General features: G+C 53.9%; 30 protein-coding genes across 30 annotated transcripts; 14 read left to right on the forward strand and 16 right to left on the reverse strand.

Annotated features, from left to right (window-relative positions):
• Positions 1 to 17,657: 17,657 nt before the first annotated feature.
• Positions 17,658 to 22,396, reverse strand: THITE_2106203 (uncharacterized protein). The gene is made up of 2 exons (XM_003648533.1): positions 19,601 to 22,396; positions 17,658 to 19,524 (listed from the first exon to the last, which is right to left on the reverse strand). Exons 1-2 carry the CDS (start codon positions 22,217 to 22,219, stop codon positions 17,971 to 17,973), a joined length of 4,173 nt encoding a protein of 1,390 aa, XP_003648581.1. The 5' UTR covers positions 22,220 to 22,396; the 3' UTR covers positions 17,658 to 17,970.
• A 2,807-nt stretch (positions 22,397 to 25,203) lies between these two features.
• THITE_2106207 (uncharacterized protein) lies at positions 25,204 to 26,409 on the reverse strand. The gene has a single exon (XM_003648534.1). The coding sequence runs from the start codon at positions 26,295 to 26,297 to the stop codon at positions 25,389 to 25,391; it is 909 nt and encodes a 302-aa protein (XP_003648582.1). The 5' UTR covers positions 26,298 to 26,409; the 3' UTR covers positions 25,204 to 25,388.
• A 627-nt stretch (positions 26,410 to 27,036) lies between these two features.
• Positions 27,037 to 28,135, reverse strand: THITE_2152641 (uncharacterized protein). The gene is made up of 3 exons (XM_003648535.1): positions 27,674 to 28,135; positions 27,210 to 27,568; positions 27,037 to 27,151 (listed from the first exon to the last, which is right to left on the reverse strand). Exons 1-3 carry the CDS (start codon positions 27,807 to 27,809, stop codon positions 27,104 to 27,106), a joined length of 543 nt encoding a protein of 180 aa, XP_003648583.1. The 5' UTR covers positions 27,810 to 28,135; the 3' UTR covers positions 27,037 to 27,103.
• A 746-nt stretch (positions 28,136 to 28,881) lies between these two features.
• THITE_2169126 (uncharacterized protein) lies at positions 28,882 to 29,604 on the forward strand (the record flags this gene model as incomplete). Its single annotated transcript, XM_003648536.1, has 1 exon — positions 28,882 to 29,604. A coding segment is annotated over exon 1 (575 nt), but the record flags the coding sequence as incomplete, so codon positions are not given.
• Positions 29,605 to 32,700: 3,096 nt separating this feature from the next.
• THITE_38345 (uncharacterized protein) lies at positions 32,701 to 35,091 on the forward strand (the record flags this gene model as incomplete). The annotated part of the gene is made up of 1 exon (XM_003648537.1): positions 32,701 to 35,091. The coding sequence occupies one exon, from the start codon at positions 32,701 to 32,703 to the stop codon at positions 35,089 to 35,091; it is 2,391 nt and encodes a 796-aa protein (XP_003648585.1).
• A 1,253-nt stretch (positions 35,092 to 36,344) lies between these two features.
• On the forward strand, positions 36,345 to 40,244 carry THITE_2106215 (uncharacterized protein). The gene is made up of 2 exons (XM_003648538.1): positions 36,345 to 39,181; positions 39,259 to 40,244. Exons 1-2 carry the CDS (start codon positions 36,438 to 36,440, stop codon positions 40,064 to 40,066), a joined length of 3,552 nt encoding a protein of 1,183 aa, XP_003648586.1. The 5' UTR covers positions 36,345 to 36,437; the 3' UTR covers positions 40,067 to 40,244.
• Positions 40,245 to 41,889, forward strand: THITE_2106217 (uncharacterized protein). The gene is made up of 4 exons (XM_003648539.1): positions 40,245 to 40,626; positions 40,686 to 41,408; positions 41,490 to 41,535; positions 41,596 to 41,889. Exons 2-4 carry the CDS (start codon positions 40,896 to 40,898, stop codon positions 41,634 to 41,636), a joined length of 600 nt encoding a protein of 199 aa, XP_003648587.1. The 5' UTR covers positions 40,245 to 40,626; positions 40,686 to 40,895; the 3' UTR covers positions 41,637 to 41,889.
• Positions 41,890 to 43,018, reverse strand: THITE_2106220 (uncharacterized protein). The gene has a single exon (XM_003648540.1). The coding sequence runs from the start codon at positions 42,866 to 42,868 to the stop codon at positions 42,143 to 42,145; it is 726 nt and encodes a 241-aa protein (XP_003648588.1). The 5' UTR covers positions 42,869 to 43,018; the 3' UTR covers positions 41,890 to 42,142.
• A 677-nt stretch (positions 43,019 to 43,695) lies between these two features.
• Positions 43,696 to 44,823, forward strand: THITE_2106221 (uncharacterized protein). Its single transcript, XM_003648541.1, has one exon. The coding sequence runs from the start codon at positions 43,870 to 43,872 to the stop codon at positions 44,707 to 44,709; it is 840 nt and encodes a 279-aa protein (XP_003648589.1). The 5' UTR covers positions 43,696 to 43,869; the 3' UTR covers positions 44,710 to 44,823.
• On the reverse strand, positions 44,824 to 46,320 carry THITE_2106222 (uncharacterized protein). The gene is made up of 2 exons (XM_003648542.1): positions 45,969 to 46,320; positions 44,824 to 45,886 (listed from the first exon to the last, which is right to left on the reverse strand). Exons 1-2 carry the CDS (start codon positions 45,992 to 45,994, stop codon positions 44,938 to 44,940), a joined length of 975 nt encoding a protein of 324 aa, XP_003648590.1. The 5' UTR covers positions 45,995 to 46,320; the 3' UTR covers positions 44,824 to 44,937.
• A 646-nt stretch (positions 46,321 to 46,966) lies between these two features.
• THITE_2106224 (uncharacterized protein) lies at positions 46,967 to 48,040 on the forward strand. Its single transcript, XM_003648543.1, has 5 exons — positions 46,967 to 47,092; positions 47,155 to 47,188; positions 47,254 to 47,371; positions 47,441 to 47,715; positions 47,847 to 48,040. Exons 1-5 carry the CDS (start codon positions 47,082 to 47,084, stop codon positions 47,874 to 47,876), a joined length of 468 nt encoding a protein of 155 aa, XP_003648591.1. The 5' UTR covers positions 46,967 to 47,081; the 3' UTR covers positions 47,877 to 48,040.
• Positions 48,041 to 49,019: 979 nt separating this feature from the next.
• THITE_2106227 (uncharacterized protein) lies at positions 49,020 to 50,778 on the forward strand. The gene is made up of 2 exons (XM_003648544.1): positions 49,020 to 49,339; positions 49,409 to 50,778. Exons 1-2 carry the CDS (start codon positions 49,334 to 49,336, stop codon positions 50,546 to 50,548), a joined length of 1,146 nt encoding a protein of 381 aa, XP_003648592.1. The 5' UTR covers positions 49,020 to 49,333; the 3' UTR covers positions 50,549 to 50,778.
• A 1,117-nt stretch (positions 50,779 to 51,895) lies between these two features.
• THITE_2106230 (uncharacterized protein) lies at positions 51,896 to 54,425 on the reverse strand. The gene is made up of 7 exons (XM_003648545.1): positions 54,242 to 54,425; positions 53,635 to 53,944; positions 53,393 to 53,466; positions 53,214 to 53,298; positions 52,927 to 53,133; positions 52,601 to 52,861; positions 51,896 to 52,392 (listed from the first exon to the last, which is right to left on the reverse strand). The coding sequence occupies exons 1-7, from the start codon at positions 54,275 to 54,277 to the stop codon at positions 52,004 to 52,006; spliced, it is 1,362 nt and encodes a 453-aa protein (XP_003648593.1). The 5' UTR covers positions 54,278 to 54,425; the 3' UTR covers positions 51,896 to 52,003.
• Positions 54,426 to 55,642: 1,217 nt separating this feature from the next.
• Positions 55,643 to 59,166, reverse strand: THITE_2106231 (uncharacterized protein). Its single transcript, XM_003648546.1, has one exon. It carries the CDS (start codon positions 58,691 to 58,693, stop codon positions 55,676 to 55,678), a length of 3,018 nt encoding a protein of 1,005 aa, XP_003648594.1. The 5' UTR covers positions 58,694 to 59,166; the 3' UTR covers positions 55,643 to 55,675.
• A 635-nt stretch (positions 59,167 to 59,801) lies between these two features.
• On the forward strand, positions 59,802 to 60,907 carry THITE_2043056 (uncharacterized protein; the record flags this gene model as incomplete). Its single annotated transcript, XM_003648547.1, has 3 exons — positions 59,802 to 60,049; positions 60,205 to 60,375; positions 60,616 to 60,907. 3 exons carry the CDS (start codon positions 59,802 to 59,804, stop codon positions 60,905 to 60,907), a joined length of 711 nt encoding a protein of 236 aa, XP_003648595.1.
• A 1,797-nt stretch (positions 60,908 to 62,704) lies between these two features.
• On the forward strand, positions 62,705 to 63,584 carry THITE_2106235 (uncharacterized protein). The gene has a single exon (XM_003648548.1). It carries the CDS (start codon positions 62,760 to 62,762, stop codon positions 63,210 to 63,212), a length of 453 nt encoding a protein of 150 aa, XP_003648596.1. The 5' UTR covers positions 62,705 to 62,759; the 3' UTR covers positions 63,213 to 63,584.
• A 361-nt stretch (positions 63,585 to 63,945) lies between these two features.
• Positions 63,946 to 66,681, reverse strand: THITE_2106236 (uncharacterized protein). Its single transcript, XM_003648549.1, has 2 exons — positions 66,218 to 66,681; positions 63,946 to 66,157 (listed from the first exon to the last, which is right to left on the reverse strand). Exons 1-2 carry the CDS (start codon positions 66,581 to 66,583, stop codon positions 63,971 to 63,973), a joined length of 2,553 nt encoding a protein of 850 aa, XP_003648597.1. The 5' UTR covers positions 66,584 to 66,681; the 3' UTR covers positions 63,946 to 63,970.
• Positions 66,682 to 66,952: 271 nt separating this feature from the next.
• THITE_2106238 (uncharacterized protein) lies at positions 66,953 to 70,389 on the reverse strand. Its single transcript, XM_003648550.1, has one exon. It carries the CDS (start codon positions 70,002 to 70,004, stop codon positions 67,287 to 67,289), a length of 2,718 nt encoding a protein of 905 aa, XP_003648598.1. The 5' UTR covers positions 70,005 to 70,389; the 3' UTR covers positions 66,953 to 67,286.
• A 1-nt stretch (position 70,390) lies between these two features.
• THITE_2106239 (uncharacterized protein) lies at positions 70,391 to 71,887 on the reverse strand. Its single transcript, XM_003648551.1, has one exon. The coding sequence runs from the start codon at positions 71,572 to 71,574 to the stop codon at positions 70,537 to 70,539; it is 1,038 nt and encodes a 345-aa protein (XP_003648599.1). The 5' UTR covers positions 71,575 to 71,887; the 3' UTR covers positions 70,391 to 70,536.
• Positions 71,888 to 72,475: 588 nt separating this feature from the next.
• Positions 72,476 to 73,623, forward strand: THITE_2106241 (uncharacterized protein). The gene is made up of 3 exons (XM_003648552.1): positions 72,476 to 72,914; positions 73,010 to 73,125; positions 73,257 to 73,623. The coding sequence occupies exons 1-3, from the start codon at positions 72,803 to 72,805 to the stop codon at positions 73,422 to 73,424; spliced, it is 396 nt and encodes a 131-aa protein (XP_003648600.1). The 5' UTR covers positions 72,476 to 72,802; the 3' UTR covers positions 73,425 to 73,623.
• THITE_129437 (uncharacterized protein) lies at positions 73,585 to 77,751 on the reverse strand (the record flags this gene model as incomplete). The annotated part of the gene is made up of 5 exons (XM_003648553.1): positions 73,585 to 76,231; positions 76,378 to 76,839; positions 77,193 to 77,283; positions 77,510 to 77,523; positions 77,591 to 77,751. 5 exons carry the CDS (start codon positions 77,749 to 77,751, stop codon positions 73,822 to 73,824), a joined length of 3,138 nt encoding a protein of 1,045 aa, XP_003648601.1. The 3' UTR covers positions 73,585 to 73,821.
• A 714-nt stretch (positions 77,752 to 78,465) lies between these two features.
• THITE_2106245 (uncharacterized protein) lies at positions 78,466 to 82,838 on the reverse strand. Its single transcript, XM_003648554.1, has 3 exons — positions 82,573 to 82,838; positions 80,556 to 82,497; positions 78,466 to 80,497 (listed from the first exon to the last, which is right to left on the reverse strand). The coding sequence occupies exons 1-3, from the start codon at positions 82,630 to 82,632 to the stop codon at positions 79,263 to 79,265; spliced, it is 3,237 nt and encodes a 1,078-aa protein (XP_003648602.1). The 5' UTR covers positions 82,633 to 82,838; the 3' UTR covers positions 78,466 to 79,262.
• Positions 82,839 to 83,472: 634 nt separating this feature from the next.
• THITE_2106247 (uncharacterized protein) lies at positions 83,473 to 84,817 on the forward strand. Its single transcript, XM_003648555.1, has 2 exons — positions 83,473 to 83,800; positions 83,949 to 84,817. The coding sequence occupies exons 1-2, from the start codon at positions 83,664 to 83,666 to the stop codon at positions 84,688 to 84,690; spliced, it is 879 nt and encodes a 292-aa protein (XP_003648603.1). The 5' UTR covers positions 83,473 to 83,663; the 3' UTR covers positions 84,691 to 84,817.
• Positions 84,818 to 85,352: 535 nt separating this feature from the next.
• THITE_2106250 (uncharacterized protein) lies at positions 85,353 to 87,557 on the reverse strand. The gene is made up of 5 exons (XM_003648556.1): positions 86,682 to 87,557; positions 86,459 to 86,616; positions 85,862 to 86,393; positions 85,612 to 85,795; positions 85,353 to 85,553 (listed from the first exon to the last, which is right to left on the reverse strand). Exons 1-5 carry the CDS (start codon positions 86,958 to 86,960, stop codon positions 85,462 to 85,464), a joined length of 1,245 nt encoding a protein of 414 aa, XP_003648604.1. The 5' UTR covers positions 86,961 to 87,557; the 3' UTR covers positions 85,353 to 85,461.
• A 1,136-nt stretch (positions 87,558 to 88,693) lies between these two features.
• On the forward strand, positions 88,694 to 93,743 carry THITE_2106254 (uncharacterized protein). Its single transcript, XM_003648557.1, has 4 exons — positions 88,694 to 89,125; positions 89,194 to 89,379; positions 89,439 to 93,057; positions 93,131 to 93,743. The coding sequence occupies exons 1-4, from the start codon at positions 88,952 to 88,954 to the stop codon at positions 93,400 to 93,402; spliced, it is 4,251 nt and encodes a 1,416-aa protein (XP_003648605.1). The 5' UTR covers positions 88,694 to 88,951; the 3' UTR covers positions 93,403 to 93,743.
• A 678-nt stretch (positions 93,744 to 94,421) lies between these two features.
• On the forward strand, positions 94,422 to 97,571 carry THITE_2106257 (uncharacterized protein). Its single transcript, XM_003648558.1, has 2 exons — positions 94,422 to 94,619; positions 94,689 to 97,571. Exon 2 carries the CDS (start codon positions 94,936 to 94,938, stop codon positions 97,525 to 97,527), a length of 2,592 nt encoding a protein of 863 aa, XP_003648606.1. The 5' UTR covers positions 94,422 to 94,619; positions 94,689 to 94,935; the 3' UTR covers positions 97,528 to 97,571.
• A 920-nt stretch (positions 97,572 to 98,491) lies between these two features.
• THITE_2140577 (uncharacterized protein) lies at positions 98,492 to 102,720 on the forward strand (the record flags this gene model as incomplete). Its single annotated transcript, XM_003648559.1, has 2 exons — positions 98,492 to 100,767; positions 100,824 to 102,720. 2 exons carry the CDS (start codon positions 98,492 to 98,494, stop codon positions 102,718 to 102,720), a joined length of 4,173 nt encoding a protein of 1,390 aa, XP_003648607.1.
• Positions 102,721 to 103,047: 327 nt separating this feature from the next.
• THITE_2106261 (uncharacterized protein) lies at positions 103,048 to 105,868 on the reverse strand. The gene is made up of 3 exons (XM_003648560.1): positions 105,309 to 105,868; positions 103,749 to 105,205; positions 103,048 to 103,658 (listed from the first exon to the last, which is right to left on the reverse strand). The coding sequence occupies exons 1-3, from the start codon at positions 105,566 to 105,568 to the stop codon at positions 103,375 to 103,377; spliced, it is 2,001 nt and encodes a 666-aa protein (XP_003648608.1). The 5' UTR covers positions 105,569 to 105,868; the 3' UTR covers positions 103,048 to 103,374.
• Positions 105,869 to 106,031: 163 nt separating this feature from the next.
• On the reverse strand, positions 106,032 to 107,835 carry THITE_2106263 (uncharacterized protein). The gene is made up of 2 exons (XM_003648561.1): positions 107,385 to 107,835; positions 106,032 to 107,313 (listed from the first exon to the last, which is right to left on the reverse strand). Exons 1-2 carry the CDS (start codon positions 107,568 to 107,570, stop codon positions 106,297 to 106,299), a joined length of 1,203 nt encoding a protein of 400 aa, XP_003648609.1. The 5' UTR covers positions 107,571 to 107,835; the 3' UTR covers positions 106,032 to 106,296.
• A 5,658-nt stretch (positions 107,836 to 113,493) lies between these two features.
• On the reverse strand, positions 113,494 to 114,124 carry THITE_2106268 (uncharacterized protein). The gene has a single exon (XM_003648562.1). The coding sequence runs from the start codon at positions 113,990 to 113,992 to the stop codon at positions 113,663 to 113,665; it is 330 nt and encodes a 109-aa protein (XP_003648610.1). The 5' UTR covers positions 113,993 to 114,124; the 3' UTR covers positions 113,494 to 113,662.
• Between the last annotated feature and the right edge of the window lie 17,430 nt (positions 114,125 to 131,554).

The following is a 131,554-nucleotide window of genomic DNA, read 5'->3' on the forward strand; positions in this document are numbered from 1 at the left end:
TTGTCTTAGGGCGTTATATTCGTTGTTAGGGGGTCTAGCCCTCTGATCATATATATTTAAGTAGGCTAAGCCCATCTTCTTTATCATTAAGTAAGATATTAAGCAGTTGTCAATATACGTTCGTTGACACTACGTTGGTAGTCCTCCTTCTTCTAGGAAGGCTATTGAGCCTCTCCTTTCGTTGTCCTACCTCTATCTAGATGGTAGGCATTCGAGCTATTAAGCTCTGACTATATTCTTATTGTCTTTTGTCTTTCTACTATATTCCACTAGATGTACCTAAGCTATATATCTTCCTTTTAAGAGACATCCTTCCTACTATTCGATATATACTATCTTTATTTGTCTAGAGGTATACTATATTCCTTTAGGAGCTATCTTATACGCCTAATCCTAGGTGTAGTAGGGTAGGTTAGTATAGAGGTTTTATACTATTTCAAATGGGGGCTTAATTAGGGAGGAGCTTAGCTCTATATCTAAATGAGATAGTATAGACTACGAAGTTTTCTAAGATCGTAGAACTATACAATGCTATATTGATGGCTATACAACGACGATATAGCCGACCTATTGAGGCTCTAGTATACCGATACTAGTATCTCTAGGAGGTATAGAAACCTGTTGAAGTGTATACGTTCCAAGGGTCTGTTGAAACCTTGTTCTAGGAGATCTTCCTTTACTTAGACGGCGTAGGGCATCGAAAAGATATCCCGTTATCCCTAATACTTCGAAGACCTATTGAGGCTTTGTCATTATCGACATAGCGGTTATAAAACGCTAATCTAATCGAAAGACGATAGTTCTATCCTCCTAAGTAGAGACAAGGGTAGAATTTTTATCGATCATCATTTTCTTCCCTAGTCTAGCCGAACTAGTTATAAAAGCGGTTAAACGTAGTAGCTACTTATAATGTTACACGAACAAAGTGGGTGCTACCCAACCTCGTTAGCCAAGGTAGCGGAGCACTTAAACTAAGCAGGAGCTTCGGAGGAGTGCAAGATGGATGTATTGCAAGAGTGTAAGATGCGGGCAAGTGCCCACCTAAATACAGGAGTGTGGTAGCCTGTGCGTAAGGTGGCCTGTGCACTGTTGTAGGGCCCAGTGGGCCCAGTGGGCCCACACTTGCGCAGTTGGCCACAGGTGGCCACAGGTGACCCACAATTGCGTATAACAATTGCCCCCCCCACGAACAAACAGAAAAGCTGTCCTCAGCTTGCAGGTCCATTATATCTTGCACCTCAACCATCCAACCATTCAATCCATTCAATCTACCTGTCGGGTTCCTTGATCGGGGCGACTGGCCGGTCGGGTTCTTTGATCGGGGCGACTGGCTAGGGCGATTGATTAAAGCGATCGATCGGAGGTTAGAGCGGTTAGAAGGATAGGAGCCGGGCCGGGGCGACGAGGTCTTGGAAAGTGGTCGCAATTAACGTGGTCTTTAGGAGCCGAGCTGGGGCGACGAGGTGTTGAAGGTCGCAATTGACGTTGTTGCCCTGGATACTGACCTCTAGGTTAGGTCTTAGGAGCTTAAGGGCTTCGTAATACTTGGAGACCACCTAAGTAAGCAAAACTATAAGTACTTCCTAGCAGGGCACTCGGGGCACCTACGCCCGTATATGGTTGCCTAAGCTATATAACATAGTACTGCTCGGGCATACTATTGATAATGAACACTGGCTCCCTTACAAAGGAGTCTTATAGTTTATTGTATAGGTTCGAGTCCAGTAGTGGGCACCACTTGTTATACGAACAAAGTGGGTTGCTACCTAGCCTCGTCAGCCAAGGTAGCGGAGCACTTAAACCAAGTAGGAGCTTCGGAGGAGTGCAAGATGGATATATTGCAAGAGTGTGAGATGTGGGCAAGTGCCCACCTAAATATAGGAGTGTGGTAGCCTGTGTATAAGGTGGCCTATACACTGTTGTAGGGCCTAGTGGGCCCAGTGGGCCTACACTTATGCAGTTGGCCATAGGTGGCCACAGGTGACCCACAACTATGTATAACAATTGCCCCCCCTATGAATAAATAGAAAAGCTGTCCTTAGCTTGTAGGTCCATTGTATCTTGTACCTCAACTATCCAACTATTCAATCTATTCAATCCACCTGTTGGGTTCCTTAATTAGGGCGACTAGCTAGTTGGGTTCTTTGATCGGGGCGACTAGCTAGGGCGATTGATTAGAGCGATCGATTGGAGGTTGGAGCGGTTAGAAGGATAGGAGCTAGGCCGGGGCGACGAGGTCTTAGAAAAAGTGGTCGCAATTGACGGTTAGAAGGATAGGAGCTAGGCTAGGGCGACGAGGTCTTAGAAAGTAGTCGCAATTAACAGTTGGAAGGATAGGAGCTGGGCCAGGGCGACGAGGTCTTGGAAAAAGTGGTCGCAATTGACGGTTAGAAGGATAGGAGCCGGGCCAAGGCGACGAGGTCTTAGAAAGTGGTCGCAATTGACGTGGTCTTTAGGAGCCGAGCTAGGGCGACGAGGTATTAAAGGTTACGATTGACGTTGTTGCCCTAGATACCAACCTCCAGGTTAGGTCTTAGGAGCTCGAGGGCTTCGCAATACTTAGAGACCACCTAAGTAAGTAAAACTATAAGTACTTCCTAGTAGGGCACTCGGGGTACCTACGCCCGTATATAGTTGCCTAAGCTATATAACGTAGTATTGCTCGGGTATACTGTTGATGATAAACACTAGCTCCCTTATAAAGGAGTCTTATAGTTCATCGTATAGGTTCGAGTCTAGTAGTGGGCACCACTTGTTACACAAACAAAGTGGGTGCTACCCGACCTCGTTAGCCAAGGTAGTAGAGCACTTAAACTAAGTAGGAGCTTCAGAGGAGTGTAAGATGGATGTATTGCAAGAGTGTGAGATGCGGGCAAGTGCCTACCTAAATATAGGAGTGTGGTAGCCTGTGCGTAAGGTGGCCTATGCACTGTTGTAGGGCCTAGTGGGCCCAGTGGGCCCACACTTACGTAGTTGGCCACAGGTAGCTATAGGTGACCTACAACTGCGTGTAATATATAAGCTTCTAAGCTTAGGACTATATCTTTATAACATTTAGCTCTTTCTAATAGTATATCTAGCACTGTTTTATATTAGATATAAGGTCTTAGCGTAGACTTTTACTTTTCTTCTTAAGAGCTATACTCTTACTGCTATTACATTAATTAGGTCTAGTATATTAGTTGCTAAAGGTATTTAGGTAATCTATAAAGAGCCTATAGTTATCCTTTAGGGCGTTTAGACTATATATTCTAAAGGAACCTAGCTTCTTAAAAGGTTTTCTTCCTCTAGATAGACGTTAAAGGAGTCGACATTCCTATAGAAGTGTATATATCAGTCTTTTTATAGTCTATCGATATAGTTGTTGCCTTTCTCGAAGACAATAGCTAAACATCTAATAACTAGACTCCAACGATATATATATACATTGTCTATAAAAGCTCTAGGAATTCTATCGACCTCTGTAACACTATTAATCTTAACGCTAATCTCTAAAGGAGAGTCTAAGGATATATCTGTCTTATAGCCTTTCTAAGGTATACTAAGCGAAAAAGACCTAGCTAAAGCGGTATAGACACCCCTTCTATCTTCGCTAGATACCTCTACTCCGCCTATCTATATAGAGGTATCTATAGTAACACCTTCTAGTCTCTCTAAAGCCGAAGCTCTAAAGAAGATAACCAAGTACATTCTTACTACTATACTTAGTACAATCTTTCTAACCTTAGCGAAGGCTAGCCTTTAGGGCCACTTCTCTAGTCAGAATACTACACATTAGATTAAGACCTTCGAAGAGATATATAAGGCTTATTAGGTTATTAATAACAAGACTTATATATATTTGTTTGAGCTTTAGTATAATACTATAATCTAGCTTATTATTTGTTACTAGGAGAAAAAGGACTAAAAGACCTAGGCAACTTTTAAAGCTAAGTTCCTAAAGCGCTAGAAGGGCGACGATCCTAAATAGTATAGAGACGGAGGTTACCTTTATAATCTAATCGAAGGGAGATACTAGCTAGTCGGCAAAGTTATCTACAACTACTTTAAGTTAATTAACTATATATACGCTATCGCTTTTACTAAAGTTCGTAAAGAGCTATAGTATATAATTGTTCCAACTATATAGTATATATTTAATTAACGGATCTAGATAGCTCTTAAGGACTACTAACGTACTTTAAAGAAGGACAACAAAGACTCTATCTATATTATAAAGTAGGTAAACTTCCTTAAGTTCGTTTAGGATACTCTTTAAAAGGGTTTTAATGTAGGAGACCTCTTTCTTAAGACCTATAAGTGTAAGATTAATCTATAGAAGTACTACTCGCCTCTAGCTACGCCTACTGTTAAGACGACCCCTAAGCTATAAGAGTAGGAAGAGGAGGAGCTAAAGAAAGCTCTTATACCTACGTTTAACGATATCGACGATCTAGCTAATTAGCTCTAGCGTCTATATATCTAGAAGCAGAAGATCGCTAAGCAGTTCGAACAGAAGATCAAGGCCTTCTATTTATATAAAATCGATCCTACTCCTAACGAGATCGAGGTTCTCTAAACGTATTTCCAATAGCGGAGCCGTTTATAGGAGAAATGTATTGGCTTCATTACTAGCCTATATATTAACAGTTGTCCTCCTAGCTACAATAGACCTATAAGCTCTAGCTATTGCTACTATTGTAGTAACTCTGACTATATAGTCCTCGAGTATATAGAAGCTATAAAAGCTATAGCTATAGGTCTAATATATTGTAAAGGTATAGACTACTACCTTAGCGATAGAAGTAAGAAGGGCTATATACTAGCTAAGACGATCACCTTTATAAAGATAGATATTGACAATGTATAAGAGGTCAGTAAGATTAGCTAGCTTATCCTTATATATATAGCCTATTGCCTATAGTATAACAGCTACCCTATATACTAGGCGTACTATCGTAAGTACAAGTATCTAAATAGTCGCCTATTTAAGCTAAATATATCCCTAGTACTAAATAAGTACTACCTCTAGTAGCTTAAACTATATTAAGAGCCTACAACTATCTAAACAATGATCAATCGTCTTATATACGAAAGGGAGCCTAAACTTACCTCCGCCTTCTATTATATAATGTCTAATCAGTTGTCGTTTTATATAGTTCTATCAAAGGAAGATCGTATCTTGACTTAGAAGGTTATCCTATAGCCTACGCTAAAGGCTAACGAATTCCGCTAACTACCTCTTCCTCTCTCTAACTAGATTAAGGGGGAAGCTAAGGAGAAAGTAGATAAGGAAGCGGAGACTATACTTTAAAGTATACTGTCTACTAAACGTTAGTTCGCTAAGGATAAAAGGGAAGATAACTTCTAGATAAGCGGTACTCCTATACCTCTAGCGGAGCCTCCTTATATAACTATCTTTAAGAACCTAGCTATAGCGAATTATATAAAGAAAGAGGAGCTATAGTCTAAGCTGCCTATATCGAAGGTTGCTATATTGCTTTTATATATAAAGGATATGATCTATACTACGATAAAGGCGAAGACTAGTCTAACCCTTAATAACTTAGTCTATATCTCACCTAAGTACAAGGATACTTTGATTATATATCTATAAGGCATTTCCATTAATATCAAGGTCATTGACTATAAAGGGTCTAGTGTTCCTAAGCCTAATAGACCGACTACTGTACCGAAAGATATAGGGGTCTATATATAGGCTCTATATACCAATATAAATACGTTTAACGACTCTTCCTCTAGTTAGACTAAGACGGTTCTAGCAATCTTCGAAGTTACTAAAGACGGTGTATAGGGCATCTATATAAGAAGCCTTTAGGAGCGTTGAATTTATAAAGGTCTACCTAAAGACGTTGATAATCGTGTCTATACTCTACTCTAGAAGTCTATCTTAACGCTTTTAGTCTCGTAGTATATAGAACTCGGTATAATAATAAGAGTATAGTCTCTTCCTACTCTATATATCTAGTTCGAGAAGGGCTATTATAATAAGCACCTTACCCTAATCGACTCTAGTTTAGAGTGTAACTATATCTCAATAAGTGTTGTTAAAAAGTATACGATACTATATTAGCCTACTAAGGTTATCTTAAAGAGTCTTTATAGCTTAGTACTATTTATTAGAGAGACTTAGGTCACTCTATACCTAGGAGGAGTCGACATTAACCTTCACTTCTTTATAACTAAGGACATTGCTAGTAGCTACAAAGTAATCCTTAGTATACTATTTGTTAAAGATATTGCCCTAACTTTCGATTACTATAATAGTAATTTAATTACTACTAATCTAATTATAAAGAGGAAGATAGTCTAGGTATATATTGTCTTTAAGAAGATTATTTAGCGGAATCGCTTACTATCTCTAATATAACTATCCGTTTAAGAGCAATTTTAGAGATTGACGAAGAGTCCTAAAAGAATCCTTGACTAGATAGAGATAAAGGAGGGCGAGACTACCCTTAGTTTCCTCGACGATCGTATAGATAAAGCGGTTTTTTATTTTATTTTATAGAAGTCTTATATACTACTCCTTAGTACTCTTTTTTATATTATACGTTCTTATTCGTTGTCTTCTCTATCTAGACGGAAGAAAAAGGATAAAATCAAATTGTTGCCCTATTCAAAAGGGAAGAGGGGGACCTCGATTAAAAACCCCTTTTCTAATAGAAGGCTAAGGCAAGCGTTCTACTATAAGTTTAGGGAGGCCCTAAAGACGTTTATACTCTAGAAGAATATTATAAACAAGGTTTAGCCTATCGACTTAGCACTATCGGATAGCTCTATACTAGAGGGAGACCTATTATAGTAAGAAAAGCGGCTTACAAAGGCTAAAGCTAAGATATAGTTTAAAAAGGACTAGGAAGACTTTATAGTCCTTTGTTTCTTAGATCTTAAGCTAGGCTTGAGACTTACCGAAGAACACTTTTAAGAAATGCTTGCTACTATAGATAGTTTTCTCACTAAGCTAAAGAAAGAGATATTCGCTAAGATTTTATAGAACTAGAAGGCTACGTTTATATAGGATTTTACTAAGTATAGGCGTATCTATAAAGACGTTGTTCTACCCTAATATATTAGGACTATCCTATATAAGGCCTAGCAAAGTAAGTCGATCCTAATCCTAAAACCATTAATATAGAAGGTCGTTGATCTATTTAGAGAGAGGTAGATACAAAGAATCATTGAGTATAGCTATATAAGCTACTATAATAACTAGTTCCTAGTTCTAAAAAAGGATAATAATTTATAGCTTATTAATAATGCTTAAAAGGCTAATGCTATAATAATCTATAATACTTTCATTCTATCTACTATAGAGGAATTTAGTAAAGACTTCGAAGGCTATAGACTAATGTCTCTCCTAGATCTCTTCTCTAGATATAACTAGGTCAACCTCTATAAATATAGCTAGGATTTAACGACTTTTATAACGTTAATTAGGCTCTTCTATATATATATACTACCAATAGGAGATATAAATTCTATTGCCTAGTTCTAGCGAGCTATAACAACGATCTTTAGTAACCTTATCTCTAATGTCTATCGCATCTACTTAGACGATATCGCTATAAAAGGTCCTCGATCTGATTATACTAGCCGTCTAGATAGAGAAGGACGTCGAAAATTTATTATTAAATATCTTAAGAACATTAACGCGGTGTTGCTAAATATAAAGCTAGTAGATACGACTATCGCTACTAAGAAATCGAAGTAGATATAACTAAAAGTAGTTTTATTCGGTTATCTCTATATACTAAAGGGGCGTCTTCCTAAGAAAGCAAAGGTGATTAAGATAAAAGAGTAGAAGACTTGTTCTAACGTTAAGGAGATATATACCTTCGTTAAAATAGTTGGATACTACCGGATTTAGATCAAAGGTTTTACAATTATTGCAATTCCTTTATACGCCCTAATAAAGAAAGATACTAAGTAGACCTAGGGGCCCTCTAAATAGAAGGCGATAGACAAACTAAAGGAGAAAATTATCACTACTCTAGTTTTAGCGATACTTATCTATAGTGATCCTTAGTTTAGTATAATCTTTTTAGTCTACGATATTAATATCCTTAGATAAAGAGGGGTACTTAAGTAGGTTAGCCCTAATAATAAAAGACATCCGTACTAGTTCGAGAGTAGCATCTAGTTAAAGGCAAAGAAGCGGTATAATACTACGAAGAGGGAGTTAAAGGGGCTGCTCTTCCTTCTAAAGCATTTTCGTTACTACCTCTTTAGTATACGTTTCATTATAGAGACCAATGCTCTAGTTCTAGTCTATTAGCTCAATAGTGCTATAAGTAATATCCTAGGTACTCTGATAATACGCTAGATCGCCTAGATCTACCTATTTAACTTCGAAGTTAAGTATATCCTAGGTCCTAAGAACGTTGTAGCTAATATATTATCCTATAAACCTCCTAGGCCCTCTAACTATATAGAGAAGGAAGTAGAGGAGAATATTAACGATTAGGTCGACGCTTAGATCTTTGTCAACCGTATAGGCGAAGAGGCATTGTATCTAGAAGGGAAGCTAGAGCCTATCCACCTTTAGAACAGTTACTTCTAACGTTCCTAGGATATCGTTTATTTCCTATCGACGATAGAGACCCCGCTAGGCTATAGGCTTTACTAGAAGCGACATTAGCTTAAAAGGGAAGTAGTAAAGTACTTCGTTAAGGATTGTTACCTTTTTCTCTAAAGTATAAACTATTTGCAATGTTATAGGTATATTGTTGATACCCCTAAAGAAAGGCGTTTAATCTTCGACCGGTGCTATAACGAAGTTGGCTATTATAGGAGAGAGGTGATATACCAACAAGTGACGAACCACTACTACTAGCGTAATATATACGAAGATATAGTAAAGTAGATTTAGGCTTATATACTATATTAGGCGTATAATACTTAGAGGTTTAAGGAAGTAGTAAACTAGACTACGTCTCCGCCTTTCCCTTTTGCTAAATAGCACCTCGATATCCAATATATATCGTCTAGCTATAGGGAGAAGAAGTGTTTCCTCGTTGAAGCGTATAATAATTTTATAGGATATATCGAGGCTAAGATCCTATTGAACAAGTCCTTCGAGGCTATTAAGTCCTTTATTATACGGTATATCCTTTGTCACTAGGGCTACCTTATTGTTATAGTCGTCGACGGAGGCTCTAAGTTCAAAGGCGAAGTCAAGGAGATCCTCTATAAACTATAGATTAGAAGAGTCATTATCTCGCTATACAATTCGTATATAAATAGAGTAAATAAGGCTAGCTATATCCCGATTACCACCTTATTTACAAAGATGACTAATAGTATAGGAAAGAGGTAGAGGGAGCTCCTTCTATATATCTTATATATAGATTATATAATTGTTAAAAGCTTTTATAGAATATCTCCCTTCTTTTTTACCTATAACTATAAGCCTATTAGTCTAGTTGAGTTTAATATTCCTACCTAGCAAATTCTTGCTTAGGACTCTATCTATACCTAGATAAAGAGAGAGGATCCTATAAGACTCTATACAAAGCTTATTACCCTCTATACTTATATCCTCTAGGAAGCTAAGTACAACTATGAGATTGCTATTAAATAGGTTGCTATAGCTTATAAAAAGCTAGTTGAACGTTGTAATAAAGCCTATAAATATAAATTTCGTCTAGAAAACGTAGTAATATCTATTAGCGACCTTGTCCTCGTCTATAATAACGTTCGACAGCTAGATATAAGCTTAGTCTAGAAGCTAGAGTACTATTAGTTTAGCCTATTCTATATTTAGATAATTAAAGACTAGGACATTTACTTCCTAGAGACTTTGGACGATATACCTATCTAGACGCTATATCCTCTAAATTATATAAAGAAGTTCTTTAAACTAGATAACGTCTAGCTAGAAGCGGATAATATGAACCTATTCCTCTATTTAGAGGGGTATAGCGACGACGAGCGCTACTATAATAGTCACTATAACGATGGCCACCTCAACGGAGGCCATTGCTTCGATAGTCGCTATAACGAAGCGTAGAACGACGGGGGAGCTGATCCTAGCCCTAGTGCTAGCTAAGACTTAGCTACCTTAGCGCTCTACAATAAGGAGATATATACTAGACACTTCTAAGGAGAACGCTACTACCTTAACGGTCACCCTATTAATTGGCTAAGACTTCCGATAATAGTCAACTAGTTAGACTTCCTTATAGTGGCGAACTATATAGCGCCTTGACTAGTCGATAGCACCGTCTTAGCAATCCTTATTGTATTTATAGCGACAGCCTACTAAGGGAGGAAATTGTACAAATAGTCGCTAAGGACGTTACGACTATAGTAGAGGAGGAGGTCCTTAAGGAGGAAACCCCTAGTCATACTATAGCGCCTTAGGTAGGCCGAACTCGTACTACTACGAAGAGGGTAAGGAAAGAGCGACCTCGTTAAGAGCTTATTGTGGAAATCCTATATAGAAAACCACTTAGTTTTTAATACTAGCCCTCTAGATATATAAGGATATATAGTTTAAGAAGGGGGGAGGTCCTAGAAGCTACTACCTCCGATGGTTTCGCTAGCGTTTTACTACGTTTTCTTCTTAATACCTATTGTTATATCGGCTTCCTACTCGCTAGTAATATCTCCGTTAGCTACGTCTTACTTAGTCTTCGTCTATCTACTGTCGTTCACTCATTTTTATCCTTTAGGCCTTTATTCTTTTTCGCTAGTACCTAAGTTTTCTTTCTAAAGGGCGGCCTTGTTCTTAGAGGCTTTATAGTCGTTCTTACCTTTTCTTTTTCACTTTTGCCCTCTAGATAGATAGTTTCTATTATATAAAACTAAGTTTCTTAGAGCTAAAGTCAAGGCTAAGAAAAATCTATGATTAGGATATATAGTCTCTCGATCTACTGTCTATAGGCTAAGCTCCTAGACTATATCCTACCCCCTACCTATCTCTATCCGTTTTCTCTATCCTTTAATGATATAAGCTTTTACAGTTAGCCTAGTACTATACTATTTGTTCCCTAATAGCAACCTCTAGTAGAATAAACCACTCTTAGCCTACCTCTTCTAAATATAGCTTTAGCCTAAGATCGTTCTTTAGATTATATAGAAGATAGTCCTATAAGATTAAGTCCTAAGCTAGGTACTTCTAATCATTCCTATAGACGTAAGTCTAAGTATACTCCTTCTTTAACTAAATATAGTTGATATATTTATTACTAAAGAGAGGAGTAAGAGAAGCGTAGCTATTGAAGGGCTAAGTTATATAGACGTCTCTATCTTTATTGAAAAGAGTTGTCGAACGCTAGTACAATAGTTTATAGCTATAGTAAAGCACTTTATTGCTATAGGAGTATTAGTCTTCCTCTACTTAGAAGGCAAATATAAAAGGGAAGTATAGCGTTTACTTATAACCCTATACCTAGATTAAAAGCGCTAACGCTCAGTTTAGGCATATAGTAAGATAATATATCTAACGTCTAAATGGTCTACCATTATAATACTCTATAAACACTAGACAAAGGACCTAGGTATTATAGTGCTACTCAACTATATCAACTAGCCTATCGTCGATATAAACTAATTACTATATTCTATATTAATTTTACTAATTGCTTAGTAGAACCTACTAGATATATAGTAATCTAATATTTAGTCGATAGATCTTAATTATACTATAGATAGCCTTATACTCAACTAAGATCGTAGTATACTCGTTAGTATAACGCTTATCTTTCGGTATTAGTAGATTCTTTATCTTACTTTAGACTATCTAAATATACTTCTAGGCTATAAAGATCATTGTTTTCGGTACTAGCGAGAGATCGATCTAGCGATTTATAATCCTATATAGTAGTAGCCTCTAGTTGCTTACTTTATTAGTAATTTCCTACAATGTATTATAGATATACTAGTTGCTTAGTATTATAGTTTCTAGGTTACAAATTCGTATATAGGAGCTATATATAAATTCGAAAAGGAAGTAGAAGACCTAGCTAAGAACCTAATTCGACTAAAGAGAGGAGAGTACTAGAATAAAGTAGCGAGAAGGTTAGAGGAAGAAAATAGTTCTAGGATAGTAAGGAGGAGAGGAAGGCCTTAAGAGTTTAGAGGGCGAATACTCATTTCTAGCTAATTAGTAGGCGCTATAAGCCTTATCTATTTTCTTTCGCCTAGTTTAGGAAAGAGCTAAGTAGCCCTCCTACCTTCGAAGGCTTGCCTACCCCTTTTTCTCAATCCTTCTACTAGTTCGTTTACGATCAACCATTTCTTTTACCTCGCCTATTACACTTTGATTTTTTCTTATAATTGTTTCAATCGATCTAGATCTTTCTGCCTAGAGAGCAACTTTTCTTATAAACTAATTTTTCATATACTATCACAAGTATCGCTATAGGCTATTGTAAGATTCCTAATTTTATAGGGCCTATATAGCCCTAGGCCAATATAACTATTAACCTAGGATAGAAGTAGCTACTTAGAAAGCTTAAATTTTATATACTACAAGGTTTATAGAGGTTTACTAGCGATAGTAATCAAGTATAGCATTATACCTCCCTTATATAGCAAGAGCCAAGCTTAAAGATACTAGGCTACCTAAGTAAAACTAGCCCTAAGCTTTTCCTATTTTTATAGACTTTAAAAAAGTATTTATAAAATATAATCAACCGACGACCTAACTAGATCCTAAGCCCTTAGCTTAGTATAAACCCTAAGATTATAAAGTACCTATTCCTAGACTAGCTAAAGGAAAAGTCTTTAATAGATCGGTTTTTCGACATCTATTTTATAGATATAGGTGTTTCGCTCTTTAATATAGAAGGTATATTACTTAATAAGGAATAGCTAGATTATAGGACGATCTTAGATATTATATAGTTTTTCTTTCGCCTTTATAAAGACTGTCTCTAGATCTACCTATAGCTAGTCTTGGACTATAGTCCTACGCCAAAGGAGTTCTACCGATCTAACTAGAGGGTCATTGCTAACAATTGCCGTTTCTAGGTTTTCCTTTACTTCGTTGACAAAAGATATTAGGTAGTCGCGATCTTCGATCAAGTCGGAGATTAGCTCTACTACTTCGATTCCCTATTTAAGAGCTTAGAGATATATACTAATATCTTATTAGAGGTCTAGATCGCCTTTCAGTCTATCTATAGGTTCCCTTAGATATAGCTATATAAGGAGGTTATCGTCTATTGCCTTTAGTAAAGTTTAGAATAGGAGTATAGATAGTTTACCCTCGAGTTTATATAGGCCTTTCTTTAAGAACTCTAGCCCCGCCTTCTAGATAGATAGACGTAGTTTAGGCTACCTTAGCTTTAGCTATACTAGGGAGATAGTAAGATAGTTGTATAATAGCGTATATTATACTTATAGTTAGGAACTTATAAGCTAGCTCTTAGTACCTTTAAAGATTATCTACTTTATATTAAGGTAGTCCCTTTACTACTATAGGACAATAGTAAGATATACAAGCTCCCTCTAGACCTATTATTTCTAATTAAAGAGCCTATATAGCCTATAGTCTTAGAGTATAACGAAGATAAAGTAATTGAAGCCCTCTAGGCCAACGACGTATTTACACCTAATGTTCCTAGACTTAATAACCTACCTATATATCTCTACAACTACTTTAGTGATATAGAACTTAGGATCCTAGCTATATACTCAGTAGCATTTAGAGAAGCCTAGCTCCTTAACTAGAGCGAAAAAGGAGTAATCGCTACTACCTAAATTATCCTTGTACCCTAGTTAAAGAAGGACGTAGCCTACTAGGTATACTACTATAGGGTCGTAGAACTCTTACCGAATAGATAGCTAAGTAGTACACTGCCTTTGTAAGACCCTATAGGCGACCTTAGACAATAGCTATAGAGTATATTTCTAGTACCTAGCACCGTTCTACCCCTTCGACTAGAGGACTAGCAAGCTACTTTAGATCTATTAGCGGTATTTATAGAAGATCTTAATAATATATCAACCTAGTAGGATATTGAAGCTAAGATTATAGAGATTGCTATACTATAAGCAACTACGATATAAAGGTTTATTAATACCCCTATAGATAAGATAGACTAAAAGCGCCTCCTTAGTAGCGACCTAGTCAAGGACCTTGGGGCACTAGTATAGGTAGCCCTTAAGAAGATAGTACTCGATCTCTACCTCTAGGAAGAGGAGACGCTTATCTATACGTTTATAAGGAGGCTAGACTACCTTAAGATACTTTATACGCTAGTATAGAAGTATCTTTAAGTATATAGATTACCTACGTTATCTAGCTAGACATTACCTTCAATATAGCACTGTAGTAAATGCCTTTATAAAGAGCCTATAAAGCCTAGACATTTATTTCGCCTACTACTATACAACCTATACGACCGTGCCTTCGCTTATAAGTATAAGTATCTAATATAGTAGTAGAGCTAGGACGTATATATTAAGGAGGTAGAGGAGTACGAAAGACAGTAGGATCAGCCACTATAGCCAACCGGACCTTTGCGAGCTAAGTAAACTATATATAGAGAGTAGCTTAAGGAGTAGCGACGATAAGAAGTGCCTACTAAGAGAGCTTTTAAGGTATAAGCTTACTTATAGAAGTGTATAGCAAGCTCGAAAGGGAAGTATAGATTAGGGTAATAGACTATCTAGATATAAAGGGACCTAGTTTTTCTACTTTTCTATTTGTCTTAGGGCATTATATTCATTGTTAGGGGGTCTAGCCCTCTAATTATATATATTTAAATAGGCTAAGCCTATCTTCTTTATTATTAAGTAAGACATTAAATAGTTGTCAATATATATTCGTTGACACTACGTTGGTAGTCCTTCTTCTTCTAGGAAGGCTATTGAGCCTCTCCTTTCGTTGTCCTACCTCTATCTAGACGGTAGGTATTTGAGCTATTGAGCTCTAACTATATTTTTATTGTCTTTTGTCTTTCTACTATATCCTACTAGACGTACCTAAGCTATATGTCTTCCTCTTAGGAGACATCCTTCCTACTACTCGATACGTACTATCTTCATCCGTCTAGAGGTACACTGTATTCCTTTAGGAGCTATCTCGTATACTTGATCCTAGGTATAGTGGGGTAGGTTGGTATAGAGGTTTTGTACTATTTCACTACTACCCTCCTCTATTTTCTCCACTATAGCTTCCTTCGCCTTATAGCGAGGCTAGGCGATCTCCTCTATAAATGTCTCCTCGATTTTATATACCTTAAAGCGTACCTAAGCGAGGTAAGAATTGTCTTAGAATATAAGTGGATCTAATCGATTAGACGACGATTAGTAATTTATTGTAAACTAATTAGAAATAGATAGGGAATAATTTACATTTAAGGTACTTTACTACTTTATAGCTATTACATTTGCCTTAGCTATATAGGCCAATGGCTTTATATATATTACTATACTTAGGCTATAGCTATAATTGATTAGAAATAAGTATAATATTAATTAGGAAACATTTATTCGATAGGGTTTAGTTTTTATAATTAGTAACTTAGGTCGATGGTCGACCTTTGGAGGGGGGGCGTTTAGGTAATTTGCTAGAAGCTTAGATAGGGTCGGTATAGTAGAAGGCAATGATAACGTTACTTTGTCGTCTCCCTTACTAGTTTCTATAAGCTTACTACCCTCCGTAGTACACTTTAGAGTATAGTAAAACACTATATACTTAGTAATCGATTAGCAATCGATATAATATCATTTTAAAAGTAATAGAATATTAATTATTTAGTGTTTTTTCCTAGTTATTAATGTTATTAGTTCCCTATCGACGAGGCTTAATTATAATAGGGGTACTATTACGCTATTTATAGGACTTAATATACGTCTTAAGGTTGGATTCGTTAAAGAATTGCTTCTATATCGATTTACAATTAATTAGTAATTAATCCTAAAAGGCTTAAGTATTCTATACTATTGTAATATATAGTCTATTAATCGAGCCTAGAAAGTAGCAATAGAGCTCGCTAAGGGCGATCTTAATTTCGCCCTTCTATACTATAGTTAGTAATCGATTACCAACCAATTGTCTAATGATTAATAATTAATTCGAGATATACCTTATTTAATTCGAAGGGTAGGAGGTTCTTAGAATATACTTCGTTATTACTATAGAGGTACTACTAGTATAATTCTTTCCTAATCGATTAGTAATCGATCGACAACTGATAGAGGATTAATTAATAAGCATTTACTGTCGTTTTTATATACTATAGTAGACAATCAGTATAATCGATTCTCAATAGATAAATAATTGATCTTCCTATAGGGGGCCTTAGGCTAGAAAATCTATATAATTGATTTACAATTGATAGGCAATTGATCTTTATATAGAGGGGGGGAAGGGTCCTATAGGTGCTAAGCGATAGAAAAAGTAGAAAAGAGGAATAGGTTTGTTAGCGGTAGAAGGAAAAAATTTGAATATAGCCGAGTAGGGCTACTTATAGGTCTAAAAAGTAGGTCTAGAAAAATTTTTCTATAATTATAAATTTCTACCTAATTGATTACTAATTAAACAATAGGAAAGCTATTCCTAATCGATTAACCAAAAATTTAAAATGCAACCTAATTAATTTATAAACGATTATTGAGTATCACTATTGGGCGCTAATTAATTAGAAAGCGATTGGGGCTATCGCGGTTGCTGAAAATTTTGCTAGTAGGGTAGGTCAGGTCTGCCCACCCCTGCCGGTCAGGTCAACAGGGGGGGGGTCCGGTCCGGCCACCCACTTCCTCTCTGAGTACCCATATGCTACACTGAGGAGTTGTGCAACTTTAAGTTACTGGTCAGCCTGGGACTCAACGATCGACAGATGCAGGTTGTGCAGGTTGCGTCATTGCTCCTTCCAATCAGACCGTCAGCGGCAACCCCCCCTTCGGCAAGCCCGGATCTCACAAGATGCAGATGAACACCGCACAAGCAGACTGTCTTCACAAGTGTCTCGACATGCAGCGCACGCTCGAGCCAATGTTCTAGGTCTTCATGTCGGAGAATTGTGCGCCACAATTGTGACGCTACGGCTCGGTGGTACTGTGTACGGTAACTTCTGCGTAAAGTAACCCTCCACTACCAGCAGCTTTACTGGAGAAAGAGCAACGTGCAGCATCCCCATGCTCTCTGCCATCGCCGCCCTTGGAGTCCGATGCTGGGATGCTTCCATGACATGGCGTGCCCAGTTCGACTGTTTATGTCATGGGCCGTTTGCTGTTGACGCTGTGCACCAGAAGAGGGGGCAAAAAAGAAAAGAAAATAAAAAAGAAAACAAAAGAAAAGAAATAACTCCAAGGCAGCCCTCTCGAGTCACCACCCCCACCCCCTGAGTGGGTAATTCTGAGATGCACAGCCCCCTTCCTGTGTGCATCTGGAAGCAGGCGATGAAGTCCTCAGGTCCGCTTGCCAGGGGTGCACAGCGTTCCAGCCATCATCGGATGGCGTGTGGTTCAACCGGTGGGATGACAACAGGGGTGAGATGGGGTTTCCGGAGGTGAGGACCGAGAGAAACCACACCACACACTGCGACTCCGCGCACAGGATACGGAAGCACAGTCAAGCCTAGTCAGGCAGGGAAGTTAGGACACATCTATTTCGAATCAGCTGAGAACCCTGTTGTGGCATTCAAGGCCTGTGTTGAAGAAGAGCTGACGGAAGCAGGAAACGGGATGGCCAGAGAACCAACATCGAACAGAAGAGTATGGCGGGTAATGAACAAGACTGGGAGAACGCAAGTACCACATCCGTGAGGTATGTAATGAATGCAAGCTCATGATCCGATCCAAAGTAGGTTTGTATTGCCTGGGCGAGAAGCTTTCCAACGTGTTACAAGAAGGTATGTGAAGACTTAACCTCATCGCCAATCGACTCGTTGTTTTACACATCCAAAAAATGTATCCAAAAAGAAGGAGGCAAAGAATGTAAGAAAAAAAGTAAATACAAGAATATGAGAACGAAATTTCCAATCGCGGCGTAGATTTGGCGCCGCAAAATCGCTAGGAAATGCTCGGCCTCTTCCTCCGGGTAAACACCTTGGACAAGCCATTCGCCTCGTCCCGCTCCGCCAATCCAGGTAGCTGGTTCCCCATGGAGGCCGCACCAGCGGGTGGCCCGGAGTGCTTCAGAAACTCGGCCAAATCGGATGTGCCCCTGTTCGTGACCGAGACGGGCTCGCGCGGCACAAACTTCTTCATCGGCACCCGCCCACCCACGGCGCCAGAGGAGCCGGTCATGGTGCTGGCGGCGGATCTGGACGACGTTCGCAGGGGTGGCGAGTACACATCCCCTCCGGGAATGTTCACCTGAATGGGGATGTGGCCTGCCTTCCCACCGCTGCTAGCTTGGCTGCTCAGGCTCCTCGATGCCGCTGGTGGCTGCGGGACATCCGGACTAGCGGGACCGGTCGACCCTCCATTGCCGAGTTGCCCGCTGTCCCGCCTTGTAAACCTAGCCATCAAGCTCGGAGCACTGGCCTTCTTCTTTGGCTTCAACATGTTTCGCGTTTGTGCAGTGTTGAACGGCTGCACGGTCGGCTCCGGCGGTGGCGCGTAGTTGTTCAAAAAGTCGATCAGACTCTCCTCCTGCGTCTGCGCTCTCTTTCTACGATTTTGCACCGGCACCGGCACCGGCTCCTCATCCTCTTCGAGCTCCTCGTCACTAATGTCGATGGCGTAGGGGTCACGGACCCGGCGAGTCTTACGCTTCGGCATGGGCATGTCAACCTCCGCGGCGTCGTACGACGTTGGTGGCTTGTTCCTTGTGAGGAGAGCGCTGTGGGAGTTGACCGATGACTGGATAGAAGGAGGTACTGAGGACTCGGTGGCATTAGTGGACGCTTGGCTGCTCCTCATGTCGACGTCACGGAGCTGGGCGTCCACCGCTTTGCCTCCAACGGCATTTGACATTTGATCCGAGTCCATGGTGGTCCGAAACGGAGCGACCGCCCTCGGGATGCGGTGGTTACCGGGAGCACTCGGTGGCCCGCGCCGGATGAAGTCGATCAAGTCGGAATTGTCATCCTTGTAGTCGACAGCAGCGCCGCGAGCCTGGAGCTTCGGCCGATTAGGGTTGCTGGTCGTGGATGTCCGTCCGGTTTCGATGCTGACGTTTGACACTGAGCCTGGGTGTCGTGTTCGCCCTACCCCTGGGGATGCGTTGAGCGTAGCAGCCGCGCTGCCCCCGGCGGGACCAGTCGAACGGATAAACTCGGCGAACTCAGCGAGGGATTCGCGGCCTAACCTCGCGTCTCTCGCTTGAGGCCCGTTGGCGGCGCGCGGCTTTGACGGCATGGGGGGGATAGACCGGGGCACAACTCCGCCATGCTTGCCCGCGGCCGCAGGGAAGTTCTTGTTGCTCTGGTGCCCGTCCGTGACAGGGTGTGTTGGAGAACCGGATGAGCGCGTTGCCGACGTGGACGGCCTTGCATCGTTTCGGTGGACCGACGAGGAACGAGAGCGGGACCCGTTCTGCCGAGCCTCTTCGCTCTTCCTCGTCTTTACGGAAACGACGGGGCTGCCGCCGGCAACGGACCTCGATGGTTGGGATTGTGGCTGCAAAGACGCAAGTACGTTAGCCCGGTTCTCGAAACAATGCACGGAAAGGAAATGAAGAGGAAGCTGTGCTCACGTCGAGCTCGCGCATATTTTCGGGCGTGAGCGTGTACTGGATGGTTTGGTCGCTCTGTATAAGCTCCTCAAAGTTCCGCGCCATGTCAATGCGAGCTTGCATGCCGTCCTCCGACGTCCGTACAGGTTTGAACTTTGTCGATGAAGGCGAGCCAGAAGCATGTTGCTGCTTGCTCCGTCCAGCTGAAGGGTCGCGAGGCCGAGACGACGATCCCTGGGATGGGCTGCGAGGGCGTGAGCGCTCCACTGACACTTGACCGATGGTTGCTGGCTGGCGCAAAGCCGAAGTGTTGGCAACCGCCTGTCTCCCAGCGCTCCGGTCGGGAACAGCAGGGGGAGGAGGCTGGGCAGCGGCAGAAGATCGAGACCGCAGGCTGTCGGCCCGAGGCGGCTCCGGGATTTCTCTTCCCTCCGGCAACACCGGCATCGACTCGATAAAGAAGGTCCCATTCGTGGACGACGCTGTCGACACCGGAGATGACATGGCCGGGAGTACGGTCACCTTCGTGGTAGGCTTGGCAGGGATCGATCGCTCCGGGATGCGGTCCTGGAGAGCAGCCCCAGCTGGTTCGTGCCGGTCCTTGGCAACTGGCGGCGGGGCGGCTGGCGATACAGGAATAGCGGGCGATACGACATATTCCTTGTCGGCAGCCTCTTCTGCCTCGGAGATGGAGGCGCTCGCCGCTAGTCCGGACCTGTTGGGAACGCTGACACTCAACCTGCCACCCGACGCGCTGTCTGGCGGCTGCACCGGCCGATCCTCTTGGGCCGGAGGAGTCACCGTGCGGCTGGTACGGGGCGGGCTGGATTGGCGGATCGACTCGGCCACGGCCACCGAGTTGCGTCGCGAGCCGACCGCCGGGCTGCGGGGGCCGGCCACGTCAATCAATCGGGCTGAATGGATGCTTGGGGTCCGAACTGGGAGGTTGGTGTTGATAGAGGCAGGCCTCCCGTGTTCAGACGACCCGGTTGATGGGCTGTGGCCCAAGATGGATACCCTCGACGACCTCACAATCCGTGGCTCCTCAATGGACACCTCGTCGTCCACGTCTTCTTTCATCTCTTCATCTTCGGTGGCGTATTCATCGGGTCCGGCGCGGGCCCCGGGCTCTCCCGCCTCATAAGCCACTACCGTACCTGCAGGAGCATCTGCGGCGGCACCAAGCCCTTCAGGACCCTCCGCCGCGGGGTCTCCAGCTAAGCCCACGGTGCTGCGTTCATCATGTTGGGTTTTCGCCGCGGTTACATAGCGAGAAAGGGTGGGAGCTGGCAGCGAGCTTGAGCGTTTCCGAGCGACCAATGGTCGACTTGGCGCAGGCGTCGCGTGCAACTCGGGCATTCCACTAGACGGAAGGATCATCATACTCTTTGGACGGGCCGGCTCATTCACGTCTGCAGTCCCATCGTCCGCGCTTTCACCCTCATTGTAGAGCGCAAGGCCGGGCACTTCGATTTCAGCAATGTCGTTGGGCCCTATCGGTAAGGGAACGGCTGCGGCAACTAGATGCTCCTCCAAGGGCTCCCGGGAATCTTCGATTTGCTTCTGAGCGTCGCTCTCCCCTTGCTCGATTTCGGCATGAGGTTCGGGGACAGTCGCGGGAACGGCGGGTTCCGCAGCGGTGCTAGGCGAGCGCAGATGACCAGTCGCAGAGCGCAATGAATCCCTGGAGTAGGATCGGTTCAAGCGGTCCGCAGAGCCAACGGCAGGCGAGCGGATCTTTTTCTTCCACGACCTCCACAACCGACCCAGAGTCCGATCAAGCGCGACGCGCTCCATATCGAGGTCCTCGACGACGATGCGCTCGGCAACGCCGGTCGGGCTCCGCACGCCATCTTTGAGGTCCTTCTCGTACTTGGAGCGCATGCGGTGATACGCGGCTTGGCCCGCGACGATCAGCGCTTGCTCGCCCATGAATTCCAGGATGGAAGTCAGGAAAATGGCGACGGCGGGAGACACGGCCTCGGAGAACCTATCGTCGAGACCGGTATCGAGATGGCCCTGCTCCATGTAGTAGTCCTCGTCTTCTTCCTCCATGTCGCCCAGCGACGAATACACCATGCAGCGGAGGCGCGTCCTCTTCCAGGCCAGTTCCAGATCCCAATTGTTCGACGGGACGGGGTCGCGCGCGTGGGCCAGGGTGGCGTCCTCGTCGTCGCCGCCGAGATACTCTCGGAGCTCCTCATCGGCCTGGTTGATGGCATCCTTGGCGAGCTTGGGCTTCAGAACTTCGGACACTGCCGGGCGCAGGGCATGGAGGGAGGTGCTCCGCGACACGGAGAGGAAGTTGAAGAGCAGCTGATCGAGAAAGCTGTTGACCAGCTGCAGCGCGGCGGGCGACACGGCAGCGGTCTCGCCCGACGGCTCAATGCCATGCTGGTCGTACCATGTTTCGGCATGGCTGTCGTGGTCGTTGGTGACGATCTGCGAGGCGGCCGAAGCGGCGATGAATGCCGGCTCGGGTGACACTGACAGCGGAGGCGACATCAGGCTGTGCGCGACGGTCGACGGCCGGTCGCTGGAGATGCTCTGCGTCCTCGATCGCGACGGCATCCTGTGCGGAGTCGAGGGCACAGCCGAGGACGGCTGGGACACAGCCGGGTCTAGTGGGGAGGGAACCATTGGGGCCGCCATGACAAACAGGGCCGGGCCGGGGCCGGCACAGTACACATACAATTCCGAACAAGGCAGTAAGGGAAGGTTTAGTTAGCGGGACGCCGCCGCTGTTCTGCTGCCGCTGCTGGAGGCCGTCGACCAATCCGCGCAGCTCTGGAAGTGGGTGCCAGGGTGGCGGCAGCACCACGCATTCGGCTGATTCTCTCGTTCCGGCGTGCAAAAGCTGGTGAATGCAGGTGGCCGGCTGCCCAGGTCTTGCGGAGCGTGAGCTGCGTCGTGGTGTCGTTGATAAACAAGTACTGTGGAAAATGCACCAGAGAACGATCGACGATCGGGACGGAAGGGATTATGGAATGGCAGAAACTGGGTAAGCTGCGGCGTTCCGATTCTCGAAGGAGCAAACTGCACGGTAGTATCTCTTGTCAGCCGATCGATTGCGATTTGCTCGCCGGCGCAACTGCGGCGGCGGGACTGAAACAAAAGCGACAGTGGAAGCTTTGACAGAACAGGCAGGCGAACACGTAGAGAAGCGACGGGAGCGGGAAAGATGCGGTCAGGGACTGGCTGCTCAACAACGAGATTCCGATGCGTGCGCCTGTGTGCTGCTGCCGCTGCCGCGGCTAAGTGGCACATGATGCATGTGCGGCCTGAGTGTCGCCGTTCAGACACCCGGAAAAGCCGGCGCGTGTCAGCAGCAGCACTCCTCCGTCTATTCGACGCCGCGGGCGCACGTCTGAGGCCATCAGTAGAGCACCCGCTCGGATGGCCGAGGCCAATGCTGGATGCCGTCGTGAGAGGAGGATTGCTTCCACACGGGTGACGGCAGCAGAAGCGAGGCCGGGGGCAGATGGCGACCAGGGGCTGGAGCTAAATCAAGAGGAAGGAGCTTGAAATGGGAAATGGGCTTACTGGGGGATTGTCGAGTGTCCACGTTCCAGTGTGTTTACACTACCTAAGCCAGCAGCGCCACTCATGAACAGACCGAGAGAGATTGGCGTCCGGCTGGTGCCCGGTTGGTGTTGCACAAGCAAGGGCGGCGACGAAACGGAAAACGGCCTGTCGTGTAATTGCGAACCAAAGGGAAGGCAGAACTCGGAACACGTCGAGTGCGATTGCGTCGGCGCAGCGAGGCGGGTCGAAGGCACAGCGAAAGGCAAAGAGCGCCGAATCGCCCGCGTGCAGCAAAGCCCGACACAGTCGCCACTTGCACAGCTTGCAGAGCTGTGCAGGATGACAGCCGAGGGCGCTGTCGAGGGCTGGGATGGAGTTCAAGCGAGATTTCGCTGTCCCTGTCCCGACTCCTGAGCTCTGGGTCCTCCACCGCCCAGCTCCCAGAGCGGTCTAGTGCGGAGAAAGGAAGGGGTAGTTCTGAGATGGATCTCCACTTGTTTGAGGCCCATGCAGGTGGACGTTAAAGAGGTCCCGCCAAGACTAATTTCGGCCAATTGTCGGCAATGTTTTTACAACGTTTTTACGCAACCCCGATCGCCAAGGCGTTTGCACTATCGCCAAGGCGTTTAAGCGGTTAGTTCGGTTAGTTCGCTAGGGGTGCGGGGGGCGGCACCAGCCCCCCGCTAGTTAGGATTTAGGTTAAGGTTAGGATATAGATTATAGTTAGAGTGCGGGTTATCCTCGTTTTCTTTTTTTTCGATTTGGTTGAGGTATCGTAAAGTTGTTGTTGTTGCGAGTCTTTGCGATTTTGCATTGTTGATATTCGAAGTTGTGGCGGCCCCGCTCACCCTTGGCGATTTGTAATTACTTGTACGCGGCAGTCTCCGAAATTAGGCTTGGCGGGACCTCTTTAACGACGACCCCCATGCATCCATGCACCGGCAGGGTCCCAGCCCCTGTTTTCTTGGCTTCCATTACTGATTTTGGAAATGGGCAGCGGCCAGGTTAGGTGTAGCTCCGTACCGTATTCCATTATCTGTACACTACAGCGTAATCAACATCCTCCGTTCCGTGCTTGAAACTGCGTGTTGCCAATGGCTGGCTGTCCAAATCAATCGCCCTTGGCTTCAATTTCTTGATTGTGGGGGATCTAAGAAACCTGGAAGATCTTGGGATGTGTACAGTCACCCCTGACCTTCGACGAGTCGACCCAAATGTCCCTTTGCAGTTGGCGCCGTTAAAGTTGGCTTCCAGGTTACACTATTCCTTACCTGATCGAACTATCGTCTCCAGCGCTGTTCTGGTCTCAATCGCCGACACTAGTGAGGAAGAACGGTTCCTGTGCAGCTAAATAACGCAGATGAGGATCGGTGCAAGGGGTATGATTGATTTGAAGAATCCCTGATGCTATCATCACCCGACTCCAGTGTGGTACGACTACCCACCTAACCCAGTAGCCACGTGCAAAGCAATTCACAGTACGCTCCATACAGAAGTTCATACATGAGGTACCTAGAAAGAGCTGCATTGGTCCTCTGCCGTGTGCTAGGTATGGTATGTACAATGTCTTCCGTGGTGTGTAATTGAACCCCGTTCGCTGTTTCGTACTGGCACTACGCGGGAAAGCAGGTCATCTTCCATTTCTACTTGATCGCCAGACGGCACGTCTCTGACCGGGATTTACAGAAGCGGGCAGAGACCGGTGTGGCCTTGCTGACCCGATGTTTTTTTACCCGTCAGCAGCTCTGATCGGCAGCGCCAGAGGGTGAACTCAGCTGCCTGCCACCCTGGAAAGAGTATCAACCTACACAGGACACAGCGGTCAGTCACACAGGAATATCTCACTACGAGCGTGATGGAAATTCTCACCAGTAATGCCTGAGTTGCGACCGCTCGCTCACACAGCATGCTCATACCGGGATAGAAAGACACATAGGCAATACATGGCTGTTGAGCCAGCGCAGTCCACACCAGGGTGTACAGTACAGAGAACGGATCAATTACTAAGGGAGCCCTAGTAGAAACAATAAGGCAGCGGAATGAACAAGAGGGAACGGCAAGAGGCTGACTGCTCTGCTCTCAACCGCTGTGCGAGCGTGTCGGCCAGCTTTCAATGTGTCGCCTTCCCCTTATCAACCGTGCCGGGCTTAAATACTTCCCCGTTATGCATTCCTCAACATGCCCGAGTTAGAGCAACCGAGCCAAACCGGCCACCAGAACAGTCACGGCACTGGCCTGGCCGATGCTGTTGCGCGTGTTGCACGCCGCGACGACCAACAACACGCTACACCACCTGCCGGAGCTTTGGCTTCCCTTCACCCTTGTGGGATGATCCGCCAGACTGATGGCGGCGATGTTCGGAGGAGCCATGCTTAGACCACCCCTTTCCGCCCTTTTCTCCCTTGTCCTCAGACTCGCAGTCATCGTCTCCGTGCTTGTGGCCACCACCTTCGCCTTTACCCCCGCCTTTACCCTCGCCCTCGCCTTCACCCCCTCCTTTGCCTCCTTCTCCCTTGCCCCCCCCTTTACCGCCGCTGTCATGTCCGCCATGTCCTCCCTTCTCGCAGCCGGATCCTTTCCCAGAGTCTCCGCCTCCCTTGTCGCTATCTTCGCCGTCATCATGCGATTTGACCGCGGCGAACGGCAGCTCTGCGGCTTGGCCGATGGTCTCGGACTTGCCGACTATTTCGGCGGTGCCTTTGCCTTCGGCGTGGCCCTCTGGCTTTCGCTCGTGGCCGTGGTCGGGCTTAGACTTATGCTTGTGGCCGTGATGGTGGTGGCCGTGATGATGACCATGATGATGACCATGATGATGGCCGTGGTGGTGACCGTGGTGATGGCCGTGATGATGGCCGTGATGGTGACCGTGATGATGACCGTGATGGTGGCCGTGTCCGCCCTTGCCGCCCTTGCCACCCTTGCTGCCCTTGCCGCCTTTGTCGTCGTACCCGTCGTCCTCGTCGTCGGGCTCGCCCTTGCGGCTGATGGCGGCGACCTTCACCTCCTCATCGCAGGACTCAATTGACGGGTCACAGTCGTCCGAGGATGAGCGAACGGCAATTATGGGAGCCGAGAGGGGAACAGTGGTGGTCGGCTGGGCAGAAACGACCTCGGCCCGCTTGAGTGGTGGAGAGGGCAAGGCGGAAACCACCGCTGCCAGGGCGGCACCGAGGGCGACAGATGAGGCCTTCATGGTGGCTTAGAGCTCGGAATGAATGTACAACACAGAACACAGTTGGACTTGGAGTCTGGCTCAGTGAAAGTGAAGCTCGTCTGTCATGAAGGGAAAGGATGAAGAGACAAGCTGAGACAGCACACAAAGGGGGCCTTTAAGTAATAGGTAGAGCTCCTTCCACCGTCTCGCCTCTCCGACTCGGGCCCCAAGCTCGAGACGATATCCTGGTCTTGGACTCACCCATGGATCGTGAGCGTAAGCTCTCGACATCATTGCTCGGCGCGGTTTGGGTCATAGGGAAGAGGCAGAAATATCATCAGGTCGTCATGTATCAGCGTGGGAGAGCCAGTAGGAGAATGCCGGAGCCAGAACCTGGCGGAGACATGACTCGTTGTAGCTTGTGCGCGTGTTTACAATCCGGGGACCAGGGGCAACCGAGACCCGCACACACGTTTACTTATTATCCACAATCACCGTCCTTGCAGTCGGCTGCGGACGGCTTGAGAGCACTCCACCGCTCACAAAGCGAACGATCCCGGGCCCCTTGCGAGCTCTGCCCGCCTGGCCAGACTTCAATTGGAACCTTGGGTTGGCTCGTCAATGCACTGATGGCCGTCCTGGTGCCAGGATCTCCTGGGGATCAGGTTGGACAACTGAGTCTGATTCCCTGTTCGATTGCCAATCTGTCCTCGCAAAGGAAGTGCCAGCAATATCTCCGACCATCGACGCTTTGACCGCACGAGCACCGAAGGTTGCTCACGACCATTCCCTGATGACAACCTGACGCATCTCTCGACCGCAAGCCCTGCTCGTGCTCTCGCTCCCTAGTCTTCGGGCCCTCCAGAAAACAAGCCCACACGCATGCGGTGACTCTGTCAACGAGGATTAGCACAAGTTCGAGACACAAGCATAACAAGTAGAGGGGCTCACAAAGGGCAGTTTCGGAATTATGACGGCCAGAACAGCAAGGAAGTTGATGGTAAAGTAGGCCAGGTCGTAATGGGTATAATGTGTGCTCAGGAGGAAGAGCACGATAGGCACGCTCAGCAGGAACTTCTTGGCGGGGGTGTATTGGGCTCCATCATCGATCTGCTCCCACATGTTGAGGTTGTCATAGGCTCCCCCGTTGAACTCGAAGGGCACGCCACGGACGTAGTGGAACATGATGTACGAGCCAAACATGTACGTGATGTTGGTCAGCGTCCATGACGTTTCCTGCGAGACGCCGGGTATACTATCGTAGAAGATCTTGAGACAGAGTATGAGGACGAGGTGGATGGTCCAGGCACCTGCCGTGGGAAGCCATTTGTTAGCTGAAGAAACCGGTTTGGAGGGAACGCAAGTGGGCGGATGCAGAGCACGGCCGGCAGCTCTCCGAGGGATCCCTGGCGTACCTTTCGCATTGACCCAGTCCGCGTTCAGATTCGGCAGGGCTGACTGATCACTGAGCTGCTCAATGGGCTCGGGCGGTTCGTGGTAGACCTGGAGGATACTACTAGATCTCCTCCTCCTGCCGGTCTTGTCCGTCATCGTGCCTTGCGTAGCCCCACGACGCGGAGGGTTGGTGCCCGCGCCGTAGGAGACGGTGCGAGAAAGGAGAATTGGGGAAGACAGCTTGGCGGTGTTTGCGGTCGCCGCGAGGTGCGACGCTCAGGCGGGACCGGGCGAATATGGGACAGATGGCGGATAGAACGAGCGTCGCGAACGGGGACGCTCCGGAGTCACACGACGGTGGGTGACGCGGCTGGGGGTGCTTGGCTGCTGACGGCGTATGATGTCACAGCAGCGAGTGAAGGCCCCTAACGCAGCGACAGAAAACCAACTCGGTCAGAGAGGGCCAGCTCTCGGACGACGCCGCCAGAGTCTTGTGTAGCAGGAAGGTCGACACAGCGCGACGGACAGGGACGGAGAGAAAGAAGTCAGGTCCCCTGGCTCCTGCGGCGGATGACGGTTCGAGTGAGCGTGGCCGATTCTGGACAATCAAGCGGCGTCCCCAGGTGTCCACGTTGCGTGACCGACGCAGCGGGATATTGGAAAGGAGAACCTAACAAAAAAGCTGCTGCTGCAACGTCGAGTGCTCGCTTCAGGTATCCGGATGGAGGGACCAACAATGGACGCTGGGAAGCTGCGTGGATGCAGGTGGCAATCTGGCCAGAACCCGGCGAAATCAAGGAGCACGAGTTCTGGAAATATGGGGGTCCAGGTATACCTCCACTCTAGCGCACTGTCGGAGATTGAGAGAACATCGAGCACTACGGAGTATTCCGTTGGAATAGTGTCATAACAATTCCATTTCGCCCTGGCCTCGTATTTCCGGGCGGGTACGGTATTCCCACGTGCTGGATGCGCAGAGAGTGGAGCCTGGATACTTGCTGGTTTGGGCTATGACCCGCACTAAAAATTACAGGCAGCTCTTGCGGGGCGCGCAAGGTTCTGCACTACCGAGGTATCAACTCGATTTCAATACACAGGCTCGTCAGACCAGGCCGACACAAACGCCCATCCTGAAAACGGCGGTAATTTCACTGCCATCAACCACCTGGATTCGCCACAAGCAGTGGACTGCGGCGCACAGGGGACTCTCAGCCTGGAAGCGGATCCAGCGAAGCTGGATAAATCTCCATCTCAACCTCTCTCCGAAAAGAAACGCGCAGCCTCCGAGTTCGACTTCAACAGCGTTGGTGGGGAAGGCGCGGACAGCAGAATGGAGCAGCAGGAGGATACAGCTTCCCCCCTGCTTACGGCGCCAGGACGGACTGCGCCTCTGAAGAAGGAAGCCGAAACATCAGAGCCACAGTCTCCAGGACTCGAGCCATCTCGGGGAGATCCAATTGCTGCAGAACCCCACCCAACGGCGCATGCTGGATGGAATCAGGGTGTCAGCAGCGGGCTGCGGACGTCGTTTGCTGCGTCGAGCAAGGGGATGTCCCGCAAGCCATTGTCGCGACGGGTTTCAGTATCTCCCCCGCAGCCAGATGCCCAGCTGATCGAGGTTGGCAGCTTAGCCATGCCTCTGGGTGATCCGGGATTTGCGAGACCGAGTCGTGAAAATGGCTGGCAGGACAAATTCCAGCAATGGTGTGTCCGGCTCATGGCTCTGAACAAAGAGCAGGAAGGAATTAAAGACGCCGGCCTTTTAAGGGAGGCCTGGAATTTGTGGCTGGAGACCCGGGTGACGCTCTCGCGTGCTGCCCGGACCTCTGCTATGCAATCAGCAAAGGACATGAATTTGACGTCTGATAAGCTTCAGGAGATGTTCTCCGAGGCCCTGCACGCTGATCCCGGAGCTCCATGGCCTCGCTCTCCTTCAGAATCCGAGCAGTCGGCGGCGTCTCTCTCGGAGCAGCAGACCTGCGACGGTACGCGGCCAGGTAGCAGCAAAGCGGCATCCCTGGCAAGCCAGGACACGAACGAATGGAATCTGCCGCCCTCTCAGACTCCTTCCAACTTCGATTTCCAACAAAAGGATCTGCGTGGCTGGGAGGAGAAGTTTGTGTCTTGGTGCAAGTTGCTGAACCGGCTGAACGCGGGAAAAATCAAGGCCGACTCGAATCAGAGGCGAAGTCTGGTGACGGATGCATATAGGAGATGGATCGACACGATCGACGGGCTGTCGAAGGCGAAAGCTGCCGCTGCCCGGCGAGGAGCGGCCCGTTACGCACGAAAAAACGGTGCGCTGCTCGCGGCAATATTCTCTGGCACTTCACCTCCCGGGGTTGGGGATATCGAGCCCGCAGAATCTACCCCTCTACCACAGGGGGATTCGCTGACTAGCCCAGCAACCACCACCGCCACCAGCCCGCCCGAGGATGCCAGCGTTGGCTCCCTTAACACTGCGGTGGCTGAATTCCGCGGGAGATACTTCCCTGGCATCGATTCGGACGAAGTGTTCTGTTATATGTGCGCATCACACGGCCACGACGCCGCCGAGTGCCCAGCGATGACGTGCAGGTTCTGTGGCGATGCCGAACACCGGTCATTTGGCTGCCCGCAGCGCCAACGATGCACGAAGTGCAGGCAGCTTGGTCACAGCCTACGTTCTTGTCGAGAGAAGCTGGCGCTCCCACCGGACGAAATGGAGTGCGCGTTCTGCGAATCGCGAGATCATGCAGACGCGGCCTGCCACGAGCTATGGAGGAGTTTTTCGGGTCTCGCCGACAAGGTTCGCAAAGTTCGGTCTCTACCAGTCTACTGCTATTGCTGCGGCGGCGAAGGACATTATGGCCCTGCCTGCGGCTTGAACCCGCAAAGAGCGAAGGAAGGCCGGTGGGAGACGTGGAGCCAGACAAATTGTGAGCGATATCTCGATCCCGCTTCCACCGAGGTGGCGATCGTCTTTAGCTCCTCCCACAACACTTATCCCGCCTCCGAGAGGCCGGACCTTGGCAAAAGCATCGTCCCGAAGAGACACATTTTCTTCGAGGAGGACGACGATGACGATGAGGCTGAAGAGTTCATTCGGCCTCCCGTGCAAAAGAGCGCACGGGTAGGGAACATCAACTTTGCTGGCCAGGGTACCGGGGGGAACCGTGGTGAGAGGCGGCCAAGCAGTTTCAACGACAGGAACGGCAGATCTGGACAATATGATACGCAACCCCCGCTGCCTCCTGGGCCGCCTCCTCCCTTGCCGCCGCCTCCTCACTCCCAGGGACCACGAAGAAATGGTGGTCGGCGAAGAGGCGGGCCAGCCAGGTAGTGAAGCTGGAGGTCGCTCCTCTGCGCGGGTCAGCAAACTCTTGCTCACACCGCCTCCACCCGTACCTCCGCCCGTACAGATGTAACATTTTGATATGTTCAAACTGCGTACTTGTACATACATACACGGCAGAGATACGGCGGCGCAAGCCGCCTTACGGGCAGATGCCCACACCAAAGAACATCGTCGAGTGCTCGAAGGCAAGGGCACCTCTCGCGTCCAATTAAACGGCTCACCTTGGCTGCTGACTAGAACACTCGGAATGCGCCATTTTCATTTGGTCGCTGCTGTTTGCGGCAATGTTTCATGGCGGGCGGGCTCTCGGCCTGTCAATGGCGGTGAGTGGTGAGGAGAACGGTGAGAGATTTACCCGCCACAGATGGGCTGAGTGGGAAGGTGGTCGGTTGCTCTGCAATCTGAATGCCGGGAGGCGGGGAAGAAGGCAATGGAAGAGAGAAGTCGACAGCCTGGAACCGAAGCCGACGCGTCCGACTCGCGCCGTCCTTGGCGTGGTGAGAATCTCGTCCCCATGCCAGGCGGACTGGACAAACGAGGTACACGGTAGGGCGATCGCCCATCGAGCGGCGGGTCGGGGGTTACCATTCGAGGCACACATGCAGGCACATGTCGAGGTCGAGCGGACGTCGGCCTGTCGTCTGATTCCCGCAAGCGTCGGGGCGCTTATCCTCTTTATCAGCAGCACCGCGCCAGTTTCGCGCGAGACACGCGCGACGTGGGCTGCCAAGACCCTGTCTGCGCGCTGGAGAGGCTGCGTGATTGGCCCTGAGGCGCGGTCTTCGCAGCCACTCTTCTATCGATAGCGCTTCCCCAGTCCTACCCCGCTGCCCCGCTTCTGCACCTTCCTGCAGATTGTTTCTTGTTTCATGCCCTCCCACTGGATGGGAGAAGCCGGCCTAGAGACAGCTGCAGCCGGCCGCATTGGTGCCATGCACGAGAATTGCCGTCCGGCCATTCATGTGGCCCGGCGCGGTCCGCCACGTCGGGCGCGGTCGCGGCGACCTGTCCATTCCCCTGCTGCCCACCGGGCTCAACCCAGTTGTGCTCCTGCATGCCGAAGCTGCGCGATGGCTCCACGACGGATTGGGGCAGTGACTCACCCGCCACCACTCGTTTGCAGCGCTCAACGGTCTGGAGAGACGACCGCGGAGGCACTCCCGCCCCGTCGCGAAATCGCGCAAAAGGGTTGGGGGAGCGGGCAGGGTGGAAGGGGGGAAGAAAATGCGGAGGCTGTCGGGGAGGTAGGACGGAGGTCCGATGTTCTCTCATTGCGTCCGTGGGTGATCCAACATATCAGGATATCTCTTGGGATGTTTTTATGTCAATGCCCTCCCCTGATCAAAGCTTTCCCCTCCTCGTCTCCTGATTTCTCCGGCACTCATCCATCTCTTCATAGTCCCCGTGGCTCCCTGGCGGCGCCATCAGTGAGTGCTCGTTCAGTGAAGTTGAAATCACCATCTCTTGCTCTCGCTCCCTCGTTCCAGCTTTTCCCTTTCCTAATCGGTGCCGTCGTATCTGTGTCCGTCCTGCGCCGTTGAATTGTCCCCAGGCCGACGCCTTAGCCACAGAAAGCGCTACGTGCTGAGGCCGCTGTTGAGCATTTCACCATCAAATCAACAATCTCTATCACTGGTTGGAGCTGGCAGTCTCCTTGTTCGCACGCTTCACGCTTCGACCCGGCTGTCGGCTTCACGATATGCAAGCGACATGGCGACCAACCCACAAGCATTCTACTGCCTGTGGCAGAACGAGAACATCCGCGAGAGGCTCTTCGAGCTCCTGTCCAAGCAGGACATCTGCGCGGTCAGACTGGCCAACTCGGCCTGTTGCAACCTGGTCACCAAGCGGCTTTTCCTTCGAACCCACTTGACCTTCACGGCGAACAGCTTCACGAAGGCTAGCAGGCTGGACGCCCTCTCGCGCATCGGCCACCACATCGAGCACCTGACCTTCTACTTCCCTCATTCCAACGCCACCTTCCTGCCTCCGCTGATCCACCCGCAGTCAGGGGAAGAGATCTCCTTCATGTATAGCCCGCCCACGTCTGCCAAAGCCGTCCTGACGAGACGGAAGTATGGCAACTCGGAGTTGGGCGAGATCCTGACCCAGCAATACCCGCCCCTTTTCCACGCCGCTACGCATGTGCCCTCCTTCATTAGCGCAATGGAGCAGATGACCAACATGCGGCATCTCACCATCAAGACGCCCGGACAGGACCCCAGGGAGCGATATCGCCGGAGCATTGTCGACTACGCGCTGATCAGCTTGCGCATCTCACTGGAGCGCGCGCCCCTCACGAAGCTATCGAAGCTCTCGCTGTCGGGGGTCCATCCGTCTGCGTTTCAGTACCTCCGCCATGTCCCGGGCATGGGCGCATCTCCGTCCGCGGCACTGCGCTGGCGCCAGATTCGGAAACTATATATCTCGGCCGAGTCATGGGACTTCTACGGCCCTTCGCCCGGCCTGGACCAGCTCAGGATCATCGAAGACTACATCCGAGCCTTTGCACCCCAGCTCGACAAGTTCTCCTTCACCTGGCTCGGTCGCAGGGGCCCATGCCCCATTGCCCTGTCCGACGACCCGCTCTTTGCTCCGCCGCGGAGCAGCAAGAAGCTCTTCAACGAGGTCACCAGCCCCATGTCTCCCCTGCCGCCGCGGCCGTCGCCCAGGATGTTGGCCATGCCCCGTCTCCGGTCCATGTCGGTGCGCAATGCAACCATGAACGTCCAGCAGCTGCGCGTCCTCGTTGCGAGCCACAAGCACACGGTGCGCGAATTCGATTTCGAGAACGTGGCGCTCATCCGCGGCGGCAGCTGGGACGAGGCGCTCGCTCCGCTGACGGAGAACGGGAGCAGCGACGCCTGGTCGCGCCATTCCGTGGGTGCCAGCGATAGCAGGCCCGGCACGGCGCGCTCCAATTCGTCCGGGTCCGCAGTGGTTAGCTCCGTCGACGACGAGCAGCTCCCAGCCTCGTCGGCCGCCGCCGAGGCGGCGAGCCGGGAGCTGTTTGAAGTCGACTTGGAGGGTATGGTGTTCGGCGGCGCGAACGACGTCGAGGCGTTCGAGGCTGGCGTCGAGGAGTGGGCGCGCGGCGTTAGTGCTGCCGCGCAGCAGAGCAGCCGGCCCAACTCCTCCGGAGACAAGACAGAAGACGACGGCGGCTTGGCGTCTGATATCGAGGCCGCGAAACAGGCGAGCCAAGGGTTTACCACCAAGCTGAAGAAGCGGCGCATCCGCAGAAAATCGCGGAAACACAATGGAGAAGAAGCCGTCGAAGAGGAAGGCCGGCGCAGCAGGGACGACCGGGTGAGCGAGCGCCGCAGCGACACCCACAGTCACCACAGCCATCACAGCCATCACAGCAGGAGTCACCACAAACATTCTCGCAGCGAAGACACCAGTGACCGGCTCTCTAGCAGGGATTCTCATAGGCGACACGGGCGCCACCGCCGGCACCACTCAGAGGAGATGGTGGAGATCCCGTTCATGCCCGAAGTCATCGGCACAGATGACGAGGCTTACCAGCCACCGGCGACGCCGCGGCCCAAGATGGACATCAGCGTGCCCATCCTGAACCCGGAGCCGCTGCCCGTGATGCTGCAACCGACGGTATACGACCCGTCAGCTAGACACGGCCCGCTGACGAGAACGCCGGACGCGTCGCCGTCGTCTGACGACGGGCTCTCCTCGGCCCAGCGCTCCATCGAAGCCGACCTGCTCGCCGAGGCCGAAGAGGCCGCGGCGCGGGCCTCGGCCCTCAAGCGCGCCAAGGAAGCGGTCATCACCAAGCTCTCCCGCGAGTTCTCCAAGCGCAAGGCCGACGGGAGCGACGCGCGCAACAAGGAATCGGCCGCCGCCGCCGCCGTCGCGGCCGGGCTGTCGGCGCTCAGCTTCGGCATGAACCTGCCCGCGCATCACAACCACCACCACCACCACCACCACCCCCGCGGCCTGAGCTGCGCCTCGTCATCAAGCGTGGCCTACCGCCTCCGCGAGGGCTTGTTCGGGCGCAGCATGGCCCATGTTGCCGTCGCGCCCGACCACCGCAGCCTGGAGAGCCAGAGCGCGTTGGTGCCGCTGATATTAAGTCGGTCCTAGGGGGGTTGCGGAGTGTACACGGGGAACCGGTGGAGTTGTGGTACAGGCGTCTTGGTGACATCGGGGGACGTGGGCAAGGGGAGGGGGGAAATGGGTTTCAGGCTTTACGACTTGTAATGATCCTTTCTTTTGTCCCTCTACGACGCGATGTGATCGCTTTCATTTGTTGAGGGTATGATGATTGATGAATCAAACCAGCAAACTTGATGGAACCTTCGCTGATGCTAGCAATGGTCCGAGTGTTGAGGGGTCTCGAGAGTGCGCACATTGCGCTTATGCATGGAGAACCGCAAACGGTGGGGTCCGTTCGAGCGACGCAATGTCCCTTCCAGCCAGAGGACGGAATAAAGGTACCTCACTACCGAGGTACCTGAGTTTGATTACTAAACCAATTGGACCAGGGTGCCACTCTGAAGGCATTTACGCAGGTAGTGGAGGGTTGTGCATTGTGCACAGATCAATCCGTGCCTGGTACTTCCATACTCATGGGGCGTCGGTGCGTGCGAGGGCTGTTTTTCAGTACACAGGTAAGCACCTTCAGTGTACTGAGTAATAACGCCGTGAGCTTTCCATGGGTGAGGGGTCGGCAATTCGACATCGCAGCCCTCAATTGATCCAAAACGGATCCAAGTTGAGTCGGTGGGTCCTACTGCACGGCAGGCCTTGCCGGGTCCGTTCTAGATCTGTCTTAGCGCCTCGGAGCTGACGAACCGGCCAAGGTTCTCCAAAGGCCTGGAACATATGGGGCTGGCCCGGCTACATCTCCCGCAACCGAACCCACTGATGTTCTGCTGTTCGTTTGCCGATCAATCCGATCTTCCAGCGCACCGCGAAGCATCAACCTCGACAGAGGCCCAGATTTCGGAGAACTCTGCTGGTTGTCTGTCGTCCCGGCATTGACACGACAGCAGTGCCGGCGGCGGCAGCGGCGGCGACCGCGGCTTGTGCAATCGGTCCGCTTTGCGATGCAGGCTCCTGGCCCAACGGCTTCTGAAAGTCGTGCTGCATGCACCGGGCAAGACGAGCACCGCGAGCGCGCAATCTGCGACCACGACGACCTAGTCGCGATCCGTCACTGGCCAGCAGTCCGTCCGATACGACGGCGACGGCGACGGCTCACGCCCTGTTCTGCTAACTCCTTGCCGCTTCAGCCGATCTAACACGACCGCTGGATAAGGGCTGACGCGGCAAGAGAGGTTTGCGCCGCCCCTCCCCGGGCCTCCGCGAGGCTCTCTGCCGGCAAGGCCACCATCCGCTTGCTGGACTGTCCCTGGGTTACGCGACAGGAATATGCGTCGGCCGTGGCGTTTCCGCTCAGACTGTGCCTCGTAGCCTGCTGCACGAAGATGAGGGTTGCCATCCGGGAGCAGCTCGCTGTGGTTGCTATACTCACCGTCGGAATCGCTCTCGCCGTTGTCTCGATCCCGACATGGCTCTTCGTCAACAACTTCGTCGCCGGCGTCGAGTCTGACAGCCTCTCCTTGACTGCCTCTCTCAAGGCTGCGAGGATCGGGTCCGAGATCAGCCTTATCCAGACGACCTGTCAGACCATCTCGACGCGGCTGTTGCTCCAGGATGCCTTCAAGAAATTCTACAGCTCCCAGGTCAACAACGTATCTACTGGCGGAGACCCATGGGAGGCAGCGAACGCCGACCTGGCCAGTGCGCTCAGCTCGACCGGCTTCTCCGGCCTTCTGCAGGCTCGTCTGTACTCCCGCAACACCACGGGCGATCCCAAGGGCCTTCTCAGCATCACCGGCACCGGCGCCACCGATCCTGCGCCCATCTTGCTGCCGTACAAGGCCCCCAATGGTTCGCAAGTCTATCTGGGTGATCCCGAATATGGCTTTCCACCGTCGCTCTATCCAAATATCACCTATATTGACCTCAACCGGACCCTTGATGGCCTGCCATCCGTCCATGCTTTCTCTGCCAATGTGTTTCCGGGCGTGTCTCTGGGAAACGGGAGCGATTCAGCCGGAGTCTTGCTCGGCCCCTTGGTGGTCAATTCGACTTTTGCCTTAATCTCCATCACGATTCCTGTGCGTGATATTGTCGAGAACGGCTATACGCTCGGGTACATGACGCTCGTCGCCACCGCCCGGACGCTGGTCGACGTGGAGCTCTCTCGCGAGGGCCTGGGCCAGACGGGAATCGTGCTTTTCGTTGGTTCCGTTAACCCATGGAACCATTTCGGGCCCCCACTTGCCGCAAGCAATGCAACCTGGGTGCCGCCGCTGGAAGAGTTCAAGCAAGAGGAGGTGCGCTTCATCTTCCCGCCTCAGCCGGCCGATGGCCAGCCGGACCGGCACACCCAACGGAGCTTCGGTTCGGGCCACTTCAGCGAGCCTTTCCAGCTACGCCAATATCCGGCCGTGCTCGACGTTCTCGGGAAGAAGAACCCCAATCCCAACAACGCCACAAGCATGCTGTCGACAAAAAACGAACAAGGTTATTCCGTGGCGGTAGGCGTCGCGCGGCCGCAGACCTCGCTGGTCTCCTGGGCCGTCGTTGTGGAGCAAGACAGGAGCGAGGCCTACGAGCCAATCAAGACGCTGCGGTCCATCCTCCTAGGGTGCGTCTTTGGAACCCTGGGCCTGGCGCTGCTGCTGATCTTTCCCTTTGCGCACTGGATTGTCATGCCCATCAGGAGGTTAAAAGAGGCCACGGAGAACTCGATTGCTCCTCCGGGGTACGAGGACGACGAAGACGAGCTTTTCGACGAGGAGAACCCCAGCTCAGGTGGTGGGACGGCGTCGGGAAGGTCGTCGGAGAAGGGGGTGCTGGCAAAGATGCGCCGGAAGATGCGCCGAAGGCGAAGGGGAAGGCTGCGGCGGCAGGGTACCGCAACCGAGGCGACCCGCCGGCAGTTCAAGATTCCCGCCAAGGTTGAAGAAGGGAAACGCTACGTGACCGACGAGTTGACGGAGCTCACCCAAACCTTTAACGAGATGACCGATGAGCTGCTGAAACAATACACGTTTCTGGATGAGAAGGTGGCGGAGCGGACGAGAGAGCTCGAGATCAGCAAAAAGGCGGCGGAGGCCGCCAACGAGAGCAAGACCCTGTTCCTCGCTAATATCTCGCACGAGCTTAAGACGCCGCTGAACGGTATCATGGGAATGTGTGCGGTGTGCATGGAGGACGACGACATACACCGGATAAAGCAGTCACTGAAGACGGTGTACAAGTCGGGCGATCTCTTGCTGCATCTTCTCGAGGACCTGCTCAGCTTCTCCAAGAACCAGATCGGACAGCAAGTCCGTCTCGAGGAACGAGAGTTCCGCCTGGGCGATATACGCTCGCAGATCCTGGCGATTTTCGACAAGCAAGTCCGGGAGAGCAAGATCAAGTTCGCCGCCAGCTTCATCCCGACTGAGAATCTAGATTCGAGCCCAAGCCCGGATCGGCAGACGAGCGTGGATACCAAGAGACTCCCTGCGCTCGGACCGCCCGGAGTTGGGAGGCTCAAGGACATGTGCCTCTGGGGGGATCAGCACAGGATTTTGCAGGTCATCATCAACCTTGTCAGTAACAGCTTGAAGTTCACGCCGGCCGGCGGCAAGATCGACCTCAGAATGCGCTGCGTCGGCGAGGTTGAACAGCCGAACGATGAGAGCCGGTCGTCGTCCTTCTCGAAGACGGGTTCGAACCGGGCTGGGCGCACCAGGCAGCGGATAGGATCCGTGTCAACCCCTTCGGCAAGTTCTAAGGGCGGGCATGCGTCGATCTCGCCGGCCAACGGCGGGACCGCCCTGGCCATCAATCCCCTGGACCCGAAAGCCACGTCGCACATCTATGTACGGGAGCGGTCGCCGACGCCGCCGCCGCCGAACGCGAAGACTTTCCTGTTCGAGTTCGAGGTGGAGGATACCGGGCCTGGCATCCCGGACCATATGCAGCAGAAGATCTTTGAGCCGTTCGTGCAAGGCGACCGTGGGTTGAGCAAGAGATATGGCGGGACGGGCCTCGGCTTGAGCATCTGCTCTCAGCTAGCTACGCTCATGGGAGGCAGCATCTCCCTTAGGAGCACTCCGGGCGTGGGCACGACCTTCACGATGCAGATTCCGCTCAAATATGTCAAGGACCAGTGAGTCGGCAAGCCCATCATTTTTTTTTTTTTTTTTTAACGTTCGGGAAGGCGACTGAGACTTTGGCCTCGTGTAGCACGTCGAGCACGGCATCCAGCAGTATAAAATCTCGACCGCCCAGCGCAGGCTCAGCCGATGGCGAGGCCATGAGGAACCCTGCCCCGAGGACTTCGGCAGAACTTCAACGCCAACCAAGCCCATCTGGGGTTCTGGACCAGCAGCCGCGGCTTGTCGGACTCAGCCAACCCTTCTTCGCTGCAACACCGAATTGCCGGCTCAGCATGGAGGACCAGATGGCTGCCATCGACCGGGCCATGGCGGTCAAGGAATCCGGGCAGGGAAGGCTGCGTGTGCTGGTGGCCGACGACAACTCAACCAACATCGAGGTGTTCAGCAGACTGCTGAAGCTGGAGGATATCTACGACGTCACCGTTGCCAAGGACGGCCAGGAGGCGTACGACCTCGTGAAGGCGAACATGGAGAACAACCAGCACTTCGACCTGATCTTCATGGACATCCAGATGCCGAATCTGGACGGTCTGCAGTCGACGCGGCTGATCCGCAAGATGGGCTACTCGGCGCCCATCGTGGCCCTGACGGCCTTCTCGGAAGAGAGCAACGTCAAGGAGTGCATCGCGTCCGGCATGAACGAGTTCCTGAGCAAGCCGATTCGCCGGCGGGCGCTGAAGCAGGTTCTCGAGAAGTTCGCGGCCATCCCGGAGGAGTCGGAAACCGGGAGCACGAGTCGCAAGACGACGCCCAACAAGACGCCGGTGGGCACCCCGGAGAAAGAGCCAAAGGACCCCATCGCGGATGGGGCTGTGGTGCCAAAGATTAATGGCGCAGGCCGTCCTGCCCTTCCTGCTGCCGTTGAGACGCAATAACATTGGCAGGGGTCCTAAGGACCCCTGAGTCGCGGGCCGGCTGGGCCGAGGCCCTTACTGGAAGCAACCCTGATTCGGTTCGCCTTTTTTGTGTACATTCTTCCATCTTGGTTCCTGTCTTTATCTTGAGCGCGGTTCAGCAAGTAGCGAGCGAGGCGTTTGGGGGCCGGCTTTGTAAAACGGCGTATACGGCGTCTTGGACGGTGGGCCAACCGCGACTCGGCGGGATTGAGAACTTGGGTCTGGGCGATGGGAACAAAGCGACGCGGGTTCTAAATGTACTGCAAAAGGTATTTCTCGCGAGTGTCGGGCCGTATAATGCGGATACTGAGGATACTCGGCCTTGGTTTTCACGCATGGATCGCGCTGCATGTGTTTTCAGGGTTTCTTTACCCCAAGCGCCGTCCTGGGGATTATTGAGGTTCCGATCGGCGCTCTATTACCGAGGCCACGTCCCGGGCCCCCGCATCCGACATCCGCTCGAAGGCCGGCAAGAGTGGGGACGGCATTGGGCATGGAGGCGTACTTCCATACTGGCACACAATCTCTTGCCGGACCGAGTAGGTGGATGGACCTTCCGGTAACGGAAAGACGGCGGGCTTCCTGACCTCATCACTAGGGATCTTACCTCCCTGGTGATCACCGCACACTCCCCAGGCTCCATCGCCCATCCGCATTGTCTGTCTTGCGGAACCAACTTTGTCTGTTTGCTCATCTAAGTCATCCATCCTACTCACCCAAGCCCCTCCCTCTCCCAGATCCCAGTCCCAACCTCATCCACCTCAATTCCACAACCCTACCACCACCAACAACAAACGAACCCCGCACGATGCGCCTGCCCTACGTGCCGGACCCGCCGCCGACGAGCACGCCGGAGGAGGCGGCGATCGTGGAGCGCATCCGGGCGCGGCGGGCGCCGCGGCCGCTGCAGCCGCTGGACCTGGCGCTGCTGCACGCGCCGGCGGTGGCGGACGGGTGGAACGCGTTCCTGGGCGCGGTGCGCACGCGCACGTCGCTGGCCGACGACGTGCGCGAGATCGTCATCGCCCGCGTCGCCGTCGCCAACCAGGCCTGGTACGAGTGGATGCACCACGCGCCGCTGGCCGAGCGCGGCGGCGTCAGCCGCAAGGGCATGGACGAGGTCGTCCGCCGCGAGGGGGAGCTGCGCCTGTTCGAGGAGGATGGGACGCTGAAGCCGGCGCCGGAGGGCCTGACGGAGAAGCAGTGGGTGGTGGTCTGCTATGCGGACGAGATGACGAGGAACGTGCAGGTGCGGGAGGAGACGTTCGCGCGGTTGAGGGAGCTGTTTGACGAGAAGGAGGTGGTGGAGATCACGGCGACGGTAGGGTTTCTCTTCTTTTTCTTCCTCTCTCCTTTTCGGTCTCTGGGGGAGGAGCGAGTGCTGACTGATCATGATTGCCAGGTTGCTTGCTACAACTGCGTCAGCCGCTTCTTGGTGGCCCTGGATGGTGAGTGTTCGGTATCTCTCTGGCTACAAGTAGCATGTAGCGGGCTGACAGTCACGGCAGTGGGCGAGAAGAACGGACTGGGGCCGGATGCGGTGCATTAAGCTATCATTACGGTTTCTCGTAGATCCTCTCTGAAGGCTGGAGATCCAATACATGTGGCCGCCCCGGCCGGTTCCAAGGAAGCGCCAAAATGCCGGGTGTCCGAACCACTGAATCGACGAGTATGAAGGAGGTAGCGTGGGAAATGAAATGCGAGAAAATCAATTAGACAGCAACAACTAAGAGAAATACAAGGAATATGGCAGGCGAGACAGGGCTGGTTGTATGTGAAGTGAATATGTAACTGCTTGGAATCGTAAAAGGGGTATCTCGTGATGTGACAAAACGCCGTACGTAACTCGTCCCAACCAACAACCAGCTCGACTTCCTCCTGTGCGCCAACCGCCATGCCGTGATCATGCATTCGTTCATACATTCATAAGGGACGTGAGTTCGTCGCATCGTCAAGGGTCATATCTCGTGAGGAATGTTTGTCGTGGACAGACGACAGGTATCGGCCGACCAGTGCATTGACACCCCGAAGGCAGGCAAGGATGTTGGGCCGCTCTCACGGTGTTCGCGACATGGCCAGCTCGATGCTCGCGTGTCTCTCTCGTAACAGGGGGCTCCTCTGCAGCTCCTGCACCACGCCGACCCAGCCCTTGCGGTGGTTTCCCTCGACATTCTCTTGGTGGCCAATCGCTTGCACTGTCAATCGTCGCAGCGGAGGCTTCGCCTTGATGCTGTCGGCCAGAGCAGCCGGCAAGCCACCAGGGCGCGGGGTAAGGGGAGCGTCCTCCGTCTTCTCCGGGTCGCGCGGGCCAAGATCCTTCTTAGCCGCCGTCTGCTGGGCCGCCACGCCGGCAATGATGCTCATGTGGACGACGAGAAAGCGCATCCTCAGAAGGTCGAGGCGCCGCACCTTTTCCTCCAGCCGGAGCCGGTGGCTTGCCCAGCATAGGCGTGCACCAACGCGCAGCCGCGGGTCGTCGTCCCCAAGCAAGAGGGCGTTCAGCTCCTCACGCAAGTCATCGCCTCCGCGCTGGATCTCGCGCAGCAGCCGGCCGAGCCGGAGCTTGTCCTCCAGGCGCTGGACCTTTCCGATGTCGCGGTCATAGGACTCGTTCTCGGCGATCGAGCTGTCGACGGCATCGAGGAAGGCAGACACCTCGCTGGGGGCATCCAGGTAGGCCAGGGCGTAGCGGCTGACGATCTGGGCGAGCACGGCGAGCGAGAGCAGAAGGGCGGTGAGCGACAGCACCAGGATCCACTGCCCGGACGACGAGTCGGTCATGGTAGAAGACGCCGCCCGAGCGGCTTCGAGGCATCACTAGCAGCCCGGGACAAGAGGGCGGCGCTGGTGCTGATTAATGACGCCGGATCGCACATCTGGGCGGGTTTTTTTTGTGGCCAGAAGCGGGATTCCGCCGTTGTGGGCTGTCATGGGAAGGTGATGACGAGCCACCCCCCCGGAACCGGGCCTGCTTGCGCCCCCTCCCCCGCCATCCAACAACCCACTACAAGCGTGGCTTGAGTGCTGTGATTTCCCGGTCACCGCCCTGGGCTAAGAAGCGCCGAACAGGGGTCGCAGCCACTATCGCATTATGCCGGCCAAACATGGAGCCAACAACGCTTCCCTGGTCCGGTGAATGTTAGCGTCTTGGAAACTTTGATGGGCAATCAGACCATGCGGCCCAGCCCTTTGATGGAAGAGCCGAGTCATATTAGGGATGCGAAAGGCGGTAGAGTTCCGCTGCCACGAGTTGTATCCGATGCGGGCTGGAGAGCGTCATTCAGAAAGTTAGGTAGGTAACTGCCCGCCCTGCAGCGCTATCAGCAGAGGGACACGCTGAGGCAGTGATCCTGAGGTAGGTGCTGTGGTCCACGAGAAGCTCAAGACCCGGGCACCATGAGAGAAGACGGACAGGAATTTATGAGCGTAGAAGAATGAGAGTTTGGGCCGCAAGGCTTTCAACAACACTTCCATTGGCATTTTCCCTTGAGCCGCATTATGCGCTGCGGCCCGCTCAGGTCCGCGCTTGGATACTTCATACACAGCGTTTGTTGGACGCTCAGTGGATGCCCCTCCTGCCTTGCACCACTTCTGCATCCCAGTTTATGCGGGACCCGCCTGCTGTCCTACCATAACAGGCGCAAGCCACTTCGGCGCCAGCGGGGTCCGTTGCACCGACATCAACCTCGAGAGACTGAGAGAACAGCACAGTTTTATTTACGAGCGGCATTGGCTACACCCACTCGATTTCCCCGTCCCTTCGCTCGAATCCAGCGCACACGATGGCCGCCCCCGCCGCCGCCCCCGCCGACGCGCAGTCGCAGTTCCCCCCACCAAAAGTCCTGACCTACCCCGCGGCAGCCCCGCCATCGCTGATCACGCAGGGCGCCGAAGGCCGCCTCTACAAGACGACGCACCTGCTGCCCGACCGGCCGTGCGCGCTCAAATACCGCCCGCCCAAGCCCTACCGGCACCCGATCCTGGACGCGCGGCTGACCAAGGCGCGCCTCTCGGCCGAGGCCAAGGTGCTCGACCGCTGCCGCCGCGAGGGCGTGCCCGTGCCGGCCGTCTACGCCATGGACCCGGCCGCCGGCTGGATGATGATGGAGTGGATCGAGGGCATCCCCGTGCGCGCCGCCATCAACGAGTGGCTTGGCGCGAGGAGGCCGCCCGAGGAGGGCGCCGAGCCGTCCGCCGAGGCGGCCGACGACGGGGCTCCGCTTGCCGACCTGATGAGGCGGATTGGGATTGCTATGGGCGCGCTGCACCGGACGGGGGTTGTGCACGGGGACCTGACGACGAGCAACATGATGCTGCGACCGAGGGGAGAGGGGCAGGCAGTTAATGGGTGTGTCGGGGGCGGCGACGACAAAGCGAAAGTGCTAGAGGGGGAGGTGGTCTTGATCGACTTTGGGCTTGCGACGCAGAGCATGTCGGACGAGGACCGGGCTGTGGACCTCTACGTCCTCGAGAGGGCTTTTGCGAGCACCCATCCGAGAGCCGAGCGGTTGTTCGCAACCGTGCTGGAATCGTACAAGGATACGTTCAAAAAGGCGCCGTCGGTGTTGGTCAAGCTGGAGGATGTAAGGATGCGCGGGCGAAAGAGGAGCATGCTTGGATGAGTCGATACCCCATACCATACAGAAATAAAGATGAATGAAGCAGGCAGGAAGTGCGCTTCGCTCGATTATTCGTTCGCCGTGCAGTGTAACACTATCGCTTCTGGGAGATACAAAATGCAAGAAATGCCCCCGTACTCCGATCCCAAAAAACCAGCAGTGTCAGACGGCCTGCGCTTCCCACAACTCCTTGAACAGTGTGTGCCTCCCAAGTCGTGGCGGACCCAAAACCTATTTGGTGTCCGTCAGCTCCGCACCCGCGAAATATCCCTTGTTCTCGATGACGCCCCGGTCGCGCACCACGACCGTGTACTTCACGACCCACAGCGGCGTGAGATCGCCCTGCAGCCCGCCGGCGCCCGTTTCCGGATCGGCCAGTATGCCGGCCCCGCCGAGCCCCTGGCCGAGGAGTTCCCTCAATGTGCCCTTGGGGAGAATGTCTGTGCAGTCGCTGTGGACGAGCAGGTCGATGCCCTGCTCCTTGGCCAACTGGGCGAGCGGCGGCGGGACGTTGCAGCAGTTCTTGAGGTTGATCTGGTTCACGACGGGCCGGACCCGTGCTCTGGCGAGGAAGCGAGCAAGCTTCTCGCTCCCGAACTCCGCGAGGCCGAGCCTCTTCGCGAAACCCTGGCGGTGCAGCTCCTCTATGGCGGGCCACGTCGCCAGCTCCTCCTCGCTGTTGCCCTGCGCGGCGTTCTTCCTGTCTGCCTCCCACTCGCAGTCTCCTTCGAACGACATGCCCGGGAAGGACACGATCAGCAGGTCGACCTCCGGAACGCGCAGCTCCCTCCGGACGTGATCTAGCGCCTCCCTCGCATATTGCCTCCTCTCCGACACGGGCGCGTCCGGTAGGAAGAAGAGTTTGGCGGTGATGTCATACTGTGCTCGCTCCTCCTGTAGCCCGTGATGATGGTGCCAGTCGATGCGCGGCACATATAGGGCGCCGGTCTCGTCGCGGCCCGTCCAGAGCGCCGCCGGTGCGCGTCCTCTGATCCCGGAGTCTAAGTCGCCCGCGCCGTTAGCGCTCCCGTTGCCGTTCGCGACGCCGTCCACATGCGACTCGGCCGCGCAGTCTTCTTGCGCAGCGAGGAAGTTGCTTCGCAGGGAATTTGTGAGCTCGAGATTGGATCGGAACGCGCCGGGCTTGCGGATGATGGAGGGCCCGCCCGCGACGATATTCCTGCATTGCGCAATACCTGATCAGCACCGGGACATTCCAATTTCAAGCATCCCGGGGAAGCCGGGAAGACGGGTTCGGTTACCCAGTAGAGAGTATTAACTTGGTCATGGCCGATACGAGGAAGAAATAATCTCGAAGATACGCCGTACGTAAACTCCAAGATATCTCGAGTAACAACAGGGCAGACAGGAAAAAAAAGTTCCACTGGCAAAGCAAATGCGGCGGACGACAACGGAAGTTTCTAAATGACTTCAGTGGGGTTTTCAACGGCCCGGGGCCTCTTTTCCAGCAATTATTAATGCTCGATTCATGAGAACCCCGCATATCACAGCATACACCTTACACTGGCCGCCGCGAGAGAGGACGACAGAGCGGCCGGGGTCGGAGGAACGTGCATTGCGGGAGTTTCGGGCTGATTTTGGAATCTTCCCGGGGCAAGTCAAGGAAGCAAAAGCACAGTTCGTAGCGAATGAATGGCGCTCGTGGCGCTCCCCGCATGTGCCCTGAGCAGGCACCTACAGTATTCAAGACATGAGCCGCGGGATGATAAACGAGATAGATCAATGCCAGGTCAGCCTGCCCTGTCGCAGAGAGCGTGGGGAAGCAATCTTAGTGGCGGGAGGGCGATCTGACAGAGACTTCAAATCCGGTTCCCGAGTGATGGCTGGCGCATGTGCTGCGTGTTGCAAAGGCTTTGAGAAGGTCAAGGCTATTCCAAGGAGGAGTTGTGGGCAGAGAGCAGGCCATTCACTTTCTGGCCGAGACTGTATGCTGTGCTCGTGTCTGTCTTTTCTTCCGCCTTGGGCCAGGTAGTCTGGTAGGACACGATCCGAGTTAACGTTTCCATCTGGGGACAATTGCCTGGCACCGACGGAATGCACTGAAGTGTAGGAGTGTAACCTGAGCAGAATGGAACGGAGTACCTACCCCGCGGAAATCGCCAACCCCACCAGCACAGGATGAATGTCCCGCCGACCTGCCCCTCCAACGCTGTAACTCAGGCAGTGGAAATGTACTGCGGTCCGTGCACCCGGGCCGAGCAGAGGTTGGCTCCTCATGGAGGCCTTTGCAGCCAGTCGTGGCCAACCATGCAACTGCGAAGCCAGATTGTCGACTGCAGTCATTGAACCAGCCCACTCCGCTCGCATCCACCGATTTTCTGCTGCCCGTGAAGCACAGCGCAGGTCGCTTCACCATGGCAATCAAGTAAGTTGCATCCTTCCGTTTCGTGTGTTTTCCAGTGCTCAAGCTAATTGTAATGTCGGCAGTTATCTTATTCTGCTCTCTCGGCAGGGCAAAGTGGTTGGTTTTTCCTCCACTTGCTGCTCCGTCGACGAGCAAGCTAACTCAGTGTCCGCTTGGTGTAGCGCCTGGCCAAATGGTTCACCACCTTGTCCCCGAAGGACAAGGCGAAGATAGTCAAAGACGTCTCGCAGCTCGTCCTTGCCAGACGGACCCGCATGTGCAACTTTCTCGAATACAAGGGTGAGTTCTCCGCCTCCCTCCAGGTCCAGCATGCTTTTTCTTTTTTGGCTTTGCTGACTCCTTCGCCAGACACAAAGATCGTCTACCGTAGATATGCCTCGCTCTTTTTCATTGCCGGTTGCTCCTCCGATGACAACGAGTTGATTACGCTTGAAATCATCCACCGATACGTCGAGCAGATGGACAAGTACTACGGCAACGTCTGCGAGCTCGATATCATCTTCTCTTTCACCAAGGCCTACTATATTCTGGATGAGCTGTTGCTGGCAGGGGAGCTGCAGGAGAGCAGCAAAAAGAACGTTCTGCGCTGCATATCGCAGCAGGACGCTCTCGAAGACATGGAGGTTGGTGCTTTTCCCCTCTCCGCCGGCTGACTCGAGCATCGTAGAGAGATGGCTCTTTTTTTTTGGTCTGTCGACGTCTGTGGCACCACCATCTCATTCTTTACTGACGTGCCGTCTCTTTTCTTCCTCAGGTTGAGGACGAAGTCACGAAGATCATGTAGAGGAGCAGCTCGCTGCATCCCTATTGATTCTCTTCTCCTCTTACGGCGACGAATTGTCGGGCACTGCGGCAGGACGGTGACTTATCGCTGGTGCAATGACTAATTCGTTTTACACGCACGACACAGGAGATGGAAAAGATCGAAAAAGTACTCAAGGAAGTTGGCTTCATGTGAGCGAGCTGGCGGCGCTTGCGTGATACCCTACCCTTTTAGGACGACGACAAATCCGAACGAACGATTGAGGCGGCGGGCGCGCCGTGTCGTGGATACAAGACGTTCGGGGCAGGACGGGACGGGACTCCCGACTGACATGGGAAAAGCGGCGCTGTCGAGCGCAGCTGACGGCGGGGCGTTGGGCTACATTTACCCATTAGGAGGGAGCAAACTCCTTCCGCAGAATTCGCACGATGCGCAGAATCTAGATATGGGCATTGTAGATAACAGCCGGCCGGCTAGGACTCGGTTAGCGAGACCGGATGCTCCTCCGCGTTGTTGTTCTCCACGGAGTCGTGCAAGACACAACGATGGGCGGCTCTGCCAGTTCGCCCCATTTCCAGTCGAGGACCGCACCCATACACGCGTTCCCCACGCCCACTTATCGTCGAAGACGCGACCATGTGGCTGAACAGGAGTCGCGGGACAGAGCTGGGAAGAACTAAGCCTCATCAACGGCTTTCTCGTGACGGGCAGTCGCACAGCTAACCCTCGTGGGCTTTTGACGCCATCTCATTCGTTTATCACCACGGGACCACGGGGAAATGGCTGGCATCAGTGCGACGAGTTGCGCATGGAGGTTGCCGGAAAGAGAGGGGTGCCGATCGTTCCACATCCGACGTCGCCCGAAACCGGGATCTATGATGTTATGTTACCGGCCTGGGCCCTGGCCAACAAGCTACACTGCATACCGCAGTACTGTTGTGGAGCTGGCTGGCTGGCTGGCAATGCGCAGAAAGGACGGGACCTGACGATTAACACCAGCAGTCAGCAGCTAATCCGCCCTCAATCAGCTTCTTTATTCGGTCGCGCTCGTCACTCTTGCATCCTTCCCTGGACCTGTCCCGCGCAACAAGGGGGCGGGCTTGCCAAGCCACTCAAGCACGGCTCCAGCTCGCGCTCAAGCACCCCGCGTCCTCGCTCAACCTTTGTTCACCTCCATTGGGGATCGAGTGCTTCGTACTACCGCCAACCCGCTCTTCTCCGCTGTTCCCCGTTTCCGTCGCAGAGCTTCTCCCCCTCCTCCACTCCTCCTACAATTTGCGACCATCAACCTCACGGGCAATTCAACGTCGCGAAACCCGAGTCGGCATTTCCCCAAGGCCTGACAACGACCACTTACTCTCGGCTTTCGCTTTGCCGGCATCTGAACCCCCCCGACGTCGCCGCCGCGCCGTCTTCGGACGACAACTTGTGCGACCACGCGACGACCGGCCAACCCACCCAACCGAATTGGCGGCAAGATGAAGGTATGCTTGGGCCTTTCACAGCAGATTTGCTATATATGAATCAGCTGGCTTAATCAACCGATCTCCTAGTACCTATCGCTTCCGGCGTTCGACGTCGTGACGAGCGCGCTCAATTTCGACACGCCGGATTGCCACGTAACGGGCAGTTGTGACCTCTATACAACCAAGGCTGCGGGCTCCGACAAGAAGCTGTACAAGAATATCCAACAGTCGCTCGAGTCGCAACATGCCGCGCTGCTCAAACTCGGCGCATCTCTCTCGCCGCCGCAGCGCGACTCCATGGCGGCCAGCCTCAACCTGAGCCGCTCGTCGCCGTTCGGCTCGCTGGAAGAGGTCTCCAACCGGCGCACCTTCGCCTACCTGATCGCGACGCTCAACGCGTCGCACCCGGACTACGACTTCTCGCACGTCCTGCGGCCGGCCGACTTCAAGCGCGAGCGCGTGCTGCGCCGCGTCATGACGCAGATCGACAGCACGCTCAGCAGTGTGCGCCCCAGCTCGACCCTGCTCGACGCCGCCGTGCCGCGCAGCTCGCCCGCCAAAGCCAGCGAGTTCAGCACCGGCGTGTCGACTGCCCCCGCCTGGGGGCCGCAGATGTGGGCCATGATCGACAAGGAGATGATGCTCAAGGACTGCACCGTCTTCTCCTACCAGCCGGCCGACGACCCCTTCGACGAGGAGGAGGGCGCCATCTGGGCGCTGCACTACTTCTTCTTCAACAAGGCCCTCAAGCGCGTCTGCTACCTCTACGTGCGCGGCGTGCCCGTCATGAGCCACAGCCCGCGCTTGCTGCCCCACGCCGCCCTGTCGCGCCGCGCCCGCGCCGCCGGCCTGCCGGGCATCTCCGCCGCCGCCGCCGCCGACGACGACGACGCCGACTACCTGGGCGCCGGCAAGCGCGCGCGCTACTGGCTGGGCGACAGGTTTGCCGACCGCGTCACCGCCAGCGACGACGACGACATGGACGACGGGCTAATATGGAACCGCGACGCCGACGGCGACGTGAACTGCCAGTATGGCGACTATGACGATGACGATTTGGAGGCTGAGGAGATGACGGATGCGGACGAGGAAGAAGGGGAGGAGGAGGAGGAGGAAGAAGAGGAAGAGCAAGGGCCCAGGCCGGACGGCAAGCACTGCCGGAGGAGCTCCAGCCCTGTCCGGGGCGTCAGCGAGGATATTGCCTCCAGGATGGAGATTGACGTCTGATATCCCCCTGGTCCTCGCGCTGGACGCCCCATGTTCCCGCCCCTCTTGATTTACCTCCCGGTTTTCTCTTTTTTGCTTATTGAGCGGGGAGCGGCTTCAGGAAGGCCAAACAGCCCGCTTTGTTTTCACGCGCATGATGTCACACCAAACTGCCGTTGCGTTTCTGTTTTCTCTCTTTTCTTGTGTTTCTTTTTCTTGTTTCCACTTGGTTTCTTGCAAGCTTGTTGATATCTGTGATGGGGATCTTATGGACGGCTGAGGTCATGTGTTCTGTGTATCTGTGTCGCATCGGATGATGGACGGATATGGGTTGGCGGGCGGTTGCAACAGGACGTCTTTTCGAGACAACGGGAACGAGGAGCATCGGGGGGGCAGGTCTCCTTGGCCAGGTTCATCACCACCAGGGCCTCGTCGCGGACTACATGGGCGGCATTGGTGTGATTCTTTTGCTTGGTTCGGTTAGCTGGTTTTTCTCTGGATCCAAGGGCTTAATGGTTCCAGGTCGGTGAGAGGGACACTGCGAATCGGAGTTCTTGGGAAGGTCCAGCATTGTACGGCGTGTTTGTTGGCATGTTTTGGTCTGGCTATGTCCTGAATGGGAGGCGGGAGGATCTCGGGATAAGTGATGCAGCAATGGATGTATTTGCTTTCAGGTATTGCTTGGTCACATGAAACACGAACCTTGCTCCCTTGAGTGGTTAGCCCACTTGATCCATCTTGTGTATGGTGACTACTTGGTTGGACAGGAAGCAGTCTCGGACAAGGCGATAGCAGATGCGCCGCCGCTCGAGGACGGCAAGTCGGCCGAGGGGTACCGGGAAGTGGGTTGCTCATCAGAGGTGGTCTACTGTCAGATCCCCTGCTCGCCCTCAGGCTGCAGGTCTTTGATGGTTGAGCTGAGGTAGAACGGATTTCCTAGGGCTGACGGGACGAGCAGGCCAATGTCGTCCCTTATTTGGGGGTAAGTATCATCACATCACAGGCGGCGAGGGGCAGAAGAACTCAGGATAGCTGGGGAAATAAAAAAACAAGTAAACACGGCAACGTTGACGGAAAAAAAAGGAATCGACCAAACACGAAGCATGCCAGGACAGGATGGCAACATAGTCCATAATCCCGTCCCTTCCTCCCACCCCGCAAAAAAAGCGCGTCCACCCAAGACCGACGTCCCGATCCCTCGCCCCCGCTGTTCGCCATATCCCCTTGCCTCCGGGCTCTATGAGCGCGGCCTGACTGCATCCACCCCAAACCAAACCAGTTAGTTGACCGTCATTGAACCATGAGACATGAGCGAGGCTGGTGATGTTTCGGTATGGAGGGTCGTGCGGCATGGTATCGTGTGATCATGTGCTCGTTCCATGAAATGACCTGGTTCAGAAGAAGAAGCGGATCTCATATCTCGGGTGGCGGTTCATTCCCGCGTCCCTGATCCCGCTGGTCCGTTTCCGTCATGCATCATGCATCCTTCTTCAACTCCGTGCCTTCCTCGGTTGTCTTCTCATCCACTTTGTTTTCCCCGGCGAATTTCGTTTCCCCCTCCTGCTCCACTGGGGGGGCCGCCGCTGGTGGACCAGCATCCGTCGCAGCCGTTTTATCAGCCGCAGACTCCGAGTTGCCCTCTTGCGACGTGGATCTAGACACCTGGCTGACGAGGTCCTTATCCTCCTCTGAGTTGTCAAACATCTCGGTGTCGTCCGAGTCGGTTAACACCTCGGTGCCGTCGCCCAAGAAGATGATGCGCCCCCTATAGCCGGCGATGCCAAAGCTCTTGCCCTGCTTTTGGTCGCCGTAGTCGGTGTCGCTGTCGTCGAAGTTGTGGTGCACACCTGGCCCTCGGAACTCGGCTAGAATGGTAACGAGATAGATGTTAGCAATCGGTATCTCTCTCTGAACGAGAAGCAGCAGACGGCGGCTCGCCGGGGCAGGCGGAGGCACAAGCACAAGCGATTCAACGCAGGCAGGGGTGTGAACGAAGGGGAGGATGAAACGAGAGATATTTAGGGCTGGTAAACAGACGGCGAAGCGTGCTTCAAGGGGACGGCGTATCCCTACCATATTCGGGAGGAGCACAGGGGCCATCTCCATTGGCAACCCGTCTGGCTATCTCGTCGTACCATTCTTCCTTCGTCCGACCCTTGAGGAAGCCAACGATGATCATGGTCATGTTATCGCAGCCCACGCCGCCTGTCTCCGAGTTGGACGCCAGGCAGTTGTCCATCATGTTCTCGCAGATCTTGTCCAAGTCCTGCCTTGCAGCGATTCCTCGCCTGACGAACTCGATCACGGCTTGAGAGGATTGACAATCCCAGATACCTGGCGGGAGAAAGCGGGCAGCGGTCAGCTCAGGCCGCTCAGCTTCGCGCTTTATGGTGGCTTACCATCGCAAGCAATGACGAGGAATTCGTCGTCGTCACCCAACTCGTGGACCACGACATCCGGATAGGCCGTGACAATTTGTTGTTCGGGTGCCAGCTCGGCGCTCTTCTTGAACTCGAAATCGCCAATCGCTCTCGACAGCGCTAGATTCCCATTCACACGGCCGAAGTCGACGAAGCCGCCGGCGGCGGTGATGCGTGCCTTTTCGCCTACAAACGCGAGTAGCACTCGGTCAGCAAATGCTGCGCGGAGGAGGGCGGCACAGATAGGAAGGACGCAGCCGGCACACCTTCATTTTGTGGCTTATGGTCAAAGGACAAAGGCTTAGCTCTGCCCTTGACGCCTAGCACGCTCCTCGAATCACCGGCGTTTGCCTTGCCAAGCGACGATGATTAGCAAGATACAGAGGAGGCATGCGCGTGGCATGCGAAGGCAAGGGGAGGGAAGATAGGGGGGTGGAAGACCAACAATGTAGATCTTGTCCTCTGTGATCAAGCCCACACAAGCAGTGCAGCCTGAAACCTCCTCTTCGTACTTGGGATCTGCGAGACATATCCAGAATCAGCGGTGCATGGTCGCGAGGTACAGGGTATCCCGGGGTGGTGTTGGTGGTGGTGATGGTTGCGGTGGTGGCGGGGCAGTCTCGCGAACCACACCCTGGCTCTCGTAACCCCGCCGCTGCTCCTCCGGAAAGACCGGGGTTATCATACCGTTCAGAATGGCTCGATCCGTCGCCAAAAAGCCGTCTTTGAGGGCTTGCTCGTAGTTGCCTGCCTTGAATGTCTCCTGCTTCGCCAAGATGCGGTGGATGTTGTCGCCAGCGAAGAGGGCCACATTGCTACCGCCGTGGCCGTCGAAGACGCCGAAGAAGGAGATTTTCGAGGGGTGTTCTTTGGCAGCCTTGGGGTTGTCCTCGAGCAGGTTGAGCACCGCCGTGTGCGCGTCCTCCATGCTTATGCGCCAGCCTTGCATGGCCGACAGGCCGTAGAGGAGCCGTTCGTCTCCGCCATGTTCTGATGTCTAGGACGAGCAGAACAATCCCTCGTGTCAGCAGCCAGTCGACTCGGAGATATCGGGCCCAGCCCGTTGGTGGACGAAGGGGGAACGACGGCGCCCGAGACCGTAGCAGTCGCGAGCAAAGGTGGTGAAGTGGGTGGACATGCGAGCAGTTGTTCCTCGTCCTCTCTCGTCTCTTTCTCCCTCGCGGCGGCACCGAGAGAGTGAGGGGCAACTGGCTAACAGCGCGCCGCAGGCGCCACACTGCGCTTTGGTCCGAGAAGCATGGAAAATTGGGGAGCACGAGACAGAGAAACATACCTTTTCGACAACGGGCTCAGAGAGTGTCTGGCCCATGATGGTGATGTGGTGCCGAGATGCGAGTCGGCAGCAGCAGCGGGCGCGGCTCCCAGTGGGGTGGAGGGGTGGTTTGTCTGGGGGGGAAATTGGGCGGCAGGGCGGAGGGCAGGCAGCGAGCGAGCGAACCGAGTTGAATTTTTCTCGGCGACCGTGCTGGCGCCAGAGTCTGATGACGTTGAGGCGACTGGATTGGCCAGGACCCAAGGGAGTTTGATATCGCGTGTCGCGGTGCAACCCCGCCAAAGAACTTTTCTTGACCCTTTTTTTGGCGCCTGGGGCTTTTCGCTGCTCTCCTCACGTGTTGCCGCGCTGGTTTGTGTTTCGTGCGCGGAGGAAATTTACCTCCTGTGTTGGTAGGCAGGTACGGAGGCAGGCAGTGGGTGGTGGAGGAGCGGGGTTGGCGGGAACGGCTGGGCTGCGCCTGCGTTGCGGAGGGCGCTTCCGGCGTTGGCCAGCCTTTCTGGCGGGGCCTTTCTGAATGGCTGTGCAGCTGACGAGCAAGGGGGGTCAACGGAAACAAAGGATCGAAAGAGATACGTCGAGTTTACCGAGGAACATGAGGGTCCCGAGCAGTGTAAGACAGGTCGCTAAAACATCCGTGCAAGAGCAGCACTACCTATGCACAATTCTCAGACGTGGAAAAACCTTCGAGCGCAACTATTGAACAACCAGTGGCCAGTAACTCCCAGGTAATTCATGTTGATAGGTACAGTACTGTACAGAGGTACTTTGCGGAGAGACAAGAAGCACAGAGGGGCACAACTCCCAGTGGGGCCTGGAGGAAGACAGAAGCTGTGCATGGAGGCAGGGGCACGGCGAAGTAATGCGCTCCATCTCTCCATCTCTCAAGTGTTCGGACGCTGCACAGGCTAACTGCAATGTGTGTTCTGCAGCTGTTACAAGGCAGGTACCCTTCAGGTTCTGCTGTGTATGTGACACTTGCAAGAGCTTACTTTAGGCTGCAAGCTGAAAGCTAAGAGATGACAAGACGACCACTCAAGGACGCGGGGTCCAGTGTATCGTTCGTTATCGTATTGTTCGTTACGACCTGCTGCTCGCTGCGTGCCCCCGACTGAGCGCTGCATTTTGGCGCGGGCACAGTGCGTCAAGAATTCGGAATTAGCTGCTGTGTGGAGCGGCCCCTCAATGGAATCTCGAAAAGAAACTCCCAGACCGTGCGAGGAGGAACTGGACACTTGCAGTGCTTTTTTGTCTTTGGCCAGCTCCTGGGGGTATCCCGAGCATACCGGCTGCCTGCCATGCTTGATGCTGCTGCTGTCATTGTTTTGTGGGTGCACCACCTTATCGAGGAGAATGCAACTATGCTGAAAATGTTGAAGTGTCTGATCGTATCCAAGCATGGTACTTATACTGACAATGCGGAGCTGCCCTTCACTATATGAACACGGCATAGTCCGATTTGCTTCCCTCTGAGTGCAAAGAGACCCCTTTGGACTGGCTCTTCGGCGGACCCGACCACCCTGGGTCTCGAACCCCCTTGTTCTGGCTCGTTGCTGTCTGGGGCCTTGAGCTTGACGGCACGAGAGATCGGCTCGCCAGAGAGTCTTGTCCCCCTTCCCCTTCCGCATCTTTCTCTTTAGCTCCTTCCTTTCCCGCCTCCTGAACCTCTTCCCCTTCCTTGGCCTGAGGCAACCGAACCGACGAGACCATCTCTGGCAGCATCCCGGACGTCGGCGCCGGGTCATCGCGACCCGTGATGACGGGCGACTCCTGCAGAACCGTCCAATTCCGCTGCTGTTGGGATGCCGACCTGCTCAGTGCTGGGCTTCCGACCGTCTCATCCACCGTCTCATCCGTCATGGGGACCGTCGACCACGTTCTGGATGGGCAGAACGGGTTGCGGTTGACTATGTCGTCATAGATGCTCAGCGAGTCTGCGGGCGTGTCACCTTGATCCAGGAAGCTGGGTGCGGCATGCTCTCCGACGCTGAGCACGCTGGGACCTTGGGTTGCTGAATCTGCTGTCGTACCGCTCGTCTCGGGCTGCACTTGATCGAGTTTCTCGGGATAACGACTCGCGGCAGAGCCGCTCCTGCTCCTAGTAGGCGGCCCGCTGAGGGAAGCTGAAGTGGGAACTTCTGTGAGTGGCAAAGGCGGCGAATCAGGGATGGATCTGCCATGTCCATTGTCTTGTAGTACGGTAGGCTCGGAAACGGGGCTGTCAGTAGTCAACACACTAGGCTGCTCACTCAACCTCTTCAGTCTCGGAATGAGTTTTGAGCCTTGATGCTTTCCTCTAAAAGCCTTGAACCATGGCCAGGAAACCTTCCGCATTGCTGCTGCCGGCGGATAGTACGAGAGTCTTGATTCCGCCCTCAGCGGCACCGCGTCGGTGTCGGAAGCTGTCAGGGGTGAACCGATCCACGGGGTTGACACCGGCTCTGCGGGAGAGGGCGCGCATGTGTGCGTCGACCCAGGTGTCTGCGGTAGTCTCGGCACATTGATTTCGATTTTATCCCTGAATGACTGCCTGCTAGCGTTGCCAACCGACTCGAGGCCGCGCGAATCAACCAGCTCTCCGAGGCTGGCTTCCGTGATGGAACTGAGAGAGCTGCTGACTTTGCGCCGAGTCTCCGGCAGCAGTGCTCCCGAGGCCATACTGCTCGCGATGGGCGTTGTGGTGGCCTCGGGCACGGCGCCGGGGTCGGCGGCAGGGCTGCTGTTTGGTGCCAAAATCCGGACCTCACCTGTATGCCGAGCCAGGTCTGGTCTGGTTAGGAAAGCGCTTCGGGACTCGAGATAATACTTCTTCTCAGAGCCAAAAACGTCGTCGGCTGAGAAGCTCTTGCCAAAACGTTTGGTGAGGTCAGGAAGAGAATGCGAGACGCTCGGACTTGCCGTTCTTGTCACAAAGGATCCCGGAAGTGGGCCGGAGATGTCGCGAGTGCTGAGCGGGGGTTTTTGCCTCGCTCGCCGTTGGCGGAAGTACCAGAACAGGGCGCATATGGCCAGGGCCAGGAGAAGGAAGACTGGCAAGAGAACAGCCAGCAGTAGGGGGTTGAAACGCCCATCTCCGAGGCTGTCTCCGGCGAGTGAGGGTCGCCCGCCCGGTGACTTTGTTGCAGCCGGCCCAGTCGTTGTGAGCGTCGAGCCCCTACTGCCAGGTACTGCCCGAATGAGGAAGTCAAAAGAGAAAGAAGCTGATCTCTTGGAATCCCTTGATGCCGCCTTGACTGTAACATCGACAGCCGAGTCCGTGAGTCCCGCCGGAACGTCCCCGAACAACGTGGCCGTACTGGAGTTGAATCGGATCCAGGAATAGGAAGGGTCAGTCTTAATCGAAATCTCTGTGTCTAGCGGGCTCAAGAGATAGGGCCTGAGGTCGAATGAAAAGTGTGCTCCAGGGCTAACGGTAAAGTTGGGAGGAGTCCCCCGGAAGAGGCCAGCGTTGTCGCGTGTCACATTGACTGAAACAGTCAGGTTCAGCTCGTCCGAGAACGTATCGCAGATCGTGACGGTGAAGTTAGTCGACTCGGCAGTCCCGGGAGGGACGCCAGTGATGCGCCAGGTGTCATTATCCAGCGAAAGCCATGCGGGAATGTTCGGCGTAGTGGCAACCAGCGCGACCTGGGCTGTGGCCGGTTTGCCGTCCACGCTGACGGCGCTCCTCAGTCCGGTGTATGAAACAGGGATCCCAGGGGTTGCGTTCAAGACAATGGTGGTCTTGTTGGCAGTGAGCTGGTGGTTTCCCACAACGATGTCAAAACTCAGCGAAGAGCCCGCAAACCCGACGACATCGCTGGCAATGACTTGGAAGGAGAAGCGTTCAGGTGGCTGAACCAGCGATTCCGACGGCGGTGTCTGACCCATGAAGGAGAGGCTGGTAGGGTCAAAGGATATCCAGGCCGGGAGTGGTGTGTTGTCGGCCATGGTGGCGTAATACGAGACCGGGGCATCAGAGGGCTTCGAGAACGTGTTTGGGTCTAGACGGAAGGAGAAGGCCTTCCCCGGCGGAGAGAGGATAGCTGAGGGAGCGGAGAAGGTGCCAAAATCGGGGGCTTGCTTGTCGAACGGTATCTCAACCATCGGGCCGGGACTCCGCGAGACTACGAGGGTTGCAGAGAGGGTCGTCGACCCAGAGTCGTCAGTGGCGACGAGATTCAGGGGCACGGCCACCACGCGTCCCGGCGCAACGTCTTCTTCCTCTGGAGTTCCAAACAACCTTCGAGCATCGCTGTCGAGAGAAAGCCATCTGGGAGGATTGGAGAGGCTATAGGCAATCGCGGAGCTTGACGTGAAGGTAGACGGGGAGAAGACGAAGGAGAAGAGCTGCCCGATCCTGGCAACGGGAGGAACTTGGGAGTTGAGCGGGAACGATATAGTCGGGTTGGCTGTAGAGAGCGATACAAGAAGCAAGGCCGTCATCGCCCACGTTACGACGAGTGATGGCATCGTGGTGGTGATTTGCGAGGGCGTCTTTGTTGCTTGTGCTGGCCGTCGTCGACCACTCTCTCTTTGAAAATGTGTCTGGAGAGGGCACATGGACTGGTGGAAGCGGAAGAAAGGCCACGGGTATGAGGAAAAGAGGGAATCCCCTAGGGAAGGGAGTTTTTCAACCGCGGAGACGGACAGAGTCTTCAAGGGGCGGCTGGCCACGGCGTCCGCCCGTTCGCCCATCGTCACGCGCCCCTAGCGTGTCTGTTCATCTCCATCGCAGTGGCAAGGGTGCATGACCAGCCATCACCAGTCGTCCCTGGATTCCACCGAGTCTTCTTCAGGGGAGGGAACGGGAAGGGCTGCACGGCGTCACAACACAGTTGTCACTTCGCAGCGCATTGCCAAATGAGGTTGGCTGTGCCGGAGCATTCCAGTCAGTGGCCAGTTTGTATCGAGGGAGGTCATCGACTGGAGACCATGTCTCATTTGACAACCACCTCCGAAATGCCGGTCCAGTCCAAGGCGCAGGACATCCATCATGCCCACGCCGGTGGTAGAGAAAGCCGACGCGAAGGGCGTGTCGCAAACCCCGGGGCTGCGCGACGTGCTTGCACTGTCCATTTCACCGTATTTTAGGCGAGCTGGCTCTGGGTTAGACAGACGGCTTGATGGGCACCCAAGAGGATCTTCTACAACATGGGAGTGGATGCGAGAGAAAGGGCGCTGTTGAGCCAGGTCAGTTGAATATGTGAAAGTTTGTCGTTGTGAACGGCCCGACAGTCCATTGTGGCATCCATTCGCAAATAGCAGAGACGCGGAAATCAGGTGGTGCTTCCAGTGTTCTGATGGTCGAAGGGAGGTTCGAGACAGGCCAGTCGCTAGCCAGACAGCACGGTTGACTGCGTTTTCCGCGCAGCAGTGTATGTGGCCCCATGTGGCCACTGAATTGGAGCAAGCTGCTGTTTGAATGCACCAGAGAAAACAAATTCCATAACATGCACCGACTGAATTTCAACCCAGTACGGATTACTTCCTTCACCCTTCGAATCGCAACAGCAGAACGCCCGGGCGACAGCATCTCCACTCCCGTTTCTGAGTGCTTGCTCAAAAAGAAAGGATGACGATGACCAACGGGGATAGATCACCGTCGCCGGAATTCGATCCGCTGGCATTCGGCGACGACCTCGCGCCTCTTCCGGAGTACAAGGCGGCGGGAACCACGGAAGTGGACTTCTCGGGCCTCCTGGGCGAGCCACTCAAGCTGCACGAAGATCTCAGGTCGGGATGCGGAGGCCAGCTGTGGCCGGCCGGCCTCGTGCTGGCCAAGCATATGCTGCGCTACCATAGGGATGAGCTGCAACACGCCAGAATGTCTGTGATGCCCCTCCAAAATGCAAAATACTTTTCTGTCTATAGGTGCCCAATGCCGTGAGGAAGGGTTCCATGGGTGGTGCGGGGGGGGGGGTTGCACCTTGATCTCACTCAAGCAGTTGCTAACCTGACTGATCATAACTGTGGTCTGACAGACTCGAACTCGGCGCCGGCGGTGGGGTTGTTGGACTCACTGTAGCGAGAGGCTGCGCCAGCCTGGAGCACCCGCTGTACATCACCGATATGGTCGAAATGGAGTCGCTGATGCAGCACAACATCGCCCTGAACGGACTCGACGACCGAGTGAGAGCCAGAGTCCTCAACTGGTGAGTGTTACCTGCTCACGTCCCCCGCAATTTGTGCGACCTACGGAGTACTGTGTCGTGTGCGTACTGCACAGTACCTCCCCGCACGGGCAACCAAACAGGACGCACTGTAGCGCTACGCTATTGCTGAAACCGCCCCCCTCTCTCTGGCGCTTGCCAGCGCGCTGCGGCGAATCTGCAAGCCAAGGCACACAGTCAAAGTTGTGTGGTGCTGTCTCTAACAACAAGTCTGCGGCACAGGGGCGAGCCACTCTCGGAAGAAGTGCTCGGTTTCAAGCCCGACATCATCCTGGCCGCTGATTGCGTCTACTTCGAGCCTGCATTCCCGCTGCTGCTGCAGACGCTGCAGGACCTACTGACATTGGTCCCCGACGCCGTTGTGTTCTTCTGCTTCAAGAAGCGGCGGCGAGCCGACATGCAGTTCCTCAAGGCTGCAAGGAAAGCCTTCACTGTGACCGAGATCGAGGATGAGGACCGGCCTGTGTTTAGCCGGGAAGGTCTGTTCCTGTACACCTTTACTCGAAAACAATGATGAATCATCAAAAAACAACCAAGTTCTTGGGCCACACTCGGACCGAATGCCTGGCGGGAGGGAAATCTCAGATGTTCAGAACCGGAAAGCTTGACAAACCCTCGCAAGATCCTCGCTGGGCTGCCTGGCAGACACGTGTGCTGCGCCGAGGGTGGGGTTGCCGAGAAGCCGCTACCACACCAGCCCTACGGGAGCGAATTCAGCGAATTCGCAAGTGGAGGAAGAGTCTACACTAGCTGATCGGCAGCATCGCATTTCTGCCCAAAAAACTGGAGAAATGGAACAAGATACACACTAAGCCGAGAAGATCGTCGAAGGCTCGAGCTGGACTTCTCATGGCCGGCTGCGCCTTTTAACCTGGCGCCCTCAATTCTCAGCCGTGCCGTGCCGTCTCGGCAGTCTTCGGACGAACGCTTCTTGCTTCTTGACAGCTCCTGTGCGTTCCCGCGACGGTGTCCGGCTGTGGATTGGCCTGGCGCGGGACCAGACCTCCACACGGAGGCCGCCACCTTCTTTCCCCTCCCCGTCACCAACTGGGCATGCATTCAAGGAACATCGCAAGGCGAATGAAGGACGTGGACAGCGCCTCTTGGGTGGGTTCCATGAAGTGGGCCAGAACGACGTGTCCACCGACTGCCACCCATTCATTGGCTGGGCTGGGTTCCGCTTCTGGCAGTTGGCTCGCTTCTCCCGGGAATGACAGGGGCACCGAAGTTTCCCCGTGTGCCTTGCAGCTCCATGCAAGGAACGGTCTGACTGGCCCCATTTTTCTGACAAAATTCGCACGGACAAAGGCGACTAACGAGAACTAGCAGCCCGCCTCAAAATGCTACGCCACCGATTGCCGCTCCTGTTTGCCGTCTACTTCCTCTTCAGGCCATTAGACCGGCGAGCTGCGGAAAAGAAGCTGAGAACTCACTAACACGTTCCGGGAGGCCCATTTGTAACGTACCGTGGCCTAAAGTTAGCATCACAATGAGACCGGGGCGCAAAACAGCGGCAGCTGGGGGGCTTTTTCTCCACTCCGGTCTCTCTCCCAAGCAGGCGTTTCTCACCCTCGTTGGCTGCCCTGCCTCGACGGCACTCTCTTCGAGACCTTAAATCTCAGCTGTTCCGGTTTGCCCTGCGTTCTTTTCAACCCGGCCAACCCTCCCTCGTTCCTTCAGCTGCGCCTCGGGCGACCATTCCTTTTCTTAACCTGACTGGCTCCGTGAGCCTACTTTCATTTTCACAGCACCAGCACAACCACATCGTCCAGCTACACACCAGCACCAGCCTAGCTTAGGAGCAACCAACTTGCTATCCTCCTCATTCTCGCTATCGGCCCCGTTACATTCATTCGTCTCGATCCGCAGGCCCATACGCCCTCTAAATCTCGCGACCAGGAGCGCGTGTATTTGAACCCGACAATCCGGACACGTTCCTCCACAATGAAGTCCACTGTGATTGTTGCCGGCCTGTTGGCTGCCGTCGCGGCTGCTCAGCCGCATGGCCAAGCTCACCGCCATCAGCATCGCAAGAAGGACCATGGTCACTTCCACAACAAGCGCGGGACCGTGGTGACGTGGGTGACCGAGACCGTCTATGAGACCGTCACGGAGATCATCGACGACACTACCACCGAGTGGATCATGCCCAGCACCAAGCCCGCCACGACTACGACTACGACGTCTACGACGTCTACGAGCGACAGCGCAAGCCCCGGGCTGTTCATTGAGAGCACCCAGACAAGCGCAGCCGCCCCGACTACCTCGCAGCCTGCCCCAGTGGTGGTGGCACCCCCGCCTCCTCCGTATGTTGCACCTAGCGCCGCCTAACCCCTCTCCGTGGTCCACATGCTGACAATCTTCTCATGGCTAGCCCTGTGGTGTCTTCTCTCCTGCCGATTCAGGCATCTCCCTCTCCTTCGACCAGCTCCCCGCCCGCCGCGACCAGCAGCAGCAGCAGCAGCGGCAGCGGCAGCAGCGGGTCCGGGTCCGGCAGCGGCGGATCCACGACGTACCAGGGCGACATCACCTACTACACTCTGGGGCTCGGCTCGTGCGGAATTGACGACACCGGCAAGGACAACAGCGCCAATATCGTCGCTCTGTCGGCTGCGCTCATGGGCGCCGTCTCCAACGCCAACCCCTTGTGTGGCAAGACCATCACCATCAAGGCCAACGGGAAGACCGCCCAAGCGGTTGTGCACGACAAATGCCCGGTCTGCGCTTTCGGGGACGTCGACGCTTCTCAGAATCTGTTCCTCGAGCTCTTCGGCTCGACCGATGGCGGCCGCGAGAAGATCGAGTGGTGGTTCAACTAAGACCCCCTTAGCGCGTCCTTGTTCATGGACCTGCTGCCAGCGTTGGGAACAGCAGCGGGGCGGCGCGTGCATGTCACAGCCGACCCCGGCACTGCGACGTGATGTCAATTTCTCTTCTTCGCCCATCACCAGATATGGGCCGGGATATATACCCATTTTTTTCTTTCAAGAGCACAAAATTGGAAAACTTGGCGCCTCGTGTGTTTTTGGCGACAGTCCAGGCTTGGACTAAAGGAACATGGACAGGACAGGGAGCCATAGATTTGGCCACGGATAGACTTCGCTTTCTTCTTGTACATACTTGTGGGCGACCCGGAATTTGGAATTTGACCTGATGTCCACGGTGGGCGACATCTGCACGTAAGATACAGTCAGCTTCAGGCGACCTAGGTATTCCGTTCGTTGCGGCAATTCCGTGCGCTCTCGTGTAGACCGGAGGCAGGCCCATTCTCCCGACGGCTGTCCGTGCCGTCCACCTCAGTCAGAGTCAAAAAAGTTCATTGTGGAACAGTGATGAGCCCCGGTTGGAACAGGCTATTGTCGCTACACATACTGAGCGAAGCCCTTTCATATCCAAATTCTTGGAGTAAGCAGTACAGTGCAGCGTGTAGATGCTCAGAGGTCCCGCGAGGCGAATGCAGCAACTGCCCGGGCGACGCGGTAGCAACTGTTTCTATAGAGCACAGCTCCCCAGGCCATATGTCCTAACTGCCACTAAAACGGGTGAAAAAGTCCTCCTCACCTCACGGCATCCCCCCTCACCGATTCAGACTCAGCAACGCCTCGATATACCTCCTCGTATCGACGCCAATCCCCTGCGCAAGCCGGCTCGCCCCGTCCGCCCACCCACCACCACCACCATTCCCCCTCCCATCACCACCACCACCGCCGCCGCCAACATACGACCCGCTGACACCCCTGAGCCCGCTAACCCCCGGCCCATGGTCACTCGCCCTGCGCACGAGGAACACCTCCTTCCCCACCGCTCCGCCGCCGCCGCCGCCACCACCCTTTGTCTCCCTTCCCCAATCATCATCATCCTCTTCACCCGCCGGCGCATCCGCTCCTCCACCGCCACCACCACCACCAGCATTATCACGAGAATCAGTTCCGCCGGCAAACGCCCCGCCGCCGCCGCCGATGCGATTCCACACAACCCACCATCCGCGCGCCGTCTTGCACGTGCGCTCGCGCGCGGCCGGGTCGGCCCGCGCGGCGGCGTACATGCTCAGCAGCTGGGCATGTGTGGCGAGCGCTTCGACTCGCGTCCAGGGGGAAGCGGCGACGGAGAAGGGGGAGGAGGAGGAAGCGGGGATGGGCGGGTCGGGGATGTTGGGAATCGTGGAGTGGATTGTGAGTGTTGCTGGGTCGAAGACGAGGTCGTAGATTGCGGATGACGGGTCGAGGGGGTTGGTTTGCGCGGAGGAGGAGGTTGCGGTGGTGGGGAGGGGTTTTTCTGGACGGTAGGCTGTTGAGGACAGGAGGGGTTTGTGCAGGGCGGAGAGCTCTGTCGGGAGCGACTGGGAGAGCTCGGCCCAGGGTGTGGGTGGGTTGCTTTGCGGGTCGAAGAGGAGGATGTAGATGAAGGGTCGGTGGATGTACACGACGGGGCGGAGACGGGCTGTCCTGCGGGAACCCTCTGAGTCTTCGAGCTCGACCGTGACGGTCGGGAACCTCTTGCCGCCCTCTCCCGCTGGTGGCTCTGGCTGCTCCGGAGTGTTGGCGCCCTGGTCGCCTAACCCTAGCAGGAAATAGCCTGTGTTGAGGTTTCTTGCGGGCGGCAGGGAGGCTGCGCCTTCGGTGTCAGTCGGCTGCGCTGTCTCGTCGTCCGCGTCCGAGCTGGCTGCAGGGCTGGCAGTGCCCAGCGACCAGTACGTGCCGTAGCCAAGCTTGAGGTAGCTGAGCATCTTATCCATCCCTCCAGTCTCGTTTGGGGCGTCTTTGGCGGCGCTCGGGGGGCTCTGACCCGCACCACTGTTGGCTTCCGATTTGGATTTCCCTCTTCCCTGATCCGCCTTGTCAGCTCCGGCGGCGGAGGCTTGTCCCGTGCCGCCCTTCTTGCCCGCTGCTCTCCGCCTCCTAGCTCGCGACCCCGTCGCCGCCGCGCTGCCCACCAACCCATACGCGTTCTCGCCCCACGCATAGATCTCCTCCATCCAGGCCACCAGCGCCCGAAGCGACTGCCGCGAGAGCGCGCCGACACCGAGAAACACGGCGCCGTCCTCCGCACCGACTTCGTTGCCCACCCCAAGCCACCCTTCATCGTCATTACCACCACCATTACCACCAGCAATAGCAACGGCACTCCCCTTCCCTTGCCCTCTCCCCTTCCCCCTATTTCTGCCCAGCACAACCTCCTCCCCCTCCGCCTTACCAACATGACCATACCTACCAACAAGCAGATCCACCAGCCCGGGCACGCGACCGACAAGGCCCTCCAGCACGGCGCGCTCGGCGCTGCCCCGGTCCTCCTCGCCGACGCCGACGCCCAGCTCGCCGCTCGCGGCCACCTTCAGCCCGCCCAGCACGGCGCAGGCCGGGTTGCCGTGCAGCAGGACGGACCAGGAGCCGAGGAAGGCGTCCCAGTGGCGGGCGAGCAGGGCGGCGCAGTGCGCGCGCGGGCGGGTGGCGAAGAGCGTCGCTAGCGAGCGCGGCGGCGGCTGCGGTGAACTGTCGCTGGCGTCTGTGGGTGAGGGGGAGGGGGGAGAAGAAGGATGGTAGGGTGGGAGCAGGAGGAGGAAGAGGGCGTGCGCGCGCAGGAGGTCCTGCTTGAGCAGCACGGCGGGCTTGACTTCGCGGGTGGAGTAGTCGTATTTCTGGTCTTGGCTTGGGGATGATGGGTCGGTTGGCGGAGGAGAGGGGGCGTTAAGGGCTGGGGGTGGTGGTGGCGGTTGTGTCGTCGAGGTCTTGCTGCGTGGGAGGGGGAGGCGGGTGAGATCGATGGACTGGGAAGGGGGCTGTTTAGTTTCTTTCGGACGGCGAGGAAATCAGGGCGGGAAACGCACGGCGAGGATCCACCAGCCCGGCTCCAACTCGTGAAGCACCACGCGGCTGCGCTCCGTGTCGATGGCGTCGACGGGCTGACCGCGCGAGAAGTTCCGGCCGAATTCGACCATGGCCTGGGCGAGCCCGATCTGCCGCAGCTGCTCGTTGCGCTCCTCGTTGGAGACGTCACCAGACCCAGACTCTGCCGGATCGCGTTGATGGGGCCCCCGGTGGTGGCGGCGCCGCTTGGAACCGGCCTGGATGCTGCTAGCCGAGGAGTAGTAGACGATCTGGTCGGCGACGGTCTCATCGGTGGTTCCCAGGCTGGGATTGTAAATCGCCAGGAAGCCGGGCTGCGCAGGCACGATGCCCGATGCGGCGGCCATGTTGCGCCGTTATTATCTCATGAGCGTCCCTGGGGTCGGAGGCGTAATCCGTGCGTGTGTGAGGACGCTTGGCGTGGATTGCAATGACTGTGCAGTTACTGTCATGGCGCCATGGAAGCCGTGAGGTCGAAAGTTGAGACTGACTTGACCAGATTTATGAACGCGTCTCAGAGCAGTTGTAGAGTTGCTCCCGGCTTCAGGTGGCTAACCCGGACCAGCACGGCGAGTAAGGGTTTTGAAGTGAATGAGGGCCAGCAACCAAGTATGTTGATGAAAGCGGCCGGTGGTGTTGAAATAGAGTTGGCCAGCAAGTTCCCCCCTGTCGTCATTTTGCGGGGCCTCACTCAGTGGCTGCTCAGCGGTGGGATCTGCAGTTAGGGCAGTGCTTGGCGAACACGGAGCACAGCAAAGGACAGGCTAACCTTGGAAGCAAGGACACCACGGAAGGAGAGGTGATTAATGTTGAATGTTTACAAGGTTTGCGAAGGTCTAACTGTAATGTACAATGCACTGTAGGTAGTCCATACAACAGACGATGTACAGTACATATTCTGTGGGTATATGTGCATCTCAGTGAGGCACATACATACCAGGTATATGCCAACATGGTAGTTCATACACTTCATCGTGGTGTCGCTGCCTCCACGCAGCAGAACCTCTCAGGAGCGGGCGAGTCTGAAGATTCGATTCCAGCTCCAGCCTTTCACCCGCTTTGTTGCCCCTGAGACTCCGACTCGGCCTTCTTACTCCCCTTGCTTTTGGCTGTCTTTCGGCGGTACCGTAGCGGCGGCCATCTTAGCAACTCTGTTGTGCTTTCGCTTCCGCTTCCGAACGGTAGCGCATTTGCCTGTTCCTGCAGGCGCTCTTGCTGCTTCTCTTTCCACTCTACTTGCGTTGCTAACCATCTTATCCGTAATGGCGCTGATACCCTTCTTATTCTTATTGAATTTTCACGCTTTGCCTCACCGCCGACGCCGGCTTCACCGTCTTGCTTGCCCTCGGAACCTCCCCGGGCTGGGGTGGTTCTACCCTCCAAACGCGGCCTCAGAGGCAGCGGTGGTGGGCTCTCCAGGGGATCGGGCACTGGCTCGCGCGGCTGGCCCTCGATCCGCGGCTCGTGCGCCAGCGCATGCAGCTCGCGGTCGCGGGCGAGGGCCGCCTCGAGGAACTCGCCGAGAGGCACGGCGGGCTCCCATCTCGAAGCCTGGTCCAGCGCCCAGCTGAAGAAGCCGCTGTACGTTCCAGGAGAAGCGTCCTGCGAACGCTGGCCGACTATTGGTGGCTCGCCCGGCTCGCCCGGAGAATCATCATCGTCATCGGGAGATCGGTTTGCTGCCGCTGCTTCGTCCCCGTGCTCTGTCGGCGCCGCGAGGTGGCGCTGGTAGTCGCAGAGCAGGAGGTTCGTGACAAACTCCTTTCTCGACTGCCTGCACTGGAATTTGCAGGACTCACCGGGCTCCTCCTGCCATAAGCGGCGTATCCGGTCGGTAATCCTCTCGACTTCTTCGTCGTCTTTCAGCAACGAAGCGCCGCGTCTGCGGAGGCGGAAACTCGTGCGCTGCTGCAGATGCGCGTACCGGAAGATGGCGCCGGCCAGATGCGGTTTCCTCAGCGCCCGTGCCGACTCCATCAGCAGACGGAACGAGACATGGTCGGCGACTCGGACACCGTGCTGGTCGAACATGCGAATAAACTCGATGGCGCGGTCGATCTTGTTCTGCGACCTACAGCTCGCGAGGAGCGTGTTAAGAGTCACGGCGTCGGGCTTGCCGTAAACGCGCTTGCGGGAAAGCATGAGCAACACGAGCTGCTTCGCCTCGTCGAACTTCCCGTAGCGCGCGAAGACGTCGAGCACCTTGTTCGCTGCCACCGTCGGCAGCCACCATGCCGGGCCATAAAGCTTACGCTGGGCGGCAAGAAAGGTAGCCATGTCCTGTCCCAGCTGGATTGCGCGGTAGGCATCGTTGCGGGCCATCTCCCTTGACACGGCGACTACCGCCGTCGGAGTGACGAAGAAATTCTTGGCGTGCATCGAGTGGATGATGTATCGCCTGACCTCCTCGGCCTCGATCAAGCGGAGGAAGAGGAGCCAGGTGCGGAGGTTGGGCCGCTGTCCACGCTTAACCATGAGGCGCAGGATGCTCTGGAAGGCCATCATGTTCTTGGACTTCACCGCCGTCTCGGCCATGATATTGTACACGTCGGTGTCTAAGCGCAGGCCCATCTTCTGGGCACGCAAGAATATCAGCTTGGCACTCTTGAGGCGCGTTGCGCCCGCCCCTACTAGGAACCTCAAGGCGAGCTTGAGTGCCATGTTCGACATGACGGCCGACGCCTTCGGGTCCTTGAACACAGAGAGCAATTGAAACGCAACCACGTCCTGGTGGCTGGCCTTGCCGGGATACAGCTTTCGAGAGAGGCCGCTGGCCACACGACCCATGGTCAGAGCGGCAATGTACTGCTGCAAGCTCTCGCTAGTCCACTCGGCCGGTTTGGGGATCTCGTCTGCCCTTTGCGTCAGGACGTAGGGCTTGGGCCGCAGCAGAAAGCGGAACTGGGACACCGAGAGCCTGGCAGCTTCGCCTTGTCCGCCATGCAAGACAGTCTCGGTGCCGTTTTGGAGCTTCACCACAATAACCTCTCTGGTCACCTTGAGGATGTCATCAACCGCAGCAGCCAGGTCGACTGGCTGGCCCGTGAGGATGATGTAGGGATCTGCAGCCCCTCTATCGCTTTTGCTGCCGGGATTGGTTTTGCTCGTGACGCCATCTCCATCTCCGCCCTCGCTCTCGCCCTCCGTTCCGACCGCCTCGACGGAAGGGCGGAACAGCGTCATGCGGCACCGCCACCTCGACTTGATGTTCCACACATTGCCGTCGTGGTCGGCCAGGAGCGCTTTGGTCGAGCCCTGCGGGATGATGACCTTGATTCCGTTCTGCGGCCAGGTGTACTTCGGCGTCCAGCTAATCAGGTTCCGCAGGATGACGCGCCAGTCGCCCAGGGTGGGCCGCCGGAGGTTCTCCCGGAGGCGCGCTTGCTGCGCCCTGGCGATGAAGGCCTTCCGACGCTCGTTGTGGGCTTCACGTCGGTGCGGATACGGCGTGAGGGGCTTGATGACGATCGACTCCAAGGCGCCGTGGGCTCGCACGGGCACGTGGCGGAGGCGGTCGATCAGCGACGCCGGCTGGTTCGGCTGATCCGGCTGGTCCGTGGCGGCAAGCTCGCTCGCTGTCACGGCCGGAGCATCGGATTCGCCGGTCGCCTCGGGAAGGGAAGCATCTGTCTCGGTCGAGTGCGCTCGGAGGAGGCTGCTGCGAGAACCAAAGACCCGCTGCCGAGCGGACAGCGCCGGAGCCGAGAGTGCGTGGACGCGGCAAAGAGCCAGGCACGCTCTCCAAGACAGCGCGGAAAGTATTGTCATTGCGATGCCACGGGCATCTCTGCGGCTGCTCGCAGCTGGCTCTTACCGCAAGATCGTCCGCGCCGTCCGCGCTGGTGAGTGGCAGCTGTTCCAAGTTGCTTGCATGCTGGTGCAAAGGTTGCGGGCACCATCCTAAAAAATTCCCAGGCGCCAAGTAGAGCCCAGGCCCACTGAATCCCGATCTGCCAGGCCCCCCCTGTTTTACCAGCCCAGCAGAGTATTCCTGTCCAACACTGTTGGGAGATTGGCGGGGCATTTGTCATGTAACTGCCCTGTGTACCTTACTGTACTGTACGTTCACGACCTACATCTTTGTAGTCCGGAATACACTACCTCCACTGCTGCGCAATGGAAGATCACTAAGCCCGCTGTTGCGAGCTCCAGTTCCTCTCATAGAGCCGAGAGATACTGTAAAAATACCATTCTGAGAAACTCAAACGGGTATCTTCTTCTGACCCAAGGGCCTTCAAGGAGAGCACGGTGGAGACCAAGGAAAAAAAGAGAAAGACAGACAAGACGAAGGACAATGATATCAGCCATCCCCTGCCTGGTCGCTGGTCTGACGCCCCTGCTGCCCTGCTGGAGCCGGCGGCGCCGAGGGCCCGGATTTGTCGACCCCCTGCCAGGCGACATCATCCCAACCCTGCTTCAGGTCCACCGCCCCTTTGGATTCTCCCTCCCCCGCCATCCCCTTCACGTCGCTCCAGTATTCCAGCCGTCTCACCTCTTCGTCTGCGTGCTTGACGGCCGCGTCGAGGTTCCGTACCCTGCGCTCCCGGGACGCATCTCCGGCCGCCACCTGCCCCTGTTCCGCCGCTGCCTCCTTGTCATACACCTCGGTCAACCGGCTCAGAAGCACCCGGCGCGATGCCTGGAACACAAAAAGGGCCATGATCTCGTGCATGATCGTCTGCAGGCCCTCCAAGTCATCCTGCGCGTTTTCGAGGTAGTTCTCGACTGCTTCAATTTTCTCCCTGTCGATGCGGGACAGGCGGAGGACGCGCAGGAGCTCGTCGGCCTGCTTGATGACCGGTTGCTCGGCGCCTTCGCCGTTGGCTGTGCTGGTGCTTAACCTGCTGCCGCGGGGACTGCTAGCCCGGCTGGGGCTGCGGTGGCGGACAGCCTCCGAAGATGGCCGGACCGTGAAGTACTCGGGGGTGAGCATGTGCGGGTCCTGCGCGAGGTAGCCGGTGTTCTTCTTCACGCGCTTCCTGATCCACGCTCGCCGGCGAACAAACGAGTTCCACCACCGCGCCTTGTGCCACGAGAACTTCTTGGAGAAAGCAAATGAATACTCCCAACCGTCCTCGTCCACGCCCTCGTCGTGGTTGATGCGCCACTCGGGCCAAGCCCATTCCCAGCTGGGATCGGGCACCTGCGCCGTCTGTATATCGGTCGGGCTGGGCTTGTGGGCGTAGTTGGTCCACGCAGGTGGGTCGAGGTTACCGAGCGCTCTCGAAGAGAAGAGCGCCATTCCGCACAGAAAACAACCCCTCTGGTTCTCGTACAGGATATCGATCGTCGGCTCGGGGGACTGAGGCCTGCTCCTGCTGCTCTTTCCGGCCGGCATTCCAGACTCCGGACGGCTAGTTTCTATTTGTGGCGTAGGCTCTGGTGCGTTTCAGCATCGTCACGTTTCCAGTAATAGGCGAAGCACAGATTGCACACTCACCATCCACCTGGATAGAGGGCTGTCCGGTCTCTTCCTCCTCCCCCGCCTGCCGGTCCGAACGCCCGTCTCCATCGGGCGCTGGAGGGACTGAGGCGTCAGACGCTGGAGAATCGTGCTGTGGAGACGACGGGCCTGCAGACGGCGGTCTAAGGGGACTCTCGTCGTTGTCGTGGTCCACGAGCTTTATCTCGTGGTCGAAGTCGCTGTCTTGGGGAGGCGGCACGCGTCGCGAGGAACGATGGAGTCTAGGCTGGGGCATAGCTGCTCATGCCACCACGCGTCTTGCTGCAGCTCTCGCCCAGCCAGACATGGGCGCAGCAAAACAGGCGAATGTGCGCGTACGGCCTGCTGCCTTTGTGTTGTTGTTTGACCGACCGGAGTCGTGGGGCAGGCGCAGGTCTTGCCCCGACCGAGACGTAGGGCGCGCCGAGAGCAGTTCTGGTGCGTAAGGTAGACTGCTTGTCTGAACTTCTGCTGCGTATCTAAGAAAAGCAACTTAGCGGAGCCTACATCATGTAGCTGTGCTCAACCGACGTGCTCGACACAGCATAATTCCGCCCTCAGCAGTGGCCGTGGGGAATTGGTGACAAGAAACGCCTGTCGATATACAGCTGGTGAGCAATTAAGCTGCCCGGCTTCGCTGCGGAGCCCGCCATGATGTAATTCTGGGGCTTTCTTTGCCGGCTGAATGCGCGCCAAGCCTCTTGCGTTAGCGCCCCCAGCGCTAAGGGCCAGGCCCATAGTGGAGCCGTGGCCTGCTAGCCAGAAGGGTGCCGGAGCGGGCAATGCACCCCGCCCGGCCAACTACGTCATACATACGACCCAAAAGGGAGAGCTCCCTCCCAGCAAGCAGCTAACAGGTAAGAAGACTGGACGAATGAGACGTATCAAGGAATGCATGGCATTGGGGAGCCCGAGCGAGGCCCAGGCGACGAGCAATAAAATCATGCCATCCTTCATTCTTTGACCCCTCACACATAACATCTAAGCACATCAGTCTACCGCATCCATCCGTTCCCTGGCATCAGCGCTTCCACGAACGCGCTTCCACGAACCACAGCGAGACCGTTTAGGACACCAACGATCGACGAGTGCGATCAACACCCAGCAGAACCCTTCCGTCATCATGTCCAAGTCAAGAGCGCCTCTTGCCATCGGCCTCGCCGCCGCCGCCGGCATCGGCTACTATCTCTACTCGGCCGGCGGTTCGCCGCGGGCGGCCGAGAAGAAGTTTGAGGGTGAGTGCGACCACACTTATATTACAAGAACTCCCATCTCTCCTGTTATTGTCTCTTTCGTGTCTCTTCTGACTCACCTTCCCCCCTTTCCATAGGCGACGCGAACCACGTCGCGGGCAAGATCAAGGGCGAGACCCCGCACCGCTCGAACGATGTCGAGGAGCACGGCCGCAAGGTGGGGCAGGAGATCGGCTCCAAGGTGGACGATGCGGTAAGTTGGCTGTGCTTTGTGCAATGGGGCTTGCTTTTGCTTTTCGACATCACGGTTGAGGTGGTAGAAAGCAGCCCGGAAAATGAGCTGGCGTACTAACATATGAACCCCCTTCCCCCCCCCAAAAATAGGTCGCAACCGTCAACAGGGACCTCTCCAAGGCCAAGAACGAGACCGAGTCGTACGCAAAGGCCGCCAAGGCCGACACGCTCAAGAAGATCGACGAGTTCGACCGCAAGGTGGAGGAGGGCACCTCCAAGAGCAAGGGCTATTTCTCGTCCTGGTTCGGTGGCAAATAGGCATGTTTAGGCGGTTGATGATGGGCGGTTGGTTGGCTGTGATCGAGAGCACCCCTCTGCTTTCCTTTGTTGTAACGTGATGCTTTGCCTCATTTCGGGTTCACCGCAGATTTTTCATGGGAGTTTGTGCGCATCCATCGTTGAGGATATCTTGAATAGTGGGGGTATAATCAAAACACATCAAACAACATTTCATAGCATATGGCTGGCTCCGGGGATATCAAGACACACAAAACTCGATAATACATAGAACCCTGCGTGAGCTCTTCTGGATCATCTCTGACTGCCTTTTATTCACCATGCCCTCTTCCCTAACCCTACTCTCTGTCGGTTTTGAGAGAATGGAGCACGGTATGTATGTACCATAACAGGATTCCCCCCCTTTTCTCCCCCCAGCTCAGGCCAGAGACGCCGCGACGAGCTTGAGGATCTCCTCGGTGCTCTTGCCGGCGTTCTTGGGGTCCTTGGCGACAGCCTGCCAGTGCTCGCCGTGGCGCGGGTCGTTCAGCACGCACTTGGCCACGAGTTCGGCCCGCTTCTCGTCGGTGCCGTGCTGCGACAGGAAGCGGTAGTACCAGGCCCAGGTGTCGCCCAGGTCGCGGTCGAGCAGCAGGGCGCGCTCGAACCAGTTCTGCGCGCGGTCCAGCTTGCGCTCGGCCCACAGGATGCGCGCCGCCGTCACCTGCAGCACCGCGTCGTCCTCGACCTTCTTGATGGCCTCGGTGATGAGCGACTTGCGCTGCGTGCGCGGCTCCAGGTGCAGGATCCGCTCCGCCCAGAGCAGCCCGCTCTTGGGCATCTGCTGCAGCGCGCTCGCCATCAGGCTCTTGGCCTGGTTCGTGTTGCCCGCCCGCCGCTCCACCCGGATGAGCTCGGTCCAGAGCTCGGGCGACTTGGGCACCGCCTGCCGCGCCCGGTCGAGCACGCTGCGCGCCTTGACCACGTTGCCTGACCGCTCCTCTAGCCGCGAGTACAGCAGCCAGAGCGGCACCGACGACGGTACCGCCCGCACGCCCGTGCTGTACGCTTCCCGGGCCTGTGGCACCTTGCCGAGGTCCTCGTAGATCTGGCCCTTCATCATCCACAGCTTGGGCGCCGCGGGGAAGAGCTGGAGCGCGTCCTGCACCAGGTCCAGCGCCGCCTCGTTGGCGCCCAGCTGCCTCTCGAAGGCTACGCTGCGCATCCAGACGCGGTCGGTCGGCGCGTTCTGCCGCGCCGTCTTGAGGAGGTCTCGTGCTTGGTCGATGAAGCCGTTGTCCGCTTCCAGCTTGACCGCGGCCAGCCAGATGTCTTCGTTGTCCGGGTTCTGCTTGAACGCCCGGGCCAGCACGCGGCGGGCCTCGTTGATCTCGCCGGCCTTCTCCTTGGCGAGCATGAGCCAGAAGGCTTCGACGTGCGGACACGCCTCCACGGCCTTCTCGAGCGCCCGCCAGAGATCGTCCTTGGTGCCGTGGTTGCGCTCGAGATCGACCGCGGCGAGGTAGAGGGTCCTGCTGTTGGGGAACACCCGCAGCGCGTAGGCGTAGATGGCACGGGCGGTCGCAAACTTGTCGCGGCTGATGCTGCCCTTGGCATCGTCCATCCATATCTCCTTCCGGTCGTCGTCCTCGTCCAGGCCCCAGCCGAGGGTCTCCTCGATGATGTTGCTGCACGTGATGACGGCGCCTTCCTCCTCGCACTTCTCGGCCTCCGCGATCCACTCCTCGCGCTTCGGCATCGCGTTCCGTCCGGCAAGGAACCTGACGGCGCTCTTCATCACCTGCTTCTTGTTGCCCTCGCCGAGCTGCTCCTCCAAGCGGGCGGCGGCAATCCACAGTTCGTGCGAGTTCGGGAGCTTCTTGACCGCCTTGTTCAGCACCTTGCGGGCGTTTTCCGGGGTCTCGAGGCGCGCCAGTGCCAGCCACAGGTCGAGTGACTCGGGGATGAGTTCCGTGGCCTTGGCGAGCAGCATCCGCGCATCCGCAGGGTCCTCCTCGAGGTTGACGGCTTCCTTCCACAGCGCCTCGGACTCCTGGTTGTGATCCAACGCTCGCCGGATCACCTTCTTCCGGGAGCGCGGATCGTTCTCCAGCTTCATGGCCTCCACCCAGAGCTTCACCGAGTGCGGGTTGGCCTGAATCGCTTGCGCCGCGATGACTTTAGCGTTGCGGTTGTCGTTGAGGTGGATGTTTTCGAGCCAGATATCCTCGCTCTTGGGACAGTGTTGACAGCCCTTGGCGATCAAGGTACGGGCCGCACCGGGCTTCCCGGCGGCGATCTCCAGTCTGGCGGCGGCGATCCAGCTTGCCGCTTGCTTCGGGTTGGAGTCGACGGCCGATTTCAGCATCTTTCGGAACAGCTCGATATCCCCGATGCTCTGCTCGGCGCCTTGCATATTCGCCAAGGAGGTCAGGTAGCCCTTGGGGTCGATGCTTGTCGCGCTTCCGGCCGTGGCGATGCCGCTGCTTTGCGACTGCTGTTCGAGGCGCGCCCGGAGCACTTTGTCCCGGGCGGCGCCGATCTTTGCGAAGTCGGTTACGGTACCGTCCGCATTGGCATCGGTGGCGGTGCCGTCGTCGGCAACGGTGGTGCCGAACTGTCCCTGATCTCGGGCGGCAGCGAGGACGCTGTCGGGAACGGCATAGAAGCGCTGCATGCGGGCTTGGCGGGCCCTCTTCGTCCGCCCCGTCAGGTCCTTGGGGTCCGGCAGGTTCGCCCACTCCTCGTCGGTCACCGACTCCAGCGCTCGTTTGAGCCCGGCGAACTGTTGCTGGATCTTGGGGTTCTTGCGTTCGTATTCCTCGCGTTCGGCCTTCTCTCGTGCTTCCCTGTTGGATTATCGGTCGGCATCCCGCTCATCTATGCTTGACTGATAAACTACATGCTCGACTGGAGGGAAACGGCTGGAAGGACTGGGGACGGAAAAAGGGGGAAATGCGACGGGAAGAGAAAGGTAGAGAGGGGTGGCACTAACCTCTGCTTCTGGCGGCGCCTGGCCATCTTGTCGTCGACGTCTTTCCATATCCGATCAGCTTCTTCGTCGTCCTTCTCGTAGATGCCGCCAGCGAAAAGCCCAACCTCGTTGTCGGGGTCCTGATACCGCTCGTCATCGTCAATATCGTCGTCCTTGGGCTCGGTCAGGCCGAGCTGGGCGGACCGCTTGGCGACGGCGGCCTTGATCTGGTCCTCACTGGGGCCTTCGCGCGCAGGGCCGAGGTCGGACCTTGTTGTAAAGCCCGTAGCACCACGACCGAGGCCGGCCACGTAGTTCTCGGGCGCCGGTTGGCTGAGGAAGTCGCGCCTGCTGGTCATGTTGTGTTGTGGTCTCGATCGGTGTCGAGGATCTTGATTTCGAAGATTTGGGTTCTGGTTCGCAAAGTCGCGAGTCAGCCAGCCATGCAAGGAAAAGCGGCGAGGCAACGGCGCATCGAGCTGCCTGCTTGAGGGTTAGGGTTATCTAAGAACATGGAGGAATAGTTGACCTGACCGGACCGCCTTATCTCAGACCTCAGACCAGTATTGGGCTGTATTGGCTCGCTGCGCGGGCCTCAAACCGGCTTAGCCTACAACACTGCCCCACTACACTGCCTACAGCCAATCAGAGCGCCCATTGCAATTTGAGCCCATACTGGTCTGAGTGCAAAGTTCGGGATTAGGCCCGATCAACGCACGCAAAGAGCAGGGCGCATTGCACCGACGGCCACTACACCATCAATTGTAAACAAGCCGTAAGTTGATTCGCAATAGCCAGATTATACGCTTTCTAACGGTGCCTAGGAAGATGCCTACGAACCCAGGAAGATGTACGCGTTGGCCAGGATGCCCACAATCCCAGGAAGATGCCCGCGAACCCAGGAGGATGCCCGCAAGCCCAGGATGCCTGCGAACCCAGGAGGATGCCCGCAAGCCCAGGATGCCCGCGAACCTAGGAGGATGCCCGCGTTGGCCAGGGTGCCCGCGAACCCAGGAAGGTGCCCGCGTTGGTGTCACACGCAACTGTGACAAGGGCACCTATGACCGCACCGCGGTCAGGGGTGACGAGCGTTCCCCTTAAAAGGGAACCTCGCCCGTAACCACTTCGTAGACAGCAGACTGCATCAACATACTTTTGTGACATATACTAGTGTTCAGGAGTGCCGCCTCATCAGCTGACGAGGCTGAGAGGCATTGATCTTTCTCATCCTTACACATTTACCGCCAGATGGTCACTGAGGACCATCCGCGTATAATAGTTGGCTAGGATGCCTACGCTAGCCAGGAGGATGCCCGCGTTGGCTAGGATGCCCACGTTGGCTAGGAGGATGCCTATAAGCCTAGGATGCCTACGATCAAGCTCGTTACAAGCCATTTTCTACACCCTCTGAGCTACAGTTCGGCAATACAGTTGGATCAAAGGGAGGAAAAACAGTCTCTGAGGATCGCCTAGATGAGCACATCGTTAGTATAAAATTTAATCAAGTTTAACGCATTGTTGTAGAAGTTGAGGGGGGGTCATCTACCGGAAAGAAAGGCGTGCCTCGCTTTGGAATTTATATCGAGGGCAACTATCTAGGAAAAAACCGCAACTACCTATACAAAAGTAGGCTCATTAGAATCGCCTGTCAATGGCGATCTTCAGACTGTAATCGCCTTGGCGATACGATGCGTAGTAGTAGAGATATTGGCGAGTGATTGAGGCACTTTTTTTCGGCTCCTATACAAAAGCGTGCCTCGGTTTGGCCAAATCCCGAATTTTGCTCTCAGACCTCTTTCAAAGGCGTTCTCTACAAAAAGTGGGCCAGGTTCTAGAAAGGGCTAGCGCGACAGCGTTATATACAAACTAGTATGGGATTACGTCTTGGCAGCCCTCTCCTGGCCGTAGGCCAGGAAAACAGAGAACGTAAATGAAAGAGGTCTGAGGGCTGAGATAAGGACCGCCACCCTGTTGACCTGACCGGCAGGGGTCCAACTGGATCAAGTGATTGACCTGACCGGACCTCCCCCCCTGTTGAGCTGACCCGCAGGGGGTAGTTGACCTGACCTGACCCACCACCCTGCCGGTCAGGTCAGGTCAACACCACCATGAAGCTCTGGTCGCAAGACCCGAGATCCACGCCAACAGCCATCCACACTAAGTAAGTGCCCGAGGGCGAACGAGAGAACCGGTGATGGTACGGAGTGCTCCGTATTCTGTCTAACTACCTGGTAGCTTGCAAGGATAAGGACTTTGAAGGGATCATCCACCCTACCTGTGGCAGGGGCCGGAAAACATCAATGATGAGCCGCCAACAACACCTGACGAGCAAAGCATTCAAGTTCCATCTTGTTTTCTTAATTCCCAACCCCTTCTAACTGAAAGGAAGTGTTGGCATATTGTGACTTCACCCCATCTTTGCAAGCTATGCCACTGTCGGATCTGCTATGAGTCTGCAGTCGGCTACCATGCGTCACTGGCTGATGCAGGGCATGCATCGCCACGGGCTTTTCTCCACGCTGAGGTAGGTGGCCGGCTTCGGGGTGTTGGGGTCGACTATGTTCGGGGGAGATCGTTGCTTGTTTGGTCGAGAGAACTTGAGAGCGGCGTCCAAAACTGCTGCGTAGTAAATGTGCAACCCGCCTAGCCCCTGTGGGCTGAGTGGGAAATCGACGCCATTCATGGAATGTAGGTATCTACGAGGTATGTGTTGTGACATAAAACGCTTGAGATTTGCCTTATTCTTTTGCCTGTTCCAAACCCGGTCGCTGATAAAAAAGCACAAACCTGCCACACGCTCGAGTGTCCCAAGTTTCCAGTCGCCGTCCAACTCCCAAACCATAACCAATCCGCCATGCAGTCCCTACGCCATTGTAACAGTAGTGTTCCCTCGCCCAGCCCATAGATCATTGCAACAGCAGCGTTTCTTCATCCAGCACGCCAAACAACCCCTCAATCTCCTTGGCAACCACCTTCAACTCCTCGGCCACCTGCCCCGTGACCAGCGCGTACGCGTAGAGCAGCGCATAGTCGCGTTCCTCGACGTTGACACGCGTCAGCGCGCCGGCACCCAGGTAGTCCGCCGCCGCCGCGGCGCCGCTCGCACCCGCCTCCGCCCCACCATCGTGCTGCTGGTGCACCTTGCGGAACTGGAAGATCTTCCCCAGCAGCCTGTCCCGCGTGCTCGCCACGCCCGGGAGCGCGTCCGTCAGGGGGTACTCCAGCATGAGCGAGGAGGCCAGGACCTGGAAGACGTGGCAGATGCGGTCGCACAGCAGGGCGCGCTCGTCGGCCGTGCACAGCAGCAGCGCGCGCTCGCCCTCCGTCAGGTTGCCCCGGCGCTGCGTGACGAGCGACATGGCGTAGAAGGCGTCCAGCAGGCGGTGCGCGCAGCTCATGAGCCGGCGGCTCTGTTCCGACGGGAACGGCCCGCGGAGCTCGAACTCGGACGCCGCGCTGACGCGGAGCGCGTCGAGGCGCGCGGCGTACTTCTGCAGCGCCGCCTGCTCGCCCGAGCGGAGGTACGACCGCGTGCAGTCGCTGCGCAGGAGGATCGCCAGCGGGCCGCGCTTCCAGATGAGGCCCATCTGTAGGAACAGCATGCTAAGCCCCTCCTTGAACTTCTTGCGTGCCGAGATGGGCCAGATTAGTCGGCAGACGATAAGCCCCCAGAGGATGCCGGCCGTCACGGCCATGAAGCGGTGGAGGAGGATCTCCCAGATGATGGGGTTCACGCCGCCTTCGTCATCGTCGTCGTCGTCGACCATCTGTGAGAGGCTGTATGCGTACAGCGTCGAGACGTTGTAAGCCAGCAGCGTGATCCGGCCCAGCGGCGCCTTCTTTTTGACTATCACCACGTAAAAGCTCCAGAACGCCACCAGCGAGCCGAGAGGGATGAGACCGAGGGCACTGTGCTGCGACAGGTTCCAATTCAGGCCCGCTGCCGCGATGCCGACCACCGTTCCCACGAATCTTGCCCAACCCGTCGTGTTGGCCGCGCCGACTGTCATGGAACAGACGATCATGAACGACAAGAGACCCCATTCGCCTCTCCAGTGCCGGTAGAGATCGTGGGTTCGGGGGAAGAAGGCGAACGAGGCCCAGAGCGTTGCGCCCACGCCGACTTTCAAGCCGAATCGGACTGCGAGGCGTTAGCATGCAGAGTTAACAGCGAAAAGTACAAGAACGGTGCTGCTCACTGTCATCCCGGGCCAGCTTCCTCGCTGCCTGGAGGATTTTCTGGGATACCGTCGCGACCACCTTGTGCTTTGCCTCCGGAGCCGCTTCCCAGTTGTATGTATCTCTACGCCTGATCAACGGGTCGGCTATCCCCTTCGGCATCTGGCTCTTCTTGATCGGCTTAATCAGGGGATCGCGCTCCGCGTTGTCGTAGGGCAGGGCCAACGCCTTTCGACCCTGCTGTTGCCCTCTTCTCCACCACTCCAACCAGTGCCAACTGCGTTTCCTATGCTCGTTGGCAAATTTCAAATCGTCCAGGACGTCTAGATACTTCTGCATTTCCTCTCCAAAGGTCTGCAGACTGAAAGCGAAGTGACCGCAGGCGGCCGCGACCTCTTCAAAGTCGGCCTGCCCGCTTTCGGACCTCGTGCGATCTAACTCGAGTGTCCTATACAGCTCCTGGAGAGCATGGGTCCTCGCCTCGTTGAAGAGCGACAAAGCATCGGTAAGACTTTGACGGAAATGGTCGTTGACGGTGATTACATAGTCAGGGGCCGCACCGAACGGCGGATCTCGGAGGACCTCGGAGAGCGTGTAGGCCAGGGACTTCATCGAGGGCCCTAGCAACTCAATGAAGAGCTCGAAGATCTCTGAGGGGTGCCTGAATGGTGGTTGCCCTGCGGCGGCGGTATCGGACTGAGGTCTCTCTTCGCTTGGCTGCCTCTCGTCTTCGTGGCCTTCCTCGGACGCTTCCTCGATTGATGATAGCGCCAGAAACCTTTCTCGCCCACTTCTCATTGTGCTGGAAATCGTTTTATGTAGATTCGGCGAGCTAATTGGCGAGGTAACCTGGGGAGAAGGGGACATCACGCGCGGCAACGTAGCGATGGGTTCCTTGAGAAGGGCAAATTGCGAATTCGCTGCGCTCCGCAACCCACCGATAGACTGGGCCAAAGTCTCCATCGATCTTACTACCGCTCTGTCGAGCTGGTAGATTTTCTCGTGGCCCAGAAAGTAGCGCTCGAACTTTGCCTCACGGAGATTCTTCGCCATCTGAGGATAGACGGACGAGTATGCAGCGGAAGCTGCTCCAAATTCGGGCGACTTCAAGTCCTCCTCGGATCCGCTAAGAAAACTGCGGGTGATCATGGCGAGCATGTCGCCGAGTGAAACGGACGCCTTGGTCATGGACTCGCGCAAGGCGGATATGGCCGACGTTCGCCAGAGCAGAAGGTTGACAAACGTAGTGATGGTGACGCCCATGACAAGCATTTTGAGTATCTGCACAATCTTTTGGTTCGAAAAGACGCTGGTAAGGACGGCCGTCTCCTTGGTAACAACGCCAATGATGGCCAGAGAAGCGAGCGTGCTGCCGACATCGACCAGCGGGTTGCCCATCCTTTGCTTGACCCATCCCATGAAGCCGAAGCCGCCCCCTATGAAGACGACCAAGACCAGGCCATGCGCAAGTGGGACCATGTCGAGAACGGCGCCGAACAGAACGGAGGTACACATGGAGAGGATAGAGACCAGAGCGGCGTATGCGACAGCCACGATCGCGATCAATACTGCCTCGATCATGGAGCCCACCGACCTTGCCGGGTGAAAGTAAACCGTCAAGGTGGCCACCACGTGCTTGCCGTCCAGCCTGCCCAGGAAATCGGAGAGTGGGGACCAGAAGGTCGCCAGACTGCCCAGGGTGTACGCGACGGTGCACTTCAGCACCCCGTGGCCCGCGGGCGAGTCGAGCCAGCGGAGCACCTGGACTCCTTTTTCGCGGGCAATCTGTGCCGCGCTATGTATGCGGTCGGCCATGGTTCGGCGCGATAGGAAGGCGGCCGCGGTCGGCGTGTCGGAGCCATCGGGTTGGCTTGATGGGAAGAGGCCAGACGGGCGGAGCGTGAAGGTGCGGTGGGAGCGCTCGCCAGTGGAAGGGATGATGACGCTTCCATTGCGCAGTTTCTGGCTTCATGTTAAATAAGGTGGCCGACGTGGACTAACAAACGAATCGACCGGAAGTGCGGGGGGTCAACTCACGCTTCTCTTGGAAGGCCTTCGCGGGGGCCACGGCGGCGCAGACGCTGCAGAGGAGTTCATCCTCTCGGGAAGATCGGATTCATTACTGTGACGCGGGTGAAGAAAAACCCAAGTCGGTTCGAGGTCAAGCACCGCCAAAGGCTTTGCTACCTAACGGCAATGGGATGTCGCACAACAAGATGCGGAGGGTAACTCGAGAGGACAAGGCAGGTTCGTTCCTTCGTTGGTTACACAACTAAGATCCCTGCGAGAATCCTTTGAAGTCGCGCCCGCTCAAGACCTGGGGGGGCTGCGAAGATCCCTGCTCTACACTAACAAGAGCAGCCCTGTGCGGCTGGATTCGGCAGTTGGCAGGCGTCCCACATTGTCCGCTCACCACCTCCACCAAGACAACGTTGATGCTAACCAAAGTGAGGATGCTAACCAAAGTGAGGGACCTTAGGTAAGGTAGTGTAACCTGACCTAAGTAACTGCCTTGAGCTAACACTTGAACTTACCGAGTCCAAGCTCAAACTAGGTACCTGGTAACAAGGCTGCCGAGTCTGTAACTCAGGTTCCTCCGTCTGTATCATATCTACAGGTAGGTACCGAGTACAGTGTAATTATTCCGTACAGTTGTTGCTGTCCTTTAGTAGCCCAACACAGCCAACCAAAAGAGCCATCCCACATCGTGCAGCCTGGATAACAAACAAGGCAGGACACTCCATTCTCACCAGAAATAAGCGTATCAGACTTTGTCGGCTGGGGCGATTTTGGAGGCCCCAACGAGCAGGGCTTGATCAGTGACAAGTGCTGTGGGTACGGAATACACTAACCTGGAATGTTCCCCACTTCACTAACTTTACGTGCGCTGCCCCTCAGGTGCTTCGTCTGCCCCGCTATCGTTGCGGGCGCAGAAGGCGGGGCCATCCCAAAACAACTGACAGCATGTTGCATTCTCAACGGCCCAGGTTGGTGGTGTTTTCATAGTAGTTCTAAACTCGGCTTTTTGTGGCTCTCGAGTACTCAATATCCAAGGCGGGGTTTCGAGAGCTTAGCGACCGATCTTCTGCTGAGTTCTCGCACATCGGGAACTCAACTTGTCTGTGCCCATGCGCAGATTCTGGGCCATGATGCAGTCGGCCCCTACAGCTTCTTGGCGATTCGCGCCGCTAAGCAGGCCGTACACTCCCAGCCCGCAGACACGGAAACTGGAAGGCATCGTGTTCGACGTTGACGGGACATTATGGTGAGTGTCATATTCACCTATGCCCAAAGCCACGCTCTCAACCTCCCGGGGATGCCAGGGATTCTCTAAATAAAGCCGGAGCTGCGCACACAAGTTGGAGGATCTGGATCAACACTTATAAGCCGGAATCCTAACTTCCTGCCCCCAGTAAGCCGCAAACATACATGTTCGCCGAGATGCGCGCCGCGCTGGGCATCTCCAAAGGCACCGACATCCTCGAGCACGTCTACAGCCTGCCGACGGCGGAGGCGCAGCACCGCGCGATGGAGCAGATCCGCGACATCGAGCGGCGCGCCATGCTGGAGCAGGTGGCCCAGCCGGGCCTGCAGCGGCTCATGGCCTACCTCGACGCGCGCGGCGTGCGCAAGGGCATCTGCACGCGCAACTTCGACACGCCCGTCAACAACCTGCTGAGCAAGTTCCTCGCCGGCAGCGTGTTCGCGCCCATCGTCACGCGCGACTTCCGCCCGCCCAAGCCCGACCCGGCCGGCATCCTGCACATCGCCCGGAGCTGGGGGCTGCTGCGGCGGAGCGCGGGCGAGACCGGTGTGCCCGCGGATGCGCAGGAGGAGGAGGACCGCCGGCGACAGCGGCGGCGGCGGCGGCGGTCGTCGTCGGCTGGGGAGGAGGGCAGTGCAGGCCAGGACGGGGAGGAGGCGGATGGCGGGGACCTGCTGCAGACGGAGGCCGGGGAGGAGGTTGCCGACGCGAGCGGGCTGATCATGGTCGGCGACAGCATCGACGATATCACGGCGGGGCGTCGGGCAGGAGCCAAGACGGTCCTGCTGGTCAACGACGCCAACCGACACTTGGCGGACCACGAGCACACCGATCTGGTGATATCGCGACTAGATGAGTTGATAGACGTTCTCGAGAATGGATTGCTTTAGAAAAAGCAGTCAACGAAAGTTGATTCAGGACAGGCAGAGCACAGCACCCCACAACCCGGTAAGACGGCTCCATAATTCTGTGTCTAGAGCGACTAGAAAAGATACCGCTAAGTTTGCCATACGACATGCGCTGAAGTTCGACTACCTACGAGGAGAGGAAGGAGATCCTCCGCGAGGAGGCTTGCATGAATCCTGCTGACCGGCAGCCTCACTGGCCCAGGCTGTGACGTGACACAAAGCCTTCTCTCGCTCATCAATCGCAGATGAAACTACCGGACTTTTTCCTGGCGCAGAAGATGCCATCGAATGAACCGAGAGAAAAGGTGAAAAGGAATGAACAAGCTGACGCCGGGAAATGCTCGATTCTCCGGGGGGGATGAACCATGGCAGAAGAGGAGGTACCGCTGGAATTGCAGAGTGGATAGCGCGCCGAGATCGCGACGTGAAGTTCTCGCTTTTGCTCGAGCAGCAGGGAAGGAAGGGAGGTGTTGGCGACGGAGCGGGAACTGGTGCCTGTCCAAAGATGTGAGGGACACCTCCCAGCCGGGCTGCATGTGCTAGCTTGAAGGGTGCTGCAGAACCGTTTGTTTGCCATTGCCGTCGACCGAGGCGTTTGAAGAGGGAGGGTTTCGAGCACATAAGGGGCTGGAGTTCCGCCGTCCACCAAACGGAGAAGGGATCCGCCCGTGTCTACGCCCACGCCCGCGCCCACGGCGCTCAGTGGCCCAGGAGCTCCGTTCTGTCGACATGTGTTGTCAAGAAACCTGGGAATCATTGCTCGTGGTCCCACTCCCGAATGTACAAACGGTCCACTTGCGCAGCCAAGTTAGCGTGGTCCGCGGCCTGCCGGTCGATTCGGTAGGCTGCGATCTCCGTCAGTATTGTCTGCCTCGAACGATGATACCCAACCGGAGTGCTCACAAGAAGTAGGCGTTTGCTGGGTGCCGTATGTGGGAGAGTCGCTTGAGCGCAGGAGATCTTGAGTCGCGGGTGAGGGCTGGGGCGCCAGATGGGACTTGCGGTTATCCCTATCCATCAGACCGCAGGCCCACTCCCTCAAGTCGACAGGAGTCCTCTTCGCGGCTTGTACGAAAAGGTCTCGGTCCTGAACCGCCTGGTCAGCATCACTCCCAACGGCTCAGGGGGGGAACACATGGGGAGGGGTACGTACGAATAACTCTTGGGGCGTCGGCCGTCGTTCGGGTTCCTTGTATAGACACTTCTGGATCATGTCTTCGAGAATCTGCGGGAATGCATCGCTCTTGGGAAGCTTAGGGGCTGGCTCATGCACGATCTGCTGCAGCAAATCCAGGATGCCAGCGGGCGCGCTTTCGGCATCGGACAGCTGCTCGCTCGCAGCGAAGGGAAATTTGCCAATTGCCAACTCCATGATAGTCAGACCGAAGCTCCACACGTCCGACTTGACCGTGTACCTCTCGCCCTGGATTCTCTCGGGCGCCATGTACGTGGACGTGCCGACGAATGTATCGGCGACCGAGTTGATCAGCTCCCCGGAGACACCAAAATCGCAAAGCTTGATGGATCCTCGCGAGTTGACCAGGATATTTGACGGCTTGATGTCGCGGTGCATGATATGATGCTTTGCGTAGAGATAGGTGAGTCCGCCGAGCGTAGCCACAGCGATCTTGCCGAGCACGTCTACCCTGACCGGTCCGAATACTCGGGAGATACGGTCAAGCGAACTGTTCGAGAATCGGTCAGCTCGTGTCGAGCAAGACAACTGGCTCCCGTGGGGGCTGCCACGCACCCGACATCCATGTATTCCATGCACATGATTACGTCGTTGTTCTCGTTGAGGAAGGCGCCGTAGAAAGTGACAATGTAGTCGGAGTGGCAGCCGTGCATGATCTGCAGCTCGCGGACTATACGCTTGCGCATTTCCTTCTTGGCTTCGACGTGGATGATCTATTCCAGCAGTCAGTCAGAATGCTTCCATCAGCCTTGGCAGGTAGAGAGGTGGTGCGACAGACCTTTCGTGCCATCACCGTGTTTGTCGGGATGTGCCTGACTTTGCTGACTGTCCCGCCGTTACCAGCGCCAAGATCCCTGATGACTTCGAGATCCTCCGGTCTCAAATCCAAGTTGAACTCGATACCAATCTCCAGCTGCGCAGCGTTGTCATCCCCTTTCCCAGCGGGACCCGGACGGGCATTCTCAACGGACGACGGCGGCTTCGGGGGAGGAGCCTTCAAAGCGAGACCCTTGACGTTCTTGCGCTTCATGGAGCGCGGGGCGAATGCGTCGGCCATGGCGGGCAACAGGCGGGGTCGACAGACTGCCGGACTTCTCGTTCCGCTGGGACCTGCGCTCGGCTCCGTCGCATTCGATGACGGAGCACGATCGTTTGTTTGGCGAACTGGCTGTCGGGTCGCCTGCGTGGGTCGCGGAATACACACAGTACCTGAGGCTGCCAGGGGGGCAAAACAGTAAATCGTAAGTTGGGTGTTTGAGCAAACGGATCTAAAATGGCAGCCTCTTGCACACCCCGAGCAAAGCGCGGCGACAGTTCGGCAAGGTGAACGGATCAAAATTCCGGGCTTCGTCTTTGTCTTGGGCTGTGAAGGCGGTGTTGCCTGATTCGCACGGGGAGTTGGATGGCGAGTGGACCAGGCGGTGACTTGGGTCCCGACGTTGCAATGTCCACCACCGGCAAGTGACTGCGCGCGAACCAAAGCAGGGAGGGGGGTAAGAACAGCGAAGCTCCTGCTATGCAGCTGAAGCGCCGACAAGGAAGGGGCGCGCTTATGCTTGACTCTTTTCTTCCAAGGGACGAGGAAGGCTCCCGAGTTGGGCGGCTGCCAAAGGCCAGTCAATGTGGGGTCGTCGCTGTGGGTTTGGTGGTGGCGGGCGAGGAGGAACGATGCTAGTGGGCCAGGTCCATGCCGACCCCTGTCCATTCTTCCCCTCTCATTTCCATTTCCATTTCCAAACACTTCCCGACGCTACGCGGTGCACTGGATGGAATGGCATCAGAGACCAGAGACATGGAACGGCAATGAATCTGCTGCCTCCATTTCGCTGTTGCTAACTTCTTCTGAAGATCCTTTCGGGCGATAACCACAAGCAGTGAACCGAACGCCATCTCCGGACTGCCCACTGGTGCAGCTTACATTGTCGGGTTGGGAAGAGACAACATCAGATGTTGTGCAATCATCACTTTGCCTTATCTGAAATGGGGTCCAGGTGGTCTGTATATCCTATTAGGTTGCTTATATGCATTTGTATGAGAGAAAGCAGTTCTTTGAGGACAGCACATTAGCGAGCTGAAGGTTATGGCGTCCTCTCGCCACTAATTCCATTAATGTGTGTGGATAAAGGGCGGCTGAGTGCCGCAAGTGCCGCCAGAACTGGTGGCCGTTCTCCTAGGTTGTGGATCGTGTTGCCAACATGTGCTTGGTGAGGTTTGAGAGCTGCAAGCTCCCAAAGATGAGGTACTTTGTACACCATTACAACCCTGCTTCTTTCTGACTTAGTCTGATCGGGTTTCTGGCCCTTAATGAGCCCACGAGGTTGGATACGGCAGTGTTCATAAAGCCATGTTGCATTTGGTGCTGATCCTGTTGAGCTCTTTCGCCACGATGCATGGATGCGAGCGCAGATAAGGAGTCGCTTGAGAGGACCAAGATGGAGGAGTGAGCTGAATGCCGTGTGAGAAGAGCAGCAAGCTGCTTAACTCTCGGACAGCCCATGTAGTGTCCCAGTCACTGACAGCGGCACATCTCATTGTTGATGAGCCCCATTTGTTGGACAACGGCGTGGTTGGCGAAAAAGGGACCGTGAAACCTCGTGCTCATCGCCATGTTGAAATGGGCTCAGAAAGATGCTGTGTACGGGTAAGTTATTTGCATAAGGCTCTGAAGTGCACTGTGGATGGCAAGGAAGAGTGGGCCCTCCCCACACAAGACGCTCGGACGCTGATGGCGTCTCTCGCACGGGCCAAGCTCCATTCATGCCAATCATGTAGAGAGGCGAGGCTGAACGCGCTCCATGTGCAGCAGGTGCTTTCGCCTCGACGTTAAAATTTCCCGGCCTTGAGCTTCAGCCTTCCTATTTGGTCCTTCCGTGACCAATTCTCTTTATCGACTCGCCTGCAAACATCTCGCCTCCTTTCCTTAGCTTCTCTATTCCATCACAGACAACCCCACCTCTTAGCAGGCAAGCCTTCTTTTGCCACGGTATCTTCCCCTTCCTTCCATCGCAGAGACAAAGACCCGACCTGCGCCCAGCGCACCCCTCGAAAATGAGTAACGACATGCGCGACCTGATCGACGGGGAGGCCGAGCTCGACGAGGAGGAGGACGATGAGTCGTTTGATGAAGAGACTGGCGAGTCCCGTGCGAGAGATCGGAACGACATCCTGGATGATTCCAGCGAGGAGGATGAAGACGATGATGACGAGGAGGAAGCTCGACGGGTACGCCGAGGGTTGTCCGCGCGCCGCATTTGCTGATCAAGCAATACTGATTTTGCGACTGCCTGCAGATCCGGGAAGGTTTTATTGTCGATGAGGACGAGGAGGAAGAGGCCGACGACTCGGAAGAACGCGAGCGTCGCCGGAAGAAGAAGCGCCGACGGGCAGAGCGCGAGGAAGAAGAGCAACTGGATGAGGAGGATCTCGACCTGATTGGCGAAGCCAACCCCGAGTGGGAGCGGAAATCCCAGCCCCAGGTACGTTGTCTACGCACCAGTTCTACTTGACCATCTGGATGCTTAGCATATCGGGACAGACAAAGTTCAAGCGTCTCAAGCGGGGCCATCGGGACGAGGACCGCGGAAATGAGCGCCGCGGCCTCGCCGAGATTTTCTCGGACGATGAGGACGACGTGGTTGACGAGCGTCCATACGGCCGGGCCAGCCACCGCGCACAGGCCGACGAGTTCGACGACTTCATCGAGGATGACTATCCCGAGGACGACGAGGAGCGCATCCAGCGCCAGGTGGACAGAGAAGTTGCCCGCCCCAGGGATAAGGGCCTCGCCGTCGATGCCACCGGTCTCGACAAAGACGCGCTTGACGACATGGAGGCCATCTTCGGCAACGGCGAAGACTATGATTGGGCCTTGGAGCAGGAGGAAGTTGACGAAGATCTCGAGCGCGAGCAACAGACGATCGAGCTCAAGGACGTCTTCGAGCCGTCGCAATTGCAGGAAAAGCTTCTCACGGACGAAGACAACCAGATCCGTATCGTTGACGAACCAGAGCGCTTTCAACTCGACCGCAAGCCCTTCAAAGAGCAGCAGACGTCAAACGAGTATTTCAAGGAGGAGGCGCGCTGGATCACAAATCTCATGTGGCCCAAGAAGCAGCTGCCCAGTGACCTGCACGGACCCTTCAACAAGGCTATCTACAAGGTCCTCGAGTTTTTCATTATCGATGGGGTCGAAGTTCCCTACGTCTTCCAGCACCGAAGAGACTACCTAATCCATGCCAAAAAGATTCGGAACCAAGACGGCCGCGACCACCCGGACGCGCCCGAGTATACGGTCGATGCCGAGAAGCTGCTGACCCAAGACGACTTGTGGCGCATCCTGGAGCTCGACATCAAGTTCCGCTCGTTGGTTGAGAAGAGGAATGCCCTGGAGAAGTCTTTTGCCGGCCTCAAGGAGGCAGGCGTGGAGGACCATATCCTCGAGGAAATGATCCGCGAGGCCGCCACGCTGGAAGAGCTGCAGGACCTGCAGGATTATCTGAACTTCCAGTACTCGGCACAGCTCAAGGACATCGCTGCCATGGGAAACGGCGCTTCCAAGGAGGTGAAGCGGCCTGGCGCCAAGACCGCTCTGTTCGAGCGCATCCGGAGATCCAAGGCCTACAACTTCGTGCGTGCTCTGGGCATCTCGCCCGACCGCCTCGCCAAAAACGCGCTGCGCGAAGGCAAGAAGGTGTCGTCAGATGACGATGCCAAGCTGCCTATGGACCTGGCCGACTCCTTGGTCGATGACGATTTTCCGACTGGCAGCCAGGTCGTGACTGCTGCACGCCAGATGTACGCCGAGGAACTCTTCATGAGCCCGCGCATGCGCAAGCATTTCCGCATCCAATTCTACGCCATGGGCTGCGTGAGCTGCCACCGGACCGAAAAAGGCCTCCGGAAAATCGACGAGGCACATCCGTACTACGAGATAAAGTACCTGATCAACCACACCATCAGGGACCTGGCTGTCCGGCCCGAGATATTCTTGAAGATGATGAAGGCCGAAGACGAGGGTCTTGTCGAGGTCCAACTCCGCTTGGAGAACGAGCGCGAATTCCGGCGACAGCTCTACAACGAATTCGCATCCGACAACTTCAGTGAATCAGCCGATGCGTGGAACTCGGAACGCCAAAAGGTTCTCGACATTGCCTTTTCCAAGCTCGAGAAGGTGATCGCCAAGGGGGTTAAGGACTCGCTGCGGACCGCCTGTCAAGAGGAGCTTCTCAAGACCTGCCGCGAGGAGTATTTCAAGCGGCTTGACCAGGCGCCTTTGAAACCCAAGGGGATGGTGCTTGGTACCACGCCACGCGTGCTCACGCTGTCCAACGGTATGGGCGATCCAAACCGGGACCCCATTTACTGGACGTGGGTCGAGGAGGACGGCAGAGTGGTGGAGCATGGCAAGTTCATCAACTTGGCGAGAGATGAGAGCCAGCGCGAGCTCTTCGCCGAGCTGGTCCGTCGGAGAAACCCCGATGTCGTGGGCGTATCCGGCTTCTCGGCAGACACCCACCGGCTGATCAAGGATATCGAGGGCATCATCAGCGAGAAAGGACTGATGGGACCCGAGTACGATGACCCCGAGGCGAACGAATACAGGAGCGACTTGCTCGAGGTCGTCGTAGTCAACGACGAGGTGGCGCGGCTGTACAAGGACAGCCCTCGTGCGGTGGCAGAGCACCCGACGCTGAACTCTCTAAGTCGGTATTGCATCGCCCTTGCCCGATACATGCAGAACCCTATGAAGGAATATGCAGCATTGGGCAGGGACGTCACGTCGCTGCTGATCCATCCGTACCAGCAGTACCTGCCGCAAGATAAGCTGTACAAGCACCTCGAGACTGCGATGGTGGACATCGTCAACCTCTGCGGCGTGGACCTAAACGAAGCGATTGGAGATCCCTACACGGCCAACCTGCTGCCCTACGTTGCGGGTCTCGGCCCGCGCAAGGCTCAGCTCCTCATCAAGGGTGTCAACGCCAATGGCGGCGTCGTCACTTCCAGGGACGAGCTTGTGGGCGATCCGGAGCGACATAAGATCCCGGTTCTTGGCCCTCGAGTGTGGAACAACGCGGCGAGCTTCCTGTACATTGAGCACGACAGCACCAATCCGGACTCGGATCCGCTCGACAACACGCGTATCCATCCCGAGGACTACGATCTGGCGCGCAAAGTGGCGGCAGATGCGTTGGGGTTGGACGAAGAGGACGTCAAGGCGGAGGTAGACGAGAACGGGCCGGGGGCGATTGTGCGCAAGCTCTTCAAGGAGGACGAGCAGGAGAAGGTCAACGAGCTCATCCTCGAGGAGTACGCCGAGCAGCTGGAGCGCGAATACCAGCAGCGCAAGCGAGCCACGCTAGAAGCGATCCGCGCCGAGCTCATGGGTCCCTATGAGGAGCTCCGCAAGAACTTCGCGGTGCTCAGCACGGACCAGATCTTTACCATGTTCACGGGCGAGACGAGGGACTCCCTCTGCGAGGGCATGATTGTCCCGGTGAACGTCCGCGTCGTCAAGGACGATTTTGCCATCGTCAAACTCGACTGCGGCATCGAGGGCCGGGTGGAGTCGCACGAGGTCTCGTACCGGCACTCGATCAAGGACCTGCTGCAGGTCGGGCAGACGGCGCAGGCCAAGCTGATCGACATCAACCGGAAGGACTTTGTCTGCAAGCTCACAATGAGAGAGGAAGAGCTGCGGCGGCCGTTCCGGAGGCATTACAACTACGCCCGCGACCAGTGGAACTACAAGCTGGAGGAGGCGGACCGGGAGGAACTGCGGGAAAAGGACAAGGTCACTGGCCGCACGCAGAGGGTCATCAAGCACCCGCTTTTCAAGCCCTTCAACAGCACGCAAGCCGAGGAGTACCTGGGCGGCCTGCCGCCGGGAGAGGTGGTCATCCGGCCGTCGTCGAAGGGGAACGACCACCTGGCGGTTACGTGGAAGGTCGCCGACGGGGTCTACCAGCACATTGATGTGCTGGAGCTGCAGAAGGACAACGAGTTCTCGGTCGGCAAGGTCCTCCGTGTCGGGAACAAGTACACCTACACGGATCTGGACGAGCTGATTGTGGAGCATGTCAAGGCGATGGCCAAGAAGGTGGAGGAGCTGATGCAGCACGAGAAGTTCCAGAAGGGATCTCGTGCGGATCTCGGTAAGTCACTGGCGACGCCTCAACGACGGACAAAATGTGGGTGTGCGGCGGGGATCTAACCATGGTATCGCAGAGAAATGGTTGACCACGTACATCGACGCCAACCCGAACCGCTCCACATATGCCTTCTGCCTGGACACGAAGCACCCCGGGTACTTCTACCTCTGCTTCAAGGCGTCGCGGGGGTCAAAAGTCAATGCGTGGATGGTCCGGGTCATTCCGCACGCCTTCGAGCTCCTCAAGAGCCAGTATCCGGACATGAGGGCGCTCTGCAACGGCTTCAAGCTGCGGTACCAGAGCGAGATGCTGAAGATGCATGCTGGCGGCGGAGGAAGGGGCCATTGATTGTGATTTTTGTGGGGGGGGGGGGGGGAAACTTGGTTGGATTTTGGCAGGCGTAACGGCGTCGGAGGAGATACATTTCAATAATATGCAACATACTCCGTACAGCGGCGAAAATGCCCTTTCAATTGGAATACCTTCAAAGGTTTGTGGTACTGTTCATAGGTACTGTGCAGGATGACAGGCAGGCGCTCCTCTGTCTCACGCGGTCTGGGTTACCAGAACCACAGAACGGCATCGTTCACGTTTCGGTTGGTGGAGGGGGGCAGTCTGCGGCAGGGCAGCTCGCGGCTGCACTCCCCCTCAGCTATTCTTGGTTGGCCCGCTCGGTCCTGCAACCTTGCCTCGGCTCCTTCCTGACCAGGGCTTCCCAGCCGGCTGACCGTCCGGTTTGCATGTGAGAAGGGCTGCCTTGCTGTTTAAACCACCACCTTGCAATCGAGAGTGTCAACTAATGCTTCACAACGGTGCCGTAATCCATCCAGGCAGTTCATGTTCCCTGGCGACGCATCCATCGGACAACTCGCTGATCTCATGAGTGTTGGGAATACTTATCCGGAGTTAGCTGCCTCCTGTGAAAACGGTTGCGCCGGCACTCGTAGGGCTGGCCAGCAACGTCACGCCCCTTGTCCTGAATGCACCTTACCGAGACAGGCATGGCTAGCATTGCTGTGCCGGCGAGGTTGGGGCGCCCCACCCGCTGACAGCCACCCGTGGACTCATCCCGAACTCCCGGGCAGCCCGATCGATCTGAACACTTGTGTTTTGCAGCACTCCGCCCCGACCAACTTCGTGCCCCTGGACAGATCGTCTCGTCTTGTGTTCGGACGTTTACTAGTGGAGACAGCACTGTCCGTTGGCCAAAATCATTTTTTTTTTGCTGCCGTTGTGCACGACAACCGAACAACTGGACCCCTGACCATTTTCTTGACGGCTCCCCTTTTCGGCGCGACGCGACGGAACCCACGGGCGCGACAGCGCAGCCATGGCTGGCATTGAACAGCTGGAAATTCACAGCAAGGTGTGTAGCCAGTTGCGATTCTGCGCATGGCAGCAGGGTTGCCCTCCTCAGTCCTATGCAGATGCACCCCCTAGTATCACACGGCAATTGCTAATTTGCGCGCGTCAATCCCCTCGGCGCAGTCGTACATTGTGCGATGGGTCAAGGTCGATGCCGGACACACGATATCATGGAGCGTGCAGCCACACAAGAAGTCCATGTAACTCTGCCCTTCCTCGCTAGCCCACCCGAGCCCTCGAGATTCACCGCGCTGACCGTTTTTGCTCAGAAACTTCGCCATCGTTAAACATCCCGGCACTGGCGGAACGACGCTTACGTCTCAGCCCGACGAGTTCAGTGGGCTCGAGCAGCACACAGATGGCGCCGCCGACTCGAAGCACGGCCTCTTTGCCAAGCGAGACGTCAGCACCGCGCAGGACCAGCTCGCGAAAAAGGGCTTCATTCCGATCAAATGGCACGGCAAATGCGAGGCCGACAAGGTCTCGGTCGGGACGCACGACGTCACGGAGGGGGGCATGTTCGGCCTGGTCTTCGACAACACCTTCTCGAAGCAGACGTCCAAAACAGCCACCTTCGTCTTGCTGACCTATCCGACCGGCGCGCCCCCTCAGACGACCCGCCATCTGCCCAACCTCCAAGCCGGCCCGACCGCGAGCACGAGCCGATCCAGCTTGGGGAAGCACACCCACAGTCCCCGCTTGGGCGCTGTTACGTCGGAATCCGTCGACAGCCTGCACAGCCATAACACAGCTGGGCGTGCTCTGTCGGTCGCTGGGCGGAGCGACGCAGGGGTGCCGAGTTCATACCACGTCGGCGTGCTGCTCAAGAGGAGGCGCAAGAAGGGACAAGGCTACGCCAGGCGCTTCTTTTCTCTCGACTACACGACCTGCACTCTCTCGTACTATCACAACCGCAACTCCTCTGCGCTTCGCGGCGCGATCCCTCTGAGCTTGGCTGCCATTGCGGCCGATGAACGGCGGCGCGAGATCACCATCGACTCCGGCGCTGAGGTATGGCATCTGAAGGCGTCGAACGCGAAGGAGTTTGTAGAATGGGCACGAGCACTGGAACGCGCGAGCAAGATTGCGCGTGGCCTGGAGAGCGCCGTGGAGGAGCCGGCGCCCGAGACCCACGGGGGCGCCACAACGCAGCCCGTCCCCGCAATTCGCCATCCACAGCAGGAAGAGGAAGACAGGGAATGGAAGCAGGTCGAGGCGCTGGTTAGCAGGATAGTAGGGACCCGGGACGCGCTCCGGCGCCTGGTCAAGGACCTGGCAGCCCAAAAAGAGGCGCCCACCAACCACGGGACCCATCTCTCGCCGAACACCCCGACAGTGCCCGAAGACTCGGAGGGCTCCTTCGCTCAGCAGAACGACAAGAAGCCGTTCTGGAAGCGCAAGGCGAGCGGGTCTTCGTCCCCCCACGCGCCACAGTCAATGCAAAGTGCGGCGAGCACATCGCTGGCTGTCCCGACGCCGACCAGTGCCACTCCTGTCCCCAACGGCGTCATGCCGCAAGGGGCAGCCCCGCAAGGGGATACGAATACCTACGACAACTGCGCGGCTCTATTAAAGGACCTCGACTCGGTGGTTGTTGAGTTCTCAGCCCTCCTCAATAGCAGCAAGCGCAGGCGGATATCGACGCAAACACCTGCCGTGCCGAGGAAGAGCATGGAATCGACGGCGTCGACTGTGGAGGAGTTCTTCGATGCGGAGGCTGGCGACTCGGACCGGTCGCAGAACCAGCTCATGCTGATCGACCACCACAGCGAGGAGGACACGCCAGCCTCGGACGCCGAGGAGGTCTCGATCCACGAGTCGTCGTCCATCTCGTCGGTCGAGGACGACGAGGTTCCGCACACGGGCGAGGGCGTCGGCAGCCTATTTCCGCCGAAACCAAAATCGCTCACGCCGCTCCCCATCTCGGACGTCATCGCCCGGCGCAAAACCATCCCGCCGGCCAGGGTAGCACCGCCGAGCCTGATCGCGTTCGTGCGCAAGAACGTGGGCAAGGACCTCAGCACCATCTCGATGCCCGTGTCGGCCAACGAGCCGATCTCGCTGCTGCAGCGCATGGCGGAGCAGCTCGAGTACGCGCAGCTGCTGGACGCGGCGGCGAAGCAGAGCCAGCCGGAGCAGCGGCTCCTGCGCGTCGCCGCCTTCGCCGTCTCGCAGTTCAGCAACGGGCGGGCCAAGGAGCGGGCGGTGCGCAAGCCGTTCAACCCGCTGCTGGGCGAGACGTTCGAGCTGGTGCGCTCCGACGCCGAGGTGCCGGGCGGCTTCCGGCTGCTGGTCGAGAAGGTGTCGCACCGGCCGGTGCGGCTGGCCATGCAGGCGGACAGCGCGCTGTGGTCGTTCGCGCAGGCGCCGGCGCCGACGCAGAAGTTCTGGGGCAAGAGCGCCGAGCTGACCACCGAGGGCCGCGTGCGGGTCTGCCTGCGCCTGCCCGACGGCTCCGACGAGTTCTACAGCTGGAACACGGCGACCGTCTTCCTGCGCAACGTGGTCATGGGCGAGAAGTACGTCGAGCCGGTCGGCACCATGCACGTCGTCAACGACGGCACGGGGGCCAAGGCGGCCGTCGAGTTCCGCTCCAAGGGCGTCTTCGGCGGCCGCGGCGAGGAGGTGCAGGTCGAGGTGTTCGGCGCGGACGGGGCGCCCGCGGGCCTGTCGCTGAGCGGCACGTGGACGGGCGCGCTGCGGGCGGCGCCGGGCGGGGAGGAGATCTGGCGGGCGGGCAGCCTGGTGGAGAAGGCGGGCAGCACGTACGGGCTGACGACGTTCGCGGCGAGCCTGAACGAGATCACGGCGGTCGAGAAGGGCCGGCTGCCGCCGACGGACAGCCGGCTGCGGCCGGACCAGCGCCTGGCCGAGCGCGGCGACCTCGACGCCGCCGAGGAGTGGAAGGTCAAGCTCGAGGAGGCGCAGCGGCAGCGCCGCCGGGCCATGGAGGAGCGCGGCGAGGAGCACCGCCCCCGCTGGTTCGTCAGGGCGGCCACCGGCCCGGACGGCGACGAGGTCTGGCGGCTCAAGGGCGGCAGGGACGGCTACTGGGAGGAGAGGGCGCGCGGCACGTGGACCGGCGTGGTGGATATCTTTGCTGCGTAGGTGGTATACCGGTGGTGAGCGGGGCGCCGGAGCGCTGTTGTGTCGCGAATAGAGTTGCCCATTTTTTTGATGTCAATCTGCTGTTGATTAGATTTTCCGAAGCCAGCTAGAGCTAACATGAAGGCCTGCGCCTTGCCTGTGTTTATGTTTTGCCCGTTCTGGTTTCTCGAGTAAGGGGTAAGGGGGCGGGGCATCAAATGCCTGGCGCAGGGTTGAAAAATCCAGAGGCATCTCCCAGCGGCAAAAAAGGGCACAAGCCTGATTCACGCCGCTCTGCATCTGATCTGATTCATTTTATGGAGTCTTCAATATACCCAAAAGGTGGCAGCATTTGCGGCCAGAGTACCTGTTGTAAGTGCGGAGGTACAGTACATACCTCGGTATATTGGGCCTTAAACGGCATCCATTGCGAGGCGTATCCGTCAATCGGCCGGCGGAAACCGAATGAGGGGCTGCCGCTGCGGGCGCCGGCTCCGGAACTCTCTCCACTGAGAATGGAACCACTCACAGCATGACGACACCCAACTCACCCACGCCCACCTACCCGCATCCCCTCCGATAAGCTCCACTGAGGCTGAATTGAAGCTGCTTACAAACAACGAAACACCATCACAGCACATACAGCTGCGGACTTACTACAGCGAAAGTGTTTCCTTTATGGGTGCATATTGCGAGCCTCTCGTTCGTCCCTTGCCGCTGTTGGCGATGAAGTGAATGATTGTCAGTAACCGTCATATCACAACCCTCACCAGCTCATCTCAACACTCTGTTCATCATCATCCCGCGGCGGAGAGATAGTAATTCGTTGATGAAGCTCGAGTTCAAATCTCAGCAGGCCCTGTAGCTTTTTCTCTGTTTCCCTCACTCTTCTTCTTCACCCCAACTAGAACTCTTTTGCCCACCTGCGTCCCTCTCCCCTCCCCCCCTTTTCCCTCCTCGCTCCAAGGTCCCTCCCCTCTCCACCATGACACTCGCCTCCGATCCGTCCGCGCCCCCGCGGGGCATCCGCATCGCCATCGACCGCGGCGGCACCTTCACCGACTGCGTGGGCACCTACGACGGCCGCGACGTCGTCATCAAGCTGCTGTCCGAGGACCCGGCCAACTACGCCGACGCGCCGCTCGAGGGCATCCGCCGCATCATGGCCCACTTCCTGGGCGCCGACCTGCCGCGCGGCGCGCCCCTCGACACGTCCCGCATCGAGTCCATCCGCATGGGCACCACCGTCGCCACCAACGCCCTGTTGCAGCGCAAGGGCGAGCCCATCGCCCTCGTCGTCACCAAGGGCTTCGGCGACTGCCTCGTCATCGGCAACCAGTCGCGCCCGCGCATCTTTGATCTGGCCATCCGCAAGCCCGACGTGCTGTACTCGGCCGTGGTTGAGGTGGACGAGCGCGTGACGCTGGAGGACTACGCCGAGGACCCGGAGCGGCGGGTCACCAGGGTGGACGTGAAGGTGGGCAGCCCCGAGGCCGCCTCGGCCGAGCTGGTCATGGGCCTGTCGGGCGAGGCCGTGCGGGTGCTACGGCGGCCGGACCGGGACGCCGTGCGCGCGCAGCTGCAGCGCGTGTTCGACAGCGGCATCCGGAGCATCGCCGTGTGTCTGATGCACGCGTACACGTTCCCGGACCACGAGGCCCTGGTCAGCGAGGTGGCGAGCGAGATCGGGTTCCAGCACATCTCGCTCAGCCACGAGCTGATGCCCATGATCAAGCTGGTCTCGCGCGCCACGTCGGTGTGCGCCGACGCCTATCTCACGCCGGCCATCAAGCGGTACATCGACGGCTTCCAGCGCGGCTTCGAGGGCGGCCTGGGCACCAAGAGCGTGAAGGAGGCGGCGGCCGGCAGCAAGGGGGCGCGGTGCGAATTCATGCAGAGCGACGGCGGGCTGGTCGACGTCGACAAGTTCACGGGCCTGCGAGCGATCCTGTCCGGCCCCGCCGGCGGCGTGGTCGGGTATGCCATCACGTCGTACGACGAGCGGACCAAGATCCCCGTGATCGGCTTCGACATGGGCGGGACGAGCACCGACGTGTCGCGGTACGGCGAGGGCCGGTACGAGCACACGTTCGAGACGACGACGGCCGGCGTCACCATCCAGTCGCCGCAGCTCGACATCAACACCGTTGCCGCCGGCGGTGGGTCCCGGCTGTTCTTCCGCAACGGCCTGTTCGTGGTCGGGCCCGAGTCGGCTGGCGCGCACCCCGGCCCGGCATGCTACCGCAAGGGGGGTCCCGCTACCGTCACCGACGCCAATCTGTTCCTCGGCAGGCTGCTACCGGAGTTCTTCCCCAAGATCTTTGGCAAGAACGAGGACGAGGGCCTGGATCCCGAGGCTAGCAGGGAAGTGCTGCAGGAACTGGCCGACCAGATCCAACGCGAGACGGGCAAAGAGATGGACATCGACGAGGTCGCCTTCGGCTTCCTGACCGTCGCCAACGAGACCATGACGCGGCCCATCCGGAGCATCACCGAGGCCAAGGGCCACGACACGTCAAAGCACCGCCTGGCCACCTTTGGCGGCGCCGGCGGCCAGCACGCCGTGGCCATTGCCGAGTCCCTGGGCATCAAGCAGATCCTCATCCACAGGTACTCCTCGGTGCTCTCCGCCTACGGCATGGCCCTGGCCGACGTGGTGGACGAGAGGCAGGAGCCGGACTCGACTATCTGGACCGATGACGGCGATGTGGTAGAGCAGCTAAAGCGGAAGATGGCCGGCCTCAGGGAGAAGTCCCGCCAGGCGCTAAGAGACCAGGGCTTCGAGGACGGCGAGATCGTCTTTGAAGAGTACCTGAACATGCGGTATCGCGGCACCGAGTCGGCGCTCATGATCGTCAAGCCGGAAGCCGGCTGGGATTTTGGCGCCGCCTTTGTGAAGCACCATCGCTACGAGTTCGGCTTCACCCTCGACGACCGCGAGATCATCGTCGACGACGTGCGGGTGCGCGGCATCGGCAAGAGCTTCCGCTACGACGAGAAGAGCGTGGACGAGCAGCTGAAAACGGTCACCCGCAGGGATGTGACCCCCGACAAGAAGCACGGGGAGTCCAAGGTCTACTTCGAAGGCGGCCGCTTGGATACGCCGATCTACAAGCTCGGTGATCTTTCTGTCGGGGATGTCGTCAAAGGGCCTGCCATCCTGGCCGACGGCACGCAGACGATTGTAGTCACCCCCAGTGCCTCCGCCCTGATGCTCGAGACGCATGTGGTCATTGACCTCCCCGAGAACGGGAAAGACAGGCGCGTATAACCAGACCACCCCCATTTCCATTTGAGCCTCACTAATACTCTGGCAGATACTCCAAAGCGTCAGCAGAGCGCGAGGTGGATCCAATCATGCTCAGCATCTTCGGCCACAGATTCATGGCCATTGCCGAGCAGATGGGACGGGCGCTCCAGAAGACGAGCGTCAGCACCAACGTCAAGGAGCGCCTCGACTTCTCGTGCGCCATCTTCGACGCCTCGGGCGGTCTCGTCGCCAACGCACCGCACCTGCCGGTCCACCTGGGTTCCATGTCGACGTGCGTGCGCCGGCAGGCCGAGATCTGGAAGGGCAAGCTGAAGAAGGGAGACGTGATCGTCTCCAACCACCCGTCCTACGGCGGCACCCACCTGCCCGACGTCACCGTCCTGATGCCCGCCTTCGACGAGGCCGGAGAGAACATCCTCTTCTACGCGGCGTCGCGCGCTCACCACGCGGACATCGGCGGCATCACGGCCGGTAGCATGCCGCCGCACTCGCGGGAGCTCCACCAAGAAGGCGCCGCCATCAAGAGCGAGAAGCTGGTCAGCGAGGGCAAGTTCGACGAGCAGCGCGTCATCGAGCTCTTCTACGACGAGCCGGCCAAGCACCCCGGCTGCAGCGGCACGCGCTGCCTGGCCGACAACATCAACGACCTGCGCGCCCAGGTGTCGGCCAACCAGAAGGGCATCTCGCTGATCGAGGGCCTCATCGCCGAGTACGGCGAGGAGACGGTGCAGTTCTACATGGTGGCCATCCAGAACAACGCCGAGCAGCAGGTCCGCAGCCTCCTGCGCGCGGTGCACGAGCGCTTCGAGGGCGCCGACCTGTCGGCCGAGGACTTCATGGACGACGGCAGCCCGATCCGGCTCAAGATCGCCATCGACCCGGTCAAGGGCGAGGCGGTCTTCGACTTCGCTGGCACGGGGCCCGAGGTGTACGGCAACATCAACGCGCCCGAGGCGGTGTCGTACAGCGCCATCATCTACGCGCTGCGCTGCATGATCTCGGAGGACATACCGCTGAACCAGGGCTGCCTGAAGCCGATCACGGTGCGCATCCCGCCGCAGTCGCTGCTGTCGCCGTCCGAGAACGCCGCCGTGGTCGGCGGCAACGTGCTCACCTCGCAGCGCGTGACCGACGTCATCTTCAAGGCCTTCCGCGCCTGCGCCGCCAGCCAGGGCGACTGCAACAACCTGACCTTCGGCTTCGGCGGCAACGTGGCCGGCCAGGCCGCCGTGCGCGGCTTCGGCTACTACGAGACCATCGCGGGCGGCAGCGGCGCGGGGCCGACCTGGGAGGGCACCGACGGCGTGCACACGCACATGACCAACACGCGCATCACCGACGCCGAGGTGTTCGAGCGGCGGTACCCGGTGGTGCTGCGGGCGTTCGCCGTGCGCCGCGGGTCCGGCGGGCGCGGCCAGCACCGCGGCGGCGACGGCGTCGTGCGCGACATCGAGTTCCGCATCCCCGTCCAGGTCTCCATCCTCAGCGAGCGCCGCGTCTACCGCCCCTACGGCATGGCCGGCGGCGAGGACGGCCAGTGCGGCCTCAACCTGTGGGCCCGCCGCGTGCGCAAGCCCAGCTGGGAGCGCAGTCTTCGCCGGCTGCAGAAACAACAGCAGCAGCGGCAATTCAACAACAGCAACAACAACAACCAAGGAGAAGACCAGAGTAAGCGGCAGGAGAACAACAACAACGACGACGACGACGACGAAGCCGAGTACGAGGAGCGGCTCATCAACCTCGGCGGCAAGAACAGCGCGCTGATGGCGGCGGGCGACCGCATCATCGTGTGCACGCCCGGCGGCGGCGGCTGGGGCCCCGTCGGCAAGGAAAAGGCGCTCGGCAGGGCGAAGGCGCTCGGCGGCGGCGGAGGGGCGGACCCGACGCGGAGCTGGAAGAAGGGGTCGCATGCCGCGCGGGAGGAGACGGCGCTGCAGGCGTGAATTCCCGGGGCTGTCTGTCCGCCTGTGTACCTCACTGAGGGTCGGGGCAGGTAAAGAAAGAAAGGAGGTCTCCTCGAGTCATTGTAGCTAGCTGGCTGGTGCATTGTCGCCTCCTGTCATATATCTCAGGCATTACAGTATAGCGGGTAGGCTGGTTTGCAAACAACGAGGCAACGCCATCCTCACGATGATCGCACCAAGCCTGTCATCCATCCATTCGCGTGCCCAAGACTCATCCATTCGTGTGCCCAAGACACACGACTGACTACCTGAGGGAACCCAACTTGGCCCTGTCTATTGCATACCTGTGCATCTGACCACAGCCCCATCCATAAGTTAAGTAACTACCCAGTCCATTCCTCCATTTCTATGCCGTCTTACTCATTCTTGTTCATGTTCATGCCTGCAGAACAAACAAGCCCTCCTTCCACCCCCCCAAGTTTTGAAGCCCGGTCCGATAAGTGACAAAATTAGAATACTGTTGATAATCCACCCAAGATCAAAGCAACAACAATACAGGAGGAATAACAACAACAAACCCCGCCTGACCCCACCCACCCTAAACGCCCCGCATACACCGACATACCACCATGATGGAGAAGAAGGAGGGAAGAGAAAGAAAGGAGAGAGGGGGTGAAAGAGAGAGAGAGAGCGCTAATCGGCGTCGGCCAGCTGCATGATCAGCCGCGCAGCCATGTCGAGGAAGGGAAACGGGCTGGCGACCTCCTTGTCCTCGAGCAGCTTGCCGTCGGGGGTCTCGTAGCCGTCGACCTTGAAGTCGACGAGGTAAACGCCGCGCTCCATCTCGTAGATCTGGATCTCCATGTGCATGGCGACGACCTGCTCGTCGCCGGCGGTGCCGTCGCGGCAGGAGGAGACGTGGGTGGCGCTCGCGCCGGCGTCGCAGAGGCCTGAGGCGGCTGAGTGTTTTTGCAGTTCTGTAGACAGGCGGTCAAGGTTAGTGAATCGCGTCGGTGAAGCACAACACGGATGGATGGGATGATTTAATGAGGCAAACGGGGACTTACTGTTCGTGTTCCATCGGATCTTCATGTGCCAGGGATCCGCCGGGAGCCTGTACGCTTCGGTCGGGCCCGCGCCCGATGCTGTACTGTGGCTGCGCGAATGCCGGCCGCGGCTGTAGCGGTCGTCCCCGGCGTCGTCGCCATGCTGCGCCGGATCGTAGTCTTCGTCCACGATCCACGTGGCGCCGAGCTTATGGAGCGCCTTGTAAATGCAGAGCAGGGCCTCCCATGGTGCGTTCCTAGAGCGGATACCGAACTGCCACCGGACCGGCTTGGTCTTCTTTGGCGGGTTGACAGGGGTAAGTCCTTGGGGCCGGCTCGCGTCGTCCAGGCGGAGGAAGCTGCGAGAGTGCGGTTTCAACCGCCGGAGCGTCTCGGCTTGCTCGGCCTGGCTCCTCGGCTGGGGCGCGGGTTCGGGCACGGTCAGCGGCGCGTCGGGGACCTCGCGGCCCTCGGCCCTCGCCTTCTCGCGCTCCATGTACGCTTGGTGGTAGACGGGCAAGCTACTCGGGAGAATGCCGACCTTGCTCACATAAGGCGGCCGCGCAGACGCCCCGGTGCTGGCGGAGGCGACGGATCGGGCTGACGACAAGGTGCCATCCTCGGCGCCGAGCCCGGCCAACTGGCTGCTCTGCATGAGCTTGTTCTCACGCACGATCATGTAGGCGTCCTTGATGGCGGACGGCTCGTCGGCCTCGAGGGCCTCCTCCACGTCTCGCTTCCCGTAGCCCATCGTCTTGCTGATCTTGTCGGTGACCTCGTTGTGCAGCTTCTCCTGTTCCTGGGGCGGCGCGTGCGGAGCGATGTCGCTCACCTTGATGGCCTTGTTCGGGTCGACGCCCGTGTTGAGGAACTCCTCGACGGGCGGGTGGAGGTAGGGCGGCAGGTCCTTGAGGAACCAGGGGTCTAGGCGGATCTCCTCGATGGTGGCGCGCTGGACGGGATTCACGACGAGCATCTTCTTGATCAGGTTCGCGGCGCCGGGGCTCATCCAGGTGGGCACCATGTAGCTCCCCTTGGCGATCTTGGCGAACAGGGTCGGGATGTGCTCGTGGTCGAAAGGGAGGCGGCCGACGAGCAGGACGTAGAGGATGACGCCGCAGCTCCACACGTCGACCTCGGGACCGGCGTACAGCTTGCCGCCGATGACCTCGGGGGCGGCGTAGTTGGGCGAGCCGCAGCTCGTCTTGAGGAAGTTGCCGTCGGTCATGATGTTGCTCAGGCCGAAGTCGGCGATCTTGACGTTCAGGTTGTCGTCGAGCAGCAGGTTCTCGGGCTTGAGGTCGCGGTGGACGATCTTGTGGCGGTGGCAGTACTCGACAGCGCACAGCATCTGCTGGAAGAAGCGGCGGGCCTCGTCCTCGTGCATCTTGCCGTGCTGGACAATGTAGTCGAAGAGCTCGCCGCCGGCATACTCGAGCACCATGATGATCTCGGTCGGGGTCTTGATGACGGTGTACCTGGGAGGGGGGCAACAGGTTAGCGTAGGCCGGGCGTCGGAAGAAAAAGAAAACAAGGGAAAAGAGAAGGCGAAAGGCGGACGGGGGGAAGGGGAATGCTCACAGCTTGATGATGTGTGGATGCCGCAACAGCTGGAGATATTCGATCTCGCGCTCGACGCGGCCCTGCATGTCGCGGCTGATGAGGTTCTTGCGCGAGATGATCTTGAGGGCGACCTGCTGGCCGGTGCCGCGGTGCACAGCCAGCTTGACCTTGCCGAAGCTGCCCTCGCCGAGCGTCTTGACGATGTTGTAGGCGCCGATGCGCTGCTCGGTGCGCATCTTCTCGCGGAGCGGGACATTGGATGGTGGAGGATCGGACATGGCTGCTGGGCTTCTTGTTGTCGCTGTCTCTGTCGCTCCTGTTGTTGCCGTCGTTGCCGTCGTTGTCGTCGTCGACTGGCGCTGCCCCTCGCCTGGCCGCCGATTCCGCCGGATCTGCGATGGAGACAAGGAGATGGACAGCTCCTCGTCGTCGTAGGCTGGCGCCATAGCAGCAGCAGGAACGGAGGAGCTCTCTCGTCTAAAATGGATCAATGGAGCCCCGTCCGGTTGCGGGTGTGGAGAAGAGGCCAAAGCAGGTGTCCACCCCGTTCTAGAGGGAGGAGGAAAATGCGGGCAGCCGCACTCAGCAGAGCGTAACGAATTAACGCAAGTTAGCGGAGGGGTTCATCGGACCCCTCCAAATCCCTGCCAGGGATCCACTCACTGGGCGGGCAGCAAGTTAACGCTCCACTAATTGCGGGCCGCCAAGCACTGCCGGGCTTCCCACTTGAACACCTCAAGCCAAAGAGTTCTGGGATAAGGACGGATCCTGCCTGTGTACTGTGCACTGTGTGAAAGGAACCCCCACGTGTTGAAGTCTCCATCAGGAGCATCCTTGCCATTCTTGTTCTGTTTCTTTGCCTTTCCATTGCTGTCATTATGACATCTCCGAGCAGGGTAAACAGCACAACTTTTCTCGTCAAGCATGTCGATCAATCGTGTTCAGGTATACGGAGTAGACCAAGACCATAGGTAGATAGTCTAAGAAACAGTAACAGAGGCTGGACTTATTGTCGGCCCGCCATTGCCCCCATGCCCCCCGCCGTCGGTAGAACCGAGGACAGCGGGACCTGCCAGTACCACGAGGCCACGGCCATGGCGCCGACGCTCATACCAAAGGCCATCAGAAAGTTGACATCGTTGTTGTCCAACAAATCCCACCCACTCTCGACAACGCGCGACGGCTTCTCGTCCCCGAAGCTCGCCCTACGGTGCTTGTTGAGGGCGTCGTACCGGTCTGCGCGGGGCTCGCCCTGCGCCGTCCCCGCGCCCGTGGCGGGTTCCGTCTCCTCGACAGCGGATTCGCCCTCCCCATGCAGCAAGGCGGCCTTGATACCAGCCGCCACGTCGGTTTCGCGCTCCGCGGCCGTAGACACGAGCACCCGCACACCGCCCTCGCCCTCGACGATCTTGCCGCTGCGGACGTCCCTGACGCTGCGCTGGAACAGCCCGCCCAGGATGCTGTCCACCAGGCTGCCGAGCAAGCCCCACAGCGTCAGGCCCAGGATCAGCGCCCGCCGCTGCTCGGTGGTCCACGGCGCGCCGCCGCCCAGCCGGGTGGCGGTCTCGTCGGTGCAGAAGGGCAGGAACAGCGCCGCGGCCGTGACGATGATGATGCTGCCCAGCAGGCCGGCGGCGAGGCCGGTCAGCGTGACGCCGCCGTTGGTGCCGCGCGGGACCTTGCGCAGCGTGAGGCTGGTGATCAGGCGCGGCTGCTCCTTGGCGAGGATGCCCAGCTCGGAGCTGAGCGTGTCGGCGGCGACGCAGGCGTAGTTGGCGATGATGCCGACCACCAGGAGATCGCCGCCCCAGGAGAAGCAGAGGCTGCCGGCGCTGCCGGCGCTGCCGGCGGCGGCCGAGGCGAGCAGCGACTGCTCGCGGGACCGCAGCTGGTAGGCGTGCAGGAGCGAGAAGATGGACGCGGTCAGCGAGTTTGCCAGCACCTGCACGTGGGTGCGAGGCCCCTCGCCGCCGGACGTGCCGCCAGCCTTGAGCGTGAGGCCGGCCTTGACATTCTCCTTGACCTGGGTGCGTAGTAGCAACACAGTCAGCAAAGCGGCTGCCACGGTCGGAACGGGAACCGGGATGAGCCTACATGGGTCGCTCGCGTCCCGGCGAGGAAGAAGACGACGAGCAGGACAAACGGCAGGTTCCACGGGTGGACAGCATGTGCGATGGCTGTCAGCGTCGCGGCCAGGATGCCGCCCGGGGTCAGCGACTTCCTCGAGTAGGCCCGGTACACGAGCAGCAGCGTCGCGGGGACGGCAATGATGGGCTTCATGTTGGCTGTCGAGTGCCTTGATAATCTTGTCTTTCCTTCTTCTATGGCATCATTTGGCGAGGGCAGGTAGTTTAATAGGTAGGTAAATGAGGTAGTGGGCAAGTGACCGGCGCAAGGGCCTCGCAAGCTCTTGTCAGTGTGGTTTGCACACATGACATGACAGCTGTCAGCCAGGCAACACCAGCAAACATGGCCCGTGCGTAACGAAGGTAGCTAGTACAACCCTAACCAGCTAGTACAACCCTAACCCTTCGTTACCTGTTGGCACCTCTATTTCTTGGCACAGTGAGGGAACAGTGTCTGCGTCCGACACATGCGCCGACTCCTTTTTTGTTCCACGCTTCATCTGTGCGGTACAAGAGCTCTCCGCCGCCTCGGACTCATCACTCATCCTGTGTACTCGGCTACTCGTGATTGCTTGCTAAGTTGCTACACACTTTTTTCTTTAAGCTAGGTATGTCGCTTCAGATCAGGCGCGTGATGGTGACTCTTGTATCACGGCTAAATTTGTCCAACAAGAACCCAAAGCCTATGCATAGAGGGATCACTAATCACAGGTCCGTCATGGCCATTTTTACTGAAGCAAATTTTCGGTTAGACCGTACGTGCGTGGCCCGCTCCGGTTTGACTGGCTGCTCTTGTTGAAAAAACAGCCGCGGGGACTGCGTGGTGCGACAGAGTTCACCATCTCAGCTGAGCCCGAAGATGCCCCACGCGAAGGCACTCGTGTTCTCTTTGATGAACGTCCAGCTATCACCAAGGCTGTTCACTGATGCTCATGGCCTGTACCATCATCAGTTGATACCTGAGATCATTCCGCTCTGCTTCCTTGCTTGCCAAGGGCCCGACCCACCAGGCTGACCCGTTGCGGACTTCAGCTGCACACAAGTTTTCGGGCAACCGGGCAACTTGGTGAGCCTGGTGGTCGTAACTGTCTGTGTCTCTGGTGGAAGATGCTGGAAGTCACACAGCTGCTTTGGGCCCTTGCGGACAGTGGTAGTCTGCCTACCAACTCTAGTCTGCCAGAGGCTCGCAGCCCACGGAGCATCAAGTGCCCGTCGGTGTTCCCCCCAAGCCTCCGTTTCCCAAGTGTGAAGGGGGAGCACCACCCTGGCGCACTCACCCATCTGTCCGTGGCGGGATTGTCAACAGGATTATCCGTTCATATGCCGCACCCAGACCACTGTCGCCTCTCGTTGCTCTCTTCCGACTTTCGGGACGGGGCGGGCGGTCACTCGGCGCTCTCGTGTCGTTGAGCTGAAGCCCGTATCCGCAGGTCAACGTTCCACAACCGGCTCAGGGCTCACGGTTGGTCGGTAGCAAGTGGTGAAGCGCCTCCGCATTCCCCCTTTGAACCAGAATCGGCGGCGACCACCCCGGGTTTCTTAATTTGGCGCGAGGGATGAGTGGATTGCCGGTCCACGCCCTGGCTGGCACATCCTCCAAGTTCGAGCAGCCCCTTGAGAATCGAAGTCGATGCGACGCTTTGGACCTCCGGCTCCCTCGTGTCCTTGCTCTTGTCCCCCGCAACTCGTGTCTCCCTCCACCCCACCCACAGAAGGCCTCCTTTGCCCCTCCGTCAGTTCCCCCTTTCACCTTCCCCTTTCTCTTGCCTGACGACTCGCCAGTGTTAGTATCTCGAAGCACTCCCGGCCCATGCCTCCAGATCCCGCCCGGCCTTCACCCAGCTCCAACGAGGCGACAGAATCGGACTCGGTTTCGAGTCCAGCTTCGGGGTTCCTTTCCCACCGCCATTCCTTTCAGGTCAATTCCATGCTCTTCCCCCTCCGTATCCTTCTCACCTCTTCCTCCCCTATTTAACCATGCCAAACACCTCGAGGATGGTGCAGCTCGCTCGCCCCATCGACCCTCAACGTGTCCGAGGTCTCCAGTAGCTCGTGATCATCGGTCGGGTACAGAGCCTAAGCGGGGCGGGGCGCGGAAGCAGCATGCGCAGCCGAATGCCTAGCGGGTCTCTTCCGTCGTCGCGAGCCGTCGTTTCGTCTCCCTAACTTTCGCGATGACCACGTTCCGCGGCTTGGTTACCCCTCCCCCTTCCCCCCCAACGACCCATACGCCGCTGTTCATCTCCTTCATCTCTCCATCCCATCAATCACTGCATCCCGAGCCTTTCACCTTTCCAGCCCCTCCCTGACACTGACCAACGCTGTCATTGGTCCTGCATCGTATATCGAACTCTCCCTTCTCGTGAGAGCGGGACGGCAGCCTCAGCTTTCTGCAAGTGAGGGCCGTGGACCATGGTTGGGGGGAAGCCGAGCATAGGCCGTGTCATACCACAGAGCACGGCCATCACCACAGAACCTGAGACATGAAGGTGACGTCTCCGACCCGGCGGCCAGAAGGTGTTGGTGCCCACGGGAAGTAAAAGGCAGACGAAGGTGCGTCCATCACAGTCGGCCTTCCACACACCTTCGATACCAACGACCCTCCTTGAACCCCCCTCCTTGAACCCCCTCTCCCCCTTCCCCCCCCCCCCCAAACTCCTATCCTTCACTCCAACCCAACCTCTTTGTCCTACTTCCCCACTCCCTGCCATCCCATCCTCTTGCATTTCAGAACGGGTGCCTGCCACCGGGCCACCGGGCCCCTTCCCCCCTAACCTCCCGGTCACCCCTCCTTCCGAAGGAGCATCAGGCCCTGCACCCGCGGCGGCGGCGGCAGGTGTGCGAGATCGTTGACGGCCGGCTGCATGGGAGCATGGGAGATGGGAGTCTCCGGCTAGAGGGGAGCGAACAAGACGGGGGAGGGAAGGGAAGCCATGCAGGGCTATGTATCGCGCCCTGTTATCGTCATCGTTGTGTCGTCGTCGTCGGCGGCGGCGGCAGCGGCGACGGTTGTTGCGAGGTATTACTCCTTGCCCGAGGAATAGAAAGAAGAGTGAGTGGGTGGCGCAACGGACGGACGGGTATCCTCGGATGCTTTCGTGGTGGTGCTGCTGTGCAGGACGAGAGGAAGAAGTGGTGGGGGGGTTGGGTCCCGGTCTGCCCGTGTATTTAAGGATTGGAGAGGCAGTGGAGAGGACATTGAGGGTGAGAAAGGAGGGAATAGGGGTCGGCGGGAAGGTGGGGGGGAGAGATGAGGCGAATAATGGATGTATAGTATCTCACATCTGGGCCGTGACGGGATGATGATACACACCTCACGGGATGTGGGCAGAAGCTGAAGTATCCCCACCTCCCCCTTTTTTTGCCTCATCCCCGCGATACAAGCTTGGCTTGCTACTTACATACTGCACTGGCTCAAGGGTGTGGAATGTCCCCGGATGAGGCAGGATGCAGGACCCCAAGGGGCACGGTGGCTTTCGGTCTCAGAGCATGTTTCGGTGCCGACGTGCCTGGCTTGCGTCGGCCATGACCCAGAGACCTCTCCGGAGAGCCGGGTCCGGATGCAGCGGAGGCGCCAACGGTTTCAACGGCGTTGCATGTCCCTGCGGGGGAATCGGCTTAGCGGCAGATCGACTGCTTAGCCTGCGGCTTCAAGCGCGCTTCGTGAGACTAAGGGAAAACGCCTGTATGCGGTAGCAGTATATATGTGGTGGATGTCTGCATCGTGGCCTCGGTGCAACGGTGAATGTTGGTGAGGTTGGTCAACTGCTACGTGACATCCGGGAGCGGCGGACAAGAGTGCAAGCGATGCTACGTGCCATTTTTTTCTCTCGGTTGTTGGGTAGAATTCTTTTTACCATATTCTCCCAGTTACTCTCTTGCACGGAGCCGCCAACAAGAGCCTCCAGCTCGGGGTGTCAGAGCACCTTCCGGCCCAGTACAGCCGTCGGTGTGTGTCTTGGTGTTCGTCGACGAGGCGGCGGCCGGCCTTTGCCCCTGATCCTGTACGACTGAGGCGCCTGCAAAACCCCAACGGCCGGAAACTGTTTGTGCGGCTCATGACCAGCCGTGCGACGGAATCCGACATCTGGACGACGATGGGGAAGAGAGGCAGGACGTTTCCCCAATATCATTCCCGAACCGGCGCCCGCCAGCCAAGGAGCCGCCGTTAGGCATGCTCCGAGATGCTACTGTGTAGACCGCCGGTTCGGCTTCAAAACCTTGGGTTTCTGGGAACAATCAACTCCGGGGTCCTATGAGACGGAACCGTCTTGACAGCGCGCGTGCCTCGTTGTCTCGGGCGGCTGTGCTCGACGAACGTTGTGTTCCCGAGCCCGTCCTCAATATTGTCTTCACATGCCAGAGTCGTTTCGGTGCCGAATTAATTTTGGAGAAAGAGGCGAGGATCAGATTTGACTCTCCGAGCCAGTGTACTTTACTGATGGATCTTGAGGGGCATCCAGAAACCGGTCCCGACCTCGCGGCTGGGCAATGAGAGAGTAGGACCGAACCATAATTGCGGCCGTGTTTAGCCGAGAATCCAATTCGTTAGCTGCAACAACCGTAGAACTCTACCGCACATACATCTTTTACCAACGTTGCCTAACACACTTCTGACCGAACGTGAACGGGCGTAGGTGGTCTGGAGCCTTCGGCCTACAGTTGGCTGCGTCGTGAACTGTTGAGCAACATACGGCATCACCGTCATGAGTAGCTTTTGATCTGAGTTGAATGAGGAGAAGGAAGCGCGGTTACGCTCGGAGAGCCGGCCGCTTGATGCAGGTTCTGCAGGTTGGGCAAGGATACCCGAGTCCCCGAGGCACAGTCTATGCTGGCATCGTCCTGTGGTTGCACGACCTTTCGGGACCGTGCTGCCCAGGGCGGGCAGAAGTGCGCAATATCTTTACCTGTCTAGCGATGCCGATGAGCAGCGCGACTCCTGGCCGTTCATTTGCTCACGAACGGTCTCAAAACCGAGGTTATTCCCTCAACGTCGGCGTCGGTGAGGTTGGGCCCCGAGATGACTGGCCTTATTCGACGGGGCGCCTGAGCCGAGACGGTTGGTTGGTGGAACTCCAGGTCCCTGCCTCAGCGCCATGGCTTCGGACAGTCAGCAGCCACGGACCGACGTGGCCCGTGTTGTCCCCCATCCGGACACCGGCGTCGGCAGCCGATGTCATGGAATTGAGAAAGCCGCAGCTTGGCCAAGGCCAAGCGATCGACGGGCTGTGAAGGTGCCTTGGGGATCCGGAAGAACGCTGAAGCCCCTGGACGTCCGACGGAAACCCCAGCGCATTGCCCCGTGGCGCTGCAAGAGAGGCCTGCAAAGATTCTGAGCCTTCCTTCCAGATGCACCTATATAAGATGCGAATTCCAGCTCGCCCAATGGCTTTCGCCCTCAAGCAGTACACAGGAGGGGGAGAACAAGCGGGCTGCGGCTAGAAAAACAAATTGTCCCACCGGGCCAACCCCTCTTGCGCTCACTGGACAGCTTCTGCTGGAAGATAACCAACTACCATCCAGGAGCACGGTCGTGTTACCTGGCAAGCCAAGTAGGGTTGTTGGCAGCAGCTTCACAGCCGAGGACCATTGCAGATACGGGCGACATTTGAGTGCCATGTCACATGGTCCTGGAGCCTCACACGAGCTGAAAACGTCCCACAACCTCAGAGGGCCCTCACAATACGCCTGGACAGACACTCGCATGCAATGCGGCCCGCGCGGCGCGGCCAGCTGCAATATCCCGACGGTTAGTGCTATGAAACCACCATGGATCGAACACGAAATAGACTTACTACTGCTCCATCTGACGGCCACAGTTCGTGATGGGCAGCCCACAGCATGATTCGACACAAGCAGACTGGCAAATGCCTTCGCAGCGCGGGGGGTCGGGGGTTTCCAGCTTTCCGTGATCCGGCGCTTACTGTCATGTGTTACCAGAGCGCGCATCGCCATGACTCCCACCCATGGGATGTTTCGCAGTGCTTGCGGTGGGTAAGACACGCCGCGCCGATGACAATACATATTCCGGATGGCAAAACCTTGTGCTAAAAGCACATCAGCCGGCACCGGGGGCAAGGCCATCAGGTGCTGCGGCCGGTCACTGCTGTCTGGAGTAGCATCCAGGAGACGAGTGCGAGCGAAAGATGCGAAGCCTTAGGTACGGTTGTCCCTGGGCAACCCCCGCTCTCGGGATTCGAGAGCACTGTCCATAAGTGATGGCAAATGAGGCAGAAATGGCGGCCGTCAAGCGGTGAACAGGTAGGGTTTCGGCGAACGCGATGGTTTTGGTTGAGCAGCGCGCATCACAGCCGGCAGCTTCTTGAATCCGAAGTAGTTCCCCCAGGGTACCAGCCACGCCTGTTGGGCAGGTTTCAGCTCTGTTCTTCTCCGGCTGTCTTGCGTTTGAGTCCTTGTTGTCGCACGGCGTCTTGCAGCCCAGGTCATGTGCGATGCCACAGTCGAACAACTCTGCCTCCATCTCCTCTCCAGCCTCCCGAGTCGCAACCACTGCTGCCCGCTGGCTGCCAGATTTCGTCTCACAGGGATGTTCTGCTGGGCAAGGCCACGGCCCATTTTACCGCATGTCGGCGTCTCGCGCTGTCGCGCTGTCGTCGACCTTTGGCGTCGACATTGGCCAATCCCAACTCGTGGAATGGCGGGGCCGGAGAGTGAGAGTTGAGGCACCGGGAAGGGGTGTCTTGGGTCTTGGGCCGAGAGGGAAGGAAATCTGACTGACAAATCATGATAACCAGGTCGTTCCACCGCGGCCAGGTGGAGAGACTCGCGCCTTGTTGTTTGGGGAGAAAGAAGGGCAACGACGTGCAAGCGGTGGCGTTGAGCTTCGCGTGTGCAGTTGGGGGAGGACAACAGCGACGGCGGACTCGTAACCGAAGCCGAGAGCACTGGTGAGCGCTGTTGAGCGCTGGTCGGTGCGGGTAGCTGCTGTCGACGCTGTGCTGCGCGTAACCGGGCAGCGGCACGCAACCGCGCGAGCTCGCAGCGTGTACCGCCTAACAACCGGTTTTGCTCCTCGGATGTGTTGCGACATATTTTTCTCGAAGATCCCACCGCTATTGCTCAATGTTGCGCCGATGGCGGTCACGATCCTCCGTTCCGAAGAGCAAGGGTAGGTGCACAGCCAGCCAAGACCCAAGCGCCCTGCTTGCCTTACCAGGCTGGGAAGCGCCTTCCCTAATTCAGTTGCTCTGCCGCGCTGACGTGGGATCTGAATTGCCTTTGTCGGTCGATCGTCGACGCCACCAGCGCCTCCCCGCGAGGAAAGAAGTCGCCCGGAACTTTTTTTTGGCATCCCACCCTCTGCTCGGGCTACGCATGGCCGAAATTCTGACGCGTGGCCCAGCAGGGTTGCGCAGTATGGATAGGTAGCTTACCTTTGTCGTTTGCAAGCACCAGGTTAAAGTGGGTCCAAGTGCCTGCAACATACCCCAATTTGAACAACAGTAGCCAACAGTAGGCAACCATCGCCATCGATCTTGAAGCTATAGATACTGCAAAAAACGGCCTAAATAGCCATTTTCTAATGTTTTTTTATACTTATTGATAGCTTTGCGTTTTATTCTAGCTTAGTTAGCCAACGATCAATCGAATACTAGGCACAATGCCGAATACTTACCCCTAAACCCTTATTTCCTAGCTACCGACTTATTCTTAGGCGTTCAATATACTTTGATAGCTTACCGCCATCTTCTAGCCTTCTTAAAGCTATAGATAATGCCTTATTCGAAGGTATTATATAGAATTCTATAGTATTACGCCCTCTATACCTCCTAGCGTTGCCTAGCTAGCCTAGCCTACCTAGCGACCTCCCAACTCTATCCTTAGACACCTAGGCGATCCACCGTATATAATCCTTCGAACTCGCCCTCTTTATACCCTAATATAGTTCTCGATAGCGCCTTCGAAACATAGTCGCACGCCTATACAACAGAGCAAGGCGCCTAAACCATTTTGCTATAGTGCCTACCTAGCTCTCGAACCTCCTAGACCTCCTAAGCCCCCTAAGCTTGTCGCTAGCGCCGCCAATCGGATCAAGATCGTCTTACGCTATATCGCTAAAGCCTTAGCCGATATAACGCCTACTAATAATAAACGGATCAAGGTCGTCTCGCACTATACCGCTAAAGCCGTTATATCCAAAGCTACTACTACCCCCGCTGCCAATGCCCTAGCTAATATAACGCCTATTAATAATAAGAGGATTAAAGTCGTCTTGTACTATATCGCTAAAGCTACTACTACTATAGAACTGATCTAATGTCGCTAAGCTCGTAATATATCGAAGCTATAGAATAGAAATATATCTACTACTCGTTTATATTTATAATTAAAGCCTATATCTTACTTAAAGTCCTAGGTATATTCGAAATTATATTCTATATCTTAAAGGCGTTTAGATCGCTAGTTACAACGCCTTTAATTACTGTCTTCTAAACCAATTGAAATACTTAATTTAGAAGAAGGTTTTAATATAGAGGAGGCTTTATAAAGCTATTTGTAAAAGGAGAATATTAATATCTATATATATAACGAGCTACTATCTTTACTACTATAGCTATTACAATGGTTTAACGCGTTATACCTATTGTACTAGCCTTCTTAATCGCTAGATATCTCGCTACTATCTATACTACTATAGGCTCGAATCTAAGACTGCTCTTAATCGCCTATACCAAATGCCTCGCCACTATTAGTACAATTATAGGTCTAAACCTAAGACCGCTCCCAATCGCCTACGCTAAATACTACGCTATTAGCTTATATACTATGTTCCTCTTATCGTCGAGCCAACAATACATTAGTAGAATAGCCTACTCTACTAAACGCAATTATCGTCAATATTACCTATACTACTATATTCTTCCTAAATATATTCTACTAAAGCTTTTAAATACCGCTACTACTTCTATAGAAGTGGACCTATTACTATAAAATTCTAGTAGAATATACTAAATAGGGTAATAAGGTTGACGATTTAGCTATTAGCAATAGTTTAAGTATAAAGATCAAGGATATTATATCTAGCCTATACAACAAAGTAGTTAGCAACGTTTAATGAAGTAGTATTATATTAGATCTTAAGTATATAGCTACTTCTATAAACGTAGTTGCCTATATAAACGTAAAAGCTAACCTAACAGTCTAGTCGAATTCAAAGAGGGTACGTTCTTCGTAAACGTATCTAATATATATTAGCGGTACTAACAAACTAATAAAGGTGCTATTAAGCTAACCTATAAAAGACTATTCTATTAATATCGAATATAAATTCGAACTAACCAATATACTACAAGTAGCATCTCTAGTTACTTCTACACCCTTACCTTCTATACCTATACCTTCTCGCCAACTGTTCGATCGTACTATTAGAGTACTAGCCAACACTAGTCGATCTATATAGTCAACCGAACTAATTATGCCTATTAGCGAGGGCTAGAGATTGGCAGCTAAACGTAAAACGCCTATAAACATAATATTATAAAAGGTAGAAGATTATAACACTTAAAAGCTAAACAAGGTATATTTCTATCTCCTAGTAGATAAATAGCGCTATAACCTAGATAGAGCCTATTAGAACTACTATAAAGATATAAATATATAGTTCTAGTTTTATTACTAGATAAATAACAATAGTACCTACTATCCTATTACTATTTAGAAGATAGTAGAGTAGACTATCTAGATCGAACGTTAGAAGGCTATTGTTAATAGCGCTCTAAGTACCCTAGTTAAGAAATAGATCAGTTCTATAAAGACTAAGGCTAATCAAAGCGTTTAGATAGGTCCTAATAGCAAGGTTATAACTAAGCAACTACTAGGCAAAGGGATCTAGTTTATCAATAACATCAATAGCAACAACTTAAACAATCTAAATAAGATAATAGCACCGCCTTACCTACTACTATAGTTCTACAATATACCGCTATACTATCCTAGGTATCCACTATATCCCCTAGCTTCCCCGACTATAATAAAGAACAATGTACCTAAGCTAGTCTAGCCAACCGGATTCCTAGCCCCTTATTCAAATATAGGCGCTATTTGCCTAGGAAAGCCTCTATCTATTGCTAGCAACGTAAACCTATAAGAGATTATCCTACTACTATATTCTTCGTTGCTACCGCCTAAGCTAGAAGGAAAGGAATCCTCTAATATAGTCAATAACTTTATTAAGACTTTCGCTCGCCAATATAGCCTATTAGGTCAAAAGGACGTAATAACGGCTCTCTACTAGGTCAATAGGTCTCTATATATCGAAGATAGAAAGGTTTATAATATTCATTAGCTTCTAGATATATAGTTCTCTAACAACGGCTTCCTATAACACCTTATTGCTATATTCTATAGCGCTATAAAAAGCTTTTTAAAAGAAGAAGTAGAACTAGCTAGCTTTGACAAGAACCTAGCTCGCTAGACCTAATAGGCTATACAAAGTACTAAATACATTGTATAGTATACTAAGCAAGCTATATAAAGTGTAAAGTACATTATATTATTATTATTATTATTATTAATCTTACACCGAGGAGGCACTTAGTGCCTCGCTACTAAGGGCAAGCGGTTCCTCTACCTCTATATATATACCACTTACGTATAGCGCCTACGCTACGTTCTTGCTATGTAGGGCGGGCCTCTCTATTTCCCTCTCTCCAACTTGCTAGAACTTACCTTTCTAGCCTAGTGGCGACGGAGATATAGCGGCCTATATAGCCCGTTGTACGCTACTTACGTATGTGATGCGCTCTTAGCGCGAGTGCCCTAGCTACTGGGTACGCTATATATTTGCGAAGAGTGGCTAAAGGCCGATCTTTCTACGCCTTTTCTTTCTCTTTTTGCGCCCCCCGTTCGTGCATAAGCCTTTGTAGCTAGCCGTTAGAGGCTCCCCTATCGCGCTATCCTAGCTACTACGCTCCTACCGCGCCTTCGTAGTGCCCTCTATAGCCCTTTTATATTCTACCTCGCCTTCGACGTTTAGCTTAAGCGCTAGCTAGTATTCCTATAGGTACTTAATATATATTAGCTATCCTATAATCCTCTAGGCGCCTCTCCTATTCCTAAGTAGTACAAGTAGCGTATAGCGGTCTTAGATATAAGGTCTATCTATAGCAATTATAGGGTCCTTGTAGTATATTACGAGGTAGGCGACGGTCTTAGGAGCTTCGCTATAGCGGTAGAGTGGCATTAGTATATTTAGCACTCTTTTCTAGAATAGGAACTGCCTAAGGCCAATAGCCCTAGTATACGCCTATATAAGGAGGGAGCTCTACGCTTTACTAAGATCTTTATATACCTATAGTATTTGAGTAGGGGGCTCTAAAGAGTATAGTGAATTAGGGTGATAGACTGCCTAGACATAGAGACCTAGTTTTTTTTTCTATTTGTTTCAATGTATTGTATTCGTTGCTAAGGGGTCTAGCCCTCTAATTATATATATTTAAGTAGACTAAGCCTATCTTCTTCGTCATTAAGCAAGGTATTAAACAGTTGTTAATATATGTTCGTTGACACTACGTTGGTAGTTCTCCTTCTTCTAGGAAGGCTATTGAGCCTCTTCTCTTATTGTTCTACCTCTATCTAGACAATAGGCATTTAAGCTATTAAGCTCTAACCGCATTCTTATTGTCTTTTGTCTTTCTACTACATCCTACTAGACGTACCTAAGCTATGTATCTTCCTCTTAGAAGATATCCTTCCCGCTACTCGATATATATTATCTTTATCCGCCTAGAGGGACACTATATTCCTTTAGGAGCTATCTCGTACGCTTGGTCCTAGGTGTAGTAGGGTAGGTTGGTATAGAGGTTTTATACTATTTCAAATAGGGGCTTAATCAGGGAAGAGCTTAGCTCTATATCTAAATAGGACAGTATAGACTACAAAGTCTTCTAAGATTGTAGAACTATACAATGCTATATTGATAACTATATAACGACGATATAGCCGACCTATTGAGGCTCTAGTATACCGATACTAGTATCTCTGGGAGGTATAGCAACCTGTTAAGGCGTACGTATTCTAGGGGTCTATTAAGACCTTGTCCTAGAAGACCTTCCTTTGCCTAGACAGCGTAGAGCATTAAAAAGATATCTCGTTATCCCTAATACTTCGAAGACCTATTGAGGCTTCGTCATTATCGATATAGCGGTTGTAAAACGCTAACCTAATCGAAAGACGATAGTTCTATCCTTCTAAGTAGAGATAGAGATAGAATTTTTATCGATTATCATTTTCTTCTCTAGCCTAGCCAAACTAGTTACAAAAGTAGTTAAGTGTAGTAGCTACTTATAAGCTTCTAGGCTTAGAGCTACACCTTTATAACATTTAGCTCCTTCTAATAGTATATCTAGCACTGTTTTATATTAGATATAAGGTCTTAGTATAGACTTTTGCTTTTCTTTTTAAGAGCTATGCTCTTACCGCTATTATACTAGTTGGGTTTAGTATATTAGTTGCTAGGGGTATCTAAATAATCTATAAGAAACCTATAGTTATCCTTTAGAGCCTTTAGACTATATATTCTAAAGGAACCTAGCTTCTTAAGAGGTTTTCTTCCTCTAGATAGACGTCAAAGGAGCTAACATTCCTATAGAAATGTATATATCAGTCTTTTTATAGTCTATCGATATAGTCGTTGCCTTTCTCAAAGATAATAGCTAAACGTCTAATGACTAGGCTCTAGTAATATATATATACATTGTCTATAGAAGCTCTAGGAATTCCGTCGACCTCTATAATACTATTAATCTTAACGTTAACCTTCGAAGGAGAGTCCGAGGACGTATCTGTCTTATAGCCTTTCTAAAGTATATTAAGCGAAGAAGACCTAGCTAAAGTAGCGTAGATACTCCTTTTATCTTCGTTAAATACCTCTATTCTGTCTATCTATATAGAGGTACCTATAGTAATACCTTCTAGTCTCTCTGAAGCCAAAGCTTTAAAGAAGATAACCAAATACGTTCTTGCTATTACGCTTAGTACAACCTTTCCGACCTTAGCGAAGGCTAGCCTTTAGGGCTACTTCTCTAGTTAGAATGCTATACGATAGATTAAGACCTTTAAAGAGATGTATAAGGCTTATTAGATTACTAATAATAAGACCTATATATACCTATTTAAACTTTAGTATAATACTATGATCTAGCCTATTATTTGTTACTAGGAGAAAAAGGACTAAAAGACTTAGGTAGCTTTTAAAGCTAAGTTCCTAAAGCGTTAGAAGAGCAACGATCTAAAGTAGTATAGTAACGGAGGTTACTTTTATAATCTAATCGAAGGGAGATGCTAGCTAGTTAGCAAGGTTATCTACAACTACTTTAAGTTGATCGACTATATATACGCTATTGCCTCTACTAAAGTTTATAAAGAGCTATAGTATATAATCGTTCTAACTATATAGCGTACGCTTGATTAGCGGATTTAGGTAGCTTTTAAAGACTACTAGTATACCCTAAAGAAGGACGACAAGGACTCTATTTGTATTACAAAGTAGGTAAACTTCCTCGAGTTCGTTTAAGATACTCTTTAGAAGGGTCTTAATGTAGGAGACCTCTTTCTTAAGACCTATAAGCGTAAGATCGATCTATAGAAGTAATACTCGCCTTCGGCTATATCTACTATTAAGATGACTCCTAAGCTATAGGAGTAGGAAGAGGAGGAACTGAAGAAAGCTCTTATATCTATATCTAACAATATCGACAATCTAGCTAATTAGCTTTAGCGTCTACGTATTTAGAAGTAAAAGATTGCTAAGTAGTTTAAACGGAAGATTAAGGCCCTTCGTTTATATAGAATCGATCCTACTTCTAATAAGATCGAGGTACTCTAGACGTATTTCTAGTAGTAGCGGAGTCGTTTATAGGAAAGACGCGTTAGCTTCGTTACTAGCCTACGTATTGACAATCGTCCTTTTAGCTATAGCTAGCCTATAAGTTCTAGCTGTTGCTACTACTATAGTGACTCTAACTATATAGTTCTTAAGTATATAGAGGCTATAAAAGCTATAGTTATAGGTCTAATATATTGTAAGGGCATAGACTACTGCCTTAGCGATAGGAGTAAAAAGGGCTATATACTAGCTAAGACGATCACCTTTACAAAGGCAAATGTCAACAATGTATAAGAGGTTAGTAAGATTAGTTAGCTTATCCTTATATATATAGCCTATTACCTACGGTATAACAGTTACCCTATATACTAGGCGTACTATTGTGAGTATAAGCGCCTAAATAGTTGTCTATTTAAGCTAGATATATCCCTAGTGCTAAACAAACATTACCTCTAGCAGCCTAAGCTATATTAGGAGCCTACGACTATCTAGACGACGATCAATCGTCTTATATATAAAGGAGAGCCTAAGCTCACCTCTACCTTCTATTATATAGTATCTAATTAGTTGTTGTTTTATATAGTTCTATTAGAGGAAGATTATATCTTAATTTAGAAGGTTGTTCTACAACCTATATTGAAAGCTAATAAATTCTATTAATTACCTTTTCCTCTCTCTAACTAGACCGAGGGGGAAGCTAAGGAGGAAGTAGACAAGGAAGTAGAGACTATACTTCAAGGTATACCATCTACTAAGCGTCGGTTTACTAAGGACGAAAGGGAAGACGACATCTAGATAGGTAGCACTCCTATACCTCTAGCGGAGCCTCCTTATATAACTATCTTTAAAAACCTAGCTATAGTGAACTATATAAAGAAAGAAGAGCTATAGTCTAAGCCGCCTACGCTAAAGGTTACTACGTTACCTCTATATATAAAGGATATGATCTATACTATAATAAAGGCAAAGACTAGTCTAACCTTTAACGACTTAGTCTACATCTTGCCTAAGTACAAAGACGCTCTAATTATATATCTATAAGGCATTTCCACTAATATCGAGGTTATTAACTACAAAGGGTCCAGTGTTCTTAAGCCTAATGGACTAGCTACTATACTAAAAGATATAGAGGTCTATATATAGGCTTTATATACTAATGTAAATACATTTAATAGCCTTTGCTCTAGCTAGACTAAGACAGTTCTAGCGATCTTCGGAGTTACTAAGGACAGCGCGTAGAGCATCTATATAGGAAGCCTCTAGGAGTATTAGATTTATAAAGGTCCGTCTAAGGATATTGACGATTGTATCTATACCTTGCTCTAGAAGTCTATTTTAACGCTTTTGGTCTCGTAGTATATAGAACTTAGTATAATAATAAGAGTATAGTCGCTTCCTACTCTATATATCTAGTTTAAAAAAGGTTATTATAATAAGTATCTTGCCCTAATCGACTCTAGTTCAGAGTACAACTATATTTTAATAAACGTTGTCGAGAAGTATATATTACTATACTAGCCTATTAAGGTCGTCTTAAAGGGTCTTTATAACTTAGTACCGTTCTTTAGAGAGACCTAGGTCACTCTTTACCTAGGCGGAGTTAGTATCAACCTTTACTTCTTTGTAACTAAGGACACCGCTAGCGGATATAAAACAATCCTTAGTATACCGTTCGTCAAAGATATTGCTCTAATTTTCGATTACTATAATAGCAACCTAATTACTGCTAATCTACTTATAGAAAGATAGTCTAGGTATATATCGTTTCTAAGAAGATTACCTAGTAGAATTATCTACTATCTCTAACGTGATTAGCCGTCTAGGAGCAATTCTAAAGATTAACGAAGAGTCCTAAAAGAATCTTTAACTAGGTAGAGATAGAGGAAGGCGAGACTGCCCTTAGTTTCCTTAACAATGATATAGGTAAAGCGGTTTTTCATTTTGTTTTATAAAAGTCCTATATACTATTCTTTAATACTCTTTTTCATATTATATATTCTTATTCTTTATCTTCTCTATCTAGATAGACGAAGATCGAATTATTGTCCTATTTAGAAGGGAAGAGGGGGACCTTAGTCGGAAACCCCTTTTCTAACTAGAGACTAAGGCGAGGATTCGAATATAAAGTTAAATATACCTTAAAGACGTTTATACTCTAGAAGAATGTTATAAACAAGGTTTAGCTAGTCGATTTAGCCCTATTAGATAGCTCTATACTAAAGGGAGACCTATTATAGTAGGAGAAGCGGCTTATAAAGGCTAAAGCAAAGACGTAGTTTAAGAAGGAATAAGACGATCTTATAGTCCTTTATTTCTTAGATCTTAAGCTAGGCTCAAGGCTTACTAAGGAGCGCCTTTAAACGATACTCGCTACTATAGATAGTTTCTTTAATAAGCTAGAAAAGAAGATGTTCACTAAGATCTTATAAAACTAAGAAGCTACGTTTATATAGGATTTCACTAAGTATAGGTATATCTATAAGGATATTGTCCTACCCTAGTATATTAAGACTATCCTATATAAGGCCTAGTAGAGTAAGTCTATTCCAATTCTAAAGCCGCTAATACTAAAGGTTATTAATCTACTTAGAGAGAGGCAGATATATAGAATTATCGAGTATAGCTATATAAGCTACTATAATAACTAGTTCTTTATTCTTAAGAAAGACAGTAGATTATAGCTTATTAATAATGTTTAAAAGGCCAATGCTATAACGATCTATAACGCTTTCGTTTTGCCTACTATAGAGGAATTTAGTAAGGACTTTGGTAGCTATAAGTTAATGTCTTTCCTAGATCTCTTCTCTAGTTATAACTAGGTTAATCTCGATAAGTAGAGCTACGATTTAACGACCTTTTCGACGCTAATCAGTCTCTTCTATATATATATACTATTGATAGGAGGTATAAATTCCATTGCCTAGTTCTAGCAAGCTATAACAACGATCTTTAGTAACCTTATCCTAAATGTTTATTAAATCTACCTAGACAACATTGTAGTAAAAGGTCCTTAATCTAATTATAATAGCCGTCTAGATAGAGAGGGACATTATAAATTTATTGTCGAGTATCTTAAGAATATTAATATAGTGTTACTAAATATAAAGCTAGTAGATACAACTATCGCTATAATAAAGTCGAAGTAGGTATAGCCAAAAGCGGTTTTACTTAGTTATCTTTATATACCTAATAGGCACCTTCCTAAAGAAGCGAAGGTAATTAAGATAAGAGAGTAGAAGACCTATTCTAACGTTAAGAAGGTATATACCTTCGTTAGAATAGTTAGATACTACTAGATCTAGATCAAGGGATTTACGATTATCGCGATTCCTCTTTATACTCTAATAAAGAAAGACACTAAGTAGACTTAGAGGCCTACTAAGTAGAAGGCGATAAACGAGCTAAAGGAGAAAATCACTACTACTCTAGTCCTTATAACGCTTGTCTATAGCGATCTATAGTATAGTATAATCTTCTTAGTTTACAATGTCAACATCCTTGGCTAGAGAGATATATTTAAGTAGATCGGTCCCAATGGTAAAAGATACCTATATAGGTTTAAAAGCAGCATCTAGTTAGAGGTAGAGAAGCGGTATAATGCTATAAAGAGGGAGCTAAAGGGGCTACTCTTCCTCCTAAAGCGTTTTCGTCGCTACCTCTTTAACGTATATTTTACTATAGAGACTAATACTCTAGTTCTAGTCTATTAGCTCAATAGTACTATAAGTAATATTCTAAGTACTTTTATAATATACTAGATTACTTAGATCCGCCTATTCAACTTCGAAGTTAAGTATATCCTAGGTCCTAAAAACGTTATAGCTAACGCATTATCTTATAAGCCACCTAGGCCCTCTGACTATATAGAGAAGGAGTTGGAAGAGGACATCGACAACTAGGTCGACGCTTAAATCTTTGTCAACTATATAGGCGAAGAGACTTCGTATCTAGAGGGGAAGCTAGAACCTATCCGCCTTTAGGATAGTTACTTCTAGCGTTCCTAGGATATCGCCTACTTCCTATCGACGATAGAAGCTCCGCCTAGCTACAGTCTACACTAGAAGCGACGTTAGCTTAAAAGGGAAGCGTTAAAGTACTTTGTTAAAGATCGTTACCTTTTCCTCTAAAATATAAATTATATATAGTGTTATAGGCGCGTTGTTGACACCTCTAAGGAGAGGCGTTTAATCTTCGACTAGTGTTACAATAAGGTTAGCTATTATAGAAGGGAGCTAACGTACCAACAAGTAACGAACTACTACTACTAGCGTAGTATATACAAGGATATAGCGAACTAGATTTAGGCTTGTACCCTATATCAAGTGTATAATGCCTAGAGGTTTAAAGAAATAGTAGGTTGGATAGCGCTTCTACCTTTTCCTTTTGCTAAATAGCACCTCGACATCCAATATATACCGTCTAGCTATAGAGAGAAGAAGTATTTCCTTGTCGAGGCTTACGACGATCTTATAGGATACGTCGAGGCTAAGATCCTACTAAATAAGTCCTCTAAGTCTATTAAGTCCTTTATTTTATAGTATATCCTTTATCGCTAGGGTTACCCTATAGTTATAGTTGTCGACGAAGGCTCTAAGTTCAAAGGCGAAGTTAAGAAGATCCTTTGTAAGCTAGGTATTAAGAGAGTCATTATCTCGCTATATAATTCGTATACAAACGGTATAAATAAGGCTAGCTATATCCTAATTGCTACCTTATTTATAAAGATAACTGATAGTATAGGAAAGAGGTAGAGAGAGCTCTTTCTATATATCTTATATACAGATTATACAACTATTAGAGGCTCTTATAGAATATCTCTTTTCTTTTTTACCTATAATTATAAGCCTATTAGTCTAGTCGAGTTTAATGTTCCTATATAGCGAATTCTTACCTAGGACTCTATCTACGCCTAGTTAGAGGAAGAAGATCCTACAAAGGTCTACACTAAGCTTATTGTCCTCTATACCTATATCCTCTAGGAAGTAGAGTATAATTATAAGATTGCTATTAAACAGGTTGCTATAGCTTATAAGAAGATAGCTAAATACTACAATAAGGCCTATAAATATAAATTTCGCCTAGAAAACGTAGTAATATCTGTTAGCGACCTTGTCCTCGTCTATAATAACGTTTAGCAGCTAGATATAAGCTTAGTCTAAAAGCTAGAATACCATTGGTTTAGTCTATTCTATATTCAAATAATTAAAGACTAGGATATTTACTTCCTAGAGACTTTGGACAGTATACCTATTTAGATGTTATATCCTCTAAATTATATAAAGAAGTTCTTTAAACTAGATAACGTCTAGCTAGAAGTAGATAGTACAAACCTATTTCTCTATTTAAAGGGGCGTAGCGACGACGAGCGCTACTACGACGGTCGCTACGACGACGGCCACCTCGACGGAGGCTATTGCCTCGATAGTCGCTATAACGAAGTGTAGAACGATAGGGGAGCTAATCCTAGCCCTAGCGCTAGTCGAGACTTAGCTACCTTAGCGCTCTACGACAGGGAGATATATATTAGACACTTCTAAGGAGAACGCTATTGCCTCGATAGTCGTTTAAAGCTCTATAAGGATAATAAAGAGGGGTCTAGTACCGTCGAAGACAACTAGAATACTAGCGACTAGACTATAGGTTGTTACCCCTATTAACTAGCTAAGACTTCTAACAGTAGTTAATTGGTCGAGCTTCCTTATAGTAGCGAACTATATAGCGCCTTAACTAGTCGATAGTACCGCCTTAGCGATCCTTATCGTATTTATAGCGATAGCCTATTAAAGGAGGAAATTACGTAAATAGTCGTTGAGGACGCTACAACTATAGTAGAGGAGGAGGTCCTTAAGGAAGAAACCCTTAGTCGTACTATAGCGCTTTAGGCTAGCTAGACTCACTTGACTATAAAGGGGGTAAAGAAAGAGCAACCTCGTTAAAAGCTTATTGTCGAAATCCCCTATAAAAAAACCACCTAGTTTTTAATACTAGCCCTCTAGATATATAAAGATATACGTTCTAGAAAGGGGGGAGGGTATAGAAGCTACTACCTCCAATAGTTTTACTAGCGTTTAGCTATATTTCCTTCCTAATACCTATTGTTATATTAGCCTTCTACTCGCTAGTAATGTCTTTGTTAGCTATATCTCATTTAGTCTTTATCTATCTATTGTCTTTCGCTCGTTTTTAGCCCTTAGAACCTTATTCTTTTTCACTAGTACCTAAGTTTTCTTTCTAAAGGGCAGCCCTACTCTTAGAGGCTTTATAGTCGTTTTTACCTTTTATTTTTTCACTTCTATCCTCTAGATAGATAGTTTCTATTGTATAGGACTAAGTTTCTTAGAGCTAAAGTCAAGGCTAAGAAAAATCTACAATTAGGATATATAGTCTTTTAATCTACTATCTATAGGCTAAGCTCTTAGACTATATCCTACCCCCTGCCCGTCCTTATCCATTTTCTCTGTCCTTTAGTGACATAAGCTTTTATAGTTGGTCTAGTACTACGCTATTTGTTTCTTAATAGCAACCTCTAGTAGGATAAACTACTCTTAGCCTACCTCTTCTAGGTATAGCTTTAGCCTAGAATCGTTTTTCGAATTATATAGAAGATAGTCCTATAAGATTAAGTCCTAAGCTAGGTACTTCTAATCATTCTTATAAACACAAGTCTAAGTATACTCCTTCTCTAACTAGATACAATTAGTGTACTTATTGCTAAAGAGAGAAGTAAGAGAAGTATAGCTATTAAAGGGCTAAGTTATATAGACGTCCTTGTCCTTACTAAAAGGAGTTGTTAAACGCTAATACAATAGTTTATAGCTATAGCAAAGTACTTTATTGCTATAGGAGTATTAGTCTTCCTCTACTTAGAAGGCAAATATAAAAGGGAAGTATAGCGCTTATTTACAACCCTATATCTAGATTAAAAGCGCTAATATTTAGTTTAGGCGTATAGTAAGATAATATATCTAACGCCTAAATAGTCTACTATTGTAATGCTCTATAAACACTAGATAGAGGACCTAGGTATTATAGTACTGTTCAACTACGTTAACTAGCCTATCGTCGATATAAACCGATTGCTATATCCTACGTTAATCTTACTAATTGCTTAGCAGGACCTACTAGACGTATAGCAATCTAACGTTTAGTCGATAGATCTTAATTATATTATAGATAGCCTTATATTCGACTAAGATCGTAGTATACTTATTAATATAGCGTTTATCTTTTAATATTAGTAGATCCTTTATTTTGCTTTAGACTACCTAGATACACTTCTAAGCTACAAAGATCGTTATTTTCAGTATTAACGAGAGATCAATCTAACGGTTTATAATCCTATATAGTAGTAGCCTCTAGTCATTTACTTTATTAGTAATTTCCTATAATATATTGTAGGTATATCAGTTGCTTAGCATTATAGTTTCTAGGTTGTAAATTTATATATAGGAGCTATATACGAATTTAAAAAGGAAGTAGAAGACCCAACTAAGAACCTAATCTAACTAGAGAGAGGAGGGCACTAAAATAAAGTAGTAAGAAGGTTAGAGGAAGAAAATAGTTCTAGGATAGTAAAGAGGAGAGGAAGGCCTTAAGAATTTAGGGGGCGAATGCTTATTTCTAGCTAATCAGTGGGCGCTACGAGCCTTATCTATTTTCTTTCGCCTAGTTTAGAAAAGAGCTAAGTAGTCCTCCTACCTTCGAAGGCTTGCCTACCCCTTTTTCTTAATCCTCTCGCTAATTCGCTTATAATTAACTATTTCTTCTACCTCGCCTATTATACTCTGATTTTTCTTATAATCGTTTTAATTGGTCTAGAACTTTCTATCTAGAGAGCAACTTTTCTTATAAGCCAATTTTTCATATACTATCGTAAATATCGCTATAGGCCGTTGTAGGATTCCTAATTTTATAGGGCCTATATAGCCCTAGGCCGATATAACTGCTAACCTAGAATAGAAGCAGCTGCTTAGAGAGCTTAAGTTTTATATATTATAAGGTTTATAAAAGCTTGCTAGCAATAGCGATTAGGTATAGTATTACACCTCCCTTGTATAGTAAGAGCTAGGCTTAAAGATACTAGGCTACCTAGGTAAGACTAGCCTTAAGCTTTTCCTATTTTTATAGACTCTAAAGAAGTACCTATAAGATATAATTAACTAACGACCTAACTAGATCCTAAGCCCTTAGCTTAGTGTAAACCCTAAGATTATAAAGTACCTATTCCTAGACTAGCTAGAGGGAAGGTCTCTAATAGATCGGTTTTTCAACATCTATTTTATAGATATAGGTATTTCGCTCTTCGATATAGAAGGTATATTATTTAATAAAGAATAACTAGATTATAAGACGATCTTAGATATTATATAGTTTTTCTTTCGTCTTTATAAGGACTATCTCTAGATCTACCTATAGCTAGTCTTAGACTATAGTCCTATACTAAAGGAGTTCTACCGGTCTAACTAGAGGGTCATTGCTAACAATTGCTATTTCTAGGTCTTCCTTTACTTCGTTAGCGAAAGACATTGGGTAGTTACTATCTTCGATTAAGTCGAAGGACGGCTCTACTACTTCGACTCCCTGTTCAAGAGCTTAGAGATATATACTAATATCTTATTAGAGGTCTAGATTGCCTTTTAGTCTATCTATAGGTTCCTTTAGATATAGCTATATAAGGAGGTTATCGTCTACTACCTTTAGTAAAGTTTAGAATAAGAGTATAGATAGTTTACCTTTAAGTTTATATAGGCCTTTCTTTAAGAACTTTAGCCCTACCTTCTAGATGGATAGACGTAGTTTAGGCTACCTTAACTTTAGCTATACTAGAGAGATAGTAAGATAGTTATATAGTAGTATATATTACACTTATAGTTAGGAACTTATAGGCTAGCTCTTAGCACCTTTAAGGATTGCCTACTTTGTACTAAGGTAGTCCCTTTACTACTATAGGACAATAGTAAGATATATAAGCTCCCTCTAGACCTACTATCTTCGACTAAAGAGCCTATATAGCTTATAGTCTTAGAGTATAACGAAGATAAGGTAATCGAAGTCCTTTAGGCCAACGACGTATTTACGCCTAATGTTTCTAAACTCGATAACCTATCTATATATCTCTATAACCACTTTAGTAATATAGAACTTAGGATCCTAGCTATATACTTAGTAGCATTTAGGGAAGCCTAGCTCTTTAACTAGAGCGAAAAAGGAGTGATTACTACTATTCGAATTATCTTTATACCTTAGTCAAAGAAGGACGTAGCCTACTAAGTATACTACTATAGGGTTGTAGGACTCCTACTGGATAGACAGTTAAACGGTGTACCGCCTTTGCAAGACCCTATAGGCGACTTTAGACAATAGCTATAGAGTATATTCCTAGTACCTAGTACTATTCTGCCCCTCCGACTAGAAGACTAGCAAGCTACTTTAGGTCTATTAGTAGCATTTATAGAAGATCTTAACAATATATCAACTTAGCGGGATATTGAAGCTAAGATTATAGAGATTACTACGCTACGAGCGACTACGATATAAAGGTTTATTAATACCCTTATAGACAAGATAGACTAGGAGCGCCTCCTTAATAGCGACCTAGTTAAGGACCTTGGGGCACTAGTATAGGCAGCCCTTAAGAAGATAGTACTTAATCTCTACCTCTAGGAAGAGGAGACACTTATCTATATACTTATAAGGAGGCTAGACTACCTTAAGATGCCTTATACGCTAGTGTAGAAGTATCTTTAGGTACGTAGATCACCTATATTATCTAGCTAGACGTCACCTTCAGTGTAGCACTATAGTAAGCGCCCTTGCAAGGAGCCTATAAAGCCTAGACGTCTACTTTGCCTACCTCTATATAACCTATATAACTACGCCTTTGTCTATAAGTATAAGTATTTAGTATAGTAGCAAGGATAGGACGTGTATATTAAGGAAGTAGAGGAGTACGAAAGACGATATAATTAGCTACTATAGCTAGCTAGACCTTCGTAAGCCGAGAGAGCTATATATAGAGAGTAGCTTAAAGAGTAGCGACGATAAGAGGTATATACTAGAGAGCTTTTAAGGTGCGAGCTTGCCTATAGGAGCGTATAGCAAGCTTAAAAGGGAAGTGTAAATTAGGGTGATAGACTGCCTAGATATAGGGACCTAGTTTTTTTTCTATTTGTTTTAGTACGTTATATTCGTTACTAGGGGGTCTAGCCCTCTGATTATATATATTTAAGTGGACTAAGCCTATCTTCTTTGTCATTAAGCAAAGTATTAAGCAGTTGTCAATATACGTTCGT

This window comes from Thermothielavioides terrestris, chromosome 1 (genome assembly GCF_000226115.1).
Source record: "Thermothielavioides terrestris NRRL 8126 chromosome 1, complete sequence".
Classification (NCBI taxonomy): Eukaryota; Fungi; Ascomycota; class Sordariomycetes; order Sordariales; family Chaetomiaceae; genus Thermothielavioides; species Thermothielavioides terrestris.

Bases quoted from the DNA above. Each gene is read 5' to 3' on its own strand.
- THITE_2106203 (XM_003648533.1), bottom strand. From the start codon at position 22,219: ATGGTTCCCTCCCCACTAGACCCGGCTGTGTCCCAGCCGTCCTCGGCT. The intron at 19,525-19,600 runs GTGAGCACAGCT...GCGTCTTTGCAG, and splicing joins AAAATATGCGCGAGCTCGAC to CCACAATCCCAACCATCGAG.
- THITE_2106207 (XM_003648534.1), bottom strand. From the start codon at position 26,297: ATGAAGGCCTCATCTGTCGCCCTCGGTGCCGCCCTGGCAGCGGTGGTT.
- THITE_2152641 (XM_003648535.1), bottom strand. From the start codon at position 27,809: ATGACGGACAAGACCGGCAGGAGGAGGAGATCTAGTAGTATCCTCCAG. The intron at 27,569-27,673 runs GTACGCCAGGGA...TTCCCACGGCAG, and splicing joins GGACTGGGTCAATGCGAAAG to GTGCCTGGACCATCCACCTC. The intron at 27,152-27,209 runs GTGAGCCCCTCT...CCTCGTTGACAG, and splicing joins TAATTCCGAAACTGCCCTTT to AGTCACCGCATGCGTGTGGG.
- THITE_2106215 (XM_003648538.1), top strand. From the start codon at position 36,438: ATGAGGGTTGCCATCCGGGAGCAGCTCGCTGTGGTTGCTATACTCACC. The intron at 39,182-39,258 runs GTGAGTCGGCAA...GGCCTCGTGTAG, and splicing joins CTCAAATATGTCAAGGACCA to CACGTCGAGCACGGCATCCA.
- THITE_2106217 (XM_003648539.1), top strand. From the start codon at position 40,896: ATGCGCCTGCCCTACGTGCCGGACCCGCCGCCGACGAGCACGCCGGAG. The intron at 41,409-41,489 runs GTAGGGTTTCTC...CATGATTGCCAG, and splicing joins TGGTGGAGATCACGGCGACG to GTTGCTTGCTACAACTGCGT. The intron at 41,536-41,595 runs GTGAGTGTTCGG...CAGTCACGGCAG, and splicing joins CTTCTTGGTGGCCCTGGATG to TGGGCGAGAAGAACGGACTG.
- THITE_2106220 (XM_003648540.1), bottom strand. From the start codon at position 42,868: ATGACCGACTCGTCGTCCGGGCAGTGGATCCTGGTGCTGTCGCTCACC.
- THITE_2106221 (XM_003648541.1), top strand. From the start codon at position 43,870: ATGGCCGCCCCCGCCGCCGCCCCCGCCGACGCGCAGTCGCAGTTCCCC.
- THITE_2106222 (XM_003648542.1), bottom strand. From the start codon at position 45,994: ATGACCAAGTTAATACTCTCTACTGG. The intron at 45,887-45,968 runs GTAACCGAACCC...TGCGCAATGCAG, and splicing joins AAGTTAATACTCTCTACTGG to GAATATCGTCGCGGGCGGGC.
- THITE_2106224 (XM_003648543.1), top strand. The intron at 47,189-47,253 runs GTTGGTTTTTCC...CGCTTGGTGTAG, and splicing joins TCTCTCGGCAGGGCAAAGTG to CGCCTGGCCAAATGGTTCAC. The intron at 47,372-47,440 runs GTGAGTTCTCCG...CTCCTTCGCCAG, and splicing joins CAACTTTCTCGAATACAAGG to ACACAAAGATCGTCTACCGT.
- THITE_2106230 (XM_003648545.1), bottom strand. From the start codon at position 54,277: ATGGGCCAGACACTCTCTGAGCCCGTTGTCGAAAAG. The intron at 53,945-54,241 runs GTATGTTTCTCT...TGCTCGTCCTAG, and splicing joins CTGAGCCCGTTGTCGAAAAG to ACATCAGAACATGGCGGAGA. The intron at 52,393-52,600 runs GTAGGGATACGC...TTACCATTCTAG, and splicing joins CTGTGCTCCTCCCGAATATG to CCGAGTTCCGAGGGCCAGGT.
- THITE_2106231 (XM_003648546.1), bottom strand. From the start codon at position 58,693: ATGCCATCACTCGTCGTAACGTGGGCGATGACGGCCTTGCTTCTTGTA.
- THITE_2106235 (XM_003648548.1), top strand. From the start codon at position 62,760: ATGGCTAGCCCTGTGGTGTCTTCTCTCCTGCCGATTCAGGCATCTCCC.
- THITE_2106236 (XM_003648549.1), bottom strand. From the start codon at position 66,583: ATGGCCGCCGCATCGGGCATCGTGCCTGCGCAGCCCGGCTTCCTGGCG. The intron at 66,158-66,217 runs GTGCGTTTCCCG...CCCCCTTCCCAG, and splicing joins CGGGCTGGTGGATCCTCGCC to TCCATCGATCTCACCCGCCT.
- THITE_2106238 (XM_003648550.1), bottom strand. From the start codon at position 70,004: ATGACAATACTTTCCGCGCTGTCTTGGAGAGCGTGCCTGGCTCTTTGC.
- THITE_2106239 (XM_003648551.1), bottom strand. From the start codon at position 71,574: ATGCCGGCCGGAAAGAGCAGCAGGAGCAGGCCTCAGTCCCCCGAGCCG.
- THITE_2106241 (XM_003648552.1), top strand. From the start codon at position 72,803: ATGTCCAAGTCAAGAGCGCCTCTTGCCATCGGCCTCGCCGCCGCCGCC. The intron at 72,915-73,009 runs GTGAGTGCGACC...CCCTTTCCATAG, and splicing joins GGCCGAGAAGAAGTTTGAGG to GCGACGCGAACCACGTCGCG. The intron at 73,126-73,256 runs GTAAGTTGGCTG...CCCCAAAAATAG, and splicing joins GCTCCAAGGTGGACGATGCG to GTCGCAACCGTCAACAGGGA.
- THITE_2106245 (XM_003648554.1), bottom strand. From the start codon at position 82,632: ATGAACTCCTCTGCAGCGTCTGCGCCGCCGTGGCCCCCGCGAAGGCCT. The intron at 82,498-82,572 runs GTGAGTTGACCC...ACATGAAGCCAG, and splicing joins GAAGGCCTTCCAAGAGAAGC to AAACTGCGCAATGGAAGCGT. The intron at 80,498-80,555 runs GTGAGCAGCACC...AACGCCTCGCAG, and splicing joins GAAGCTGGCCCGGGATGACA to TCCGATTCGGCTTGAAAGTC.
- THITE_2106247 (XM_003648555.1), top strand. From the start codon at position 83,664: ATGCGCAGATTCTGGGCCATGATGCAGTCGGCCCCTACAGCTTCTTGG. The intron at 83,801-83,948 runs GTGAGTGTCATA...TCCTGCCCCCAG, and splicing joins GACGTTGACGGGACATTATG to TAAGCCGCAAACATACATGT.
- THITE_2106250 (XM_003648556.1), bottom strand. From the start codon at position 86,960: ATGGCCGACGCATTCGCCCCGCGCTCCATGAAGCGCAAGAACGTCAAG. The intron at 86,394-86,458 runs GTGCGTGGCAGC...ATTCTCGAACAG, and splicing joins ATGGAATACATGGATGTCGG to TTCGCTTGACCGTATCTCCC. The intron at 85,796-85,861 runs GTACGTACCCCT...CAGGCGGTTCAG, and splicing joins CGACGCCCCAAGAGTTATTC to GACCGAGACCTTTTCGTACA.
- THITE_2106254 (XM_003648557.1), top strand. From the start codon at position 88,952: ATGAGTAACGACATGCGCGACCTGATCGACGGGGAGGCCGAGCTCGAC. The intron at 89,126-89,193 runs GTACGCCGAGGG...GACTGCCTGCAG, and splicing joins ACGAGGAGGAAGCTCGACGG to ATCCGGGAAGGTTTTATTGT. The intron at 89,380-89,438 runs GTACGTTGTCTA...ATATCGGGACAG, and splicing joins AGCGGAAATCCCAGCCCCAG to ACAAAGTTCAAGCGTCTCAA.
- THITE_2106257 (XM_003648558.1), top strand. From the start codon at position 94,936: ATGTTCGGCCTGGTCTTCGACAACACCTTCTCGAAGCAGACGTCCAAA.
- THITE_2106261 (XM_003648560.1), bottom strand. From the start codon at position 105,568: ATGTCCGATCCTCCACCATCCAATGTCCCGCTCCGCGAGAAGATGCGC. The intron at 105,206-105,308 runs GTGAGCATTCCC...CCCCCCTCCCAG, and splicing joins CATCCACACATCATCAAGCT to GTACACCGTCATCAAGACCC. The intron at 103,659-103,748 runs GTAAGTCCCCGT...GCCTGTCTACAG, and splicing joins GATCCGATGGAACACGAACA to AACTGCAAAAACACTCAGCC.
- THITE_2106263 (XM_003648561.1), bottom strand. From the start codon at position 107,570: ATGAAGCCCATCATTGCCGTCCCCGCGACGCTGCTGCTCGTGTACCGG. The intron at 107,314-107,384 runs GTAGGCTCATCC...CTACGCACCCAG, and splicing joins CCGGGACGCGAGCGACCCAT to GTCAAGGAGAATGTCAAGGC.
- THITE_2106268 (XM_003648562.1), bottom strand. From the start codon at position 113,992: ATGGGCCGTGGCCTTGCCCAGCAGAACATCCCTGTGAGACGAAATCTG.